Source organism: Abrus precatorius, unplaced genomic scaffold, assembly GCF_003935025.1.
Source record: "Abrus precatorius isolate BTA unplaced genomic scaffold, Abrus_2018 Scaffold7, whole genome shotgun sequence".
Classification (NCBI taxonomy): Eukaryota; Viridiplantae; Streptophyta; class Magnoliopsida; order Fabales; family Fabaceae; genus Abrus; species Abrus precatorius.
The window spans coordinates 21,183,932-21,328,110 of record NW_020874417.1 but is presented as its reverse complement, the minus strand read 5'-3'; the positions used below and the strand labels follow the sequence as shown (position 1 = coordinate 21,328,110).

The 144,179-nt window shown below is 29.6% G+C and overlaps 8 protein-coding genes and 3 non-coding genes across 11 annotated transcripts; 6 read left to right on the top strand and 5 right to left on the bottom strand.

Moving 5' to 3' along the window:
- The first annotated feature begins 2,053 nt into the window (after positions 1-2,053).
- Positions 2,054-4,744, top strand: LOC113872681 (autophagy-related protein 18a-like). Its single transcript, XM_027510413.1, has 4 exons — positions 2,054-2,938; positions 3,181-3,388; positions 3,587-3,713; positions 4,379-4,744. Exons 1-4 carry the CDS (start codon positions 2,216-2,218, stop codon positions 4,467-4,469), a joined length of 1,149 nt encoding a protein of 382 aa, XP_027366214.1. The 5' UTR covers positions 2,054-2,215; the 3' UTR covers positions 4,470-4,744.
- A 4,449-nt stretch (positions 4,745-9,193) lies between these two features.
- On the bottom strand, positions 9,194-15,632 carry LOC113873137 (ATP-dependent DNA helicase Q-like SIM). The gene is made up of 16 exons (XM_027511132.1): positions 15,420-15,632; positions 14,755-15,208; positions 14,454-14,673; positions 14,247-14,357; positions 13,799-13,988; positions 13,460-13,709; positions 13,101-13,222; positions 12,729-12,785; positions 12,158-12,238; positions 11,939-12,002; positions 11,674-11,779; positions 11,514-11,597; positions 10,774-10,861; positions 10,363-10,479; positions 10,171-10,263; positions 9,194-9,660 (listed from the first exon to the last, which is right to left on the bottom strand). The coding sequence occupies exons 2-16, from the start codon at positions 15,149-15,151 to the stop codon at positions 9,322-9,324; spliced, it is 2,319 nt and encodes a 772-aa protein (XP_027366933.1). The 5' UTR covers positions 15,152-15,208; positions 15,420-15,632; the 3' UTR covers positions 9,194-9,321.
- Positions 15,633-41,541: 25,909 nt separating this feature from the next.
- Positions 41,542-41,648, bottom strand: LOC113873999. Its single transcript, XR_003506061.1, has one exon. It is a non-coding gene; the product is annotated as a small nucleolar RNA R71 (small nucleolar RNA).
- Positions 41,649-58,620: 16,972 nt separating this feature from the next.
- On the bottom strand, positions 58,621-62,176 carry LOC113873661 (formin-like protein 11). Its single transcript, XM_027511898.1, has 4 exons — positions 60,582-62,176; positions 60,308-60,498; positions 59,735-59,970; positions 58,621-59,349 (listed from the first exon to the last, which is right to left on the bottom strand). The coding sequence occupies exons 1-4, from the start codon at positions 62,174-62,176 to the stop codon at positions 58,621-58,623; spliced, it is 2,751 nt and encodes a 916-aa protein (XP_027367699.1).
- Positions 62,177-77,692: 15,516 nt separating this feature from the next.
- LOC113872101 (respiratory burst oxidase homolog protein B-like) lies at positions 77,693-84,099 on the top strand. Its single transcript, XM_027509370.1, has 12 exons — positions 77,693-78,670; positions 79,117-79,276; positions 80,056-80,104; positions 80,366-80,479; positions 81,299-81,727; positions 81,834-82,220; positions 82,324-82,419; positions 82,520-82,635; positions 82,758-82,860; positions 82,986-83,059; positions 83,210-83,724; positions 83,813-84,099. Exons 1-12 carry the CDS (start codon positions 78,169-78,171, stop codon positions 83,920-83,922), a joined length of 2,655 nt encoding a protein of 884 aa, XP_027365171.1. The 5' UTR covers positions 77,693-78,168; the 3' UTR covers positions 83,923-84,099.
- Positions 84,100-86,272: 2,173 nt separating this feature from the next.
- LOC113873953 lies at positions 86,273-86,378 on the top strand. Its single transcript, XR_003506018.1, has one exon. It is a non-coding gene; the product is annotated as a small nucleolar RNA R71 (small nucleolar RNA).
- A 10,118-nt stretch (positions 86,379-96,496) lies between these two features.
- Positions 96,497-98,246, top strand: LOC113873060 (heavy metal-associated isoprenylated plant protein 36-like). The gene is made up of 3 exons (XM_027511025.1): positions 96,497-96,600; positions 96,690-96,765; positions 97,033-98,246. Exons 1-3 carry the CDS (start codon positions 96,532-96,534, stop codon positions 98,049-98,051), a joined length of 1,164 nt encoding a protein of 387 aa, XP_027366826.1. The 5' UTR covers positions 96,497-96,531; the 3' UTR covers positions 98,052-98,246.
- Positions 98,247-111,132: 12,886 nt separating this feature from the next.
- On the top strand, positions 111,133-111,742 carry LOC113873261 (rapid alkalinization factor-like). Its single transcript, XM_027511310.1, has one exon. It carries the CDS (start codon positions 111,219-111,221, stop codon positions 111,567-111,569), a length of 351 nt encoding a protein of 116 aa, XP_027367111.1. The 5' UTR covers positions 111,133-111,218; the 3' UTR covers positions 111,570-111,742.
- Positions 111,743-126,067: 14,325 nt separating this feature from the next.
- TRNAE-UUC lies at positions 126,068-126,139 on the bottom strand. Its single transcript has one exon. It is a non-coding gene; the product is annotated as a tRNA-Glu (tRNA).
- Positions 126,140-126,854: 715 nt separating this feature from the next.
- LOC113870737 (26S proteasome regulatory subunit 6A homolog) lies at positions 126,855-130,279 on the top strand. Its single transcript, XM_027507179.1, has 10 exons — positions 126,855-127,123; positions 127,244-127,360; positions 127,512-127,619; positions 127,797-127,988; positions 128,098-128,289; positions 128,744-128,862; positions 128,994-129,081; positions 129,319-129,438; positions 129,516-129,656; positions 129,982-130,279. The coding sequence occupies exons 1-10, from the start codon at positions 127,007-127,009 to the stop codon at positions 130,057-130,059; spliced, it is 1,272 nt and encodes a 423-aa protein (XP_027362980.1). The 5' UTR covers positions 126,855-127,006; the 3' UTR covers positions 130,060-130,279.
- Positions 130,280-131,165: 886 nt separating this feature from the next.
- LOC113870738 (translationally-controlled tumor protein homolog) lies at positions 131,166-133,202 on the bottom strand. Its single transcript, XM_027507180.1, has 5 exons — positions 132,783-133,202; positions 132,078-132,151; positions 131,823-131,951; positions 131,573-131,730; positions 131,166-131,467 (listed from the first exon to the last, which is right to left on the bottom strand). Exons 1-5 carry the CDS (start codon positions 132,808-132,810, stop codon positions 131,350-131,352), a joined length of 507 nt encoding a protein of 168 aa, XP_027362981.1. The 5' UTR covers positions 132,811-133,202; the 3' UTR covers positions 131,166-131,349.
- Positions 133,203-144,179: the final 10,977 nt, after the last annotated feature.

The following is a 144,179-nucleotide window of genomic DNA, read 5'->3' as shown; positions in this document are numbered from 1 at the left end:
CATTTCTTTTGTAACTTCCCTTGTTGTTTGGAAAAAAGAATATTAACATGTTAATAGATTTAATATGAGTAAGAAAACTAAAATTAGAATTAATCTAAAAGATAACATAAATAATTGAAAAGATGAAATTATATGCTTTACGTTTTTTTTATTAGTTTATTGTTAAATATTATGTTATTTTAATTCTATAATTGAATCATTGTTTTTATTTAATTTCACATCCTTTAAGGTTAAATAATTAAATTAAATTTTTTTTAATAATTAGAATAATTATTATGAGATGATACTTCAGAAACTTATTTTAGAACTTTTTATTACTTTTCGATAAATACACTTGCGAGTGAATAATTAACATTAGAGACTATATTGAATATTTTTTCATTTAGAGATTTATCTACAAAATTTATTTTAGAGGGACCAATTTTTTTTCAAAAGAGTTTCATATAAGGATTAAAATAGTATTTAAACAAAAAAAAAAATTGCAAGTGATGGACTATGCAATTTTTAGCAAAATTTTGCATGAAACTAAATATGTGTAATTGCTTAGAATTTTGACAAAGAGTGCTACAAATAATAGATTAAGTATTATAAGCTATTCAAATGTAAACATATGTACTAATGAAAATTTTTAAAAATTTGTTTACAGTAATAAGAAAAATTTTATAAGTATAAACGTAGATATTTAAAAAAATTTGAAAATTTATATAAAATAATGAGAAATTGTTCATAAATATAAACACAAGTATCAACAAAAATTGTGAAAATTTATACGGTAATAAGAAATTTTTTTATAAATATAAACATATTCACGAAAATTTGAAGAGTTTATATAAGGTAATAAAATAAAGTTAAGTAAAAATTTTTATTTTCAAAATTTTAAAATAAAATTAACAAAAAGTTGGTAAAAAAAGTAAACCAATTGGAGAAAGAGAAAGTGCAAGTTACCCATCATTTTTAAGAAATTTTAATCCTTAAAAATACATATAGCTAGTTATAAAAGAGAGTAGTTCTACTAAATTCTTTACTTCTTATATATAGAGTCCTTTCATTTATAATATATAGCTTATTCTAATAAAGAATTAGCTATTAATATCTTAATTAATGAGATAGATATAATTTTTCAAAGTCCAACATTTTAAATAAAATGAATTAACATTTGTGATTTTTAAGGCTATAATTTTCCATAACCAATGAATTTTTATTACAAAATTAGTCTAACCGTTAGATAGGTCTTAGAATGTAAATTTTTTTTATAGGTTTTGAGATTTTTATTAATTTTTCTGCATATATAAGACTACAAGTTTTATAAAATTGTATTTTGAACTTATGATTCCTCTGTAGTATTTAAATTCTTCTTTTTGTATTGGAATTTTGTAATAGTAATTCATACATTTTATTTTTCATTGTTTTCTTTTTGTCATGATATTATGCGTTTATTGATTTTGAGAAGCCATTTTTTTCAGATTATTAATAACAATAAATTATTAAATTCCTTTCTCAAATATATTCTTTTAAACCTAATCTTTGTTACAATCATTAATCAATTCATATGACAGTAAAATTAAATACTTTTAATTAAATAAGTTTATAGAAAAATTAAAGTGAATTTTTATTCAAGTAAAAGGTTAGAGCAAATTGTGTTCTTAATAGAATGAATAAAATAAGATAATAAAACTTTACAAATATTAAAATTTTGTTTTTACTTAACATTTGTGACATAATAAAATAAAATCCCTAATGCAAACGCGCTTAAAGTGAATAGAAAACTGATTGGCTAATTAATATTTGATCACTAATATGACATTTACTACATTTAAGTGTGGTTACATTTTAGAGTAAAAGATTCAATTCGTTTATAAATATATCCAGTTGCTAAAATATTGTGATGTACTATATCTCTGTTTTGGAAAATAAAATTGATTTGAAATTTGAATACAAATTTGACTCCAATAGTAAACAAACAGGTTGTTAACATAACCGTAATTGTGGACGGACCAACCAGGCATACCAAAACTAAACAAAACATATGATGTGTGTATATATATATATCCATTGCAAAGGAAGAAAACCACGAAGCAGAGCCAACCCAACTCACCTGGACCCACCATTCTTCTTCTTCTTCTTCTCCACCAAATTGAAAACAATCAAAAACCCCAATTTCATTTCAATTTCAATTTCAATTTCAATTTCAATCTCAATCTCAATCTCACTCCAAATGTCACGTCCCGCACAGAACCTAATGCCCCTCGATTCAGACGAAGTACCCCCAACTCAAATACCAAACCCTCCCTCCAATTCTTCCTCAACCCTCCTTCACCTTTCCTTCAACCAGGACTCTGCCTGCTTCGCCGCCGCCACCGACCATGGCTTCCGCATCTACAACTGCGACCCTTTCCGCGAAATTTTCAGGCGAGACTTCGGTCCCGGCGGCGGAATCTCCCTCGTCCACATGCTTTTCCGCTGTAACATCCTCGCCTTCGTCGGCGGCGGCGTCCCCGAACCTCGCTACCCTCCCAACAAGGTCATGATTTGGGACGACCACCAGTCCCGCTGCATCGGCGAACTCTCCTTCCGCTCTGAAGTCAAAGGCGTTCGTCTCCGTCGCGACCGAATTGTTGTCGTTCTCGCGCATAAGATCTTTGTCTATAACTTCGCCGATCTCAAGGTCCTCCACCAAATCGAAACCATCGCCAACCCTAAAGGCCTCTGCGAAGTCTCTCACGTTTCGGGAACCATGGTTTTGGTGTGTCCTGGTTTGCAGAAGGGTCAGGTTAGAGTCGAGCATTACGCTTCCAAGAGAACCAAGTTCATCATGGCTCACGATTCGAGAATCGCGTGCTTCGCTCTCACACAGGATGGCCGTTTACTCGCTACTGCTAGCAGCAAAGGCACTCTCGTTAGGGTTTTCAACACCCTCGATGGTTCATTGCTTCAAGAGGTGAATGATTGTTATTGTTATGTTATGCTTTATATGTAGAATTAGAATTTAGGTTTCCATTGATAGAAACATGTTTATGATAGCTATCCTTTTTTATTTGATTGTTTTTGTAAATATTATTTCTTGGAAATAATTATGGACTAGCTGTTTTTCAAATCTTAGTTAGGGTTTGTGTGTTTTCTGATGAGTTCAACTGTTATTGAAGTTTGAATGAATATTTGTGGGGTGTTGATGGTTTTCAGGTACGACGAGGTGCAGACAGAGCTGAAATATACAGCCTTGCATTCTCTCCTACTGCGCAGTGGTTAGCAGTGTCGAGCGACAAGGGAACGGTTCATGTTTTCAACCTGAAGGTTGATTCAGGACTGTTGGGGCATGACAGATCGCATAGTGCATCTGAGTCTAATACTGCCAGCCCCACCGCGGTTTCATCCCTCTCATTTATTAAAGGTTTGTGTACTTGTCTGTTATGAGTCATTCGTGGATGATCTTAAATGGAAATTAAGTCCCTTGTTGAGTAATGGTAGAAGAACTAGAGCAGCATTTTTTCCTGTTTAACTACCAAGTTTTTGTTTTGTATGGAAAGTGAAGAATTTTGTAACTAAGGTTTTTGCCTGAAACCTTCTCTCATTTGTGTCTGTTTTATAGGTGTGTTGCCTAAGTATTTTAGCTCAGAGTGGTCTGTGGCTCAGTTTCGCTTGCAAGAAGGATTGCAGTATATCGTTGCCTTTGGCCATCAGAAGAATACAGTTGTAATACTTGGCATGGATGGCAGGTATTTAAGTAATGCATTATAACTGTTCCCTTCAACAGTTTCTCATTGCTCTTTTCTTTTCTTTTTGTGGGGCGGTGGTGTTGCTTAAGAGATGTTAAACGCATTCAGACAGGACTAGGAATCTAGGATGGTGGAAGTGTGATTTGAGAACTTCATTAATTTTCCTTTGGGTCGTGAACTTCATTAAAATTTTACTACACCTGTGTACTGCTTGCTAAAATTGACCTAGGCTGATGGCTTTGTGCCAATGGTTAGTCTTAACTACAGAAAATCAGATTGATTTCTGGAGTCCTGAAGGCAATTAGATGCCAATGGTTACTTTGCATTACTTTCATTGAAGTTTTATGTTTTTAAGGTTTTGAGGGTTAGGGTTTAAATGCTTCAATTTTGGCACCAGGCAGATAACTGCATTATTACTATTGTTTTTCATTCATAATTTTTTTGGATGCTTGTAATCATCTTATGAGCGTAAGTGACCAATGATGCCAACTTTGGAACATCATATCTTAAATAAATAGATAAAATGAGAGCCTTTACACTTTCAATTGATCAACTATATCCGATAAAAATATAAAATAAAATTATCATTATTTCTTTGCCTTTGACTTGCTCTTTTTCCTGCGAATTAAATTTTGATGCAATGTTTATTGAAATTGTTAATGCAGCTTCTATCGATGCCAGTTTGATTCTGCAAACGGTGGAGAGATGACCCAACTTGAATATTACAATTTCCTAAAGCCAGAAGAGACATTCTAGGATGCATCATGTATATATCTGATGGCACTTTTGCTGTGAATACTACTTGAATTTTCTGTTTGGCCCCTTATTTATAACGTTTAAGCTGTAAATACGAGTATTGCTAAATCCACTAATGTTATCCAATTCATTCCGTTGGCTTGTATATATTAACACGTTATAAATTAGAATAAACTATCAGCAGCATTAGCTCCAGATTCGTTACACTCAAACGGTAATTATTTCTGCCGAATTTGTTCAGAAATGTATGTCTTTTTATAAATAGGGTCGTTTACTCATGGATTATTTTTTGGTGTTGTAAGAGCGTGTTAAATTTAAAAAATGAGCTTGGTGAAGCCTCATGAGGAGCTGCCATATATAGGAATAGCAATTGGTAAAATATCCGATAGGTATAAGAATGGAGAAATATTCATAAATTTTAATGAGTGTGAGAGGTATTTAAGAATTTATATATATATATATATATATATTATAATTTATTGATTTTTTTTATTGCTTATACATTTTTGTTATATATTTTTTTATCATTATTTAACAAAATTAAATGTTAACTGTCAATTTAATAAAGTTAGGTTTTGTTTTTTTTTTTTCTTTTATCATGTTTGTTTAGAATGTAAAAACTATTTATACAACATTACAAAAATATTTTATTAATATTATAAATTTTCATATTTTTTTTATATGATCAGTATAATTTTTTAATAATAAATCTTATGAAAATATCAAAGAATGAAAAAGGTGAATCTTCTTGTAAAGTGTATTGTAATAATTATAAATATTGTTTTATCTTCTTCTTTTAAATATTAATTTTTATTTAATTTATACATATTATTTTGTAATAAATAATTAACCTTTTCTTTGTTTTTACAGAGAAAAAAAAATCATGGAATGAAGTAACTAAAAATTCAGGAAAATAAGAAAGGAATTCACCTTTAGTTTTTTAAAAAGTTTTTATTGTTTTTATAAAATTTTGGTTAAAATAAAGATTTTACTATTTATTTTATATAATTTTATATCTTATATTTTTTACTCAATTTTTTTATAGGGCATAATTATTTTATTATTTTGAATGGATAAATTTTTTATTGAGTAATTTTATCTTTTAATTTATAGTTCTCTATTTTTAAATTTTTTTCTATGAAAAACAAGAAGTTTAGAAATTTAATATAAACATTCACGTTAAAAAAAAAACAAAAAAAGACATATATAAAGATATATAAATATATTTAATAAAAAATAGATATTTACATCCCATGCAAATAGTTATTTATAAGATTAACATAAAAATATATTCACTAATAAAGTAAATTATAACAATTTATTTTTTTATATTTTTAATAAAAAATTTATTTACTATTTTATATTATATAACTAGGCTAATACAATTTAATTATTACATATAGTGATATAAATTTTTTTGTAAGAATTTATTTATATATAAAACACATATAACATGTATTTCATACAAATATTTTTTATAAATAAAATTATATTAATATTTAAATTATTAAGTGAATGATAAATAATGAACATATTGTAAATATTTTATAAAATCTATAACCACCTACTATTAAGTATGTTTATTATTTATTGGTAATATTTAAATTTTATTTTTTATATTTTAATTTAAAATAATATTTTCTTATACAACATGTGCATTACAAATACAACTATAATTTATTAAATTTAATTTATTTATATTCAAGAATTAAAAAGATATTAAATATAAAAATATTGTTAATTCTTATTTATGTTTATTTTTTTGAGTTTGTTATATATCTTTATTACAAATTTACTTATTAAATAATTTTTTGATTTATATGTATATTTTTTTCATCATAAGATTTTATTGTAACTATTTATTTTTTATTCAAATTTTTTTATTTATAATTTATATACAATATAAATATTTAATTCACTAAAATTATTTTTAAAATAAATTATTATTTTTAACAAAATACTTTTGTTCAGTGCACACATTAAAAAATACTATATTAATATGTATATATATTATTAATTATATTATATTATTTTAATTAAATCTATTATTTTTATTTAAATTTTAGATTCAAAATTTTTTTAAAAAAATGTGTTATGTATTCACTCTTCGTTATTGTTTAGTACTTGGTCATCCATTGTAAAGATATATTTTGTCATTGTTTAGTTTAGTGTTATCATCATTCAATCAGATCTCACATAAGACAAGATCATCATTGACAAATTACTTATGTGTTTAATTTCTTTTATGTTTTTTAAATACTTTAGTTTAGAAAGTTGTTATATTAAGATATATTTAACTCTCATGATCTTTGAATATTTATTTTCTATCTATGTTTGAACTTTATTTGACAATTACACATTAAATTTTTATATTATTATATTATTTATATAAAGTTATATAAGCATATTTTTTTTTATAAATATTTTTTTTGATACACAATTGTAAGTAATAGGTGCGGATATGAATATGCGAGTATCCAAAAGATACAAATACTAGAATTAAAGTAACCTTTGCAAGTATGAAGCTAGGTTAGAGTATTTTTTTTTAAAACCACTAGAGGATGGGTCCAATAATTAGTATCCTACCATTGTCATTCCTAGTCACATAGCAAGGACTTCTCAAGCTTCTAATGATTCGGTCGAAGAATGTTATTGTTGCCTTTAATCGATGGAAAAGGGTTTTTCAAAGATACCCCTGCCAGTTGATTTTGGGCACGACTTTAACTATTGTGATTTGTGGGTACTTGGAGGATTTCTCAGCCTGTGGGTTATGGAGGAAGATGCAACAATTATATGGGTGAGCAAGAAGATTGACAATAAATACCAAGAAAGATGGGAGTCAGCAAATAGCACATGCAATTCACTAGGGGTGGGATTTTGAGGATCCAGGGATCAAATTCTACTCATTTCACTACATGTCCTTAGCTTCCTTGTTGAGCTATCTATCTAGCGACTTATTAGTAGTTAACAAGTCCCACCTGGAAAGAGTATATTTTGCTTCCGTATGTAATGTAATTTAGCATAAGTTGAAGTTTAAAATATAATTTTTTAAGATTTTATATATACAATCTTATATCATAAGATTCATAACTAACAAATCAACTGTCAACTTAACTTACTTTTTAATATAATTAGAGATCCCGTTCCCACCCAAATTAAAAAAGAAATCTTTAGTGTCTACAAATATTAAATCAAGGATTTGTAGGAATAAACTTTTGCAAACCATTTTCATGATGATGTATTTATCTACAAATTTTAAATAGATGTTACTAATTTTTAAGAAAATAATCATGCTGCCTTAATTTCATTTTATCTTTTCTACAAGAAGGCACTGTTTTTTAATAAACCAAAAAAATGAGCTTTAATTTGAGACACTGTTATTTCAGAAGGCTCAATAAAATTTTAATTATTAGCTGTCTTAAAGACTAGATAACCTTACGAAAAGAAACACAGAATAACTGAAATAGCCATTTTATAGTAACTTTATAATCACTGCAAATAAAAGAAAATAGATTGAGGAGTTTGGAACTAAGGACGTTGCTAAGAAAAGACTAGATAGATACAATTATGTCATGAAAATGTTAATATGTAAGGATTGAAAATGGAGGAATTGAAGCACCTCTTGCAGGGCCTAAGCCGAAGCTCCATCTATTTGTTTAGGTTTGTTGTGACGTATCCATGAAAACATCGATTGCATCGGGGAAAGAACCGATGATTTTAAACTGAATATTCCTCAAATCAACAGCAAAGTCCAATGCCTGGTTCATGGTTGCTCGAGCACCCTCTAGTGCCTCAACAAGCTCCGGGTTGGTCAAGTAAGTCGCGCATATTTGATTCAAAATTCTATCATGTCTTTCTTGGAATCTCACTACTCTTTCTTCTGCCGCTTCCAACGCCTCGTTAATGATTTTTAGTTTTTCTGCAGCCATTTGTTTCTTATGCCATCTCTTGAGGTTCGGCACACAAAATAAGAACGACGTGGAGAAGCCTATCATTGCGAAAACCATGTTGCCTAAGTTCATGAGTGATGTTCATGTTTTAACACATCCTAGAGAACACATGACTATAACAAAGGAGACCTTGTACTTTGCTTCGATTTGGGGTTACCACATTACTTGAACTTGAGTTAATTTATCTATTCTCTTTTCAAGTGCCCCACATCTTGCCATCCTTGAATCCGTCATCACCAATAAAAAATTAACACTTAAATAATGATAAAATTTAGAATAAACAGTGAAATTAAAATTAACTCCTTAATTTTTAAATTAATAATAATTTATATTTATTTTCTTTGACATACATCACTCGCTATTCCTTATATAAATGTGTGACAGCAAGATTAAGGCATAAAAGGTATATTAATTTTGTACATTTCTTATTTTTAGTGTATCTGATATTGCAATAAATGGGGGTCTTGATTTCATAAATCAATAACAAATTATTTACTTCATTAAGATATGATTTCATTAAATGTAGATTACAACTTTGCAGAATAACATACCAAAATTGTGAAACTGCATACATAACCCATTGTCAAAGGCAGCATAGAAAGGCGTCATGATTACTCTCGAGCCCAGGCGGGAGGCGAGAAGAATAAAAAACATATCTTCCCTATTCATATCATTTCCTTTGTTTTAATTGAATTAACTAACGCTATCTATATGGATTGCATTATTGGAATATCACTACGATCGCCGGGTATCCATGCGGCTTTCTTCCAGAGAAACACAAAAAGAAAAAATAAACATTGATATTTGATCATCACTTTACAAGTAAACAAAATTGAGATGATCATGGGCAAATTCACTTGCAGGTGCCAATGAGTAAATCATCTTTTAATAACTGAAAAAAATTACTTGGATTTTGAGAGTTTTGATAGTCTTGCTGCTAGTCTACCTCGAGAAGTCTTCGCCTCAGGTTTCACTCTATTAGCTTTTCTCTTTCGCTGCCTTTTGGTGGGATGCAGAATCTTTGGCTGTCTATTGACTCGCATTTTTTTCAGGCGTTGACGGCGGATCTCAGGATTAGCCCAGCCTTTTCCCCATTCTGAGAATGAGGAAAATGATTTGTCAGTTATCTTTTCAAGCAACATATCTGCCTCAGGGTAAACATAGAAAGCTTGCTCATTCTTGGACTCGACTAATTCCAATCCCAATTCTGTTAGCTCTGGATATTTTATCTGAACATAGATCTGCATTGTATTGTGGAAAGCATCATGTTACCAATGTACATTCACAAAATAGTATACATGCAGACAAGACAGTAAATGCTTTTATTCTATAGCTTTGCTTGAAGTTTGGGACTAAGGCATAGCAAGCGGCACATGTTCAATTGCATGCAAAAATATTTTTCTGATCCTTCTTTAAATTTAAAACATCTTAAAGAATTTTTCAGGTGATAATGGTATGTATTTTAGATCAATATGTTAAAGAGCAATACATTTTCTACTAATGAGTAAAATTTACATGGCTCTCACTAAAAAAATCTAAAGCCCAATCACCGATAGTGGGACCCACATAAATTTCATACAATAACAGAGTGTGCTGAATAGTGTAAAAAAAAAAATAACTAGCATTTTTCTATGATAAATTACTTCCTTATAGGATCACCACTCAAATTTATACATCACTTTTTGATTTTCAGATGCGACAAATCCACCAGTTTCAACCAATACATATATTGGTAAAAAAGCTAATTATACCTTATCATCTCCTTCCCTGATGTATCCTTCAACTTCCAAAATTCGAGCAAGACCTCTCCACCATAATATACTAGTGGTTAAAAACTTTTGAAACTGCATATAGTCATTTTCATATGAAAACAAGTAAACATGAATGTTACTAGACAGAACATCTAACATAGCAAACAATGAGACAATTATAACTAGGTACACCTGCTGCCTTATTTTTGCAACTAGCTTCTTAAGACCTGGCCTTTGTCTTAGTCTTCTATATCTGGAATCAGAATGTATATCACCATCGTATGAGCAATCCATGGAGTAGCTACATGCCTAAATAATTAAAGTCCATGTCACATTAGTTTTTACCCTCTTAGTAATAAAGAAAATATGATCTCTGGACCGTGACAATTTTGTTTCACACAACTTGAGCCCTTACCATAGATCCAGAAACACCACAAAATAAAGCATTTGTTTAATCAATTTATCATATTGAAACATAAACCAGAGAAGTAGACATATGCGAAGCAGAATGAGGTACATATGTTTGAACAATATGCTGCAAAATTCCAAGAATCAATATTTTTATATAAACACACATGTATAAATTGAAACTATTCGACATACATTTTGGGCAGCTATAGTTTGCAGTAAAATACAGGCCTCCTCTTTTAGATTCTGCCTTTGAGGTGGACCACCAATGCATACATCACATCTACATGATGGAGATTCATTAGGAAAGTGACAACGTGAAGGCTTACATGCATTAATAAAAAACTCAAACAAATTAGCACATCACCAGTAAACCCTTGTTCACGAAAGAAAGCAAATCTGCTAATTAAAAAAACAATGCAACTTAATTCCAGCTATTCTAATTTAAAATAGCAACTTAATTACATATAGTCCATATAGTTTAATTAATGTGAATTTTGATACATAGTTTTAATTGCTTGTGTTTAGTCTTTCTAATTTTTTATTATTCAAATTAAGTCTCTCATCTCAAAATATGATGGAAATATGACAATATTGATTCATATAAATTAATAAGAAAAAGTAAAAAATATTTAAATAAACATAGTAAAGGTAGTGTATAAAATATAACAAAAGTTTTTAATTTTTATTTAATTATTTTATAGATTTTCTTTGCAAATTTATATAAATCAATAACATATTTTTGTTAATTATTAGATAAAATTTTGAAGTGACTTAATTTGAATGATAAAAAAATTACAAGAACTAACTGTGAACAATTAAAATTACACACAAATTAAAATATGGGGACTAAAAGTATAATTAAGCTTAAAATATTCTTTCACTTCAACGGATGCCGAAACATTAAAAAACAGCAGAGCCAAAACTGTACATACAAGAGACATTTGTCATGACTGAAATCCTCTCCGAAGTATTCAACAAGTGTCTTTGCCCGGCAGCAAGAAGTTTTCATTCCATATCTGCAAATATACATTAAGATTCTGTACTAAAATAAAACAGAAAATGACGAATAAAGATGTGTTCATCAAAGCAAACCTGAAACAATCAGACAACAGGATATATGCTATTTTTATCCGATCTTCAGTTAACCGTTGCTTACTTGGCAAAAGTGATGGTATGCTTGCTAGGTTTGCATGAAGAACTGGTAGTGGGGCGAAAGAAAGTGGTGCAAAAGAATTAAACAATAAGCAACCTATTACTTATGTCAAGGGAGTAACTAGAGTTTAAAATCAAACAGAACTAGAAGAACTAAAAAGTGCATCACAAGGTGAAAACTATATTCTATTATAATTAAACTTACTGCAATCTGCTAATTTCCCATCTCGACCAGCCCGTCCAGCTCCTTGGTAGTAGGCTTCTAAACTCTAATCAAGTTACAAGTTCAATTATTTGAGATACGGATACCTCCAAAAAAATGACAATTCAGGAAGTGAAAGCATCAAAGATGAAATTCACAAGAAAATGCAGATAAACTTTAATTGATTAATTATGCAAGGAAAAATGTATTTGGCAAACAGACCTGTGGCCAACCATAGTGGATGATTCTTCTGACATTTGATTTGTCAATCCCCATTCCAAAAGCTACAGTTGCAACAACAACCTGAAAATGATAAAACACAAGCGCAGACTTCTGAAGGAAATAATTGAAATTACGTACTAAACTCACAATGCATCACAGGGATAAAACAAGGGTACAAAAATTCAGAGGTGTCCTAATAACACCAAATCACTATTTCTTTGTGTGTGATGGGTGGATAGGGAGGAAAGGATGGTAGGAAGAGATTCGGTATGAAAACAAATCTGAAACTCAGAAAGCCATAAAAATCAGACAAGAAGTACCATGAATTTTATCCTAAATTTTCATAATAATAGTTATGTAAATAGCTTCCCACAGTATAAAAAGTAGCAATCAATAATACCTGTATTTTAAAATTTCTGAATCCAACACATCAAATGTTACTATTAAATGATGACATCATAAATTCATAAATGATACCTGTCACCTCAATTCAAATAAAACACGGTCCCTCTTGAATGAAACCTCACCCAGGGACACCTATAATACTTTTGTTCAGGCTCCAGATACATACCTGTAAAGTATTTTCATGAAACTCTTGATGAACCCTTCTTAGATCCAATTTGGGGAGCTGGAAAAAGAAATTAAGCTCCTAAATTAGCTTAAAAACCTAACAAACAACATAAATCAAATGGTGACTGAAAAATGTGCAGCATATAAAGCTTGGATAAAAACGAACATAATTATCAACCTTGGTTTGATGAAATCCACAGTAGAGCATGGCAGCATTCCAGAATAGTTTAAAAGTAAAACAGAAAGAAAAATGACAAGTAAACTTTAATTCAAGATTATCTTTCAATTGGCATGATCTAACTATAAATTTTAATTCACTACAAATTTAAACAACCATTGAACCAGATAAAATTGAGTGTAACATAACCCATACCCCTGCATTATAAGCAGCAGCCTTGACACCAAACTTGCATAGATACTCTGCAATTCTTAGTGTTTCTTTTCTGGTGGGTACATAGATGATTGCTGGTCCTTGTTCCAAAGGCTCTTGGGTAACTACATTTATATACGTGGCAACACATACAATTAGGCACCATAGATGTTAATGAGATTGATTTTCTTCATTATTTTCACCAAAATTGCTTCCCCTTTCTTAACTAAATATGACCAATTATTTGTAATGAAGTCAGAAATAGCAGAAAGATCAGTACCATCTAAGTCATTCACACTGAAAGGCATCAATGTCATTTTCCAGAAACACAATTGATAATTCTCTTGCTTTTATTAAATTACCTGTGTTTCCTGAGTGCATTGCATAATTTGCATTAATGTCTCTATAAGCATATTCATCTTGGCCATCATCCACCTCATAAGAAGAAATAATGTCTTCATCTGAGGTACTACAAGCATCGGAGCTATTGGAAGAATCATCTGAGAAGAAATCTTTTTCATTTCCATCAATATTATGCTTTCCACCATATACTTCAATCAATTCATGAAAATCTTTTGCATAAGAAGCCAGTGACGTTCGACTATGCTTTACCTGTATGTATGAAGCAACAGTGAATTGTATGTGTAACAACAAGATGATCTAGTCAGAGACAAAGTACAAGTTATAATCAACAAACTCACCATGAAGCGTAAATTAGGTCGAAATAATGATGTGAGAACAACAATTGTTTCTTTTGACATGCATAGTGATTTTAAAATGTCTTCTTGAACTCTTTTTGTAGCTGTAGCTGTCAACGCCATCAGAGGTATATTGAATTTCAGGGATTTTAGCTTGCTAGTATTGAAGTTTTCCCTAAGCACAGCCAGTCGGCTGAAACAAGAGTAGACATTTACAAACTGGTCATACACACATATTTATGGCAGTAGACTAAAGACCATAAAGAGCACCAAACAAAGAACAAAGGAAATATGTGTGATAATTAAGCAAATCAACCAATAACAGAGATCTTAGTTTCTTTGAATACAAAACACAAGTTATGATCACTTAAGATGTTCCAATTGCACCAATTGATCCAGTTCATCTCCTATTGCCATAAAAAAATGAGGAAACACAATGGATAAAACAGACCTGTAGGCTGGACGGAAATCATGACCCCATTTAGAAACACAATGCACCTCATCAATTGCAAATAAACAAATACGACCACTTTCTGCAAGTTCCTGCAACGGTTCAATCAATCTGCACAGGATTGCAACGCAGTTAGTTACCAAACATAAGAAGAATAAAAGAACAAAGCCTTCTAAAACATGCATCGATCAAGGCCCCCAAACATACCTTTCAATAGTCTCTGGGCAAACATATACAATACTATACATGCCTTTCATTGCTTTCAGTTCAACAGTCTCATCAGGTTGACCAGAGCCAAGAAAGCAAGCACTGATTCCATGTTCTTTTAACTTTAAGCACTGATCATTCATCAGGCTTATCAAGGGCGAAATCACAACTACAACTCTCCCAGACAACAACGCAGGAATCTGAAAGCACAGAGATTTCCCTGCCAAAACACAACTCTCAAGAAATGCAGAATAGCCACACTACACAGAAAGCATGAAATTGAATAGTTGAAGAACAAAACCAGCTCCTGTTGCAGCAAGAACAACAGAGTCTTTATGAGCAACCCAAGCAGCAAGTGCTTCCTTCTGGAAACTCTTCAAAGATGAAAACCCAAAATGCTTTTGCAACAGATAGCTAACCCTCTGCTCCCAATCAGAAGCAATATCCAAATCCTGTGCTTCAAGCATGTCCTTGTTGTCTTTCACATCGTTGAATTTGAAATGGTCGACTATCCTAGACTGTCCACCAAGACGGCACGCACGCATAGGTTGCTTTCTGCGAGCGGTGTGGGTAGTGGATGCTCCACGGTTAGTATTAGTAGTAGTAGAACTGCTCTTGAGGATATGCTCCACAGCATAGGGAATCGATGGACCCACAGTTCTCATGGCTTCCACAACATTGGAATGCTCGAAACCCATTTCACCATTTCAGCAATAACTTGATCTGAACATGTGTTGTTGCCATCCATCGCATTCCTTCCCATAAATTTATCAAAAATAAAATAAAATGCTGAAACGTAAATGAGAAAGAAAAAAAAAATTCAAAACCCGGTTTTTCTGTTTTCGGGAATGAGAAAAGAGAACATCAACGTGGAATGGAATTATGGTTCTTCTTCAATTCGTCCCAAATAAACGAAGTTGCATTGTAGGGTTCACGAAAAGAGCGGAGAGAGGAATGGAAGCATACCTGAGACTGAGGATTAGAGATCAGAATCCCACCAAATCTTCTTGAGGAGCCAAAATGACACAAAAGCAATTTTGGATTTAAAGGGTTTCCCTGTTCAAAAACAGCACCTCTAAATGATGTCGTCTCATACATGAATCCGTCTTTCGTCCATGGTTACGCTGCAATGGTACTGCACGCGCGGGAAAACAGATGATGGAAAGACCGAATCTTCATTTTTTTTTTTTTTTTTCAACTTCATAAATTTGTAGAATAATGTTCCCTTTAGTCATTTAGAAAAAAAATAAAAAATTATAAAGTTAAGATTAAATTTAGAATTTTGTAAATAAATGACTCAATGATTGTTGTATTATACAATTTGATTCAAACTACTATGAAGACGAAAGTATATGGTATTATTATTACTTGTTTTTATTATTCAAACTGCAAATGATAGTATAGATAATAGAATTTTTTTAAAAGATAAAATAAAATAAAACAAAACTTTTAATATGTTTTTCAAAAAAATTTAAAATATGTTTGCACAATTTGTTTTATTTTAATGCAATTTATGTTTAAGCATGAAAGAATTTTTTATTTTGAGTATAATTGTGCTTAAGCACAAGTTTTATTTGTGTATAAAACACTGTTTGTTAATTTGTTAAAATTAGTGTAACATATGTTTAAGGATTGTTGTTCTTAAGTTAGAGTGGTTAAATAAGTTAATTTTAACTAATTAGAACTAGAGATTAAAGTTAAAAAGTTTATAGGGTAAAAAATTCACAGGATTAAATATATTATATACGATAATGTTTATTATTTTTTCCACAGGTAAAAAATTTATATACGATAGGTTAATTATTTTTTCAAAAAAAATTTTTTTTTACACAGCAATCGTATAATGTTTTATGAAATAATTTATTAAAAACTTTTATTTTGTATAACATGGTTTTTATTACAAACTTGTAGATAAATGAAATTGTTTAAAAATAAATAAATAAATAAATAAAAATTAAATTTATATAATATTAAATATTTATATTGATAATTATTATTAAATAATATTAAATAAAATATAATAATTTATTATCAAATTAATTTACATATTTTTTTAATATTTATCTTTGTTATTGATTAATATTCACGAATTGTAATAATTATTACTTATTTAATTTTATAAATATTTTTAGCACATTTTTAAAATATTATTCAAATATTAACAATAAAAAAGTTATGTTACAATGTTTTTATATTATTATTTTTATTTATTTTCATAAATTATTTAAAAATAAAATATTTCAATTTTTTCTTTTTTTAATTATATTTATTTTGTATAAAGATATCTTATATTTAATAAATATATAAAATTAATAATAAAAAAATAATATTTAAATCATTTATTATTTAAAGGTTTAAACTGAATCATTCAAGTGAAAATTAATATATTAAAAAAAGTAAATATAATATTACTATAATAAAAATTATAAACATAAAATACTTCATATTATAAAATTCATAAATGCAGATAAATAATATAGAAATATAGTAAGTAAGAATCGGTGAATATAAATTTATCTTTTAGTTTATATTAATTTGATTGAATTTATTTTTATATTAAATAACTTATGTTTCTAAATTTTTATCTTAAAAAAATTATACTAAAACTTAATATAGAATATATATATATATACATATATATAGTTTTATTAATTTTTTATTTTAAAAAAATAATTAATAATTAATAAATATATATAAAATTACCTACATACTTATATATTATATATAAATTAATAATTTAATGATAATTTATTTTTTTATTTGTTAATTTATGTAAATATTTATTAATTATTATATTTTAAATTTATATGATAGTAACTATATAATTTTTATTTTTTTAAAATTTTTTTAATTAACAAGCTATCTATATTTATATATCTCTGTAAAATTTATTAAAATTAATTATTTATATATATTGAAAATAACCATATCTTCTACAAACAATGTATGCATAGAGAATTATTAAACTCATTAAAAAAAACAAATAAAAATATTAAAGTTGATTAAATTTAACTAAAATAATTATTGAATTTTAAAAAATTTCCATTTACTTTTATTTAAATTTATTGTTATTATTACTTTAATAAATTACTATATAAAATGTTATTTTATTATTCTATTATTGTATAGTTAAATATTTTATTATTAATTTTCAAATAAAATCATAAATAATTAATATATCATATTGAATTTAATTAAAAAATTAATAAAAATTTTATTTTATAATATTCTTAAATGTAATTGTATTTTATATTATTTTTATGATAAATTTGTATTATAATTTAAAAATATTTTTATTTTAAAAACATTTTTTATATTTAATATAATTTTTAAATTAATTTTAAATAAATAAATTTAATAAACATTCTAAACATAACAGTTATTAATTGTTCTAAAAAAATAAGTAATCTAACTCACCTTCAATCTTGAACTTAACCCACTACTTTTTTTTAAATTAAAACTTAGAGTTAAAATAAACCAACTAATTACAGGATCTAAATAAAATGAGATTATATAGTGAGTTAAGTAGGATAGGTTATGATTTTCAACCTATTTGACAAGTCTACTCATAATTAACACGTCCCGTACTAGAGATTAAATGAATATAAGTAGCTCTTAGTTTGTGTGATTTATTTAACGCCACTTATTTATAAATAAGTGTCGAAAAGATTTGTTTGTGGTTACATAATGTGAAATCAATTGTAAAATAGTTGTAATATTCACTACAACAAAAATAAATTTTAGCAATAATTGTTATAATTGTTAATGATAATAAAAATAGCCTTAAAATTTTATTGACAAAATTATTTACGTTGTATCCAATGTTAGTAAATATTTTATTGACTATTATAAAGAATACTAGTAAATATTAATGACAATTTAAATGGCCATTAATTAATTTTAAAAATTATTTTTTATTAATTTACTTGCTTTATTATTGTTGGTAAAATTTTAATTATTTTTTATTAATAATTAATAATCTCTTAAATATAAATAATTTGATTAGTAAAAATTTTAGTAACAATAATTTTTGTTCCTAAATATTTTAAAATAACAATATAGGTACAATTATTTTAAATAAATAATTGTAAATCATTTTTAAAAAAATGACATATTCAACTTCTTTAACGGTCAAATTTTGTAAATTTTATTAGTAATCAAAGTTGTATATTATAATAAAAATAATTATGTGTAAAAAAAAATTAATATAAAAGTAAATCTTATATTTTAAAGTACGTTATAATACAATATTTCTTTAAGTATTGTTTACCTCAAATAAACAAAATAAAAAGAATAAGAAAAAAATATTTTTTAATATGAAATAACATTATAACAGTGCTTGACTTTGTTTGTTTAAACTTCTATTTCCTCTTTCAAAATTTATCTTTTTACAATGGTTATGTTACTGATTTTCTTCAAAATTTTTATATAAAAATTATTAAAAAAATAAAAAAAATACAGAAATAGACCCATCCACATTTTATTTATCTAAATAGGCCTGAATACTAGAGCAAATTTTTGCAACTCAAAATTTGGTTTTCAAGGAACCAAATTCTGACTTGACCTTTTCTTTCGTTTTTAAATTTAATTTTATATTTTTATATAATAAAATAAATATTATTATTTAAATTATATTTATATTTTATTAAAATAAATATTTATAATATGTTATTCTAATAAATATTTTGTAAATTATATATAATAAAATAAGTTTTATTATTTGAATTATGTTTATATTTTTATATTATTTGAAAATGAATAAAAATAAAAATAATATTTATTTTATATGTTTATTAAAATTTATTTTACATATTTAAGATAATAAATAATATTTTTCAAAAATAATTATTATTATATTTATAAAAACTAATTAAAATATTTAAATAATAATAATGTTAATGCTTAAATTTTTTATACTAAAAGAATAATAATTATATTTTTAAAAATTAAATAAAAATATTAAATATTATTCTATTTATTTATTTATTTAAATATGTCATTTTGAGTTAATATTTTTAAATATTAGTATGATAAAATGATATTTTGAATAAAAAATTTATTTTAATTAAATTAGTTTTTATAAAAATTATATTATTTAATATTATAATTTTTAATACCCTAAATCCTAAAACTTTACAATTATAATTTTTAATAAATTTTATTTTAGAATAAAAAATTTATTTTTAAAAAGTAAATAAAATATTAAATTATAAGTTAATTATTTATACTTGAGACAAATATTTTAAAATTAACTTTTTCATATTACTAAGATAACATTGATAAAGACAAAGTGCATTAATAAAGATGATAACAAATTCATAACAACATTAATGTAACATCCTTTAGGGTTATGGTGCACTCCCCTGTTGAAAAATGGAATGTGTGAGTTTTAGGTCTCTACTTCTCGATCAAAGTTGTTATCAATACGTGATCCACTTTAAGATGCCTTAGCTTTACTATTCCAGTAAAACTAAGTTGTTCAAGTATAGGAACAATTAAAAGACTGAGTTTTGGCATTGAATGACAAAAAGATGAAATCATGATTTTAGTTTCCTGCAGTTATTAATTAATTAGTCACATTATATGTAGAATATTGATTTACATATTCAAGTAATAATAGTAATGTGTAAAACTTATCGTTCTTCCAATGAAGGCATTCTTCCAATGAAGGCAGACCTGTGTTCATTTTGCTTCTATAACAACATATTTAGTAATGGGAGCAAAGACAGAGAGAAACGAAGAACAAAGATGAACATATTTATATATACACTTTGGGATGACTTGAATAAGAAGAGAATCCAATGCTAGGCGTGACTGAGAAGTCACTATCTCTTGGTCTGTGTGACTGAGAAATCATCATCTTTTGGTTTACGTGAATGTCAGAAGGCATCTTTGTTTGGGAGGAGAGAAAATCTGTTTGGAAGTATATGGCATGGCTTGAATGAGAAGAGATCCAATGCTAAGCGTGACTGAGAAGTCACAATCTCTTGGTCCGCATAACTAAGAAGTTAGTATCTCTTGGTCAACGTGAATGGACCTCAATGAAATACCCTCCCAACCATTTGAGCAAACCTTACCTCCTCAGCCTCCTGAAGAAACTCCCATTGAAGAACATGTTGTTGTGGGTCTCTCAATCAAAGTATTTGATCCTTTTAGCAAGGACGAAGATGAAATCCTATCTCAACAACAGGATGATGAAGAAGACTCCCTCCCACTTCCAATTCTACCATCACAACCATTACCATTATACAACTCACCTCCACATTTTCTAGACTTTCCCAATCAAATACAAGAACATGACTCTGAGTTTGGCCAATGTCCTTGATCGTGAAATGTTAGTGTATCCACCTGGAACACTATTTGTTGGCTAGCGTTTCCTAACAAAAGAACAATTGAAGATGCCATGAAGATGTCAAGCACAACTAAGCTTGTCGTGGAATGCGTTCACAACGACTGTGCCAAGAGATGTCGCGCTATATTGCGCACCAAAGAGCAACACTGGGAAATAATGAAGCTTGAAAGGTGTCACACATGTGCTTCCCCACTCATTTCACAGGATCATAACAAGTTGGGATCACAAATGACTTCTGAAACCATTCGTGAAATTATTATAGACTAATCCATCCACACTCATCGTAACCATCTTAGCCCACATAAAGTCCACAATGGGTTACACAATTAGCTATAGAAAGGGATGGTTGGGGAAACAACATGCCATTGAAAATATCTTCGAAAATTGAGAGGAGTCATATCATAAGTTATCTAGACAGTTGCTTACAATGCAACTGTATGTTTCGAACTTCATCTGAAAATTGAGTACATAACTAGTATACAAGGGTGGCTTGTTTGACAAGGGGAATGTGTTCTTCAAGAGGTTGTTTTGGACCTTCAAGCCATGCATTGATGGTTTTGCCTTCTGCAAACCTATTGTTCAAGTGGATGGAATATTTTTGTATGACAAATATAAAGGGGAACTTTATTAGTAGCAGTTGCGTAAAACTGCCGTAACAACATAATTCTCATTGCCTTTGCTGTGGTTGAAGGTGAAACTAGCGATACATGATTCTTTTTTTTGAAAAACTTAAGGAAGTACGTAACTCCGCAAGAGGGATTGTAACAATTCTGTCCATGTCTATTGCATTAGACATATTGCAGAAAACTTCATGCGATGATTCAAAAACGTTGCGCTGAAGAAAGATTTTGCCAATATGGGTAATTTTAATTTTTTACGTACTCTATATTGTCATTAATATTTTATACAATTGCTTAGCTAGTTATATTAATTCAATTTGTAATATTATTTCTAGCATATGAGATGATTGAATTGATATTCTTTTACTATTATAACATAGTAAAAAATAATAATTCTGAAGCTGCACAATGGTTGAACAACATCCCAAGAGAAAAATGGACACTGGCATAGGACAATGGACGATGCTGGGAACACAGGATAACAAACCTAGCAGAGTCAATCAATTCGGTCTTAAAGAAAACCAGAAACTTGTCAATTTGCTCCATGGTCATGCCAACATACACCTATTGCAATAAGTTCTTCATTGACAGAGGCAGGGAAGTAAATCTAATGATTAATGTTGGACATATGTACTTGAAGGTTACAACTAAAGCAATTCAAGATGTACAGTCAAAGGTGAACACTCATAGAGTCATCACCTTTGACAGAACAAGCATTAGATTTTTAGTCGAAGAAATGCAACATCCGACAGAAATTTGACCCTATAAAATTTATAGTATGGTTAGATAAAATGTGGTGTGATTGTGGCAAGTTCCAAAAATTTCACATCCCATGCTCGCATGTACTTGCTTCATACTTACACACACCACAACTTTGACATCTACATATCTCCCGTGTATACTTTACAACAAGTTTCTAAGGTATATGAAGGTCAGTTTGGAGAATTCAGATATGAAGACTATTGGCCAACTTACACGGGCCCAACTTTGTGTCCAAATACAGAACTAAAAAAAACTTCAAAGGGTCAACTCAAGTCCAGTAGAATAAGAACCGAGATGGACATTAGAGAACAACAAAATCAGGCAAAAAATTGTTCTTATTGTCACACCCCTGGTCACACAAGGAAGACATGTCCAAATATCGCTCAAGCTTCTAGTTCCCGCCATTGATTTATGTTGTTGTTATTATTTTAAAATTTTCTTAATGTCATTTTTAATTTTATGAATTTCATTGCAACTTTTAAACTTTTAGTATTTGTAATTTATATTAAATATATAATTATATATAATATATCTACATAATATTATTTAATTATGTTTATTAATATTAATAACATATTTTTTTAATTAAATAATTATGTATAAATTTTAATAAAGATTAATATCTCAAAATAAATAAATAAATTGGTTATTATGTAATACTTTTATTTATTTTATAAATATATAAAATTAAATAAATTATCATTATAATTTTTATTTTATACAAATTTAAAATTAAATAAATTATTATTGTAATATTTATTTTTTTAAATATAATATTAAATAACCAAAAATAATTTCAGAATATAATATTAATATCATTTTCAAAAAATAAAAATTATATTAAATAATATAATAAGAAAAACAAAAATAATATTTATTATCCTAAATATAAAAAATAAATTTTAATAAACATTTAAAATAAATATTATTATTTTTATTCATTTTCAAATAATAAAAAAATATAAACATAATTCAAATAATAAAACTTATTTTATTATATATAATTAAAAAAATATTTATAATATATTATTCTATATTATAAATATTTTTTTAACAGAATATAAATATATAATATAATTTAAATAATAATATTTATGATATTATATAAAAATATAATATTAAATTTAAAAATGAAAAAAAAGGCCAAATCAGAAATTGAATTCTGAGTTGCAAATTTTTGCTAGTGTTTAGGTCTATTTGGTTAAATAAAATGTGGATAGGTCTATTTATGTATTTTTTTTAATTTTTTAATAAATTTTTTGTAAAATTTTTAACTTTAATGCAAAAAAAATTCATTAATTATGATAATTTATTGCATATTTTATTCTCTTCTATTCCATTTCATGTCATCTCACTCAATTCTATTTAATTCTTTATTCTCTTCTATTCCATTTCATGTCATCTCACTCAATTCTATTTAATTCCATATATAATCATACATCTAAACAAAGTCTAGGGTTTAACTTCATCATAACCATGTAAAAATATATTACAACCAATTGGAGAAGAATACTAAATGCTTCATCAATTTATTTATATAGAATATGGTAACAACAATATTAATAAGAAATGATCTAGGAAGATTATGATTCTTAAGTCTTATAACAAAATTAAGATACTTATCAAGTTGAACCATGACATGAAGCTTTTGAATCTTCACCTCTTTCATCACTTAATTATATATTTATAGTAGGTAAATATATGAAAAACATAAAAAGAACAAAAACGAGCATTATATTAACACAACAAAAAAAATGTAATACCATGTACACACTTTTCATTAGCATTATGTGATTGAAGTGCTTGTCCTACTTGTTCAAGGCCGCTATAAGCATAAGGAATCTAGAAAATACCATGTTATGAGAAAATAAACTTGCCCAACAGTAACATCTTTTAAGAAAAAATAAAGTTTAAAAGCTTAATTTAAGAATCTTATATGTACAAATGAACTTCTATTCCAACTTTGAGTCTCATGTAACTCAGTATTAAAACATTTACCCATAACTTGTCTCATGAAAGACAACTTTGAAAGTAACTTGTCTTGATTTTGTTTCATTAATCCCATTTTAGCATCATGTTTTTCTTTTAGTTCTTTATTTCTTACTCTAACCTTTAGATAGCTTCATTATATGTATTATCCACACAAAAAAAATTTAAAAAAGATTTACTATCTCATTGCAAGAAGGAGTTGGACCAAGTCTCAAACCACAAACGTAGTCACTTCTTTCATTTCTCTACAATTTAGTCATTTAACAATGTCTCATTATTATTCAACTTTTCTTACATAATGCATTTGAACACGAGAGTGGTTGTGGACATTTGCTCTGTATAAAGTCGCACTTTTTTTATCATGGCATTGTTCTCAACATACCTAATGTTACTTTTTCTTTAACCATTATGACAAATTTTCTTACAATATTCTTTAACATTAGTACAAAGATAATGATGTATTTAGATAAATATTGACAAATAAATATATGCATTTTATACCTACTCCAACTATCAACATTAAATATAACCAATTATAAACATGAACTAGAAGAGAAAGTGTAAGACAACTACATGAACATAAAAAAAAGTGTGAAAAATGATTAAGTATAAATATCTTTTTGAGTTACCCTTTTATTTAGAATCATTATCATATTCATTGTCATTTTCTTTATTTACAAGTAGGTTGGTAGAATAATGCACATAGTTTTGTGACAATTTAATGATGGTTAGTATATAGAGAATTTAAAGAAGATTATGTAATATGAAATAATGATTTTTTTTTTTGTATGAAATCAATCATAAACTAAGCAAAGACAAACTGAAAATTGTAAGAAATATGTCGAAAACTCACTTTTGTGTGTTGCAATTTCTTTTCTTTTTTGTGGTATTTTTCTTCTTTTTCTTCAATGAGTGCGTGATACTAGAGAAATAGTAATCGTGAACATTACCTTTCAATCCAATTCTAACCAAAGCTCTTGATACCAATTGATGACAATCACAATATGTGTTGCCAAATTAAATGATCTTGATTGGATTTCACACAACAAAATTGAAATTATTAGAGCACAAATAGGAATTGAAACAAGAAAAAAAATTAATAAAAGTGGAAATAGAATAGAGATGAAAAATAGCGCCATAATTGCAAGATTGATAAGCCAAGGAATGATCGTCACAAGAGTCTTGGCCTTTTGATAAGATCAAAGAAAATTGACTCACTTAAGAAACTAGAGTTTAATTTCAAAATTAATTAAAAGTGTATATACAAGAGAATATATATGTCTAACGTTCATAAACCAACACAAACACAACCCTAGCAGGCTTCTTGTAGCAACAAGCCCAAATATAAATAAACTAAATAAAATAACAAGATTTTATTCTAAATAAAAACTCAAAATAAGTAATGACTAATATTAAAATAAATAAAGTAAATAAATCCTAATGAAGCACATTGGAGTACAAGTTCTCTAAGCATATGTAATTGACTATTTTAGTCTTTTTTAACTCCAAATTGGACTCTCTTTTAAATAGGACAACAATTATTTTCTCTAATTTCCACTTTACCCTCTTTGTCTTTCCCTTATTATTGGTCCTTGAAGCCCTTCTAATGTCTTTAAGCTTTTGTCTTCAATGGGCCTTTTTTGATTCTCATCAATCTCTCCTTCTTCAAGAGAATTTGCCCTTAAACTTAACTCTTTATTACCTACATCATAGAGAGAGAAATCAAATATATTAAAAGTAGCACTAATATCACACTCACCTAATAAGTCCACTTTGTATGCATTATCCCCAATTCTCTCTAAGACTTAGAATAATTCATTCCATCTTGTTTAAAGCTTTAACTTCCCTTGTACGGAAAACTTTTTTTTGCGCATATGTACCCAAACCCAATCCCTAGGTTCAAATACTACTTTCTTCCTTCTCTTGTTGACATATTTTGCTTGTTGCTCCACTTTCTTTTTAATTTGATATTCTATACTTCTAATTGGAGGTAGGATGTGAAACACTTCTTTAGGGATGATATCTTCAAAATCCTGCAAAAGAGAGGAAATATCACTAGGCAAAAATGGAATCACTAAATTTATTACAAGGACTTTCTTTACACAAAAGTAGATACATAGGCTGAGAGGCCAACAAGACTTTTCTCACTTATTTTTCTCTCATAAACAAATTTTCTCTGCTTTTACATTGATTTTTCTCTTCACTTTTCTTTCCACTCTCATATTTCTCACTTGTAAGTGTCTTCACTTTTTCCCCTTTCTTTTTAAGTTTTCTCTCAAACTCACTCTTTTTCTTTTCATTTCTTCTCTCATCTTTCTTTTGTTACTCTTTTCTTAACTTCATGACTATTTGATCTTTATGTACTTGACTAAAAGTAATGGCACTAAAGTGACTGTGCATCCTTTATGTACAAATGTAAACTTGTTGGAATGACTATCATGGATAGCTTTCTTGTTAAATTGTCATGGTCTTTCCAAGAGGATATGACTTATTTTCATACGCACTACATCAAATAAGACTTCATCCTCATATTTGTCATTAGAAAAGTAATCAAAACCTGTCTATTAATAACTAACTCTCCTTTATCACTCAACCATTGTAGCTTATAAGGCTTAGAGTGAGGAGTAGTAATAAGATTCAATTTTTCAACAAGTCTAACACTAGCCACATTAGTCCAACTACCACTATCAACAATAAACAAACCTGTTCATGTACCAACATCTTGAATAGAAAATATTTTTTCTTTGCGCAGTGTCATCGTCTTTAGCTATATTATCCAAGAGATGCCTTACCATAAGCAAATCTCTCTCATAGCATAAAGCTTCAAACTCACTATCTTCTTCACTTGAAGCATGTGATGATTAAGATGAATTTGCACTGAAGATTTCATTTCTAAGACATTTAAAGCATTTGATTGCTCTATGCTATGAAGTAAGAGAAACAGAAGTATTAGTAGAATTAAAAGAAGTTTTAGAGGAAGGTTTACCACTTTGGACAACTGTGTCCTTAATTGATGTTTTCTCCTTCTTTACTTCTTCCTTCTATCCTTTTAAGTTATAGGAAGAGACACTCTTCCTCAAAGTCCTCTTTCTCTTCAGTTGTGCTTCTACTTTAATAGCTTGGTAAACCAAATATTCAAGTTCTACATAGAGATAAAGTTTTACTATGTCACTGATGTCATGGTTCAACCCATTCAAGAAACGGGTTATTATTGCTTCTCTTTTTTAAACTACATTAGCTCTTATCATTGTAGCTTCCATTTTTTTGTAATAATCATCAATACTTTTTTCACCTTGTTTTAAACCTTGAAGCTTTGTATGAAGCTCTCTATTGTAGTATGTAGGAACAAATCTCCTATGCATGAGATTCTTCATTTTAATCCATGTATCTATAGGCTCCTCGTCATATCTCTTTTGCTTCTTTTAAATTTGATCTCACCATACCAAAGCGTAGTCATGAAACTTTAGGGAAACTACTTTTACTTTCTTTTTTTCACTATAGTCATGGCATGAGAATACTTGCTCTATCTTTAACTCCTACTCTAAATATGCTTCAACATCATTCCTTTCATGAAAATTAGGAATCTTTATTTTAACTCCACCAATTCTCTCATTTTCGCTCACTCTTACATCTTTTTCTCTTCTCTTCCTTTCATTTCTTCCTCTCTCTATTATCTCTCCTTATATCATACCTCCTCTCTTCATCATCTTTCCTATTTCTTCTTCTTTCTCTTGAAAGAATTACTAGAATCTCCATGGGCATGTGGAGAATGATCACATGACCGCCTTCTTGCATTATTTGCCAAAGTCTCTTGAATATTTCTTATTGCTTCATTTTACCTCTCAAACATTCTTTCAAATCTTTGCGCAAGTCTTTCAATTTGTCAAGGAGGAATGCTCCCCTAACTTGATCCTCCTTCTTGAGACATTTTACAAAACATAATGCAAAATGAAAAGGTTCTCTCCACTTGCTAAGTGTTTCCACTCAGTAGATGTTCACTTGTGTTTCACTCTAAATTAGCTCTTATGTAAGGATTTCTCTCTTGCATTTTTTCGCTCAAGTGTTCTCAAAAGTTCTTAAGAAAGTCAACTTCAAATTCACACAATTAACTAAAATCAAGAAACGATCAATCAACAAGAAACAAGCAAAGCTAACAAAAGAAAACTTTAAGACAAAACTAAGGAAGCCAACAAGACAACAGAAAAAAAAAGACTAAGAAATAAGTACACTAAAAAATAGAATGCAAATAAGACAAAAATAGAGAGTTTCAAGAAGATTATGTAATGTGAAATAATGACTGTTTTTTTTTTTTGGCATGGAATCAATCATAAACTAAGCAAAGAAGAACTGAAAATTGTAAGAAATATGCCGAAAACTTACTTTTGTGTGTTGCAATTTCTTTTCTTTTTTTGTAGTATTTTTCTTCTTCTTTTTCAATAAGCACTACGTGAACAGTGCTCAATACTAGAGAAATAGTAATCGTGAACAGTACCTTTCAATTCAATTCTAACAAAAGCTCTTGATACCAATTGATGACAATTACAATATGTGTTGCCAAATTAAACGATCTTGAATTGGATTTCATACAACAAAACTGAAATTATTAGGGCACAAATAAGAATTAAAAAAAGAAGAAAATTAATAAAAGTGAAAATAGAATAAAGATGGAAAATGATGCCACAATCGCAAGATTGATAAGCCAAGGAACGATCATCACAAGAGTCTTGACCTCTTGATAAGATCAAAGAAAATTAGCTCACTTAAGAACTTAGAGTCACACACTCTCACAAGAGTGTTCAATCTCAAATTGTATTCAAAACTAATTAAAAAGTGTGTATACAAGAGTATATATATGTCTAATGCTCATAAACTAACACAAACACAACCCTAACGGGCTTCTTGTAGCAACAAACCTAAATCTAAATAAACTAAATAAAATAATAAAATTTTATCCTAAATAAAAATTCAAAATAAGTATGACTAATATTAAAATAAATAAACTAAACATATTAACTAAATCTTGATGGAGCACATTGGAATACAAGTTCTTTAAGCATATGTAATTGACTATTTTAGGCTCTTCTAACTCCAAATTGGACCCTCTTTCAAATAGGACAACATTTATTTTCTCTAAGTTTCTATTTATCCTCTTTGTCTTTATCCTTGTCATTGGTCTTTGAAGTACTTCTAATGCCTTTAAACTTTTGTCTTCAATGGGCCTTCTTTGATTCTCATCAACGTGTTTAGTTTTTCAAGTTTTGGTTTCTTATTACTAGTAATTGTTTGGACTCAACTTGTTTAATTTTATCTCACATGTGGTTTTTGTTGGCAGAAACATAAGAACAATATTTAGGCCTTAGGATTACCTCAAATTAGAAGGAATTTACTTAGTTGACTCTCTTACTGACAATATAAACTTGAAGTCTCAGCTAGTGAAATTGTTGTTTGTGGGCCTAGTATTCACAAACCTATTAAGGTATTCACATGCAATCAACATTTAAACAGGATGTATATAGAGAAATAATATATTATAATGTTCTTTTTTTAAAAAAACTTATACCAAGGAATATGATAGAATAATGTAATAAATTATTAGATCATGAACAACTTGGGTTTATGTTATGAGTACTAAATACCACATATGCATTATGATAAATATGTGGTAGAAATTGTAACGTACTAAATTTTTTAAAAAATTTTTGAAAGCTACTTGTTCCATTTATACAACTTAATATACTGTATAAATATTTCATATATGAAAAATATTGTAAGTATAAATAGATAAAATACCTATTTGTAATTAAGGTTGTTTACAAGGTTTGCCAATACAGAAATTATTTAATGAATAACAGTAAATATAAATCATAATTACCCAAAATAAATTTTCACAACATTGGTACAAAACCTGCAATAATACATGTTTCATATATAATTTACAAATTGTTTGGTAAAAATAGTGGGACTTAAAATAATATGTATATAACCAAAATAATTACATCTCAAAGGCAATTTAAGTCCCAGAGCAGCCCCAAAATATATTCCAACAATGAGAACCCAGTACTAGTCGATTCCATGCCAACTTTCTATCTCTACTAGGTCTTCAGAATCAAGATCGTCGTCTGATCTAAGATAAAGATCGCCTGGATCAATTGTGACTTCAGTACCAATAACTCGTTCAAAAGTCCATCTAGATGGTCTTCCGAGATGGTCATGATCGTGATAAGTAAACAAATAAGTCACAACTGTTAGAGTTCTAACGGTAACAGGGAATATATATATATATATATATATATATATATATATATATATATATATATATACACAGAGGGTGTGTGTATTCTACTTACAGGAAATCAAAAGAAAAACTATAAGACAGTTCCATCTCCATCATACTGATATTCTTAGGCTCATCGTCAACATGTATAGCAATCCTAAAGTAGCATAATCTTTGATATTCATTAAATATATAGTTAAGTCTATTATGTACAGAACTATCTATTAATATAATTCTTTCTTGATGCTCTGTCATCCTTGTTCAATGAAAATGTTAGTAAGGATAAGCTTATATTTTATCATTTAAATATAATATTAATTTAAAGACCAACATCACAACACAATCACAATCATGGAACACAAGGCAAGGAATCATAATAACATGATCTCAAAGCAATATATATCACATATACATATATTCCATCACAACTGATTACATTCCTCTCTTTCAAATATGCACTCTATTACACTGTGATCACAGATATACGATGCCTCCAATAGTTCTTAAAGTCTTACACAACTAGGTAAATAGTCGCTGGTTAGTCCATGCATACGGATACAACGTATACAATAACGGCCCTTAGTAAAGGTATAGTCAGGAAACAAGTGTGAGGCCATGTGGTGCATTCGCTCTCAGAAAGAATGTGTACACATGCACAAATGTTGCTCACCACCCTACATTTTCTCTATATTTCTCATCGTCTTCGGACTCTATACCCCCAGTGTGTATCTGTAACTATTCACACTAGGTATATTCAACTTTTTTACACTTATCCCATACTCCCTTTTGTTCTAAAATCGTCACTCAAGTAAAAGATCGTGCTTAGTAAAGCACTTCCAGACTAAGTTCCAAACAAATATATTACTCGAACATATCATTAACATCCAAAATCAACCAATCATACTTTTCACAACAATCTAAGGTTAATCAATCATAAGAATCATACAAGAACACATGCATAAAGTACTCTCATGGTTGCAAAATATTTATTATGCTTAAAATCACAAAATAGAGCTCTCTTTACCTTGAAATGAAGTTTTGAAAGAGGGTTTGTGAAGGGTTTTGGTGTAAGTACCAAGATCTTACTAGATTTCACAAAAGAGAACATTTTGAGAAAGGAGAAACTTAGAAAACAACTAAAAAGAGAAAACAAAGCTCCAAGAACTTACTTGGAGTTGATTGGTATAGTTACCAAGCTTGAATTCGAAAGAGAGTTGTGATTTAGGAAGATTTTTTTGAGAAGAGAGGGTTAGAGGTCGAGAGAATAGAGGAGACCTTGAAACTTAGATTATAATCCAAGTTTTCTAACTTGAAAAACCCTTAAATATCCCTTGACTCGCGACATTCTCACTATAGCGAGCCATTCTCTCGCTATAGCCAAAAAAATTAGACAAAATTATACTTTTCTCTCTATCATTCTAGAGCCTAATTTCTGGATTCTCTTTCTCACCACAGCGAGAGAGATCTCACTTTAGCGAGATATCCTACAACTTACATCATTTAAACTCTCTAAAATTCAAATAACTTTATAAATACGACCAACATTCAATGCTATATTAATAAATATAAAAACGAGGATGTTAGAGAAATGAGTAGAGGATGTGCAGCCAAAAATTCCTTTTTTTGGGAAGGTACAATACCAAAGGTGATAATCACAAACTCCGATTAAATCAAAGATGTCAATAACAACATTCATGACTTCCAGAAACCAAAGTTACGTGGCAATGTCAAGTTTGTCAATTGTTTGTTAAATTTTGAGGGTGAGAAATAGGTAAACATCAAAGAATTATCAACCCTGAATTTCACTTAAAAAATTAAAGTAAGATTATTGCTTTAATTTACTATTTCACTTCATAGTCAAATTCTCTCTCTCTCTCCCCCCCTCTCTCTATATATATATATAGTCTTTTTATAATATGGTTTACTTCGTACTTAATTTACAGAATATGCTACTAGTATTTTCTTAAAGTTATGATGATATAATTAGCACATGGAATGAAATGTTGTCAATAGATGAAATGTATGAAAGTGATGTTTGGCCTTTCCTTCAAAATTTGACTTGTAATGCAATTTTCAGAACAATGTTTGGAAGCAATTATGTAGTAAGAACAAAAACATTTGAACTTCTAAAATTATAAGGGTATCTTTTCATGAAAGCAAAGCACAAGGGCATACCAATATTGTGGTAAGATCACACACCATAAATTTGGTATATTTTTCATTTTAGCATATTTTAGTTTTAACAGAAATAGACTCACCATGAAATTTCACAGAGGAAGTAACTAATTACCGTTTATATCTAATGTGAACTACTTAAGTTCTTGATCACAAAGTTATTTTATATGTCTACATTTTAATTTGGATACAAATTGAGAGTTTGTAAGTAAAATTAGTCTATTAATATAACATATTATTCATGGGAGTGCTTCATGTCTAAAAATCCACGATCTTTGTATTTTGAAGCCTCTCAAACTAGTTAAAAGAAGACTAGGACCCAAGTTCTCCAAGATATAATACATAAATTTTAAATAAGAATAAGAATGTTTACTAAACTTACTCTAAAAAAAGTTATGTTATCCTATTATGTAATTATATTTACTAAACTCTTAGTGAATAGTTTTATTTTTAAATTAATCACTAAGTTAATATTTTTATAATATTTAATTTTTATATTAAAATTAATAAAATGTATCATTTTAAAATATACAAAAAAAATTATATTTGTACATTTATTCTCTATTCCTTAAAAGTTATATTTCAATGTATATTTAGCAATCTAAGAATATGCTAAAGGATTAAAAGGAAATCATATGCAAATCACAGTAACATAAGTTCAAACTTATAATAATTTTGAATAAACATCATTTGTAAAAGCAATCAAATCAAAACTAAGAACAAAAGAAGAAAAGTACAAGTCAAATAACATGATTATACCCTTTGAAGCATGGATACACCATTTTCCATGGAATACTAGTACCAGGTATGTCACAAGTATGTCAGATTACGTACCCAAAAAAATTTGTAAAAAATAAGTTTTTGTATAAGAGGTAAGATTTTTTAACACAAAATTATAGGGTTTTAGTTTTTTTTTTTTTTTGCCCAAAAATTTGATTTGGCTCTCTTTCTCCCTTCTAGCCTCCACATACCTGTACTATAGCCTCTATCTTCCAACGTGTAGCAGCGATGTGCAGTGGTGATGAGGTGCATCGAGCAGTAGTGACAAGCTCTATCTCAGCTCTCAATCTCTGCTCCAAGGTAAGTTTTAGATTTGAGATAAATCTTGTGTGGGGTGGGCGTGTGGTTTTGGGACGTATATACATATTCAATTTTTATCCATAAAGCCTAGTTTCGTATCTACTCCAAACAATTTTGCATTTTAGGAACACTGTATTTGATTTGAATTTTGAAATAAATTAGATTCAACCTAGTATGTTGCAAAGAGAAAAGACTCACATTCTAGGGTTACTTCAACCTATAAAAGATACTTGGCAAGAAAAAGGTATAAGTATAGTAACTAATGGTTCGACTAATGCACAAAGAAGACCATTGATCAACTTTATGACAACTTCAGACTTGGGACCCATGTTCTTAAAAGCTATTGATGGTTCATGTGAATACAAAGACAAGCATTACATTGCAAATTTAATTTTGTCTACTATTGATGAGGTTGAACCATAAAATTTTGTTCAAGTCATTACTAATAATGTTCTTGTTTGCAAGGCAACTATAAATTATTGAATCTATTCATCCTCATATTTTTTGAAAACAATATGTTGTGCATACTTTAAATCTTGCCCTAAAAAATATTTGTGTACCAAAAAATACATTAACTAATGAGGTTACTTATGGTGAATGTATTTAAATTTGTAATGTTGTTAATGATGCTTATTTCATTAGATATTTTATCATAAATCATTTTATGAGACTAGCCATGTTTAATCAGTTTGTGCATTTGAAACTACTTGCAATTGCTTAGACTAGAATTTCCTAAACTATTATTATGTTTAAAAGATTGAGAACTATTAAGCATGGTCTCCAATCTATGATTATTAGTGAAGAATGGTCTCACTATAAGGAGGATGATGTTTAGAAGGCTGCGTTTGTGAAATAAATAATTTTAAATGATAGTTGGTGGGATAAAGTTGACAATCTTTTAAGATTTACAATGCTTATTTATGATATGTTTCATTTTTGTGATACTGATAACTCAAGTCTTTACTTAGTTTATGAGAAATGAGACTCTATGATTGATCAAGTGAAGTTAGCAACATGTTAACAAGAGAGTAAAGAGTTGAATCAACATTCATCCTTCTGTAGTGTGGTTTATAACATCTTAATTAATAAATAGACTAAAAGCTACACACAACTTCATTGTTTAACTCATTCACTTAATCCTCAATAAAATTTAATTAATTTACTCCTTTTATTTTATTTACTTTTTCTTTCAAGTTCCAATTGACTTATTTATATACATTATAATTTGCATAATAAGTATTATTATAGACAATGGCTTGAGAAAGCTCCAAATCAAGTTCTATCATATAAGAATAATGAGGTTTACATCAGGAGAAATAAGTGCCTAAGAAGTTACTTTCTGGGGTTGAAAGAGCAACTACTGAGTGTGTTAAATTCAAGTGCTTTTGAAGAGCTTGATCAATTTGATTCTTTGCAAGATAGTTTAAACTTGAAACCAAAGGAATGATTGATTATGTATGGAGTTGTAATTCCTAAACTTCAGTCCATTGCTTTGATATGTCTTTCACAATTATGTTCTTCTTCTTGTTGTAAAAGAAATCGGAACACTTATCCTTTTATCCACTCTATAAAAAGAAATAGGCTTAATCCTAAAAGGATTGAATATTTTGTATTTGTACACACAAATTTTGTCTTCTCTTAAGGAAAAAAAGGAATTATATTGAGGGTGAGACTAGAATGTGGGGGTATTGATGGATATGAATGGGATCCACTTGAAGGTGTAAGGATTTTTGAAGTTGCTAGTCTTTCTCTTGATGAACGAAATTTGGAGGCAATTTGTTTCACTGATAATGGGAAAGGAAATAATAAAATTGACAGAGTTAGAGTTTGATTTTATTAGTTGTTCTATTATTTTCTGGACAAATATATATCCTTTTATGTTATATCATATATGATATGCTAAAATTTATATACTTTTATTATTTATTTATTTATATATATATATATATACATATATACACACACATACAAAGGTTATAGAATCTACAAAGGCAGGTATCTGCGAGAATCAAGAATTCCAGCAAATCTCAAATACTTTTCTGATTTTGCCTTAGCATGGGTATTCTCATGGCAGTATCGTTATGGTAAAACAGAAAATGAAGAAACTCTTCCTCTGCTTCACAGATATTCCTTTGTGAAATGGTGGAATCAGTTCAATGCTGACCATGTGGTTCATCAGGTGTTGCTGAATATTTTGGAAAAAAATCCAAAATTATTAAACCTGGCAGACCCAGCAACATTCCAATTCCTAAACCAGAAATCAAAAATTGCAGCTTTTTTATCAAGTTGCGATTCAAAAGAAAAGATTAAGAAAAATTTGCAAGATGTTCTTCTCCTCTTACAAAGCCAAGAAGAAGGTAAATCATCTACAAAACTTGATGCCAATATAGAAGATATGTATCAAAATGAAGATGAATGTTTCGGTATTGATATCCAAGAACTATAACCTGTACTGTAGAAAATAGTTCCAGTAATCAACCGAAACTGTAGAAATAGTACTTAAATTTTTTTCTTTAAAAAGAGTCCTCGACCATGTTGTGAGGCACCCTTTCATTTAGCAATTAAGAGAGAAGTTCTAGAGAGGGAAGCTCTGAATGATACTATCCTTGTAAGCCTATCTCTTGAAATCTTTTAATAAAATTTTGCTGTTTCAACTTATTTTCCTCTCTTCTCCCTCTTTTGATTATATATAACAGTTTTGATTATATTATTAATACTGTTGAAAACAATATTCCTTTAGGAAAAGATTTAGGAGAAGAATTTCATCTCCTATCCAAATCTTCCATCAATGATCACAACTGTAAATACAAGTACCTCCATATAGGTTGTGTCCAAGTTGCCATTAAACCTCTCATAGACATAGGTATAGATGCTGCTATCCTAATATGTCTTAGAGATGCTCGCCATAATGACTTCAACGACTCCCTTATAGGTAAACCTAAACCCAAAGAATATTTTACCACAAATAAATTTGATATAACAAATATTTTCAAAAGATTAGAAAAGAATTATAATATCAAACCAACCACAATTCAGGATCTCCAGATTGAGATTAATAACCTCAAGAAAGAGATTAGAGAAATTAAAGAGCAACAACAAATTCATCAAGTTATTCTTTCCCAATTAGATGATGAATCTGACATTGAGAAAGAAGAACTTCCTGAAGATAATGATTCTGTAAAGGTTGATTCTGGTAATCTGGAAGAAACCTTTATGTGTTTGATCAACAAGGTCAAAATTCAAAAAATTTACATTAATATCAGAATCATTATTGATGATTTTGTCCTTGATACTTTAGCTTTCTTTGATACAGGTGCTGATTCAAATTGTATTTTAGAAGGTTTAATCCCTACAAAGTATTTTGAAAAAATTTCTGAAAAACTCAGCACTGCTAGTGGTTCGAAGCTCAAAATTAACTATAAGCTTTCCAAAGCTGTGATAGAAAATCAAGGGCTTAAGATTGAAACAAACTTTCACCTTGTAAAAAATCTGAAAAATGAAGTTATTTTGGGAACACCTCTTATTAAAGCCCTCTTCCCATTACAAATTTTGAAAGACAGAATTTTTACTTATCATTTAGGGAAACAAATAACTTTCAAATTCTCTAGTAAACCATTTACTAAAAATATCAATTCTATTCAAAACAAAATCAATCAAATTAACTTTCTTAAAGAAGTTTCTTTTCCCAACATTGAAAAACAATTACAAAATTCTTCACTTTAGAAGAAAATCTAATCTCTTTTAGAAACATTCAATCTTCTATATGTTCTGACCTGCCTAGTGCATTTTGGAATAGGAAGAAACATATTGTTAGTCTTCCTTATGAGTCAGGATTTAAGGATAGCCAAATACCCACCAAGGCTAGACTTATCCAAATGAATGAAGAACTCCTTTAATATTGTCAGAAAGAGATCAAAGATCTCTTAGACAAAAACCTTATCAGAAAAAGTAAGAGTCCTTGGTCTTGTTCTGCCTTTCATGTTAATAAATCCGCAGAAATAGAAAGGGGTACTCCCAGACTACTTATCAACTATAAACCTCTTAACCAAGCTCTTCAGTGGATTAGGCATCCTATTCCCAACAAGAAAGACCTCCTTAACAGATTAAACTCTGCCAAAATCTTTTCAAAATTTGATATGAAATCTGGGTTCTGGCAAATCCAAATATGTGAAAGTAATAGGTATAAGACTGCCTTCACTGTCCCTTTTGGGCATTACGAATGGAACGTTATGCCTTTTGGTTTAAAAAATGCTCCTTCAGAATTTCAAAAAATTATGAATGACATTTTTAATCCCTATTCAAAATTTGTTATTGTCTATATTGATGATGTCTTAATTTTCTCCCATTCTATTGATTAACATTTCAAACACATAAATGTCTTTGTCAATGTTATCAAACATAACAGACTTGCTGTTTCCAAGTACAAAATTAATTTCTTTCAAACTAATATTAGATTCCTTGGTCATAATATTCATCAAGGAACCATCATTCCTATCAGCAAATCCATTGAGTTTGCTAATAAATTTCCTGATAGAATCCTAGACAAAACCCAATTACAAAGGTTTTTAGGATGTCTTAATTATGTAGGTGATTTTATTCCACACCTCAATAACATTATCAAGCCTTTGCATGATAGGCTTAAAAAGAATCCTCCTTCTTGGACTGATGTTCATACCAATATTGTCGAAGAAATAAAAAATAGAGTCAGAAAAATAAATTGTCTTTATCTCCCCATTCCTCAAGCCTTCAAAATTGTTGAAATTGATGCCTCTGACATAGGTTATGGTGGCATCCTCAAACAGAAAGTCGGGTCACATGAGCATATCATTGCATATACTTCAAAACATTGAAATTCTACATAGCAGAATTACTCAACTATTAAAAAAGAAGTTTTAGCAATTGTTTTATGCGTATCAAAATTTCAATCTAATTTATTAAACCAAAAATATCTTATTAGAGTAGACTGCAAGTCTGCTAAAGAAATCTTACAAAAAGATGTTAAAAATCTTGCCTCAAAACAAATTTTTGCAAGATGGCAAGCAATTTTAAGTGTTTTTGATTTTGACATAGAATATCTCAAAGGCACTTCCAATTCCCTTTCTGACTATCTTACCCATGAATATTTACAGGATAAGTAAAATGCCTAGGAAGGCAACAACCCCATCCAGGGGTGGAACATCCCGAGGAGGAAGAGTAAGGCTTGTTCTTACTCTAAATAAATCAAAACCACAATCTGCTTTGGCAGGTTCAAAATCAAGTTCTTCTGGGTCATCTACCCTCATTAAGTCATCAACTTAAAAAGCAATCCAAATTATTGAGTCATCAACCCAACAATCTGGAGCTCCAAAAGAATCTTCCAAAAAGACCGATTCTTCTGCTAAAACCACCAAACAAACTAAAGCAGATTATGCTCTGCCTATCAGCACACTCCTAGCTGTCCAACAAGGAAGCTTGAGTAGCCTACCAAAGAAATCTTGGGCAGATATTATCTTTGAAGAAGACATGGAAATAGATTTAGCAAGTCTAAATACCATAATCCAGTCTTTCAGTCAATCCCAGAAAACAATTACCAATCTAAATAAAACAGAAGGTACCCTTAATCTCCAAAAAGCAGGCAAAAGACTTCAAACCCTAACCATTGTATGGCAAAAAGGAAATTTTCCTCAGTTATACAAATGGAACCTGAATTTTGGGATAAAAATCCCTATAAAGCCATTACTAAAGTCTTCCCACCTGGATTTCATTTTAGGCCTTATGCAGTAAATAAGACCAGGTAATTTTATGAGTTCATTTTAGTGGATTCAGACTCTGTTTCTACCAAACACTATAAGGATCAAAAGGATCCTTCCATCATATCCTATATATATATATATACTCATACTCTATTTTTTTAGAAAATACCTTTCATTAAGGCTGTAAGTTTTTGAATTGTACTATAGTATCCAAAATCTTTGCAATTATATAATGAGTGATAAGTTTGTAATTAGGCCCTCTTTTACAGTCCATATATTCATATTTGACCTTTATTTTATTTGGATTTTACACTAATTTATATATTAATTTTGGTATAAAGAGGCCGCAAGTAGATTTTGGGTGCATTTTGGGCCATAATTGATGGAAGATTAGAGCTTCGCAACAGTCAACACATCCAGACCCTTTCAATAAGCACGAGGGTGTTTCGAGCCCATGCATGATCATGCTTAAGGCCTTGCACGGCCGTGCTCATCTGCGGGAAGGCCAATTATGAAGAGTCTTTAGGGTTTTTAAACCTTATTAAAAGGAAGACCTCTGGCATCGTAAGGGATACTGTTTTTATCTTGGCTTTTACTCTAGAATACATCTCATCTCGTCTCTCTTGCACTGGTTTTTTGACATATGCTTGGCGATACTTGGAGCTTCAAGTGATCGTACTTGAAGACCGGGAACACATCTCATACTCTAGTTTGCTATTTCTTTTGATTATGGCTTTGTTTATGATTGTTTTAGTTCTTTTTTTAGCATGAGTAACTAAGTCCATAGCTAGGGTTATGGGAACTATTATTCATGAATTTATAGAATTTTGATGCTTGAATCTAAATTTGATTTCTGTTTTCTGATTAGATTTTATCTTATCCACTTCTTTATTAATCCTAATTAATTATATCGTCAGGCGACCGTACCTCGGTTAATTAATAGATCTATAGGATAGAACAAGAAAAAGGATTAGGTGGACCAAATCAATCTTTCTATTCTAATCGTCATTAATTAACAAGTTCGTAGACTCCTTAAGCTTTCTTAAATTAATGTCTTGCATGACCATTGGGGATGTTGATTTAGAGAAAAGAATATTAATATTATGTGACCATTGGGTATTAATAGTATTCATATGAATGATTGGTAATCACAAGGAAATTGAATTTAGAGTTAAACAGAAAAATAACATAGACGATTGAATGAGAAAATCCATATGTCTTAGGTTCCTTTCCGATAAGTTTAACCAAGATGAGCATTGTATTCCTTACCCTTAGTTTTATAATTAATTTTATAAATTCTTGTTCTAATTAATCTCATATCTTTGAAACTTACACAATTGAATTAGGAAATTCTTAGTAATTGAAAAACAATCCTTGTGGGACAATATTTTGGGAACTTAATTTAAGAACCCTTTATTACTTCTTGATGAGTACACTTGCCCTCCGAACAAGTTTTTGGCGCTGTTGCCAGGGATTGCTTTTTCAATATTAAGAAAATCTTAAATTTAATTGATTTGAGCAATTTGTGTCTTACTTTGTTTTAATTCTGTCTTGTTTATTAATTTTGTTTTATATATATTTTATAATTTTTGTTTTTATTTTATTATTTCATAATTTCTTTTAATATATGTTCACTCGTTCTAAGTGCTCTACAACTTGTTTATTTGATCTGGAGATTGAAAGAACAGTTCGTAGACAAAGAAAAGAAGTGAGAGTGCAAAGAATGGCAGAGGGAAGAAGATCAATTCAAGATTACATGACACCCACTGCTAGAGGCACCCCTGGAAGCATCGCGGCCCCTAACGTAGAGGCAAACAATTTTGAATTGAAACTAGCACTCATAACCATGGTCCAAAACTCCATAGAGCTTAGAGGCATGCCTAATGAAGACCCTAATTTACATCTAACAAAGTTCCTCCGATTGACAGATACCATAAAATATAATGGAGTCTCCAACGATGCTATTCGACTCTGTCTTTTCCCATTCTCGGTATCTGAAAAGGTGAATGCTTGGTTTGCCTCACTCCCAGCCAATTCCATCACAACTTGGGAGGATCTCACTCAACAATTCTTGAGAAAGTACTTTCCCTCATTAAGGTCCTCTAAGCTTATGACAGAGATATGTTGCTTCCAACAATATGAAGCAGAATCCTTATTCGAGGCATGGAAGCGGTTTGGAGACCTTTTGAGGAGATGTCCTCATCATGATTTCTTGACATGGAGACAGGTGCAAATCTTTTACAATGGCCTATCAATCACCACCAGGGCTACAATTGATGCCGCAGCAAGAGGGTCCAATAAGAAAAGATCCAAATGATTGATACAAGCTAATAGATGAAATGGCATCTTCTAGTTTTCAGTGGCACACTGCTGACTCTTACGACATCAAGAGGAAAGAAACTGTCCCAATCTACCAAGTAGAGAGCAGCAACCCACTAATGAACCAAATGGCATCCCTTGCAAAGCAACTAGAATCTTTAATGAAGGCTCAAGACCAACCTGTAAAAGCTCCTGCAAGCCCAGAATCTAAGCAAGAGGAGGCAAATTTCATGGGCAATCATAGTTCAGAGTGGAGGAGTAATCCTTCTAACTCTTGGGGAAATGACTTTGGAAGTCAAAATTCAAATGTTTGTCGCCCTCCTCATATGCAAAGTCAGGGAGCAAGACCAAAAGAGAAAGAAGCCCCTAGATCCCACTCTAACTTTCAAGAATAAATGATGCAATATATGCATTACTCTGATAAGAGGATGACAGAGCTTGAATCTAAGTTGGACCAACATATTGAGAGAACCGATAAGAGGTTCGCAGAGGTCAAATATAAAATACAAGCCAACTCTTCTAAGATGAGTGCACAATTGGAGCAAATTACGAATCTTTTGAGTCAAAGAGTGATGGGAACACTGCCATCTCAGCCTGAACCTAATCTAAGGGAGCAATGCAATTCCATCACCCTTAGAAGTGGCAAGAAATTACAAGAATCGCAGAACAGAGGCACATGCACGCCCATGATTGCTGAGAAGCACGCCCATGCTGATTCTACAGGCACACCCATGCTTACTGATGAGCACGCCCCTGCTGAAATTGAAGCACGACCGTGCTTATACAAGCACGCCCATGACAATGATCAAAGCACGGCCGTGCATCACTATGAGCAAGAACGTGTTTCAAGCAAAGAGCCTGAAAAAGAAAAGAAGGAAGAGACTCATGTTCAACCAAGGCCCTACGAGCCTAAGATACCTTTCCCACGGCGGCTGCAAGGTCACCCTGCTTTTGATGAACAGTTCCACAAGTTCTTAGACTTATTGGGAAAAGTGCACATCAATATGTCTTTCATTGATGCTATCTCCAAAATGCCCAAATATGCTAAATTTTTAAAGGAGATCTTGACCAATAAGAGAAAGTTGAGAGCACATGAAACTGTGAAGCTCACCCAGAGTGCTCAGCTATAGTCCTCAAAAAGCTTCCACCTAAGCTTAAGGACCCAGGGAGTTTTACTATTCCTTGCATAATTGGAAAAACCCATAAACCTAAGTATTAACTTATGCCTTATTCTGTTTTTAGGAAGCTTGAAATGCATAAACCTAAGTATTAACCTCCATGTCACTTCAGCTGGCAGATAGGTCGATCACATACCTTAAAGGCATAGTGGAAAATGTACTTGTAAAAGCTGGGTAGTTCATATTTCCTACTGACTTTGTGGTACTTGACATGGAGGAAGATGATGATGTCCCCATCATACTAGGGAGACCATTCTTGGCTACTGCAAGGGCCATCATAGACGTACAAGAAGGGAAGCTCACATTGAGGCTAGATGATGAGGAAGTTGTATTTCAACTTTTCAACTCTTTCAAGTACCCTTCTAGCCAAGAGTCCTGTCACTTTGTGAGCATTGTAGATGTTGCTTCTCCTCTTCCAATTTATGTGAAGCATGGAACCATAAGAAGAAGGCCAAGGAGAAAGCAATATAAGAAGAAGAAAAGACAAAAGCTTAAACCATCCATTAATAAGCATCCTAATTTGAAGCTTAAATTTTCTTTTCTTTATTCTAATCCTCATCTTATGAAATTTTTTTTTTATGTAATAGGCATTGGGGAGGCAAAGCTGTTGGAGAGACAATTACATATCAATGGAATCACCTCTAAGACTCATGCCTTCTTTCTACCATGATTTAACAGGAACATCAGGCTCATGACGTTAAACAAGCGCTCCTAGGAGGCAACATGTGTCTTTTATTTTATTTTATTTAAATTTCATTCCTTTTCATTTATTTTAATTTTGCTATTATTATTTTATTTTTAGAATAAAGAATAAGCATATTGAAAGATTGTAAGAACTGAGTTGATTGTTCCTGCACACACTTTTGAGCTCTGATCTAAAAACACATCTGTGTTCATCCCATACACGGTCGTGCATTCAGTCGCAATTATGAGAGAAGCTTTACATCATAAGCATAGGCGTGCTTAAGACTTCAGCATGGTCGTGCTCCCTCACCCAAAGCTGTCGCGCCAAGAATTTTCAGGGAACTTCTTTCCTTTTATTCAGTTGCCCTCTTTACATGTTTTTAATTTGCTTGCTTTCAAACATTGAGGACAATGTTTCGCTTTAAGTATGGGGGAGTAGTTCCTAATTATATGATTGTTATTGCATGTTCTTGAGTAAATTGTCTATGCTATTTTTTATGATAATTTAAAACTTTTTCCCTCATGAAACCCAATCTTTCCAGATAGAAGAGCATGTTGAGTGATTGTTATTGGCATTATACTTTCATTTGGAAACTAATAATTAGCCAAGTTCCTTACTTTTATGCTCTACATTAAACTATTAACCCACAGATGTGAGTTTTGAGCCTTAAAGAGGATTTTTATCTTAATTTAATTAATTGTACCCCTTTCCTTATTGCTTTGTGTGATTACCTCCTCAGAATTTGTGCTCTAGAACTTGATTTGGAACCGACTTAAGACTTTTCTTTTTAATTGCATGTTTTTAATATGATTGAGGCATAATAGAATTTTTATTCTTGGCCTTCAGCATGTTTGAGATACACTTGCCCTTTATTACGGGAACTACTTCTCAATAGGTACACTTGTCCTCTGAACAATGAGCAAGTGATAATTTTCAAACAAAAAATCCTTTAGAAGTAATTAAAAATTTTTGCTACAGCCTCATATAGCCACTGAAAAGAAAAAAGAGAAAACATGAATTACAACAAATTACATGTTAGTACTCAATAGTAATAAGCAACCAAAATTCCAACTTTTTAAGTGAAACAACATAATTATAACCAGAGAAAAAAGTAAAACTTGTTTTATAACATAACAAATGAACATTTAGAGTAAAGTAAACACCTAATACCAATAGAAAAAATTTGAATTCCTTCTTTACATCCTTTTCTTGTAAAGATGGTATAGGTCCTATCTCTATTTTTAATTTCATGCATAAAGTCATTTAGACTTCCTATTAGTAAATGCTACTTAAGAAGGAAGAAAGTAAAGATATTGACAATAATGCCATAACAGTATTGTCTTCCTACTTATAGTGAATGATTAGCAAACGTAATTATGTGACCTCTTCAACTAATACTCAAATGACTTCAATATGATGTATAGCTAAGCAACCAACAACCACATCATTAGCAGACGATAAACTTTCAACAAAAGCAGACTAATAATATGCCTAAATTAACATGTTCCAATCCTTGTAGGTAACTACAAATTGCTTGGTGAAAACATGTAGCAGCCTCTTTTTCTCCACCTAAATATTAAGGTCATTATGCCATATTAAGGAAATTTATAAATATAAAAAGTATGTTCATTATTTTTTATAATAGATTTATAAATGAGACCTCCATATTATGTATCTATATGACTTAAACGCATATATGAATTTTACAAATAAATAGTTCATGTGAAGCTCATCAAGGTTCAAAAATTTGAATACATTTAAAAACATGTGGTATTATTATGTCTCTCATTACATAACACTTATATGTAAACTCCAAGTCCATATAGAGGATATTTGGCAATAATGTATTAGAAGATATAACTTTTGAAGAAATAGGGAATAAATTGAATCCAAGTTTAACAACTTAATAGGTTTCTTTTTGTTTGACAAATAACCTTGTGTAATGTACTATTATTCTTTTTCGAACATAAAAATATTGTTCTTTGATGAAAGAAGGTAGAAAATGTTAACATGGTGAATAATAGTCCATATAACATGAAAAGTTAGAGCTACTTTATCAGACCAACTAATACAATAGTATAATAAATCATAAATCTAGGATATAGATACATTGAGTTATCATTTAAAGCTATTAAAATTAATATTAATAAATCAATAATTATACTTAAAACAAAGAGGGCCCATCCTTTATATTTACTTAGAGAATGTTTAAACATGTTTGATCATACGAATTGGCTACAAAGCACTTCCATATCCTAAACCCAAACTATACCTTTCAAAATCAAACAACATAAATGAAATTAAGATAAAGAATAATTGCTACTAGTTTTCAAAGCTATAAAATTAATGACCTACTGTGAACACTCAATTTTATCTGAAGTATATTTTTATCAAATTTTACTTTGTATGATTGGTTGTTATCATTTTTTTTTTATGTTTTGATGATGTTATTATTATTATTATTATTATTATTATTATTATTATTATTATTTTAAGTTTGATAAGAAAATTAAGAAAAAGTAACAAAGAAACAAAAATATAAAATAAATCAAATCAAATAATATTTTTAGATGACATTAAGTGATAATATAATAAGAAAAACAGCTTCAATCACACTCAAAAATTCTTATGTTTTATTTTCACTGTTTATATATGTCCCGCTTGTATTTATTCTCATTTTTTTATAAGAAAATATTACAATTAGAAGGTTATAATTACCTATTCATTACTTCATCTTGTTATATATATTTTTCGTTTCTGGTCGCTGGTCATATTGTTCTATATTTTTATTGAGTTGATGTTATTAAAATTTTAATGTGAAAGTTTTGATCTTTATTCCAATTTTGTACCTACATTTATTATTTTTCTTTAGTTACTATTGTATCATTAAATATTAATTTCATTTTTATTTCATTGACAAATGTATTATAACTCTTTCAATTTTGTGATTTTATTTTATTGTAATAGCGTAAAAGTTTATGAGTACTTACATTACTTTAAACCTTCTGAAATGATAATTTTTTATGTAATTAATTAAAAATTAAAATGTATACATATTTATACATCTAATTAAAAATTAAAAATCAAAGTTGTAATTAAATATATTAAAATAAAATTCTAACATGATAATTTATAACTTTAATGTCTAACAACTCTACCTTTCTATGATATAAATTGTCAAAGCCTACATATACCAATGTTACCTCAGGCATTTTGCATTCAAAGATCAAACCTTACTCCTAAATAAATAAATTATGTAATATAATTTTTTGTTTCGAAAATATGAATCAAGATTCATTTCCACTTAATTACATAATTTATTAATCAATTAGATTATATTTTAATTAATACTACTATTTCTAATTTATCTATTAATTAAATTGATTGACTTAATTTATGTAACGATCTATAATATTAATGTGTAGAATCTTTACTATTATGCATTATAAATTATTAAGGCCAATATGTATGTACATTACCGTTGACTTTATAAGATATAAATATTTTGAATTAAACAATGTTTTATTTTAAATCAATTAAATATTTCACACTTTAAAATATATCCTTTCAAATATTTTTGCTTTAATTATCATACTATCAATTTATTAATTAAGTTAAAAAAACTCATCTTATTATTACAATAACTTATAATTCATCTTATATTAATTGAATAACTATTTCACTGATTAATCTAAATGTCTTCTTTTAAATATTTCTCTCTTCACATAATAAATAATTAAGTAATCAATTTATTGACTAAGCCAAGTACAACAATTTGTGACACTAATATATACAACTTTATCTTTATGTGTTATAAATTGTCAAGACATGGATATACCTACATTATCTTATGTCGTAAGCACTATCAACATATTTAAAATTGAAATCTTTTAGAAAATTAATGTTATATATATTTTTTATTAAAAACTTTTATGGTTAAAAATCTTCCTTTCTTAAATTATTAAATAATATAAAAATTTATTCTAAAAATAAAATAATATTCATTTTTCATTTAATTATATAATTTATTAATCAATTAAAAAAATATTCCTTTTTTTTATTCATCTCATCTTATTAATTAATCAAAATATATTTTATTTTTACATTCTATTTTCTAACTTAATTTATCAATTAATTAAATTAAAATTAAACTACTTAATTAATGCAGCAATTTATAACATTATTCTATAGAATCTCTACCTTTATATGTTTAAAATTGGTAAGACCTTCATATACCAACATTATATTGGGTCTCATGCAAGACAAACTTGTTAAAAATATTTTTAATTTCTCTTAATTAAATATTTATCTTTACCAATACAAACTTGGGTCTCATGTGATCAAGATTGATATGGAGAAGGCCTATGACATGTTGAAGTGGGACTTTGTGAAGGACACACTACTTGATATTGACTTACCAAGATAGTTTATGGACATTGTGTGGACAAGCATTTCTTCTCCAAGAATGCACATGCTTTGGAATAGGGAAGCCCTAAATGAATTATTACCCTCTCGAGGTGTTCGTCAGGGTGATCCACTCTCACCAGTCCTCTATATGGAGAGACTTTTTTAGCTTATTTTAATGGAGGTCGAAGCAAGCAAATGACAACCTATCAGACTAGCTAGGGACGGTTCTTCCCTCTCACATCTTGCATTTGCTGATGATCTCATTTTGTTCACCGAGGTTTTAATGGATCAAGTAGAGGTAATTCAGGCTTGCCTTGACTGCTTTTGTGCTAGCTCTGGTCAAAAGGTTAGCTTGGAAAAGACAAGGATATTTTTCTCTAAGAATGTGTCCCATACTATGAGAAACGATATTGGCTTAGCCTTAGGATTCCAACGTACTGATAACTTGGGGAAGTACTTGGGAATTCCTGCTCATCATTTGCGAATCTGGCGGAATGACTACCAAAGTGTGATCAATAAAGTAAGTAAACGGTTAAGTGGATGGAAAGCCTCTACCCTTTCCTTTGCAGGTCAACTCACATTATGCAAATCAGTGATTGCGGCTATTCCATCTTACTCCATGCAAACAATTCATATACCCAAGAGTATATGTGATGAAGTGGATAAATTATGTCGCAATTTTCTATGGGGTGATAGCCCAACTTAGAAGAAAATTCATGCCATCAGTTGGGATACTATATGTTTGCCTAAGAAGTGTGGCAGATTAGGACTATGGTCTATGAGAGATGTCAACAACTCCTTCATGATCAGGAATTGTTGGAGCTTGCTTACAGAACCTAATAAGCTTTGGGTGAAAGTAGTACACTCAAAGTATAAATGCCTAGAAGGTACAATACCATGAGTTGAGAAGAAAGCTAGTATGTCTAATTTGTGGAAAGGCATTTGTTTGAACCGGAAACACACTATTCAACATGCCAAGTGATGGGCGAAGGATGGATGTACTACACATTTTTGGTTTGACACCTGGTTGCCTGTTTACGATGAAAAATGATAGTTTGTAAACAAATAATTCAAAAGCAATCTGGGGACTGGATTTAGGTCCTCTCAGATTCTTTTAAGTGTGTTGTTAACGTAACAGTAAAATTAATGTCGTAAAATAAACAATTTAGTAGGAACAGCAAAATTATGGAATAGGAAATGCGTATTAAACTGAACGCAAACATTGACAATGTACCAAACAAGAAAGAAACAGCATAAACAAAAGACGTAAAATAAACTAGAAGGTAAAATGCAGAAATGTAAATGTGTAAAAATGTAACGTACGACTCTTCACAACAATGAACAGCGACTACCGTGAGTCTCCTAGTAGCTGGTGTCTGACGCGGTGCAGGGTTTCAGCGTTCAGAGAATTTTAGGTGCGGTGTCTGGGTGTAAAAAGTCATCCCCTATAGAATGAAATTTTGAGGAATTTATAGGTAAGCAAATCACCACCATCTTCCTTCTTTTGCGAGCACTTTCTTGATAACTGTCTTTCGTGCATGCTTGCTTCCAACTGCGGCTACCCATTATCTATGTTTGCTTATGATCGTGCAGTCAGTTGAGGCTTTTTCCATAACTACTCTCGTCCATGATCTTTCTTTATGTTGTTGGATCTTCATCTGGTAATAATTGCTTTTGAACCTTACATTAACCTTTTGTGTCCTATCATGACTCTTAAGGACTTTTCTGTTTTTTGAGCAGTTCTGAAAAAAATCAAAAAAGCTCATTTAGCTTTGTAGACTTAGAGTAATTTCTCCCTTGATTTCTTGCTCATTTCTATTTTCGAGCAAATTTGGAGTCAAGTTTGTGTACTTAGAATATTTTCTGATTACTTGCTATTTTTTGAGCACTTCTGGAGAAGCTCTAGGGCTCAATTAGGTTTGTGGAGTTATTGCTCCTTTTTTTCGAGCAATTATGGAAAAATCTGGAGCTCAGTGAACTTAGTATATTTTTTAACCATTTCCTGTTTTTTGAGCAATTCTGGATGTCAGGGGCTTGAAAATATTCTAAAAATGCCTCGAAACACCTCCAGTCTTGTGGACTTAGAATAGTTTCTTGTTAGTCTTATTTCAATCTATTTTAGTTATTTTCAGTTCAGGGGCTAGGAAATCCTCAAAAACATCTCGAAAAGGCCTTCAGTCCTGTGGACTTAAAATAATTTTTTTTTACTACTCTCCTGTCTTTCAAGTAGTTTTGATGGAAATTGGAGATATGACGAAAACATCAAAAATAACTTTAAATGTAGCCCTTTCGAACAACTTGTAACACTTCTTGAATTTGCTTATTTTTCAATAAAGGATGAGGCTCCTTCTCTGACCCTCCAAAACTCCTCAAAATATTGTTTCTTCCACTATAATTTTATAACTTAGAAAATTTTTCTTACTCCAAACATTGCCACAACGTTCTGCTTTTATCCCACCTATTGAGCTCTTTCAAAAGGTCTATGATTATGTAACCGAACAGGGAACGTGGAATATTTATCATATTATACCATGGATATCTAGGAGCTTTTTAACAGTATTGCATCTCAAACTCCCCCATGATAAATGCCAGGTCAGATGAAATTTGTTGGGGACAAGCTTGTCATCGGCTGAACCAGTACCCTGTGCTCTAATTTTCGAAGTCATATGGAAATGGCAAGGCCCAAAAAGGATCAACCTATTCCTTTGGCATGCTGCACACGAAAGTCTCATAACGAATGGTGCACGTACTAAACGAGGTTTAGAGGTAGTCCCAATGTGTCCCATCTGCACGCAAGGTTCCAAGGATGCCATGCATGTTCTCCAAGATTGTAATTTTGCACATGAAGTTTGGAGCAACATGCTTGGTGGCATTACTATTGACCAGCCCATGGGAAGTAATGTTCAGGAATGGATGGTGTTCCACCCAACAAGAAGTCGTACTGGGGGGATGAATTGGCCCTTTATTTTTGCTGTCATCATTGATGCGCTATGGCATAGAAGGAATACAGTGGTGTTTCAACATTCATTCTCATCGTCAAATCAAATAGTATTTGAGGTAATGGGTCGTGCAAAGTTAATAGTCAACATCAACTCTCCGTTTGGTGCAAAGAGTATGCATATAATCTAAGGAAATGGAGTTGTCCTCCTACGGGGTTTATCAAGTTGAATGGGGATGGTGCTATGTCGTATGCGGAAGTAAGCTCTTGTGGCAGTATAATTTAGGATTCAAATAGTATATTTATTATGACATTTTCAAGAAAACTACACTATTGTTCTATCACTCAGGCTAAGTTGTGGGCTATTAAACAAGGCCTTCGGCTAATTTGTCTTAGAAACTTGGATACCCGCATTTTGATATAATCTAATTCTTTGGAGGCAATCACTCTACTAAAAGAATGGATGTCCCCATCAAAGCACTTGTTTTGATTTAGTGCAAGAGATATATGAGTTAACAGTTTCATGTGCTGAAGTTAGGTAGGGAAGGACTCTTAGTAGCAGACTTGTTAGCTAAACATCATTTCCTAGAGGAGAATATAATTGTTTATGATTCGCCTCCTATTTTCATTCATAATATGTTAGCCACTATTTGGCGAGAGTTATGTGATTTTTGGTTTTTGGAGTGCTAACCCCCTCACTCACCAAAAAATAAAATAAAATACTCCTCATTTTTATTAAATACAATTAATTTCATACTTTAAAAAATTAAATTATGTGTTCAACTTTGATAAATTGAATAACCAAATATTCGATTACTTAAGTATATTTCTCTATTTTATTATATAATATTTTGCGATACAAATGTGTGATTTACGTCGCTTTCAGTCGACAAATAAGTCATAAGGTATTTATATATAGCTTACGTTGCCTTAAATTTATTTAATATTAAATTTTTGAATTAAATCATATATTAAAAATACTTTTTATAAATTAAAATATTTGGTCTTAATTACCACAATTTTTACAATGACTTACAATATGAATGGGTAATTTTTCTTCACCTTTCGTATCGTTCATCGAAGGGTAACATGTATAGTTATGCTGTCTTATATCTTAAAAAATATAAACAATTTTTATTTCATTTTTCAAGAAAATATAATTCATTTTAAAACAAGTTCTTCCAAAATCTTATAAATTTCTAATTAATAAAATAATTCTATCATTTTTTAGATAGAACTACGTAACTTTGAGTTACTCATTACACCTTGAGATACGTAGGAATAAGAACTGAACTCATCGAGTTAAAATAATTTTTGAAATAATTTTTTTATTTTTTTAAGATATTAATTAACATTTCAATAAATAATGTCTTCTTTTAAAATAAAAATAACATAAAATAAATTTACACAATTAATTTAAGGTAACTTTTATTTAAACGATCGTTGTAAGATGCTAATACCTTCCCTACATGTAAATGACTCTCAAACTCATTTTTAGTTTCAAAGATCATATTATTTTAAAAAATATTTCAAGGTTTTTTAAATAAATTTTGGTGGTGACTCCTCTGATTTTTAGAAAATATTTTTATTCCTAAAAGATGTTTTTTTTAAACACGTTTTCGCTGTATCGTTACGACCGCTCAATTGCGACACTTACACTTCACTTGCAGGTATACTTTAGAACCAAGATTAACCAAAGAATTAGATATTGATAGAAATTTATGTTTTTCATTTTTAAAACAATCTAAACTATGTAAAAATGTACCAGACTATTAGTCAGTTTAGGTATTTTTAGTCAATAATGAAATAACTAGATTAGGTGTTAGTCAATAATCATCAGCCATTAGATACAAACTAATCTTCAATTCAGCTAACAATAATCATTTCACATGACACAAACTTTACATACCACTGCAGATTATATGAGAACTAACTGATAAAATAATGTGTGTAAATATTTCAATGTTACTGTCAATCCTATTTGTATATGTCAAAGTAAAAGAGGATACAAAGTTTTATGTTGTTCAAATACTCTGTCCCTGCAGCACAAATGAGAAAAATAAGTATATAAAAAATATGAAACTCAACGAAATAGATAAGGCAAAGTTGTTAAGCATGCACATATATAACTATTTGTTTAAATCCATTTTTCAATAAGTTATAAATTCAAGAATTTAGAAAACCTAACAACAACCATACATTTTTAACTTATGTTGTGGAATGAACTAAGCATCTTCATCAATTGTAGCTTATAGACGGATACAATTCCTAGAAAACTGCCCCAAAAACTAAAAACTCACCTTGCAAGAGAAATTGTGATATTTATGAATTTAGAAATCAAGCAAGTTGAGCAATCTATGTAAAGAACAACTCGAAACAATTAGAAAGAGCAAGATGATCAACAAAAAATTCAAAAGAATGATGATTGACAAAAAAAAAATTAAGAAAAAACATGTTGAGAAGAGAATGAGGGGAGATGAGAGAAGTACATATGAGAAAATAAGCATTGACTTACACATATTGGATATGTAAATCTTCTCTTGATTATTAAAGTTGAGAGTTAAAGAAGGAAGAACAAGAGATAGAGAGAGTTTGATTTTAGAGATAGATGTTAACGAGAGTGTCGAGAGAGAGGTGATATTATTTTAAAGAGAGATGCCAACAAGGTCTAATACAATTTCATGTACTATTTTTTATATAATTAAATTAAAAACTTGAGTGAGAAATTATAATTAAGTTTATGTTTTCTTATTAAAATGTGAATTTTTTAAATGGGAAGAGATATTGCGTTTGTCAAGTAAAAAGCATGAATGCTATAAATTATCAACAATTTTCAATAATTGTTAATGTAGACTAACCTTTTATTGATTAATATTAAATAAATACATTAAATTTATATTTAAAAATAATTTAGTGAAAAATTATTTATGGCTACTAAATAATTATCACTAAAAATTATTTTTGTTATGCTGATTAGAAGAAAAATGACTGATAGTTATTATACATTAGTTCACTACAATAGCAAAGTTACAAATAGTATAGAAGAACTTACTTTTAGTAATGTTCAACTGATCTGCATTGTTATACATCTTACCATTCAATTTTTTATAGTTGCAATGCAGTATATTACAACATTTAAGCCATGAAAATAACAAGTAGATAATAAAGATGTTGTACAAGTTTCCTGTAGCAATTGGACAAGGCAATATCAAGTATACAAGCTATCCAATTTACAATGATAAGGATGTGAGTATGATGTTTAATTTTCAAGAATTTTTAAAGATTTGCATAATGAAAATATTTATAACTCTAAAAGAATGTCAATTTACCTTTGCATGTTCAAATCCTCAAGAATTAGTTGTTAGAGTCTCTTACTCCCTAATTTATCAACTTGTCATAAATAACTAAAGGTTGAAGAGAAATTTTTGGTGATATTGTGGCAAGTCTAAGCTTTGCACAACTTCCTCAATCGTTTAACGATGAACCTATTGCCAATTTCAATTGTTCAAAATTCATTGAGTATGAGAAAGATGTGGAAGAAAAGCAATTTGATAGGCTTGTACCAAATAAGAGTGTGGAAGATTTGATGAGAAGATAGAAGAGATTAGTTAGACATGATCATTAATGTCACAATCTAATAAATTTGTATTTTGACATGTTTATATAGCCTATATATTCATGAGTGACTATTATTTTATCAAGTTTTTTTACTAATTTCTATGATTATTATGTAGTTTACTGCGAGAAGTCACTACTAGATTTTCTTGGCACAAATTTGATGAAAAATTGGGCTCCGCAGCAGCCAACACACCTATACCATTGCAGCTAGCATGGGAGTGCTTCAAGAACATGCACAAGCATGCTTATGTTATTGCACAATTGTGTTTACCTGCGAAAAGTCTAACTTTGAAGCAATTTTAGGATTTTTAAACTCTATTAAAGGAACCCAAGGGAAGCGACTTAAGGATACTTTTTGGATTATCTTTTTGATACCATCCTTTCCACTCCTTTTACATATTTCTTTCACATCTTCAATCTTGATGATAGCCAGTTGTAACATCCTACTTTTTAAATTCTAGAAAATAAATAATAATTTATTGTAAACCAACTGAACAAATAGATTCATAATTAAAACTAGTGATTTAAATATTTAGAAATTTGCAAGTCGAAAGAATAAATTGATTTTTTTTTGTCACAATCGAGTATTTTCAATATGTGAGAAATCAAAACTTTTATCATTCGAACATATTTACAATGAAAATGAAACAATAACAGAATCAAAATCTAACTATAATTTAATAATACCAAAATAATATACAGTTCAGAGCTACTGAATTTAAGTTGTATACATGTATAAGCATACTTTTACAAACTATCAACTAATATATATATGTGTGATTTAGAGTACTTAATTACAAAATTATCATAAACAAAATTTCCAAGAGCAGTTCTGATCCATGCCCAAACACTGAGAGTTTGTTCCTGATCATCATTCCTGTTACCTGAAATATTTTGTAAGGATGAGTTCTTTTCTCATCATTAAAACATAACAAGTACAATTTGTATATTAGAAAATATATTTTTACAACTCATTTAACAGAAATGTATACATTAATCTCTAAAATAATATTCATATCATACTCACATAAATTAATAAAATATCAGTCATTAATTATGTTCCAAATACATCAACACCTTTTTGCATATCAATAACATATTCAATTTACTTCAACTTCAATTCAACCATTTTCTCATACAATGTTATCACATTTCATAGTTGCCTCCAGCATTTATGAGGTCTTACACAATAGGTGAATAGCTGTCGGTTAACCCATGCATACGGATACAATGTACACACTTATAGGACCCCTTAGCAAAAGTATAATCAAGAGTATTATTGGAAAAGAGTGTGGTCATATGGTGCATTCTCAAATTTATAAATTGTGCACACTTAAGCGAATATCATCCATCACCTTACGTTTCCTCCAAATTCCATAATCAGCTCCCTATTCCATACTCCGAGTGTATCGCTGTAACTATTCACACTAATTCCTTTCTCATAAATTAATATACCATTCACATATCAACATGTTGCAATACATATATTATGATCATATAATTCAATGTATTACGATACATATATTGTGAATACACCCGTCAACGTGTCACAATACCTATATCATAATCACATCAATTAATTGGCTACTACTCACGTATTGTAAACACATATCTCAACTTCACAATCTTATCAAAAATCCACACTTCCATATTCATATCCATTCAAATATTTTCACAATAATGCATATTATACATAAACTCTTCAAGCATACTATTCATCATTTAACCGTTTACACGTATACTCAACTTTTAATCAAATTCAACAACCACACCATCATACCATTTGCACATATAATCCAACTATCAATTAAACAATTTTGCCAAAGATCGAATATCTCTGGACTCAACCCAAGTCGAATAATACAACCAATTATATTTCATATTATCTCAAAATAATCAATTATCATCAACTGAACTTCTTAAGGTCAGAGAAATATACATTATTAACCTATCATAATACTTAAAATTTTCATCAATATATATATATATATATATATATATATATATATATATATTCACAATAAAAAGAAACACTACTGGGGTTTCAAGAGTATAAATATTGCTATGTTCTAATGATAGAATTGAACTCTCCTTACCTCGATATGAAGATATAGAGGGAGTTTGATGAAGAAGATCCTTTAAAAAGAGAATTCTTCCTAAATAATATGAGATAACCTATAAAAATAGAACTTGAACAGAAACGAACGGTAAATCCAAAGTTAAACTCAAAGAAACATACTTAGAGTTGCTTAGATTGAGGGTCCAAACTTGGATTCGGCTAATAATCAAAGTTTTAAGGAGATTTTTCGAAGAAAAGAGAGTGTGAATCCAGAGAGAATGAGAGAAATCAAAACGTGAATTAAGTGAAATGAAATATTTCACTCTGAAAATTCCTTAAATAACCCTCTGTTCGTATGCTCTCGCTTGAGCGAGAAGTACCTCACTTGAGTAAGACACATCTCGCCTAAGCGAAATATGTAAACAGCGGCTCCTTACGCATTTTCTGATATTCTCCCTTAAGCGAGCAGCGTGTCCAAAGAGTTCCAAATTCTTCCTACGGCTCCTCACTTGGGCAAGTTCCATCTCGCCAGAGTAAGGGTGACAGTTCAGGTGACCTGATTTATTCTCGCTTGAACAAGAATGGTCCAAAAAAGAGATGATCATGGGCGTGCAATCTTGCCTGAGTGAGGTATGTCTCGCTTGAGCGAGATTTTCCCTGCACCAGAACTCTACTAAACACTTAAAATTCTTCTTAACACCCTCCAACATTATTTAGCATCACTTAATAATCCATAATTAACATTATCTAAAAATGAAGATGTTACAATTCTCTCACCCTTTAAGAAATTTTGTCCCCAAAATTCACTTATTAGGGAAAATAAGGTATGTTGCCCTCACGTTATTTCCAAGACCTCATATAATACTTTCTTTATCATTTATAATCCATATCATCCTTTATCAACAAGATCTCTTTCAACTTCTTACTCTTGTGCTTAAAGGTACAATTATCAGTATGTTTATGAACCTTTGAAGTTACAACACTATTCCTATTATTACCATTTTTATCAGCAAGGAGTTTTACACCCTTAGGTTTCATACCTCTAGGCTCTTAAGAGTATAAAACAACACGCCACTCGTAGCATTAGCACTCTTAGCAATAGAGAGTTTTGCTTTTGTACCGTGTTGTATATCTGTATCTAAATACACATTGACTTCTTCGATACTGTTCACATCGCTTTACTATTAATGCCAGATTTACTGTTCACCTTTTAAGAAAAACAATAATTTCAGACTACATCTAAATCTATTCTAATACTAAATAATCTTTCAATTAATATTTAACAATTACAAAACATGATAGATTATTCAATAATAAATTATAGACTTGACAACATTAATTATTTTCAACTTTCTTTAAATAATAGTTGTAATAAGTGTTTGTTTTTATATATGTATTGTTTGTTTAATATCAAGATGTGTTAATCATGAGCATAGTCGTGCTTAAGTATAAATTACACAAAAGATAATTTGACTTGTGTGTAATTAAAAAATAGCATTGACTTGCTTATTGAATAAAATATATTTCAAATTTTATAAAAAGAAAAAATATTTGAAGTTTTGCATTTATTTTATTTTTAAAAAATTTTATTTTAAAAAATCATAAGGTAGAAATGAAATATTTTATAAAACATTTGTGATATATATATATATATATATATATAAAATCACAAATGATAAAAAAAAGAAGATAAACGAGATATTAAATAAATGTTCATTATACATGAATCATAGTTAAAAAAATTGCGATAATAATTTTTTAAAACTGTAGGGACCATTCCCTCTGTCACAAAAAGGTCATGATCATTCCCTGAGAACAGGGAAAAGTCTTAGCCGAAGTTCCATGTGAACAGAAAAGTCAGAGGATACAAAACCCAAATATTCCAAAACTCCATAAAAGAAAAAAAAGTTACACTCAGTTTGCTTAAAAATTTCAATTCCTATGAACACACAAGACAGTTTTGAATCATAGTCTATGATCTATCTGAAAGGAGCAAGTGGGTTTGGGCTACGAGGAGTTTTAGACCTTCTAAGTTCTTTACACACATTATCTAACATGCCCAGAAAATCTCTCACAATCACAAAGATCCTAAGTGGATTTGCATCTTCCTTGCTCACATCCCCATGAAAATACTCAGTAATCTCTTTCACACGTGCCAACACTCTCTCTTCATCTCCTTGCAACTCCCTCAGGTTCCCATCTGCATAGTTCAAGAATGACTTCAAAGAGTGTACAAAGTTGATGCTTCTTTCATCCTTATGCAACTCCTTGTCCAATAGATGTTGCAGCTTAGCCATTCCTTCTGAAAGGTTTGACACAGAGCTTGCAAGAACATCCAAGTCAATAGTAGCTGTCTTTTTCACATTGTATAACTCAGTGCTAAGACCAGAAACCAGTTCTAATCCCATCCTTTTGTAATCTTCTTCCTTTTCTTCCTCAGTTCTGTTCTTACTTTTCTGGCTTATTTTTCCCATAATGCTATCTGAAACTCTTATTCCTTCTGAACGAACAATCTCTTGAACAACAAAATGAAGCAACGTAGTTTTACCATCAGTTCCCTTAACATCTGCAAGTTTTAGAAGAGCATCTAGCTTAAAAGCTCTAGCACCTCCTCTTATTGTTCCAACATTCATTCGGTTCCCTGTTTTGAGCACTGCTTCTAATAACTTCAAGAAGAGCCTGCTCGATTTTAGTTCCTTGCATGCCTCCTAATAGCGATTGAGACATAAGAAAATGTCAGAAATCATAAAGCTTAATTAGACTTTCAACGGGACATATTTCGATTAACTACTTTTTTTTTTAAATAAGAAATAATCACTTATTTTTTATCATTTTTCTTTAAAAAAACTTGTTAAAACAAAAATATTAGCAAGTATCTTAAGGGAAGTTATTAAAAAATTAAAAAAAATATATTGAAAAAAAAAAAACACTCACTCTATATTTTTCAAAATATATAAATTTTTTTTATAAATTTCTGTATAACTATTTTATCATGCCCTTTTAAAAAATAAAGGATTATTTCTCTAAAAATAATAGTTTCTACACAAGCACTAAAAATAAATAAATAAATAAATAAGTTGGTTTGGTGGCTACCTCAAGCATTGAAAATGAGTTTCTGAGGTGAACAACTTCATCATCAAAGGTTTCTCTGAAAAGCATGCCTTCCACCCGTTGAAACGCAAATGGAACGTTGAGCATTGCCCTCACAAACCTTTCGGCGGACCCCAATTCATTGATGTCGCCTTTATAATTGGAGAGCTTGGACTCTTCTTCTTTGGTGGGTACCATTTTAACTAGTGCCTCCAGTTGTTGCAAAGACAACCCCTTCCCTGGTTTTCAAAACCATTTAATAAGATCTTCGACAACATTTATTTTAACCATCAATTTTTTTCAGCACACGGTATAAATGCACATGCATACTCCCATGCTATATGAATAAAAAAAAAAGTCGGTGTGCGATTTTACTTAGTAGGACACATATCAGAAATGATTATTACATTATTACCTTTTAAGAGATAACTTATGTCATGAGTATGGGACAATTACCATTTTGTATTATTTCCATCATACTTATGACCAATGCGCTTTGGACATAGGATTTTGGAATGTTTCATACAGTAGTTTTACCTCTAGTTTAGGCATTTATTCATAATTGAGGAGTTCTACCTTGCATTAAGGCCTCGCATACATGCTCAGATGTCGCATTCAGGGCCTTTGAGAGTATTGTTATGTTCTGCAGCCGTTTTGGCTCAAGCACATGCTTGCTTGGAGACGGGGTTTTACTCCTTGTTTCGTCATTCTTAATTGAATTTTGTAAATTGTAGCCAAAAAGTGACTCGATCATTTCCTCATCCAACCTGAATAAAATTCAAAATGTGCTTAAACTTAATAAAAAGAAAAGAAAAATATTAGTATTTTTTGCGATTGAAGTTGAACTTACTCGAATGAGCTTGATCGTAGCTTATCCCAAACCATTGTACGATTGGGAGCAGCTCTTACTTTGTCCCAGTGAAGTGGTTTGAGTTTGGGCAATGGTGCACCATCTTTACCTAGTGGGGTAAATTGAGGGAGTTGAGATGGTGGAGGAGGTGGGGTTTTGGCACTGTTGTTATTACCTTTTAGAAATGGAGGTGGGTATGGTGGTGGGGGAATGTTGGAAGGAGATTTTGTAGGGTAAGGTTCAGCTGGGGAAACCAACTCTTTCTCTGGACTTTGATTTAAGCCTGAGAAAGTGTCTGAATTTACCGGAGATGATAAATTATTAGATGTTAAAGAGAGTGGAGAGTGAGAGGAAACTCTAGATGAAGAAGTGAGAGAATGCAAAGAAAAAAGTGGCATTTGCAATGGCGGTGGAGGTGGGGGTGGAAGGGGTGGAGGAGGGGGAGGGAAAGAAGTAGAGGCTTTTGAACATTGGAAAGACGACTCAATTTCTTGCTCATATTGTTTTGGACTATGTGGTGTTTGCTGAGACTGTGTATTTGAGATTGAGTTTTGGGGAGTACAAGGAAATTGGTTTGCTAAGGAACTTGAATTTTGTGGGGACAAAGAAAGGGTGTCACTAAGGCTACCAGCTGAAGCATTGGAAAGTCTTATATTTGATTGTGAATCTTCAACAACGGAATGAAAACTTTCATCATCTGATGAATGACAATCTTCAGGGATAGTTTTATCCCCAGAAGAAGGGTTGCCATTACCAGATTCAGCTTCACCTTTCGCTGATTCCACATCTTCATGAACAGATACAATTTCCTTCGTGGAAGAACTGCTAAAGTTGTCATACTCTGAACCATCCTTGCAAGTCTTTTTCAAGGTGCAAGCGTGTTGCTCTATGTCCTCACCTAAAACATTAAGATAAAACAGATCTAGTCCTGAGTTTAAACTCACCTTGCTTGATGAATTTTGGTAAGTGTCTCCACTTCCTTTGCTCTTGCTACATAGTGGCATTGTCCTTTTGGGCTTCTTTGTGTGGTTTGTGAATTTCCTGCAGACCAAGATTAACCCACAAGCACCAATTAATGTGGCAATTCCCGCGGATACAAGAACAGCTATTAGTATTCTTTTAGCCCTGCCTCTATCTTCATGATGAGTTTGGTTGAGTGGTGGATTCTTAGGAGGGTGATGTATTGGATGATGAAGATGAGGGTGCACGTGTGGAACCGGAGAAGGAGAAGGAGTTGGAGCCTCAGCTTCGATGTTGGGTGATGGAGAAGGTGAGGGAGAGAGAAACTCAGCATGGCCATTGGATGGTACCCTTGTGTGGAAACTCTCGAGTCCAAGTAAAGATCTAAACTTTTCCACTATGAAAGCTTGTTTCTCTTCATTCTCATCAAGTCCTGAGATTTTCTTAATCTGGTTATCATTTTGTTGTTCATTCTTCTCCATGATATACATCTCTGGTAGGCCATGAACGTGGAAGGTTCCAGCTGCATTGAATGGAGAACCACCAAGGGTCAAAATGTGGGTTCTTTGTGAGGATAGAAGAATCAAGAGGGTGATGATGAAGATCATGGTAAGATGCTCATAACTACAGCCCATTTTCTTTTTCTTCCAACTAAAAGTCATCAAGACATCAATGCAGTTTTCCTCTTATAAAAGGTTTTTTTTTTTTTTCCTTTGTTCCATTAGTTTGTCAAGGGAAAAAGAATTGTCATTTGGGTGGTGCCGGTGATGTGTGAGGAAGATCTGGAACAGTGTCTTTAATGCTACTCCAAGGAACCCCTGAACCTGGCAGTTGTGGTTGTACTGGTCCTTCTTTACTTCCCTGTTCATACACTCTTATCTCTTCATAACATAATCAATTCCACCCTACAAAGACACTGTTAATGCATAACACTGTTTGGGAAAATCTTTCCCTCCTTCGACTTTGACTTAATTCTTTGTCTCATATGCTTTTCTAAGCTGTTTTGTCAGAAAAGTAATGTTAGTGGGTAAGTGGGTTTTCTCCCGCTCGTTGTGATCAAAACACTCGATCTTCCTCGTCCTTTTAGCGTTAAGTTGAGGATTCAAAAGCTTTAAGTGTCTGAGAATTGAGACATGATCTTTGAATTTGGATAAAACTTTTAGTAGCTAAAAAGTCACCTAATCAAAACTATGTAAAAGTAGATAGTGGGTCCCGTTTTGTTGGGCTTGCCTAACGCTATACGGGTGATTCTATAAGATTTCTCCAACCCATTATTACAAAAAAAAGAAACAAGGTGGGGGACACACAAATAGCCCCTCAGGCCCTCCCCTTCTGATTTATACTTTCTGTAAATGGGTATTGAACATTGGAAACTTTATGCAAGATTCACTATACTATAATAAATATAAACTTTTAGATTCACCTAATTAAATATGCTAATTACACAAACTTTTTCTCAACATATCACGTGAAGACATGTATGAGCGATTAAAGCAATGCGTTGATTAGTTTAAAAAGGAGATGCTACAGAGACTAATAGTCTTCTACCCAGAGGTTTTTTTATTGGTTATTCACTCTCAAGTGTGTTTCTGTCAACCTTGTGGTTCAAAGTAGATATGTATCCACGACTTGTTTGGAAGGATGTTGATGAATTTTTCATAAAATAGATTAGCTTTCTTTGTCCTCACATGAATAACTTGTCTCAGTCATAAGCACTAACCAGAAGGAAAGAAAGTTTGGTCAAAACAACAAACAGCGTACATGTCTGAGCTAACCAAACCACGGAGAATGCTCTGGTCTTGACACCTGCTTCCAAAACCTGCAATGTGTCGCCTTCACGTCTCTTTTGTAGCCATAGAGTTCAAGAAGATAAATCAACTGTTCCTGGGTCTAAACTGACTTCGTGATATTTTAATCAGATAAATTTTAAAAGCTAAAAATTATATTTAAAATATTGTATAAATATTTTTATAAATCTAATAATTTTGAATTTACTTTTATAAAAATATTAAAATAATTTCTTAATTATTTTAATAAAATTTAAATTGTAAACATTTATCTAATAAAAAATTTAAAAATAAATATTTAATTAAATTATTTTTCTGAATGCACGTACTTCCTAATTTTATAATTTTTTATTAAGATTTTATTAATTGGTATTTTTTTAAAATTTTAATTAAAAATAAAAATAAAAATATTAAAATGTATTAAAAAATAAAACAAATATGTTTTTATTTTTTAACAAAAAATTTAAAGATACTCATTAATATTTATACTTTTATTTTTATAATTTTATTTATAAAAAATAACTACTAACATTTTTTAAAATTATAAAAATTTAATATCTATATTTAAATGTATTAATTATTAAATTTTTAATATTTTAATTTATCATGAGATTTATATTAATGAATAAATTATCAAGTTAAATATTTATTATTATAAATATTTTTAAAATATATTATAAATTTAATGATGTATAACTATTTTATATTATTTTAATAAATTATTTATTTATTTCTTATAAAAACATAAAAAAGAATCTTATGATAGTATCACAACCTTTTTTAATGAACATAGCTTCATCTTATTTAGTCTTTTTTACATTTACATCCAATTTTTCCTTTAAAGACTTTATTTAAAAAATAGTTTTTTTAAAAATTTTAAATAAAGAGAATAAAAGCATGCTTAATTTCTGTTTTAAAAACAATTGTTTTATTTTAAAAATAAAATTTAATACAAATTTATATTATATTATATTATATTTTTAAAAACATAAAACCATTTTTAAAACAAAAGTCAAACATACTCTAAATTTCATAAACCATTTAAGATCTTCTTTTAAGTTTATAATTTAAAATTTTTTAAATTATATTTTCCCTTCTTCAAATTTTTTCTTCCATTCTCTCCCAAACTTTTAAATAAAGCGATGCCTTGCACAACCCTAAAGCACACCAAGACCAAGGCATCATAATCATACTACTGAGGATGGGAACGTCGTATTAGCATTGAAAGAACCATTACGCAAAAGCTTAAAACAAGCTATTTACAATAAAATAGAATGGAAGCTAAAATAACATAGCAAAATTCAAATGCTCAAATTGTAACATATTTTTTTTGTAAAAATTCTTAGGTAGAACCGAACAACAAAATAAGTAGGATTTTTACTCCCTTGTTTTCACAAATAGAACAATAATTTTAACGAGAGGAAAGTCCCATAATGTGGTGAAGCTTCAAATGGTACATAATTGAAGGCCGACAATAAAGAATATTGCAAACATAGGCAGAGTATTTAGGACAAGAAACAAGGAGACGAAGCAAATGAGAAAAACAAATAAAGAAAAAAGAATCCAATGCAAAATTTTGTCAGAAATTAATTAATATAAGAGAAAGTAGTAAACTAATTCAACTTTAAAGCCCATTATGCTTCATCATCCTCCTTTTGCTTCTTCGTCGTCTTCTTCTCATTATATTCTGCTTTGTTGAATTATTTATCTCCCACTACGTTTTTTGTTTCTTTGATTATTCTACTATAATTTCCCCATCTTTCCCAAAAATAATCAAATAAAATTTACCGACAACTGAACGTTACAGCTAATTACAAATTGAAAATAAATGCACGGAAGAAGAAAATTGAAAGCAAGTTGAGTTTTTTCTTTATTTTTATACATGCGCAGCTTAGAAATATACTCATAAAATTGAAAAAAATGATATATTGTTATTAATATGAAACTGTGTTAAAAAAATATTTTTCTTTTTTTTTGTCGTGAAAAAATATTTTGTTCCCCTTTAATGATTTATAAAGATGGGTTGGACCTTGTTTTTCATTACTTATGTCAGCTGGGCTTTGATTGCATAACCCGCTAAAGACTAAAAAATAGGTACAAATTGAATGGGCCTTAAAATATGCTATATGAAAAATGGGAAATGGGAAAAAGTGAAAATTCCAAAAGATGAAAACCAACGCAAGCAATAGATGAATAGAAAGACAAATAAGGACTAATTCCTAAATGACAAGCTACAACCAAGGATGGGACCGAATGTAGTATCCAACCGCGTGTGTGAATAAATAAAATTATCAAAAGAACTTAGTATAATATAAAATATTAATTTTGATTTTTTTCAAAACTTGAATTATAAAATTACTTAGTATATTTTTATTATTGAAGGAATTTTATATTTTAGTATATAATAATATCTTTTAAATGGTCTAAAGTAATATTTATATACATAATTTTAAATTAAATAATGTCACCAAGAAATTAACAATAGATAATACATCAAATTCATGATTTAATAAGTTAAATTAATAGTAATTTTTAAGAATTTAATTGAAATGCACTAACAATATAAAAAATTTTAAACTGTCATACAATCATGAATTGTTATTTCAGCAATAATTTTTAATTTAAACAATAATTAATATAGAAATTATATTTGATTATACAAATTTTTTATACTAATTATGTTTCAAAATAAATCATTTTAAAAATATATAAATTTAAATTTATCAGATGTTGAAGCTACTATCTCATTTTGTCATCACTCTCGTATGTGTGTGAATATATAAATAAATAATTTATTGTATAATTATATAAATAGTTAAAATATAAAATTATGTTAACAATTATATTATTATTATTTAAAAATATCATATGAATTTAGATTTTAATATTTATATACTTATACAAATATAGGATTCTTGTAATCAATTATTGAATTAACAAATTTATATATTATTTATATTTTTTTTTATCATGTATAATCATTAGGTGTTAATAGTATTAATATGAATGGTTGACGATCATAAAATAAAAAAAAAGAGATTTGAATTAAACTAAAAATAAACATAAAGAGTATAAATATAAAATCATAAACCATAAGTTCATTAAGAATAGTTTTTTATTAGAAGTTGCATTATTTTCTTTATCTTTTGCTTATTTTTTCTTTATTTTTATTACATACTATTTAACTTAAAATAATTAAATTATGATAGTCTTGATAATTAGAATTAATCTTTTGTGAGATAATATTCTAATAATTTAATTTGAAAACCTTTTTTATTGCTATTCGATAAATATACTTATCCACAAATATCTACCATATTAGAGAAGTAGATTAAGAAAAAATCAAATCTAACATAATTATTTCTTCATTCCCCTTAAATATACTTTATTTTTTATTCCAAATATTTTAAACTTACTTTCTTCTAGAAATTTAACTATTAACGTATATTTCTAAAGATCACACTATATGATTTGTAGTCATCAAAAGAAACCTCACAATGAAATATTATCATCCAATTGCTCCTTAATATCTCATTAATCTATGTACTTTGTTTCTTTAGCTCTCCTTTCGTGAACACCATGTCAATACTTCTCTGAGAATGAGAATATTCTCATACGAGAACTTTGCTTTGAATGATGTGATATTTTCAATTTTTTTCCTCATTTTTATTTATTTTCTTTGTCTTTTTCATGCTCTGATTTTTCAAATCATCGACAAGCTTTAAATGTTTACCTCCATTCTTACGTATATACTTTTTCGCATAGAGGAATATGATTTCTTAAGAGAAAATCCTTCTTTCACACTGTCTATCACATTAAACCAACTAAAATGTAAAAAAAATAATAATAATCTCAATGGCAGTGTCTAAAATGGACATTCTAGAAAATTCTAGCTAATAACAACATTGAATTACAAGAGAGAACTCTAACAATGCACTTCTAGCTTTCTGCGGTATACTTATTAATTTTTGTTACTTTGATTTTTATTTAAAAATAAAAAATTGATTTTTATTATTTTAATTTTTTTTGTATTTAATTATTTAAAAGGGAATTTACTAAATTATTTGTTATTCAAAATTTATTGAATTTAAGCATCCACTTTTATTCAAAATAAAAACTTTAAAAATTGATCTTTAAATTTTAATTTCACATTTTATAATCTTTTAATTTTTACCAAAACTTTATTTCTAGCTTTTAAATTTTACATTTTGATTAATTCTATTATAAATTCCCAAAATTTAGATAAAAATAAAAAAATAATTAAAACAACTTAGTCAATTAAAAAATTATAATACACAAACTTTAAATTAAAATGTAGATAAACTTTGTTTTATAGAGATGCACCATCTAACGTCATGATGGCGTGAGCAGTAGATACTTTAGGTCTGCTAAAAGTGCTATAGAATGGAACAATGCCACAATGCACACAGCAGCTGTTCTCCTCTTAGATCGACAACTATTCTGAGGCGCATCGGACAACAAAAACTCCACACGCATGTTGGTTCTGCATTTGGCAGTCATAAAGTTACCAGGTTTTAACACCCAAACACATGACCAAACAAAATAAAGCTATTATGTTTTTTCTATTATAAAGTTATCATATTTTCTTTTTCTTTAATATTTAAAAAATATATAAAAATTTAAAAAATAATTAAATTTTGAAATATTTAAAAATATTTTATTTATTATTTTATCTTTTAATTATATCCATTAATATTTCATTTATTCATTATTATTTATTACATAAATATTAATTAACAAATATAAAAACATTTATAAGAATCATAAAATATTTTAAAATGAAAATCACAAGATTTTTTTTATTTGTTATCTTATTAGAAGATGAGTTATCAACATAATTTTATATTCAAAATATATTTTTTAAATTTGTAATAAGTATATAAAATATTAATAGTTTTTTAAAATATTGACTTCAACTCTTAAAATTAAGGTTAAACAATTAATAATATTAAGATTTTATTAAAAAATTATTATACTTTTATAAAAAAATTTAAAAATAGAAATTTATTATGAAATAATAACTAGTGGTCCTTAAAAAAATATAAAAATAAGTAAATTTTTTGCATTTTTAATGTTTAAAATAAATTCTAAAAATGAAAGTTAACAAAAGTAATAACTTAAGAATAAAGATTAATAAAGGATTGTGGTGATGTGTAGTGTGGGGATTCACATGGTCGTTTTACTTTTGACCGTTTTAACGCGGTTTTACGCCGCCTCTTTGAAGTAGCACTAAGAATCTAAGATGTATGGGTCATTAGTGCCCATCGTTTTCAGAATCGTCTAATCTTGAAACATAAACCTTTCAAATTCCAAGAGAGTCAGTGAAAACTGAAAACTTAGATATTGTCCCTTTGCTATTGAGATCCATCAAAGATCATAAACGCCCATGAAAATTTCGTTTGGTTACGGCACACATCTTGTCTTTCGAGAGTGTTGCTATCATTTCTTTTCTTTGATCGTCAAATGTATTTAGACACCATCCATCAACATTTTCCTGCTATAGTCTACTGGCAGAAAATGTAATCAAGAAAGAAAGGTTGTTGTTTTATAGAAAATTGTTAATTTAATTACAATTTGATCAAGAAGCAGAAAATGTTGAATTTTCAAACGTATACGCGCAAAGCTTCAGCACGGAATTTTCATTATGTCTCTTACCGTTTGTAGATAAATTTTTTATTTTGTTAACATAATTTTAAACATACAAAATAATATTCTTTCTTCTATGCCAATAAAAAACACAAAAATAAATAATTTTGTTTATATATGTATTAACATTTTTCATATGGTGATATTTAATTTAGATTTAGTTATATTTTTGTCCCAGTAAAAGTAGCATCTTTTAAAATAAGATTTTAACAAAATTTTGTTAGAAGTTAGTTTTGACATTTTTAAAATGTAATAATTTAATTTTTACTATCAACTATGCTTTATTAAGTGATGAATTAGATAACAGAAATTCAGTTCTTCACATTAGTAACATTTTTAATATTTTATTGTAAAAACTTGATATTTACAACAAAGTTCTTAAAACATTTATATTATTTTAAAAATTATTACTTAGTCATCTCCTACTGTGCGCCTTTCTTTTTCCTTTGTTTTCTTTATTCAAACTTCAAACCGTACCATTGTAAACTAACTAAAGTGATCCAACAAAGGTAGAAGGTGAAGAGAAAGATGATGATTGAGAGTCACAAACATGTGTTTCTAGTGAAAGAAAGAGAGACGTGGTTTGAACCAATTTTTTGCGACAAAGGATCCTAAGATCTTTGAAAGGGATGAAGAATTTGCTAGGGACAGGTTTGTGGGTAAGGAAGTGGAGAAGCTCCTAAAGCTTGTGCTATGGCAAGAAACAAAGTCCCTAACACCATTCATCTAATGTGACATTTGTTTTCTTTTGAAGACACCCCACAAATAATATTTGCATTGCAAGAATAAATGAAACTTACTTCAATAATAGATTGGAAGTTCAACAGAAGGAAAAATTAAAAACTCTGCATTTTCAGCCACAAATTTTATGGCTAGTTCAAGGTGAATGATATGATCAATAAAAAAAATTATACCTTTTTGACCCTATTACATCATAAAACCTTTAAGGTCACACCATAGATTTGGAAAACAATTCAACGTGAAGCACCTCTAGGATGGGTACTGTCTCCTCCATAGCTCGGGAACATGCTAAATTGGACAAATAAGCTAGAAGCTTGACAGTTTTAATAATTTCATTATAGAAAATCCAACTTTGAATGATATTCATCAAATAGCTATAGAATTTTTTTATTAGGATTTTAAGAAACTATTAATGAAGAAGAATACTCAGAAAAATTGAAAGAGAAGAAAAGGTTGAAGAATGACTTTTTTCTATAAATATAAAAAGTAACTATGACATGATAGTGACATCATAATAATAAACTGAATTTTTGTCATTTAACTCATTATTTGATAGAACACAGCTAATGACAAAGACTAAATCTTAATAATTTTTTTAAAAAAACTTATCTCTAAAAGTACTATTTTTATAAAAATAAAAAATATAATTAAAATTTTATTTTAATTATAAATCACTTAACTATAGTATGCTTTAGTTTAATATTTAATTGAATAAGTTAGCTTATTCTAGTACTCATTCAAAAATTAAAGAGAGTAAAATAATAAAAATTTCCCATTGCAATAAATAAACTACACAAATAGATTAAATATGAAAATATGTATTTTAGTTCTTCTCACTAAGTATATTATTTTGATATTTTTATATAAAAATAAATAAATAATTATATTAAAATAAAATATTTAATTATATTTCATAATTTTATATTATATCATAAAAATATTTATATTATTAAATAATCAAATTAATAAAAAGTAAATACATCAACTTATATAAATAATAAACAAATGTCTTGTTAATATAATTTTATAATAAAAATAATAATAACTGATATGTATATATATATATATACATATATATAAATTAGGCATTTGATTTTTGTAATTAAAAAATAAAAATAATAATTTTTTTATTAAAAAACTAAAAAATATTACTCAATTTAACTATTTTTGTTCAATACAAAAGTTTGCCATCCACATTTGTCACTTTAACATATATTATTTTTTATTATAATTTCTTTTACTACTTTATTCACGACATGTTGAATATTCATTTACAAACAAACCAATTGCAGCACATATTTTTGCTTAAAAATCTTAAGGAAAAGTAAAAACCTTCTATGATTAATATTTAATTTATTTGTATTTATGTAAGCTTTAAAGAATATAATTATTATATTTATATTTTTATCTTTTATACCATTTTTAAAGAATTTGAATATTCTATATTAATAAATAACATGGTATAATCATATTTAGAAAAATATATAATTTTATATAAAAATATCATATTATTTAACAATATAAAACAATTCATATTCCTTTTAAATTAAAATGTAAAAATAAATAAATAAATGACAAGTGAGTTGAAATTTATAATATTTCATATGAGAAATCATGTCTAATTTTATTGCACCAATTAAAATATAAAAACACATATCTAAATAAAAATATTGAAAATAATTGAAACATTTCAATACAACAAAAAAAAAAATTAAAAACTAATTCTGCATTATTTTGTAGATGGATCAAACCACTCTACCAAGCATTACTATTCAAACTAGATAAATTTGGAGAATAATTAATAATTGTTTTCCAAGTGTTTATTTAAAATCAATTTATTAGTCATTCTTTAAAGTATGAATTTCAAATCTAAAATTTAAATTTTTTTTCTTTTAAATTTTTTTATTACAAATCAAAAATACTTTATTATTATATTTAAACTCGAATTTGCATGTTTAAAATTAAAGATATCTTCTTTAAGTATTTCTTTTCGTCATAAACTAAAATTAATTATTTGTCTCATTTAACTTCAAATTTATATATCATGTTAACTAATAGTCTACATTTAAGTGAAAAAAACACTAATAAACAAAAAAATCAAAATAATAAGAATTTTACTATTAATAAATAGACAAAAATAAAAAAAAACATGAAAGATATATATATTATATATATAAAAGAAGTTAACTTTATTAATATTCAGAAGGTTAAAAATAAGAAATTCATAATATTAGTATAAGTTGAATGACACTTTATCTTTATAGGTATTTATAAGTTAAAATTTTTTAAAGCTTCTTAAAATTTTAATTTATATCAATAGTTACAGTGACTTTAAAGAATAAATAATATATAATTACTTTTAAAAATAAATATGTATAATTCTTTAAAATTACCTTTAAAAAATTATATTTTAATTGTTTTTAAAAGTAATATTTAAAAAATAATTATATATTAATTGTTTTTTAAAATTATATTTAATAAATAGTTATATTATTTTGTTTATCGAAAATAATTTTGAATGACGTAGTGATTATTTCTTTTCGCCGTAACAGAAAAAAAAGTCAATGAAATATATGGCTTTTCTGGATCTCGGTCAGCGACAAGACGTCAGCGCAATATTCTGCCTCCCACGAGCTAAAGAGAATTTTAAATTGCTAATATTTAAGCAAAACATTCAACAATTAGTCTTAGGTAAAGACAATTGGTGGACTTTGTCAAACAATTTACAGAGATATTTTATATTTTATCTGGTCATTGGGTACCCTAGTCGATGTATTATAAAATACATTAAATATTAGTATAATGTATTTTATTATTAGTATAAATTCTTAACATCTAAATTAGACATTTATATTTTTTAAATAAAAAATATATTAACAAGTAATATAAATATTTGACAATTTTATTTATCAGTAGATGCCATGTATATTTTTTTATAGTGAGTTAATATACCAGGTGCCGTGGTTACCTCTCAAACCATTGTCCATATATTACTCAAACTCTTACGTGTTTAAAAGAAGTTGTGAGTGTGAACGGCGAAAGCATATACGGGGCAGCCTCTCCAATGCATTTTCACATGGTCAATGTGTGCAATATACAACCAGTGGTGTTATATAACGCGTCCCATTTATTTTTTTATTTAGTGTAAGTTTGAAAGAGATTATGTAAATTATATAGAAATAGTTTATAATTTATTCTATTATTTTTCATATAAATTATTTAAAATATTATTTAATAATATTTATAATTTTATATAATAAAAAAGTATTAAATAATACTTAATTAAATTTTTACTAATTACGAATTTTTTCCGTTAAATGTTCCTTTTCACATCTCACGTGTCTTTTACTTCTCCTATCTGTCGTTGACGAAAAGCATTTTTTTTTTCTGAAGTCTTGCGTTAAGATAACTCTTTTCTATTTCGATCTATGTTTTTTCTACTGCTTTTTTTGCAGTAGTGGAATTGTCATGTTTTGTTTTCACTTTGAGAACAGCTCTTACTGTCTCCGTCTTTACAAATTTGTTCACTTCTTTTTAATAATAGATTTCAAGTTTAATATTCGTATTTATTTTGAGACTTTTTTTTTTCTTGAAAATGACCTCGAGACCGGAGTCAACTATTGTCGGTTTATTTGATTTAAATTTAAGAAATTATTTTTCACATTTTTTATTAAACTATATGTTTTAATACAAACACGATTTATATTAATTTATATAAACTATTAAATGTATTTTTAACATAATTGAAGGAATAACTTATTTAATTTATTTTATGAATTTTTTATGGAAGGAATACTAATAGACCTTTATCAAGAATATTAATTTCATTGTTCCATAGTTAAATGAATAACCTTTGGTGATAGAAATAATAAATTTATTCATAAAATTATTATTTTTTGTAAATAAAAGAATATCATCAAAGTTTTAAAAGATAATAATGACTAGTGGAAATTTGATCCGGTTAAAATTAAAGAAATTGTCCTAAGTTACTTTACTGATCTTATTTTTAATAAATTACTTCTTAAAAATAATGATAAGGATATATTATACTTTTAATTTAACCTTGGAGAAGGTTAAAGCCTTTTTTTAGTCAGTTAACATTACTTTTGAGAATTTTTTATCTCACTTCTTTTGTTTAACCTTATTAAAAATATCTTTAATAATTCTAAAAAAGTGTCACCAATTAATAAAAGTTAAATTATTTTTATTTCTAAATCTAGGAATCCTAAAACAATTAATAATTTCAAACTCATTTATTTGGATAATGTTAGTTATAAAATTGTAACAAAAGCTCTAACTCACAGGATTAAGACTTCTTTATCTCTTTTAATCTTAAAAACCTAAAGCAATTTCATTTTTAACAGACAAAGTATTGATAATATCATTATTCTTAAAAAATCACTTCATTCTTTTAATAAACAAGAAGGAAAAACTTGTTATATGACTATGAAATTTAATCTTAAAAAAGCTTATAATAAACTTAAATAGAACTTTATTGTTGATACCCTTTAGAAAATTAGTCTTAAAGTTAATTTTGTTAATATTATACATTTGTGTATGTTGTCCTTTACTATGGGTTTGGATTTACAAAATAGTTTCTCTAATTCTTTTAAGACATTAGGGATGTGGACCCTCTATCTCCCTATTTATTTATCACATGTATGGAGAGGCTTACTCACTTAATAAAAGATTATGTTTTAAATGGTGATTGGATGCCTTTTTCTTTTAATACTTAAGGCTCCAAATTTTTCATTTATTTTTTATCGATGATATTTTTTTAGTGGCCAAGCTAGTCTACAACAAGCTGCTCTTTTTATAAAAGTTAGGCATCAAAACTTTTATTTTTGGGACAAAAAGTTAATAAAGACAAATTCTCTTCTTTTTTTCCCCTAAAAATACTAATAGTGGTTTTAGGAATTTTGTAAGACATTATGTATTAAATATGTTAAATCTTTTGGAAATTACTTAAATATTCTTAGTAAGCATCATAGCCTGTCTAGGTAGAAATTTATTTTTATCATTAATAAAATTATAAAAAAAACTTTTTCTTTAGAAAATAAAGTCCCTTTCATTAGCTAATAAAATTACTCTTGTTCAGTCTTACTTCGTGAGTATTTCAAACTATGTATTTAACTCCTATTGTTGTTTGTAATGAAATTAAATAATATATATAAGTACTTTATTTGAGGGTCCCTTGGAGTTAGGAAAACTCACCTGATTGGCTGACATAACATATGTAGAGCTAAGTTAGAAAGGGGTATAGGTTTTAAGGACCTACAAAAGCTAAATTTGGCTCTTATGTTAAAGTGTGGTTGAAGGTTTATTAGCTCAACTAATGACCTATGGGCCCAAGTTCTTAACTTTTAAATATAAATTTAAATTGGGTTAAAATCACACTGTTAGTAATTTCCAACACACTTATCATATTTGAAGAGATATAGTCTTAACTTGTCCTTCCTTATATTAAGGGTTGAATTGGTTTATCGAGTTGGTCTATCTTTTAAATTTTGAGTTAATAATTGAGTTTTAAATGTTAGTTTTTCAACCAATTATTCCCTTTAGTCCGTTCTTGATATAAATAAGGATTTGTATATAGCTTTGTTTGCTTCTAATGGTTGCTAAACTTGGGAGAAAATTCAAGATATTCTCCTAAGACAAATATGTTGTTATTGCTAGCATTAAGCCCCTTTCTATTTCAAATGGTCAAGATTCAACCTTCTTAAATTTATCTATAAATGATTTTTTTTTCCATCATGCATGCTTATAGTTTAATTTCTAAACCATTAAATACTTATTCTCCTAATACAGTTTAATTTGGTTTGGAGATGGAAAAGGTCTCCTACAATAATTTTTTTTTTGTAAAAAGTGGCCCATGACAAGTTGTTTATAAATGATAAAGGTTTAAGAGAGAAATGTTAGACGCTAATCTTTATTCCAAATGTAATGAGACTCTTTAAACTGTGATACATGTTCTTCAAAACTATTTTTATCCTAAATATGTATGAGACTACTTTATTTTGCCTTAGTACTAGATTTATGTTTTTAGTTTAGGTCTTATAAACTAGTTCTCCTATAATTTATTTATAAGGAAAAAAAGAATATATTGCATAATTGAATATTTTGTTTGCCACCATTATTTGATACTTATGAAAAGAGCAAAATTCCTTTATTTTTCATAAATATTTTTTTGTTCATAAAATTTTAGCTTATATAAATTAAATTTTTTCCAATTTTTGGGGTGTCCCAATTTCTTTCTTAGGCATGCTAAGGATCTAGTGATGATTAAACGGACTTCTCTTGTCTCTTGCCAACGCAAGTTAAATGTGGATAACTCCTTCTCCTCTTTGAGTCAAATGACTTCTTGTGGAATTCTGATTTGTCTCTAGTTTTACTAACATCATTGCTCCTTACTCTTTCTTAGTGTTGGGCTGCAGAGTATTTTCATGGAAGTTAAATTAGTCTTCGTGCTGGTATTCACACCATACGAATTGAGAATGACTCTAAAACTGCTCTCAAATTTGTATTGAATGTTCAAGATAGCTTAGACTTTTTTTTTCCCCTTTCTAATCCAATCTATTTGGAAATTTTTGAAATCTATTCTTATTTTGATGAACCTCCTATTTCTTTGTTTTTCTATTCTTGTATTTCTGAGTTTTTAAGCCCCATTTAATAGAAAATTCTCTTATTTTAAAACAACCAAAATATTATCGGGTCATTCCATAAGATTATTTGTTTCCAACACTCTATATAAATTGATAATGACATCTTTCCTTATTAATAATTGAACCAGGGACGCCATTCGGAGCAACTGACACGCCCTCTGCTATTTTTAAATCAATCACGGATTCCTTCTGTTTCACAAAACGGCACATTCCAAAGAGATTTTAAAACCAATAATTGAAAAAATAATGACACTAAGTGAAGTTTTATACACAGAGGGATAGTCAAATATCAAACTCTAAAATTAGAATTATAATTTTTGTAAAAAATCTTTAATAATAATAATTTTGTGTTTAATCTTACTCTTATTTTGATTTACTTGATACATATAAATACTAACTAGGGCAATTAGTTAATAAATTTATTTATTTTAATTAAAAAATTTACATAATACTTGTTTTAGCATTTTTGACAATTCTTAATGTATTTTTCAATAAATATATTTATTTATTTTATTATGCTTTTAAAGATTTTACCAGAAATGTTTTCTTGTTGGTGTTATTTTTACCTTCCCTGTCAATTTAAAAAAAAAATTAAAATTAAAGTTAAAATGCATTATTTTTTTATAATTACTATTCTCATAAAATGCCCTCACTGTATAATATTCTAGCAACTCTAACAATCATTCTATCGTTAACAGTAATTATTTAACTAGAAACTCGTTCACACATATGTGATGGATCCCAGCCTACATTCAAACCCGTTCTCATGTTACACGAAATTCCACGGTAGTTCTTTTAGCACAAAATTCGTGATCAGAAACGTATATTTAAGACTCAATTTGGATTGATAAGAAAAAATAAATTAATATAAAAAATAATAAGCTTTTCTGATAAATTTATAAGACTATCTTTAAATTCTCTACTTGAACTTGTCTAAAAATTTACTGAAGTGAGCGGAGGACGTTAATAGAATGTAAATGAAATTGGAAGATAACATAATAAGAGTTAAAAAAATAGACATGTGTTTGACTTTGAATGGTAGCGCATAATGTTCTAGAAAAGGGAAAGACGAAGAAGCAATAATTATGTCACTTTCACTCCACTGGCCTACCCCAATATTTTGTTGGGAGAGTCTATCCTCGCACTTGAAAGTGGAATTTGTTTTGTTTTTGCTTTGTGGTTATTGTGAAAACTAAAGCCATATATGCAACTTCTTAGCTGCTTCCCCACGTAAAATAGTTAATGTGGATAAACGGATTTCTTTCTTCCTCAATGTCGTTTGAAGTTTGAACACACAGAAGGATTTGAATGCCAACAACTCTCCGTCCGTCTTCGTCAACTAACGCGCCCAAAACCACCACAACAATATCCACATGCGCCCCTTGATTCATCTCCCCCATTATTTGACTTATATCTCTCACCTCTCATTTCCTCCCAATTTATTTCAATTTTCAACCTTACCCAATTACGAAGCCACGTACCCAACACACACACACACACACACTCTTTATGTGTATATATATATATATATAATAACTTTCCCATTCACTCTCCAATTTCTCAGCATACCCTCAAACCCTCCTTATCCAAGCCTTCAACACATTTCCAGTTGAAAAAGAAAAGAGAAGAAAAGAATAACCCCACACACCCAACTACAGCACACTTACCATTGGGTCGTAAGTTGTACAGCTCAATTTCCATAAATAAAAATCTATATATCAAGGTAGATAGACATAAACATTAGCTGGGGGAGTGAAGAGAATAATAGGCATGGAGATTCAAGAAAACCAACAAGAGGCATGGTCGGAGACAGAGAGCACGGGAAGCCGAAGCACGCAAGTGGGCTTCAGTGGGCCGCTGAGTGGGCCTTTAGTTTCGAACAAAAGGAGCGGCAGCAAGAACAAAAGCGCCAGGTTCAAGGGCGACGATGACATGGTGGAGATTACGTTGGACGTCCGTGATGATTCCGTGTCCGTCCAGAACATTCGCGGCGGCGACTCCGAGACGGCGTTTCTGGCCAGCCGGCTCGAGATGCGTCCGTCGTCGCTTTCGGCTCGGCTGAGACAGGTGTCGCAGGAGCTGAAGCGCATGACCTCGTCCAAGGCTTTCGATAGAGTTGACAGAACCAAATCTGGTGCTGCTCGTGCTCTACGAGGTCTCAAGTTCATGACCAAAAACGTTGGCACTGAAGGTTGGTCCCAGGTTGAGAACCGCTTCGATGAGTTGGCCGTTGATGGAAAGCTTTCCAAGACTCGCTTTAGCCAGTGCATAGGTATGTTACTACGTGTATCTATCACCAATTTAGGAATATACCCTTCAAAATCTTCCATACGATTATTTTTTTTTCAATTAAAATCATATTTATAAACACTTCATTTATGAAACAAATGTTTCAAGTTTTTAAAAATTGATCAATTACAAAGGATGTGTTAGCAGTAGTATTTCTCATTTATCATTACTCTTGGACAGCTCTATTATTTTACGACAAATAAATTGATTTATGGGACATTATATACAATAGTTTGTCAATGTACAGGATAGACAATAATTGATGCATGTCTCGTTTTTTTCTCTCTCCATATTTGAAGAATATACACTAAAATAAAAGAAAATAATTTTGTATTGTTACTGTTATGAGTATCCGTCACTAATTACTTTTGCATTTGCATTAAGAAACTCTTCGTGGATCTAATTTTGGGTGGAAATGATGACAACTAGGAATGAACGAGTCGAAGGAGTTTGCCGGGGAGTTGTTTGATGCATTGGCTCGTCGTCGGGGCATAACATCAGCTTCCATAACAAAGGATGAGTTGCGTGAATTTTGGGAGCAAATTACGGATCAGAGCTTTGATTCAAGGCTTCAGACCTTTTTTGACATGTAAGACTTCATTCCATCTTCATTTTCGTTTAATTTGCATTTTCAATAGGAAGCTCATTGCATTTTCTTGGTACTGACAAATTACTTAATTAGGATATGCATGACTAAAGAAATATGATTTAATTTGGAAGCATGAAAGAGATGGGTTTCATTGCCTTCAACTTATTGCCCATAAAGATAGGCTTCGTTATATAGAAATATTTCTTATTTGGACTAATGTAACAATTGAGTGCTCAGTTTTCAAATGATGCTAGGAAATCGTTACGCGGGTGGAATCCACTTATAATTTTTTTTTTCCCGCTATAAGACTTGGAAAAGGACGTGCCGCGTTTTGTGGAATTTGCATGTGAAATCATGCGTCATATATACTACCCTACATATTAATTTTTTTATTAAAAATATTTTAGGTTATGAATTTCTTTGGTCGAATATAGTTTGAGTTTGCATTTCTATTTGCAACTATTTTTCTATATTTCGTTAGCGTCAACGTAGCATTTTTTCTCTTTATGGTTCGAATTATTTGACTCACTATTTTCAACTCAGCCATAAATGAGCATATGAAAATGATAAGCAGTAATGTATTTATATTATTATTAGATTGGTTGACTATAAGAAAAATATACATAGAAAGTAGCTACATTTTGAACAATTACGTATGCAATCTTAGTCAAAATAAAATAATATTTTTTAGCCGAACGTAAGAACTATTGCAAGTCTATTAGGTCAGCATGCACTTCTATTTAATTCTTCCCTAACTTATTAAGTTAAACTCATCTCAGGGTGGATAAGAATGCCGATGGACGAATTACAGAAGAAGAAGTAAAAGAGGTAAGAGCTTATTATCAAATAGAAAGAAATGTCCCAAATTGAAATTTACCTTTATTATTATTTGATATATAAGGATGCATGTAAGAGTTCTTTAACTTAAAAGAGAGGGAAAACACCCAATTATTTCTACTGATCGACTGAGCGACCATTAAACCAAATGCCTAATGTTTACAAATTCAAATTCAAATTTTCAATGTTAGATTGCTTATTTTATTTGGGACTTGTGGAGTTTTGAACACTGTTGAATGATTTAATTTGCAGATTATAACCCTGAGCGCTTCAGCTAATAAGTTGTCAAAAATACAAGAACGTGCAGAGGAATATGCTGCCCTTATCATGGAGGAGCTGGATCCGGACAACCTTGGATACATTGAGGTTTATATTCTACACATAGATAAATTCAAAACAAATTAAGTTTATGGATTAGAAAATGGCCCCTCATAAATACTTTGATGGTAGTGTTTATATGTGTAATTTTGGTCACTGTTTTCTTATTCCTAGGCTCGGTAGGTATGCTGCATTCCTGTGCATTGGCATTGGGTGCTTTTCCTTATTTTTCGCTGACATTTTGCACGTCCAAATGAGGACGCATCTTTTCGGCTGGCCATTTAGAATTAGCACTTTCGCTGGAAATGCACCCAAATTTCATCATTCCATTCCTTACAGGCTGGGGCCTCATTAAAACTGGACCAATCTTTTCTGATACATTAAAACTCTGGACCAGTCTTACAAAACACGCTGAAATTTTTTATTAAAAAATATGTTGGGTATACAAATCAACTATCAAACATACCATTCTTCTTTAAATTTTGATTCATAGCAACAACGATAATACGATAAGAACTAATTAAGTTGAATGACCAAACCTAGAGTATCTAATGTCCTCTCATTATTATCAATCTCTTGAGACTTCAAGAATCTTATTTATACGAATAATCAACACTAACTAATAATCAACACTAACTTAAAATAGTAATATCTTACTATTCCTATCTTAAATGCTTCATTTTTTGAGTTAGCAAAGTGTATATCTTGAATTAGGTTTTGTTTTTAATTATTTTTAGTGTGTATATATATATTGGACACATTCGAAGTAGTTACCTAACCTTCAATATTGGGTTTTCACTACAAGCTTTTGTGAAGGCCCAATTATTATGAAAAATGTTCCCTAATGTAATGTATGGTCTGATGCAGTTATACAACTTGGAAATGCTTCTTCTGCAAGCCCCGGCACAATCAACCCACATAACCACGGATAGTAGAGTGCTGAGCCAATTGCTGAGCCAGAAGCTAGTTCCTACAAAAGAGCACAACCCCATCAAGCGAGGCTTTCGGGCACTAGCATACTTTGTGCAGGACAATTGGAAACGTCTATGGGTCATAGCTCTATGGCTTTCAATTTGTGCTGGTCTTTTCACTTGGAAGTTCATCCAATACAAGCACCGTGCTGTGTTCCACGTCATGGGTTATTGTGTCACAACAGCTAAAGGCGGTGCTGAAACACTCAAGTTCAACATGGCTTTGATCTTGTTGCCTGTCTGCAGAAACACCATCACTTGGCTTAGAAGCAGGACCAAACTAGGAACAGTTGTTCCCTTTGATGACAACATCAACTTTCACAAGGTACATACCCACAATGTGAAAACAAAGTACATGGTTACATTATTATTTTTTATTAAATTGCACTACTAACTTGAACTTTCTGGGTCTTTTTCCGCTACTTATATAGGTGGTAGCTTTTGGGATTGCTATTGGGGTTGGGTTGCATGCGATTTCACATCTAACATGTGACTTCCCAAGGTTACTACATGCTACGGACGCAGAATATGAGCCCATGAAACCATTTTTTGGGGATAAAAGGCCAAATAATTATTGGTGGTTTGTGAAAGGGACAGAGGGTTGGACTGGGGTGGTCATGGTGGTGCTTATGGCCATAGCCTTTATTTTGGCTCAACCATGGTTCCGTCGGAACAGACTAAACCTCCCTAAACCCCTTAAGAAGCTCACTGGTTTCAATGCCTTTTGGTATTCCCACCACCTTTTTGTCATTGTCTATGTGCTTTTTATCATTCACGGATACTTCCTATACCTCAGCAAGAAATGGTACAAGAAAACGGTATGTGGTCTCACTCTCAAACATACACCTTCTTTGTTTTCCTTGGACATTTTCTTTATCTTGTTGGTTGCTGAATTTGGTCACACAAAATTTATTTGCACAGACGTGGATGTATCTCGCCGTTCCCATGATACTTTATGCATGTGAAAGGCTAATCCGTGCTTTAAGATCTAGTTACAAATCTGTGAAAATTCAAAAGGTGCATGCTCAAGAAGTTCACTCCATCTCTGTTTTAATTTCAATCGGGTCACTCATTGATTACCAATGACATTTTTTAATGTTATTCTTTGAAAATTCAGGTTGCAGTGTACCCAGGAAATGTACTTGCATTGCATGTGTCCAAGCCACAAGGATTTAAGTACTCTAGTGGCCAGTATATTTATGTTAATTGTTCAGATGTCTCCCCATTTGAATGGTATGTAACTAATTTAAGATCAGAATTTTTGTTCTTATTACTACTATAGCTACTCAAATAAAGAGTGCATGCGATTATGAGAAAATTCAATTTAATTGTGTGGTACTGGTATCTATATGTAGGCATCCCTTTTCAATTACTTCAGCTCCGGGAGATGACTATGTAAGCGTTCACATTCGAACTTTGGGTGATTGGACTTCACAACTGAAGGCTGTTTTTGCCAAGGTGAGTTTTGCAAGAGAGAATAATGTATTATATTCATTTTATTTAGGGAATATTGTACATTTTCTCTAATTGATGTTGTTTATGGGATAAAAATGCTTATTTCTACATCAATATGATTGATGCAGGCATGCCAACCGGCAAATGATGACCAAAGTGGTCTTCTACGAGCTGATATGCTACAAGGCAACAACAAGCCAAGGTATATATATATTTATATGATGAACTGTCATTAATATCATTTTCAGTGTATAATTAAAAAACATATATGTGATTGAGAACAATAGTAAAATTAAATTGGCAAAATGACTTCTTTAATTTCTGATCCTAATAAAACAAAAATAATTTGTAGGATGCCAAGGCTCTTGATTGATGGACCTTATGGAGCTCCGGCACAAGACTACAAAAATTACGAAGTGATCCTTCTTGTGGGGCTAGGAATTGGCGCCACACCTTTGATTAGCATACTCAAAGACGTGCTAAACAACATTAAGCAACATCAAGACTTAGAAGAAGGATCGGTGGAAAGTGGAGTTAAGAACAACAAGAGAAAACCTTTTGCCACCAAGCGAGCTTATTTCTACTGGGTTACTCGTGAGGAAGGTTCTTTTGAATGGTTCAGAGGAGTGATGAATGAGGTAGCAGAGAATGACAAAGAAGGAGTCATTGAACTTCATAATTATTGCACAAGTGTTTATGAAGAAGGAGATGCTCGATCAGCTTTGATTACAATGCTTCAATCCCTCCACCACGCCAAAAGTGGTGTGGATATAGTTTCAGGGACAAGGGTCAAAACACATTTTGCTAGACCTAACTGGCGTAATGTATTTAAGCATGCAGCCCTCAAACACCCTGACCAACGAGTTGGTAAGTATTGATTTTCGCTCTTAATTTGATATTTGAAATTTACATATACATGTTACTTAGCTAATAATTTTCAATCTTTTGTATTCAGGTGTTTTTTACTGTGGGGCGCATGGATTGGTTGGGGAACTAAAAAGGCTTTCTCTTGATTTCTCCAGGAAAACCAGCACCAAGTTTGATTTTCACAAAGAAAACTTTTAGATTCATTTTTCATTGATTTTTTTTTAGCAACTGTAGTTATATATAGTTGAATCATTTTTTGTCGGTAGAGGTAATGGGGTATATATCTGGCTGGTTTGATGCATGGAATATGCACGTATGAAAAATTTGTATTTACTTTTGTGTAATATATATTATGTCGTGATATGTTGTATGGTCTCATTCTATCAGCTCAAATGCTTATTATAGTTGTATTATAATTATAATATACACAAAACTTAGTTTATTTAACAGGACACAAACTTGTTTTGAAAAAAAGTACATAGGTAGCCACAAACAGGAAAATCAACTAGTAACTACAACTCGGGTGACATATACTATCTTCCTGAAGACTTGGATATGGATCCTCTGCATTTTCAGAACACATTGGATCTAAATGTGAAAAGTCATGAATTTTACTTTTAGAAAAACAACTTATCATGTAATGACATAAATTGGATGATCAATATTTATACATCTCTTGCATTAATTCTGAAGGATCGAAATTCCAAGGCCGATGCAATTAGGGATATAACATAAATATCAAAATAAGCATTCAAACAATATCAACATTCATTTAAAACGTGGCTGGAAATCACTACCCGCTCTACTGTACAGCAATCAATAAGGATCTGGAGGAAGGGGGATAAAATAATACTGAACTGGAATTTAACTAACTAATATTTCTTACTCTAAGAATACTTGTCCGAATTGATGAAAAATACTAATAACAAAATTAGAACAAAGTTTATTTTATTTTGTGGTTTGGTATAAAGAAAAAGTATAAAAAATAAGTGATTGAATCTTGTTTATTTTAATCAGTTTACTTCTTTTTAGCCTTCCATTATCTTGATGCCATAATGCACACAGCAGGCGTTAATAATTCTTATGATAATTTCCTTCGTTACAAAGCTTTCATTAGATGATAACAGAAACCTTTCGCGTTGGTCTTATTCAATGGTGCCACTATCACCAGATTATAGAGTTGTGTAAAACCAGAATAATCAGTCTTAATAGCTTAACAAGATGTGAGGAGCGTGGATTAAATCAATAAAAGTTATAATTATAGTTTTCTTTAGTCTAAATTACCTAGCTTGGTTCCAAATTTTGGTTGAAGGTTGATTGTTCGTGGGCAAGTACTTATTGAATAGTAATAAATAGATTCTCAAATTCTAGAATACTGTCTTATAGAGATTTTTTTTAATTACTAAAACTATCGGAATTTAATTGTGTGAATTTAAATAGTGTGTAAAAGAATTCTAAAAGACTTAAACTAAAAGAGAAAAATTAAGAGAAAAGAGGTGAGTGCAACTTCTAACAAAAAATCGGTCGAAATGAACCTTGAGCCTATGGTTTTACCTTTGTGCCTTTTTATATTTACTTTTATCTTAGTTCTGATTTCAGTTTCTTTACAATTATCAATTACTCATACTAAATCTATTAACAGCCAATGGTCATACAATCAATTAGGTTTTACCCTATAATTTTATTAATTATACATGGTACAATCGTGTACAATGTAATTAATTATGATATGTTAAGGGTGATTAATTCCTAACATGCAAATATAAGCTCACAAGGATAAAAACCAATGAAAAAGGAAAATATTTGTGAGCATGTGTACTCATTGAAAAATAATAAGGAGTTCTTAAATTGAGTTTCTAAAATATCATCCTACAAAGATTATCAAGAATATTGTGATTTAATTGTTTGAACCTAAATAGTGCAAAATAAACTAAAATAAAAGTGTGAAATAGTTAAATGAGAAAATAAGTAAAAGATTAAGAAAATAACACAATTTTTATCACCTTTACACCTCTTTATGTTCAATTTTAATTTAATCTTAATTTTGATTTTTCTATGACCGTCAATCACTCATAGTAAAATTACTAACACCCAATGATCATGCAATATTAGCATTCTTTTTTTCTAAACTATAATCCCCAGTGGTCATGCAAGGCAAAAAGATAGAGAAAATATAAAAGAATCTATAAGTTTGTTAATTTAATAACCACACTATCATGGCTTATGGAGTTGTAGTGCTCACACTCAAAAGCCACAAGTGGCTTTATTAATTGTTCATGTGTCTTCATGATAGAATCCATATACCTAGCTAGAGCTTGCACTTGATTTCCTAATGGATTGTCACTTTTATCCTGATAGATCAGAGCAATATCCTTCTTACTCATGTGGTGGTTAGTTGTCTGCCACTGAAAATTGTTGGCTCATCTATCAGTGCGTAAGCTTCGTCTAACTCTTTCTTTATGATTGTCCTCCACAAGTTGCATCAACCATGCAACTTTTGGAGAATGATAGCCCATTGCAAAGGAGATGCAACTATCATCAAACAGGAAAATCATGGTATTAGCACTGCCTTAAAAGTTATCTAAAATGCTCCCACGCCTCATATAGGGATTCATACTCATACTGTTTGTAGCTAGATATTTTTGTGGTGAGCTAAGCAGAATGAGATGGGAGAAAGCATTTTTCCAAAAATTGATGAGTCAGATGATCTCATGTTGTGATGGAATCGGTTGATAATGTTGAGAACCATTCATTCACTTTAATCATGATAAAGAATGAGAAAAGGCGAAGTCTAATAGCATTAGTAATGACCCCATTGTACTCGATAGTATCAGTGAACAAGAATAATTTCTCTAGATATAGGTTGGGATCTTCATTAGGTGAACCTCTAGACTACGTAGAATTTTGAATTATATTGATCAAGTGTCGACTTCAATTTGAAGTTATTGGCCTCCACATTAGGAGTCATAATACTTCCAACCTTGCCCTTAGTAATGGGTGTAAAATAATCTTGCAGAGTTCTTCCTTTTGCTATCCTTTACTATTTGGACTCTTTCCTTCATCCATGTGTAATTTTTTTTATCTTTCAAATCAAATATGCAAGCTGTAGGAGACTTAAATTGAGCGATCATATAACAAAGAAATTAAATGAAAAGCAGGAATTAAAGAATTAAAGAAATTAAATAAAAAGAAAATAAATGGTAAGGGTGATATGTGGTACCCTATAGTTTCATTAATTATATGTGGTACAATTGCTTACATTGCAATCAATTACAATATGTTAAGGGTGATCAATTCCTAGCATACAAATATAAGCTCACTAGGCTAAAAACCAATAAAAAAGAAACCACAATTGTCATTAAACGAAAAGATAAAAAAAAGCATGCGAAGGATTCATCATAGTCCTAACTATGATTTTATTTACTCGTAATGAAATAACCAATGAAAATGATTGTAAAGAAATTCATATATATTAAAAAGGAGAAACACAAACTAGAAATCCTAGATGGAGAGAGATGAAAAGCATTCTTATTCCCTAAACACACTCTTGATCACTTGCTTAAACTTTGAGGAAATCCTCTTCATCTTCACCAATGATCTCAGCTCCAAAGTACCTCTAAAACTACCAAAAGTCAGTTATGCAAAAAAAGTTCTTCTTGCTGGGCCTCATTCCCCCTTAAATAGGGTTCTTCAAAACCCTAAAAAGTTTTTAAATTTGAATCACCATGCAAGCAGAATGGTCGTGCATACCATTAAGCATAGTTAGCTTTTAAACAAGGTTGTGCTTTATGTTGAACGTGACCGAGCTTTCTGTCAAATTTTTCTAATTGTGACCAAAATGCTTCTTCAATTTGCTAGTGATTGATTCATGATAAATTGAAACAATTAATTAATAAATTGGTATAAAATCCTCATCAAACAAGAGTTAAACATATAAAAATACTTCAAAATATAGATTTATCATTGATCAAAGATGGACAATAATTTATATTAGCTTCATCAAACAAAAATGAATTAAAAATATATTATAGGTGACGACCAACATGAATTAGCATGTTTATGACTCATCTATGAGTTAGTAAAATGATTTGTCATAGCAGATTTCTAAGATTATCATATTTATATTTTAGTTTTTTCACTATTTTATAATTTAAGGATATTAAGTTATTAAATATTTATAGTAGTTTCTTTTGAGTATTTGTTATAGGTAAGGTTTTTATATAAATTGAATTCCCCTTAAGTGCTTGTTTGGTGTACAGAATTGAGTATGAAATTAGACATCAGAATTGAAATTAGACTTTAGAATTTAATTATCATGTTTGGATGTCCATTTGGAATTGAGATTATAATTCCATAGACTAATTCCATGACAATTAAATTTGGCCCACTTTAATTCCTAACCTGCACCCTAGGAATTTGAATTTCTAATATTATAAGTCACAATACACTTTCACGTGCCTTTTCCTTGTCTTCATAGTTTCTCACCTTCATGGTTCTTGTTCTTCTATTGATATTTTCTTTTCCAAATACTTTCTTCCTCTCTTTTTCTTTGTTCTCTCTTTCTTTTATGCATCTTTTCTTCCTTCTGTTTTGTTGTATTCTCTTCTCCTTTTAACTCTACTCTTACATTGATTATTAATATTACTTTTTTTTCTATGTTCTCTTGTGTTTCTCTATTCCCTTCTTTCTCGTTTTACATTGATTATTAATAATTGTGATTTTTCTCTATTCCTCTTCCTCTTATTCTTCCTGTTATTCTTTTAAGTCTTCTTCTTTCTTTCTCTTTTTTTTATACATTTTTTATATGCTTATTATGTTTATATTACTGTATCGTATTGCTATTCTGCACTTTCTATACTTGTCGCAAAATATATTGTTTCTGTTAATTATATAATAAATTGTTTAATACTTTTCTTAAATTGTTAGATGTCGAAAGAAATATTTAGAGTACAAGAAAAATAAAAAAGAGAAAACTAGTGCTAGATGCAATAGAGTGATAAAAGACACGTTAAAAAGTATACTTTTGAGACGATTATATCATGTAACTGACAGAAATTGCTATAATTAATCATGTCTTACTAAACAAGTTTTTTTTAGCTTTGCAACATTTTACGTGAAAGAAGAAGACTACATAATACTTATCATGTAAATGTAGAAGAATTTATTGCAATGTTTCTATTTATTTTAGCTCATGGTCTCAAAATGAGAGTTCTCGTAAGCACTTATAATCAATTTGTATTTTAAGTTTATATTTTAAATTTTGAGAATTAAATTATATTTGTAAGTATTTGTATGCTTTTATCTAATTTATGAGAAAGATAGTTCATGACTATTAAATTCTAATGAGAAATTAAACATAAAAAATAAATTTACTATGTCATGATTTTTGAAAAAGAAATATTCAGTTATTTTTTAATTATATCATCTTTAATAATTATTTTTATATTTTTAATTAACGCGTTATTTTTGAAAAGTTATAAAATAAAATTTTAATATAAAATTAAATTTTTAAAAAAAATAGATTTTATATCACACTATAAAATTTGATTTCAATCTAAAATTCTAAATTTACATTCTAATTGTTTAATTACACCAAATATAAAATTATAATTTTGAACTAATTTTAATTCTGATGGAATTAGAATTGAAATTATTCTGAATGTTAGTGAATATATTTTTTTTTATTCACTCTTCACTCAACTCCATTTTCTCTCTCACAAAATTTTACACAAACCCTAATTCTCAAATCCAACCACTTATATAACCTTACTCTTTTTGCATTGTCATCTTTTGAATTGTGATACTTGTAAGTGATACCAATTAAATTTGAAGAAATCATAGTGATATGTATATTTAACCTAATTTTTTTTCTTTGCATTAGCCACCAAATTTAGTGTCCTTATATTCTACTATTTTTATTACATGCATCTAATAAAATTTATAACAACACTAAGCAATGTCAAACTAAAAAAAATAAAAAAATCCTATACAATGTTCTCCACTAGCTAATCTAAGTAAAAATAAGGATGGAATTTAATAATGGTGGCAAAGTATAGTTATTATATTTGCTTTCAAACTTGGTGGATAATCACTGTCAAACTTACTTCTTTTCAATGGAAGGTAAAATATATATTATTAGTAGTGTTATCAAGTTAGTGTCTCTATAAAAATGCAAATTAACTATTCATGTTATATATTATGCGTTTGCTATCCCTTGTAATATTTTAAAAAAAATAAAAAGTATTTTATGCTATATAGCTACATGTACCCTTTTACCCTAATTTCACTAAGAATCTTGGTATCACCATTGTTTAGGTTTAACTTATTTATTTAAAAGATGATTATCCACATCATAGTTAGTTTTCCAATTATTTTTGCTAATATTCCAGCACTAGTGCTATAAATTTGGTAAGTTTCTCATCCATTACTAGAAATTTAGGATTTTTTTTTTTTGCAAAAATTTATAAAAAATTTGCAGAAAAATATATTTCATGCAAATTTGTTGTCAAAGAAAATACCTTTGTGGTTATATTTCTGCAAAAAATAAATTTTGCAGGTAATTTTTCTACAAATTTTAATAGGAATAAACTTGCAGATGATTTTTTGTAAAAATAATTTGCAATAGAATCTCTAAAAAAATATATACAAAAAAATCTACAGATAAATTCTAAGAAAAATTTGTAGAAAAATTTGCATGTAAATTTTTAATAAAAAATTTGTAAAAAAAAAACTTAAGAAATTTTGCAATTTTTTTTTATTTTTTTAACAATTTGCAAGAAAGTCCATAAGTAATTTTTTTATAAATTTATCAACGAAAAATTTCTTAAGAAAATAAGAAAAGTTTGTATAAAAATTTACAAAAAGAAAATAATTTATACAACTAATTTTACAAATAAATTTGTAAGAAAATTTTGTAAATCAATAAAATGGTTTACATGAGAGGTTGTGATAGAGCTTGATGGTTTATACTAATCTGGACAAGGATAACAAGATAATATATCATGTGTACGTAAGCCTTGGTGATGGTAATTATTCTAATTCAATAGAAACGTGTTTGAAACATAATATAAGAATAATACTTAGTGAAAAAATAAAGAAATCTAGTCTAAAAAAATACAAACTATATCAATTTCTTCACACTGTACAAATAAATTTGGTTATACAATCCACCTATAATAATATGATAATCCAATCACTTAACTCAGTTTGTGGCTGGTCCTGTGTTCATGTATTCTTTATAGTACAAAGTACTTAAAGTAAAGTTACCACTCCATTCTAACCAACCCATTGGATTGATCAAACTATCAAGATAAGTCTTCATGAAAACTATTCTTGAATATTGTTGCTATGACCTTCCAAAGTATGTCACAATGAGTAAATTTATAGGAAATCTTATAAACAAGTAAACTACTAAAATTTAAAACAAATGACCACAATATTTACTTTTATCGTATGTCCACATATAGTATAAAAAACATAAATAAAAAATATAATCACATGTTATCATTGTCATCACCACTATCTTCACTAATAATATATTAATTAAATCTTATATCAATTAATTCTTTTTTTATAATAATAATATATTAAAATTAAATCTTATATTATAATTTTAATATATAATTTCTTCACATAAATATTAAAATAATAAATAAATCATGTACAAAAACTAAAATTATTATATAGCTTAAAATCAATATTAATATCTTTTGTCAACAACTTTTTTTTATTTAATTAATATAATTTTTTCTTAAATCATTTATAAGTATCTTCAAATTATTTTATATTTTAAAATTTTAATTTAATTTTCTTGTAATGAGAAATTTAATTAATTAATTTTTCATAAATAAATGAAAATTTTAATTTAAAAATAATATTTTTTTTATCGATTTTACTACAAATATTGGCAATAAAATTTATAAGATCATTAAGTTTTCCTACAAATTTACATTCAATTTTTCTATAAAATTCTGTGCACAAAAATTTACAAGAAATATTAAGCTTTTTCTACCATTTTTATTTCTAGGAAACAACGTAAGAAGTCTTTAGAATTGCTGTAAATATTTTTTTCAAAATTTTCTTGTGAAAATATTGGTAAAAAAATTGTAGGAAATTGTGAGTTTTTTTTTATCTTTTTTATTCCTAAATTTTTTTAAAGGAAACTTAATAAATTTTTACAAATTTTTATACTAATTTTTTCTAAGAAAATAATAATTTTTTTAAAACAATTATATGAAATTTTGTAGGAATTTTCTAGAAACAAAATTCTAGAAACAAAATTAGCAGGTAATAACCATAATTCTAGTAGTGATCACTCAACTAATATTCTTTGGTAAGGGAGTAGATGTTTGTTATTGGAAACTATTAGGATATTATTATGATCTATACTAGTGTGGTACACATTTTCTATTATTTCATACAATCTTTTATCATTTTACATTAACTATCTCTAGATGAGATCCTATTTTTACTACATTCTACTTGTTTAGTTTGGTGGATTTATGCAAGATAATAGGAATAAGAAAATCCTATCCATTTTTTTTTAATTAGTTGACTTGATGAGAATTAATTTAAGATAATTTCATGAAATTAGGATTAATGTTATATATAAAAATTTAATATCATGATGGAATATTTTTTGGATAACCTTGAGTTAGTTAATATAGTTCTAAAAGTATTCAAAAGTTAGTAATATACGACTTAATACATGGGGAATAACATGAGCAGTGAAGCAATAAGTAGCTTGTTTCTCAAAGTAATTACAGACTGAAGTATAATTAAAATCACTTGAATAGTAGTGCAATCTTTTATCATGGATTCAAATTTACTTTTATAATGTGTTGTTTGCTTTTCTTTTAGGAATTGGAGGAAATATATTAGATTTATTTAAGATAGAGTCGATTCTAATTTTGAAGATGAGGGTGAGGCTGAAATTGAGAAAGTTTGCACTAATGATACCTATAACACTGATATAAATAATGAAATGACGGAAGAAGATGACAATGATGTGATAATTAATGTTGATAACTTGGAAGATATTCTTAATATGGATCTTAAAAGCTTTAGCCCTCACCAAATAAGAAATGTTCATTTCATAAGTTTGGAGGTAACATACTTGTTTTATATATGGTATGTAAATAATTCTACTGCTAGAAAAAACACAATTCTTCAAAACATTAAACATAAAATTTTACTACAAACTTATAGGCAAAGATTTTGTGTGAAAACTTCAACCAATGAGAATAGTAAGTATCAAAGTCAACCTCTAAAATAGGTGTGGTTGCAAAGATAAATTTAAAGTGCATATAAGCATAAATTCTAGTTGATGGTATGTAATAATTTTTTTGATGACCATAATCATGAAGTACTAGATGAATAGTTTTGTGGAATGCTTCTAACACTTGAGAAATTTAGCAAGTTAAATATAATGCAAGTGAACAACTTTAAGAATGTTGATATTGGGCCCTATTTTATAAACGATTACTTTGCTGCCTAAGTAGGTGGATATGAAAAAATAGGTTTTCATAAAAAAGATAAATAATTAGATGGAAGGCATAAAAAAACACGAATCAGATTCTACAAGAACTCTTCAATACTTTAATAAGTTGGCATTGATTGATCTACTAAAATGTTTTGGACATAAGCAATAAATATAACAACTTACCTTATAAATAGAAGACCGCTAGTTCCCTTGGATTATCAATTACTTGAAGAAGTATGGTTTAAAAAGGAGGTAAAACTTTCACACTTCAAAGTTTTTGGTTGTGTCTCATGTTTTGATAAACTCTGACAATAAAGATAAATTAGACCACAAGGCAAGAAAGTGTTATTTTATTAGCTATGGATCTAACATGTATGGTTGTTTTGAGATAACTAAAACAAGAAAATCATTAGAAATAGAAATGTTACTTTTAATGAGTACATGTTCTATAAAGATAGATCTGTGGAATTTATGAGTGCAACGAGATTGTCAAAACTTTCTAAGAGTGTAGAATTGGAAGAAATTTCAAAAAGTAATGTAGCTAATAGAAGGTCAAATATAGAGGAAGAACCTGAATCCAAACCAGAACCAGAACCCACAACAATGCCAGAAATCCCTATGACCCAATTGAGGAGATCTAGTAAAGTACTAGTAGCATTGCAAAGGTATTCTAATTCATTGCATTATTTGTTATTAACTTATGCTGGTGAGCTAAAATATTTTGCAGAAGCCATGCAGGGGAATGATCTATTAAGTGGGAGTTAGGAATGAAAGATGAAATGACATCTCTTCAGAATATTGGAAAATGGTCATTTACCAAACTACCACAAGGAAAGAAAGCCTTGCAGAACAAGTGGATTTATAGATTGAAAGAAGAACCTGACGGCAATAGAAGATACAAGGCAAGACTTGTAGTGAAAGGGTTTCAATAAAAACAGGGAATTGACTTCATAGAGAATTTCTCTCCTGTTGTCAAGATGACTACCATTAGAATTATCTTGAGTAACCTGACGGCAGTAGAAGATACAAGGCAAGACTTGTAGTGAAAGGGTTTCAATAAAAATAGGGAATTGACTTCATAGAGAATTCCTCTCATGTTGTCAAGATGACTACCATTAGAATTATCTTGAGTAACCTGACGGCAGTAAAAGATACAAGGCAAGACTTTTAGTGAAAAGGTTTCAACAAAAACAAGAAATTGACTTCATAGAGAATTCCTCTCATGTTGTCAAGATGACTACCATTAGAATTATCTTGAGTATCATAGCTGCAAAGAAATTCCATTTGGAATAATTAGATGTTAAAATTGAATTCCTACATGGAGATTTAGAGGAAGACATCTATATGGTACAACCAAAAGGTTTTAAAGCTTTAGGCAAGGAGAATCTTATGTGCAAACTTCACAAAAACTTGTATGGTTCGAAACAAGCACCAAGACAATGGTATAAGAAGTTTAATTAGTTTATGAGCAACTCTGGATTTCATAGATGTTATGCAGATCATTGCTGCTATGTTAAGAAGTATGTTAATAATTATGTCATTCTTCCTTTATATGTTGATGACATGTTAATTGTAAGGTCCAGTATGACAAAAATCAACGAATTAAAGTAACAGTTAATAGAAAACTTTGAGATGAAGAATCTTAGATCAGCTAAATAGATTCTTAGCATAAGAATTCTCAAAAATATATCAGAAGGTATTCTGAAGCTGTTTTAAGATAAATATATAAAAAATTTGCTTGATAAATTTAATGTCGGAGATATCAAGACCAAAAATACCCTTTCAAGAACTCAAAAGTAATAAATGTGAAAGTGTCAAAAATATGAACATTCATAGCAATAATGGTGGAAGGAGGTTTGAAGATAATATATAGTAATAAAATAAAATAAAATATTCAAGAAACAAAATAAGTACAAGTGATGCTCCATGGTCAATTTTCTTGTTTTTATTTTATAAAGTGTGAATAATTCTTTACATAAAAATGACAAGAAAAAATGTTGCATTGATAAATATTTTTTTAATCTTTCCTCTAGTGTTTCAAAATTATACTTATACTTGTTTGAAGACAAATATAATTCCATTGTTGTTGAAGAAAAACATTAACATAGAAGGGTATTTTAATAATAAAATTTTCAAATTTTTTAAAAAAGTGGTATAACTAAAAAAAAAAAAAAAGTAGAGGCACTAAAAGTAATATCCTTATTTTTAATCAGTTTGAATATTATTTGTTCTTAAATTTCAAACAACTCAATCCAATTACGCCCTTGATGAACAAGACAGACCAAAAAGTAAGAAAAAAAAAGGTTACTAAGTTCGTTTGGGAAGATACATTACTTATATAAGCTTGCGCTGAAAATGTAAATCTTATTTTAAAATTAAAGAAGAGTAACCCATGAAAGAATAAAAAATGGTCTAAATAAAAAAATTGATTTAGAAACATACTGTAATTTTATTTTTATATGAAAAAAGACATAATTATTAAAATATAATATTTTAAGAAAAATAAAAAAATATAAAAAAATTTCAAAAAAATTGTAAGTGACATGTCCATGACATTTTATTTTTTTATTTAAAAAATTTATTAAGTTTTTAAAAATTGCCGCTTTGACTAATTTTAATTTTAAAATTATTATTATTATTTTGTTAAAAAATTGTCGCCGATGGATTTTGAATTCGGACAATTTTTAAATTTTTAATTTTTGTAATTATTTAAAAACATCATGTGTTATTATATATAATTTTTAAAACTCGTCTAAAAATAAATAGTCTACAGTATTGTAATATCTTTAAATTAGTCGTGTACAGAAATATGACATGTGAAATACACTTGTAATGATAGTATTGGAGTCTTTCAAAGGCTCTAATTTTTGAAGGTGGCAAAGAAGAAAAAGAAAAGAAAACATAACACTTAACTACTAATCGGTCACAGGGATATATTCTCGAAATTCTTTAAGGTACAACTGTCCAACCCTTGCTTGTATCAAAGGAAAAGAAAACAAGGAAAAATAAATAAATAAAAACCCGTTAAAAAGGCATCATGCAGTGATTGGGAAAAGCAAAAACCGCACCAAATGCTAAATTGACAGGCGTCCACTACAAAATTTGCATTTCTAAATAAAAATGGATGACTCGTACTCAATTAGACTACCCCTACGAGCCACGATATTTTTTCTCACTCTTTTTAACGAGGTCCTTCTTTTTATGAAAAGCCTTCACTTTTCTTTTCTTTTTAAATTAAAATTATAAAGATATTCGCTTATATTATGTCTCATAGTCTTGCTTTTAAGCGTTCCCTCTCCCTGCCTTGTGACGTCTCTCATGTTCAAATGGCTGCTACAGAAACGAAACCCGAAGGTAATGAAGTGGAAGCACATATTCAACCTCTCACATTTAAGGTAAAACAACTGTGCCACCGTTTATATTTGTTTAACATCTCTCAAATGGGACTCCAACATGTTCTGAACTTGTCATGCTTGTTTCTCAGACCGTTGTGTTGAGAGTCTCCATTCACTGCGAAGGATGCAAAAGGAAAGTAAAGAAAGTTCTACAAGCCATAGACGGTAATGATCATCAAAATCAAACCTTTTTATCTTTCGCTTCTGATTTTCAGTAGTGTTTTTGTTCCTTTCCATTTCTTTCTCAACAACTCCACCTGGGTTCCCCTCATATCATCTCTTTCAAATCTTACGCTCATTAAACTCCTCTTTTTTTTCTTCTTCTTTATACTACACACGTTACTATTCTCCTTAACATGCTCTCGTTAACACCTATGTTGTTACCCCAAAGCTTAATCTCTTGCTCATAATCATTGCCCTTAATTAATCCAGGAGTTTATAACATAGACATTGATTTGAGGCAACAAAAAGTCATAGTAACGGGAAACGTAGGGAGCGAGACGTTGATTAAGAAATTAACTAAGATAGGGAAGCACGCAGAGTTATGGCCTGAAAAAGCAGATTCCAAAAAGAAAAAAGCAGAGAACATAGAGAAACAAAGCAACCCAGAAAGCAGCGAAGAAATCAACCAAAGCGGTGGTAAAGATAAAGATAAAGAACCTGTCGCCCAAGACACATCCAAAACTGCCGAAGTCACTGCAAATAATAATAACAATAATAACGCCGTTAAAAACAGCGACGGATGCGGTGCGGTTAACGTTAACAAAGCCAACGAAGGATGCTCCACCGGTAAAACCGGTGTGCAGTTTCAAGAACCAAAGCCAGAGGCCAGACAAGCCGCCATGTTACCGGCCGAACCAGTAACGGAGAAAAAAGTCAGCGTAGCAGTTCAATTTCCTAACGAAAATGAAGCACCGGAGAGTGAGAAAATTGGCGAGGGCGGAGGGAAAAAGAAGAAAAAGAAGGGTAAAGGGAATAGCAACAATGGCAACGAGGGTGCTAGTGCTACGGCTAGGGCTACGGCTACGGCTACGGCTAGTACTAACGCTACCGTTACGGTTGAAGATCGCGGTGATGCCCCTCCCAACGGTGGTTTCGGTAACCAGTCACAGGGACACGCTCATGTGATTCATGTCCCTGGGCCAGTTCCATTTTCAAGACCAGCCAATGAGAGTCCTCCACGTCATCACATTTACCATCAATATCCACCGCATTATTATGCTCCTCCGGTTCATACAGTGAACTATCACACAGCTTATCCAAGCAGCAGCTACGGTGCAGCGTATTATGCGTCTCCACAACCGTATTCATACACCCATGTGGTGCGACCAGTGAACGAAATGGAGGCTCCACCGTATGTATACGAATCGGAATCGTATACTACATCGCAGCCGTCTGATTCATTCGTGTACTTTAGCGATGAAAATCCTAATGCGTGCTCAGTCATGTGAGGGTGAGTGCAATCATTCCATTTGAGTGCATTTTGGACTTTTACACATACAACTTGTATGAGCATGGCCATGGCCATAGTGTAATTTTGTAATGCTTGTAGATATACAAGAATATTATAACAGCCTTTTCTTTTTTATTTTAAGGGAAAGAAGAAAAAGATGAACTTTTTCGTGTTTTGAACGGATGAAATTGTTGGGTGCAATAATGGGGCTCTGCCTCTCCATTTTTATGATCAGTGGTTTGTTCTTGCTTTCTATCATGCTACGACATATACTGAATTGCAAAATTATTGACCTTGATCCTACCCCACAATCTCCATATTAATTTTCGGTTCTGGGTTAGGGGAAGGTTCAAATGACTTAGTTATTGAAAGTGTGTTTATTTATTAAAATTAAAACAATTTTAATAAAATATTTCTATTTAATGTGATTGTTTATTAAGAATTTTTTTTTATATTAATTAATGAAAAACATGAACAGCATAGAAAATAATGTTCCTTATTGTTAGTGTATTATGTTAGATTGGGATCTTTCCAATAACTGCGCCTGGTATTTGGTGTATTTTTGCCAAGGCCAGGCTTAGGCTAGTTTCCTCTTATGTCAAAACGCCAAGCGGTTGATTCTTGCAATGAGAGGCGCAGAGCTGAGTTCTGAGACTATTAAGACTTATGCGATGTATTATGTTAAATCGTCCAACGCTGATATGCTAGAGAAGAAAGGGTCTTTCAGAAATAACTTGTATTGTCGATTTCTCACCATATATCATACACCGTTTGATTAAAAAACTTTGGACCAATGGTTAGGAGAAGTTATCCTTTACTTTATTATTCAAATGAAATGGAAGACACTAGAATTCACCTTTTAAATGAAAACTTTATTTCGGGTTGTTTTCTTTTTGTTGAAAATACTAGACCCAGCTTTAAAATTTTGCTAAATATGAACATGCTCTTCGTTGGACAGGTTTCCTTTTGGAAAGAATTAGTAGTTGCTTTGCTTGGTGCATTTTGCCTTTCTTTGCTAGTTAGCAATCTTCAGCTGCCCCTTGAGAGTAACTTATTAACGTTTATGCACGCTTTCTTTGAAATCAAGCCTCTTTTGGTGTGTGGTGACATGTCAAAATCTTTGAAAAACAGAACTTTATTTATTTATGTGTCTACTTCTTTAACTTTCTTTGTTATGACCTTGTTAAGTAAAGCAGCAGCTAGACCTCACGTCGATGAGCAACTCTTCAAAAAAAGAAAACGAAAAACTTTTCCTTTTGGGGCTGTTGGGTGTAGTTGCACTTAGCACTTTGTTTAGGCAAATGAATTTTTATCTTTTCTTTCTGTTGTCGGCTTGATCAGAAAAGATAATTAAAAGATGGAAAATTTATCAATAATAATAATAATAAATCGATCCATTTGTATGTTTATTTTGTATTTGAGAAGTTAGCAATACATAACCAATGATAAACAGCACTCAAGTGGGCAAGTGTCAACTATGAAAACACACGAACTTAATTAACAAATGAAAGTTTGCATTTGCCAAACAGATCATACCCGTAAACTTTCGTGCAATTTTCGTACAGTAATTTTTGTACACTGATTCGCACCCAAACTCCCTCAAAGCGGTGCCCATATTCCTGGCGTGTTGGAATGGGACAAACACCGCCTCTTTTTGGAGGTGTATTTGTGGATCTAACTTTATCAGGAATGGTTTTATCAAAAATCGATTGAAATTATTCAAACCATTATTATAAATCTCTGGATAGCTCTTCTGGCTTTGATTCTGCCGTCAACTTGAAGCTTATTGGACCTTTGCAGACGATTTTTTAGTCTAATTTATTCTTATTCATTTATGAGAGGAAACCGTATATGTGACGGAATTCCAAGTTATTGTGATGCAATTGGTTGAACAACATTTCTTTTTTAAGATCTATATTGCTGCTATAATAAGATAACGTGACTAACAAATCACTCAGACCGAATCATAAGTCTGCCAAACTTATTTAATAAAATTTTAAATCTAAAAGCAAGTTAATAACAGTGTTTAGAGGAAATCTGAACGGACTGCTCTAGAAAACATTATGGAATAATCGAATATAATCGTAATGTGGAAACAGTAACATTCGATTTGATGGTAGCGGTTAGAGCATGATTGTGAAGCCGTTTGCAATTGCAATTAAATAATTGCAAACGAACATGCAGGCGTCCCAAAACACGAAACAAACAAGAAAGAATTTATTCCATGGAGATTGAAGGTGCGTTTACACTTACATATTTATGAAGGCCTTCTTGCATATTCTCTCGTTTTTTCATTTTTAACGCAGAGGAACCTGATTCCATTTTATCAAAGATTCAATTTACCTTCTTATACAAGCCTCAATTCCCTTCACACGTTGAAACCTTGGAAGAAGATAACGGTTAACTTCAAATTCATACGTCAGCTTGCACAATTTTAAATAAAGGGATCAGAAGGGTTTTTCATTTTTTTTGTTTTCACCTGAGCATTAGAAAATGTTTTGATCCTTTGAAAAGCCTCTCTAGTTTGTAAATTGGGAAGACCACTTGTTCCTGCTAGGAAAACACTAATCTTTAAGTCTCTGCTTCGATGAGGTGACATCCTTTCGAATCTTGTCCTGTAAAAAGCATTTCAATGCTCAAGTCAGGTCTTGACTCTGAGCAGTAAATACTTAATTATTTTTTATTAAAAGTCTGTCTTTACCTGTACCTTTTACCTTTCTTTTATAGGAGATATTATGAGCTAATGGACTTCGTAGACCAGCCCTAATCCTGATCAGTAATTTATTAATTATAATTAATTTATAATTATCATGTTTTGTGGCGTGCTCGTCCTTCATAGGCCGAATATATATTCAGTTTCCTCTTTTCATAACTAAAATCGAGTAGTGTCTTATCCAGTACACCACTCTTTCAGTCTCCACCTAAAGAAAATATTGTGGAATTTTTGCAGCTTTATTTTGTTTTGTTCCATAAGTATTTCATTTTCTAACAGTTTTCTGTCTTGACCCACTTAATCCATAAAGTGATTTTAGCCTGCCCCAATTTTTGAATGCCCAAATCCCTAAATGATATGTCATAGTTGTTTACGTATGAGAGATATTTTCTCCTCCACTTCTTATTGCATTTGAGTTACATTGTTTTTAATTGAAGAAAAATACACCAGACCAAAAAAATGGAGGAAAATACAAATTTAGCTTCTTCAAAATAAAGAAAAATTATTTTTTTTAAATTATATATATATATATATATATGTCACAATGTGAATCGCAGTGAGACTAGATAAGTAAAGAGTGAAAGGTACACTTAGGTTAATTAGTAGGGATATTTATTTAATGAAATAAAATTTAAACATGAATTAATTTTGAAATAAATTTATTTTGTAAAAAATTAAAAGTAAAATTAGTATATAAAGGTCTTAACAATTTATAACACATAAAGATAAAGATGCGACATATTACGGTTACAAATCACTATACTAATATAATTTTAATTTAGTTAATAAATTAGTAAATTAATCATTTAGTATTTAAAGTGAGAAATATTTAAAAAATGTATTTATTAAGTTAGTTAGAATTAAGAAATATAATTTAATTTATGATAAACTTGTATTATTAAAAATGAAAGGAGAAGATATTCAAATGTGCATATTCTAATAAAAAATAAAATAAAAAGAATAGGTATTTAATGAATAAAAATAATTTAATGTTTTAAGAAATATTTATATATTGCATGAAGTCTAAGGTAAAGTAGGTAATCATAGATTTCACCAATTTTCAACCGCATAAAAATAGAGTTGCTACAAGTTAGTATTATAAATCGTTGTGAAATTTTTTAACTTAATTAAAAATAAATTATATATAATAATTAGATAGAGAACTAGTTAAGCAAGTATGTTGTGATTAATCAAGGAAATTAAAGAGAGTATACTTTAATTGGTTTTATAATTAATTAGAGATGAATTATGGTTTAATTTTAAATAAATTTTTATTATTTGATAATTAAGGAGGAGAATATTTTAAAGAATAAAATTTTAACAAAATAAAAAATTAACAGTTAATTAGTAAAAAATATAATACAAATTAATTTTTAAATACACACATAGTACATGAAACTTAAAGTGACATTGATATACATAAGTTTCAATAATTTATAATGCACAAAAGTAGAATAACTATACATTAGACTTATAAATCATTGCATAAATTTTATTTACTTATTTATTTATCATTGTTATGTAATTATGAAAGAAAATATAATTTACTAATTATAGAATAAAGAAAAGATACATGACTTTAAATTAAATTATATTCACTTTATACAAAGATAAAATAACAATGAAAATAAGAGTACCAATAGATAAATAATTAAATAAAATAATAATAGTAAAATATTATGCAAATTATAATGATAATTTTATCTTTTAATATGATTTTTATCTTTCTCATTTAATTTTTTTTATTTTATTGTTATTTATAATATTAATATTTAGATTTGTGACTCTAAAAATGAGTAACACATCATAAAAATATTAAAATAGTAAAAATAAACTTATATATATATATATATATATATATATATTTTTGATATTTTGCAAGCTACCAAATTTTCGTTTTAGTAAATGAGTAAGGGTTGTCGTATTCATAGGAATTAGAAAATATATCAATAATTTCTATTATTCTAATTAAAACTTTCAGTTAAAAAATGTATAAATGTTTGCACACGTTTGCTCATGGATGAAAAAAATTCAATCAAATAAGAAATAAAATAAATTTAAATATGAAAAGGTTATGGTTTGAGCTGAGATTGGATTCATTATTCATTTTCTTCTATATTTTGATAAATAAACATTTAGGCACAAATCTATAAATGTAGATGCAATATCTTAATGTTTCCTTATATCGATTCTTTATATACAAGATTCTTAAAGAGAATTTAATGAATAATGATTCTTCAATTGTTCAATGAATTCTCCAGCATTAAAAATGAGAGTTAAAAAGCAACCGATATAATCAAACATATTCCTAACATTACAATACATCGAGTGGATTTCATTCAATTTGATTCTAAAGTTTGTTTTCTAACTAAACCTTAAATCCTAAATCAAAATACTATTACATAGAATAGGATCAAGTATAATGAATAAAATGAAACCACCAACATTTATATATATAAAAAACTACTATATAAAAATCATCAAAATATTGATGCGCAGTGCTCTTTTCCCTAGTTCTCCCTTATTTTCCTTGGCTCCTGATGAATCTATGTTTTTTACTGATATTTTAGCATAATTCTAATTAAATTGATAAGAAAAACACATGAGAAAAGTAGAAAAACTCAGAAAAATATAATGAATTTGAGTTTTATTTCAATTTGTAGTTATCTTAGCAAATTGTGTAATTCTGCTTAGAAATTAAGTTTTAATCTTGTTTTTGTAGGAATAATTTGAGTAAGGTTCATGGAAATAGAAATACAATGGAAAGGAAAAGCTAGAGTAGCAAGACTGGGCTCAAAACACAAGGAATGAGGAATACAGGCTGGGTGTGATCACTATTATCAGTAAAAGTGATTACTCCAGAGTTCAAAGATGAAGTACAGCTTGGGCGTAATCACTTTTTCTAGCAAGAGTGATAGTTCCAGAGAAGGCAAAGTTTCAGAATGTTCTGCGTTACCACTCTTATCAGTAAAAGTGATCGTTCCAGAGAGTGAAAATATCAGGAAAGCTCTGCGTAGCCACTATTATTATTGAAAGTGATAGTTCCAGAGAGCCTTCAACTTGACGAGTTGCGCATAGTCACTTTTTCTCATAAAAGTGATAACGCACAATCACTTGAGCTCTGCGTTGACACTTTTACCAGCAAGAGTGAGCATTCCAGAGAGTTCTCAACTCAGCAAAGTGCGTGTAACCACTTTTTCTCATAAAAGTGTTAACGCACAACAACTTGAGACTCTGCATGGCTACTATTATGGAGAAAAGTGGCAACGCTCAAACCTGAGAATTTCTATAAATACCAGAATGCTCAGATTCGGTTGGGATTCTGTTCATTTTCAGTTTTGTTAGTTAGATTCTCGTTGGGAGAGAGTGAGAGAGAGGATTAGGGAGTTGAATCTCGAAGCTTCAAGAAGAGACATTGGATTGGAGCTTGTTGCCATGGCGATTCTGAGTTTCTTCTTCTCTTCTTCTTCTTTCTCTTTCTCTACTTCCATGTTTGAGTAGTTCTTTGTAGTTAGGAATTTATGGAACTCGAATTGATATATTGATTCATCGCTTGCTTCTGAATCTTGAGTTTTTGGAATAATTGCGTTGTTAAATTTTGCACTTCATGTATCTTTGAATGGGAATTCAATTAATTAATCAAAGAGAAGCTTTTACCAATGGGAATTGGACTTATTCTCTGAAATGAATTAGCAACTAGAATTAGGGGTTCTTAAGGATAAGTACATCTGATTCTGCAATCTAAAGTTCTAATTCTTAGTGCAACATGTAATTGAATTTCACCTAAGGGATTAGGGAATTTCAGTTATCATTAGGTCATTGCTTAAGGGATTAACTCTGACTATTATTAAGAGAAACTGATTGTCAATTGTCTAATAACTTGGATTTCAGAGGCAGGGGTGAATTAATGTTGATATTCTTGTGAAGTAAATTCCTAGCTATTGTTCATCATTCTGTCATTACACTTTTGTTGTTTATTGATCTATTTTTCTGCAAGTTCTTTACTTTTTAATTGCTTTGGTTTACTGTTTTTGTATGTTACAACTCTCCTTCCAAATTCGTATAGCTCAAATGGTTACAACATTGTGAATTGATACTTGAAATCTAAATTTCCTGTGAAAACGATATCCTGTTCTTAAAAATTACTCATTACTTGTTGCAATCCTAGTGCACTTGCTAGTGTTAGATTGTCAACAATAGCTCCCTGCTCCTCAATCTCCTTTTTTCTGATTCTTTTTCTTTAAAAGTGGAATAAATGAATTCTCAATTATGTTAGAAAGTCTCATTCAAGCTCATAAAGGCATTTTCGCTCAAGTGAAAACTTCTTGCTTCAGCAAAAACTGTCTAATGCACATATTCTCTCTCAAGCAATAATCTCTCGCTTGAGCGATAAAGGATCATAATCATTTCCTTATGCCATTACCTTCCATTTTCATTATGCTCTTGAAAATCAAGAATTTTAATAAAAGAGGATTAAGATAAACCTTTATCTTAATTTTTAAGCCAAATAAAGTACTTAGATCAAATTCTTCTAAAATAAAAAAATGAAGATCTAAATTCAATACTTTGAAGTAAATAAGTGCTAAAATTCATGCAACAATTACTAAAACTTGACACTTATCAAATTACTATGGCAATAACGGCTACAAGTCATGTGGATGACAATCTATAATAGATGTATGTCAATATATTAGTATTAAAATAAGACTAAAACAAAGATAACAAAAGTAAGGCGTGCAAAGTCTTTGCACAAAGTGGGTTTAAAAAGCACAAAATGAGAAAAGACCCTTGGTGATGTCTATTCTCCATAGCAAAGCTTTAATTGGTGTGGTTGAAATAAGTAGGAGTAAAATTATGGAAATAAATAAAATTGGTGGAAGATGGACTTGCTTTTGAGTAAGTAGTTTTTACATTTGTTTTAGAAGGGGATGAAGGTAGCAACTTTCGCTTATTCAAGGTTACTTCTTGAAGAGTGGACTGGAGAAGAAGACTATGCAATCCAACCTTCCCTTGTTCTTTTTCATCAGTCTTTATTTTATGCTCCCTCAAGCTCTCTCTTCTCTAATGTTCTTTTTGAGTTATCTTCTTTGTAATTTTTTTTTTCCAGTTCTAATGCTTCTCCCTCTCCCTTCTATTTTTTTAACTTTCATTTCCTCTTCCTCTTAGGTACAATGTTTTTTTCTTTTTTATCTTTCTTATATCTTTCTCCTTCTCGTTTTTTTCCTCTCTCTTTTCTACTTCTCCTCCCCTTCTTGTTATTTAATGCTCTTTTTTAGTTCCCTCTCTTCTTTCATATAGTGTTGATGCTTCCCTTTTCTTTTCATTATTTTTCTGACAATGCTAGAAACAAAACTAATATATGATATGCTTGCTCTTTCATGTATAAAGGAGTGGTTTTTAGTGTTGTCTTTCAATTAAGTAATGTTTACTTTCTCCATAGGAAGTCAATTTTGTTTAATTTTAAATTTGCAAAGACTAACTTTTTATTAAAAACAAATAATTTGTTTCCATTCTTTCTTTTGTAAAATTAAATTCAGACTTTTCTTTGACAAAATGAAAGTATAGATATAAAAAAAAAATTAGACAAACAAAATATAAATAAATAAATAATTGAGTATTTTTTGTTGCCCTTCTTTACTTAGTTCTTATAAAATAATATGTATGAACAAGTTTTTATATTAGAGTCATAAACATTGAGTAAAGATGTGAATTAATTTGTGTTTGAAAATAACAAAGTACATAAAAATGCAAAGACAAGTTGTTTGGGAAAAGAAATTTTCTAAGTTACAAAGGCCTTCAACTAAAATAAAAAAGAACCCTAAGTTCTCACACTTTGATGAGCCATGGACCTGTGAAAATACTCAAGTCCTAAAATTTTGTCAAAAGAACTACTTTTTGACATGTTCTGTGAAGACTAGCAGAAAAGCCTCATTCCTGGTCGAGAAGAAGGCTACATCTCTAGGAGTCTTGGAGGGATCCTTAAAGCCCCATCTTTAGGAAAAAACTACTTTTTGAGAAGTTTTGGAGCATTAAAGAATAGCCTCATTCTTTGTCAAAAAGTAGACTTAATTCTGAGGAGTTTTGAATGTCTTGAGAAGAGCCTTAGTTTTTGTTAAAAAAAGGATTGTTTTTTGAGGAGTTTTGAGGATTTTGAGTCTGCCTTCAAACTTGTCAAAAAATAAATCGATAAGGTGGAACTGATAGGGAAACTATTGGTTTTTCCTAAAAACTGGTTGAAAAGTAAAAACTGTTAGAGAAATTATTCTAAGTTTACGAGACTGAATGAGACAGATTTTCCTCAAAACTAGTCAAAAAATAAGAACTGACAAGAAAATTATTTTAAGCCCATGAGAGCTTTTGATAGGTTTCCTCGAAATTGTCAAAACATAACAAGAAATTTATTCTAAGGTCAAAATACAAGATGAAGTCTAAGAGGGGAGAAAACATAACGAAAAACCATAGGGTCTGAAGCCACTATCAAAGAAACGGTTACCAACAGTTAATACTAGTTGAAGGTCAAAGATCGTGGGCACGAAAAAACGATCGTGGGCAACATACAGTCATGAAGAAGGCACGATCATGAACGGTTGTGGGTGACAGCAGTTGAGAAGAAGCATGCACAGAAGGCGATTATCGGGAAGTGCCCGTGAAAAAAAGGGAGTGACTATTGTTCATCCATCTATAAATATTATGAAACTTCACATTTCTAGCGAACAAATTTTTGCACCTAAACACTAGCACCCAAAATTCTCTACACGTTGAAAGCTTTGTACCTGGACAGACATAAGCAACCAAAGGATTCACAATTCCTATTGTTTATTGCTGAAGTCGTACGCTTATTTTTTCTGCAATTTGTTTCTAGTTTTGGTGTTCAATTTATGTTTTCTGTTTCTGCAATTACGTCTTTGTTTAGCATATTTTTGTAATTATGTTTAGTTTGATAATGTTTCTATTTCATCATTCTACTATTCCTGCTCAAGTTTATGCTTTACGACATGAATCTGAATTGTTGCATTAAAAACATATTTAAAAAAACTCAAGAGAGTCTAAAATTCAACCTCAAATTACTTTTGAATTTATTTATTCAATTTTTACCATAAACACAAGTATAGTGAACACTCAGTTCATAGAAAGACAACATAAAAGGATGACAAATGAACAATGCTTTTTGAACAAGAAATTAAAAAAACACAATGTGAAATAAACATTAGAACTTAGAGAGTGGCTTGTGTCAAACAAATAATAACAAATTTTTTTGGAAATATTGAACTTTACCTAAAAATAAAGATTATCATGCAAATACTTGGCTTAAATAAAAAATAGAGTTTGCAAAGTAAATATTGAACTTTTTGGTAGGAAAAGTAAATGGGTTCAGTTAAGTTTTTAGACATTAATAGAAAAATAGAGAGGGTAAACAAGTTTTGGAGTGTGACAGAAATTTACTTTTTTCTTTGTCATCATGTTCAGATTCTTCTTTCTCTTCTTTTGCATAATTTGATCAATTTCACACACAAAAAAATAAAATAAAATAAAATTCTTTCAACGCTAATTATTTAAAACCAAACAAATTCAAAGGTGTGTATTTAAATTTTCACCTTTTAGTATTGATGTCTAATACAAGTTACTCAATATATTCTCTATTTTCTTAAGATTAAATTCTAGTCATTCTTCTATCAGTTCATCGTATCAATGGTCACGAATTAAGAAAAAGTCATTCTCCACTTTAGTTATTAAAAAAGTTTTAAAAAAATTATGAAATTCTTCCACTTAATATATATCTAATTGATTTTTGACTTAGACTTTTGGTTATACCACCCACTTCTCAAACTAACTCTTATATATTTTCAATAGTTGTTAGTTATATCTCTATCTTGCTCTGTTTTTCTTTTATATTTTTAAGAAAAATTTTGTGGTACCCTTAAAAATTTTCAGGGCACGTACCCAAAATTTTTTAATTAATAATATTTAAACACATATTCAAATAATAAATTATTATATTTATTTTATTTTATTTTATTTATCAATTAGTCCTTCCCTCATAATTATTGTTAATTAAAAGATAAAATTTAAGTTTATGTTTTAATAGTTACTTCATCTTCTTGCTTTGTTTTGTGTTTCAACCCTTTGACTCACGTTTTTTTTTGCCACCGAAGTTGATCCTAATTATGCTTTATCTTTAGGCTTACATCACTTTACTCCACTAATGAGGTCAATCTATTTCCTACCAACCATGTCACTTCTCACTGCTCTGTATTCGTTCTCCCATATTCGTTAAAAATCCTAAGCTTTTGTTAGCATCACACTGAGCAACGAGGGGATCTTACATAGCGGAGCTTGAAAGAGAGTTTTCCTTAGAGTTCAAGATACGTTAAGACGAGAAAAAAAGAGGTGGTCAAGTAACCAATTCTATCTTTCAACATTAGTTGCTAGTTCTCGACTCTGCTACAACTCTTATTGAATCCACTCTTGTCAGAAATGATACTCTGATCAGACAAGATTTGTTGTTGATACCACATTCAGAACTAATTTTTTCAAATGCTATAAGGTTCATCGTGTTAAAAAGGACAGTTCTTCTTTTGCAATCAAGTCTAATCCTATTCCAAAATCAGCAATGAGGCAAACTTACACAGCAAAGCAGCGACTAGGAAAAAACCCAACAAAACAAGAGTTGTGCAAGTTGAACTAATATTAAAAACTTTAAATTTTAAATATACACCATGACTAAATAGTAAATAATATAAATAATATAATTTTAAATAAATTATTTATAATAATATATATTTTTTATAAGTCACTATATTTATCTTTTTTATTTGTATAAATTTGTTGAATATGGTATCATAAAACAATATTAGGTCACGGCATGATACACCTCTTTCAAAACCCTGTTATCCATTGTCGAATTTCAAGGTGACCTGGCTTTTCACGCTTCCTTGCCATGTTGACATTCATTAAAATACACTTCTTAGACGTGTTGGGAAGTCACACACACATAATATACGAAGATAATTTCTCACACTCGGAAAATTGAAACCAGGAGTCGTGAATGTAACACATGATCATATATATAAGAGTACAATAGGTAGCCAATTTCTTGCTTTTAGCACAGACATACAGTAGTCAACTAGGCAAAACATATAATAACCTTTCTCCATTTTATAAAAGCAACAAAAGAAGGACCAGGCAATGCCTACTCATGTCCTCTCCTTCAACAGAAAAAAAAAAAAAAAAAGCAAATAAAATACTCTTATTGATGCTCCACACGTCTCTTCTTTCCCTATCCCAACCACTGCCTCTGTTCTCCCTTTGCTCCACAAATATTAAACGGAAAGCATTCATTAAAGATAAACTTGTCAAATTTGGCTAAACATTTCCCTTTTCATTAATATGTAATCATCTTTTCCGCTCGTGATGATTAGGTATAATTGTTACCGAGGATTACTTATCATCTAATTTTTAGCTTTCTAATTATCACTAATTATAAAAGGAGTTATTTATGAAAAGAATGTTTACTATATTCAAAATATAAAGTACGTTTATATTTATGTTTTTAATAATTTAAAATATTAAATATTTTTAAATCGTGCATCATTGCACAATAAAAAAATTAAGAAAATATTAACTAATTCCTTGAAGCCATTCAAAGTGAATTGTGTTTAAATTTTGTAATAATATATTTTTATATTTTAATAATAAATGTTAGTCCCTATATGTCATTTTATATAACATCATTTAATTTTTTTTTAATCTGTCACTTTAAGAGTTCAAGAAATTATTTTTTATTTTTTATTATATATTTACCTTTTATAAAAATTTAAATTAATTTACCCATTAATCATAAGATTGGTTAATTATTATAAAGTTCAAAAGTTAATAAGACTAAATTAAATTTTTTTCGTAACTTACTTACATATTAATATATAAAACATATTTTATTTTCAATATCAAAAGTTAATAAAAAATTAATTAATTAAGAAGGAAATTTAAAATTAGTTATTAGACAATGTTTTATATAAACTATAAAGGTAATTAATTTTCTTAAATTATATGAAACAATTTTTCATTAATCAAAGAATAAAAAATAATTTTTTTAAAATATAATAAGTCATATCTCACTAGTTAAAAAATATCTATTATTTTTTTTAAAATCATTACTAATCGGTAATAATTAGCAAGACTTATTATAAAAAGCATTTAATAACTCATTTCAGATTCTGAAACACAGCAGCAGTACTGCTACCGTTTTAAGAAGCTTCTTGCTGGAAATGGCATAAACGTAAATAAACGGAACTGGAGTGTCCTTTTTCTAACAGATGAGGCTCTTTAGTTTTAAACTGGCCACTAGCTGTAGACATAGCTAAATTCATTTCATCTGAAAGAAAAGAAGCAACACCCCGTTCCCCAATTCACCAACCAAAACAAAGAAACAAACGCAAACATCTCAACAACACAATGCCCAAAACATCTTCCTTAGCTCTCACGCTCATCTACGCCGCCACCATTTTGGTGGCGATGAGTTGGTCGCCGACCGCCGTAGCCGGAGGCCACCACCACCTCGGAATGGGATGGGTACCCACCTGCAAAGGCTCCATCGCAGAGTGCCTTGAAAGGGAAGAATTTGAGTTGGACTCGGAGATCAACCGGCGCATCTTAGCCACCACCAAGTATATAAGCTACGGTGCGCTGCAGAGGAACACAGTCCCTTGCTCTCGCCGTGGCGCCTCCTACTACAATTGCCGACCTGGGGCACAGGCCAACCCTTACAACCGTGGCTGCAGTGCCATTACAAGGTGCAGGAGCTAATTTCTTTTTTTTTTTTTTTCTTTTTTTTCCATTTCAATTCAAATGTGTTTTATTGTTGTCATATAAATTTGTTATAGTATACATTAACTTTTCTGGTAATCCATTTTCGGGTTCCTCTTGTGAGAATACACTGTTTCTTGAACACTAATAATGCTTTTGTTAGTTATTTGATTTCAACGTTTCAGTAAAGAAAAAGGGGAAAAAATGTCTTTTTTTTTATATACATTTGTTACCCTTTTCTTGCTTTTGCCTTCACCTTTCCGTGAAGCTGTGTGCTATCAAATATTGAATCTGAGAGTGGGCGAGGAAACGACAGAGGCAGTGTCCGTGTATTGGTGATGGGTATCAGCGAATCATTAATGCTCTCGTTTTCGATAATTGGAATTTCGCTCTATGCCCAATCCCTCGTATTCGTATACGATTTTCATTTTTTAATTCCCCACATTTATTACCCAAAAGATTTTGCGTTACCAAGGTGTAAAATTGGGATTGGTAGATTGATAGATTTTATAAATTTCCCCGTTATCTTTTGCAATGCTTTGCCGCGCTGGAGCTAAGCTTTAAAAATGCATTGTTTTCCATGCCGAAATAAAGTGTTGTTGCGTTTAAACTTTGAATGTTACGGGGATATGTGATTTGTTGGACCGAGGAAACTTTTATTTCTAAATTGAAGGTTGGACTGAAATAATAAAATGACAAACAAATAAAAAAAGGCAAATTATAGAGGGAGTGATTATGTGGGTGAACGATCTTTGTCCTCCGTGATTGTAAAATTTGTTAGGCTTCTTTGATTAAGAATTCGAATTAAACGTATCTTAGTTATAAGAAACTTATGTTAATTCTCTCCTCTTCATTACATGCTATGCTAGTTTTATGGTGAAAGAAAAATAAGGCATTACGAGTTTGCATTTTCAGGAAAGTGTATCCCCCACTACGAGAAAGTTCAGCTTCCATCTGAGATGGAATTTCATATTTTTATTTCGTAATATTTGCCTATGCGTTGTGCCTCCGTTTTAGTTCTCTAAAGTAGAATTGGAAGGAATCTGGCAACTAGAGAACCGATTCAATAAAAGTGAATTACAGGTCATCAAGCTCTTGGTCTAGCAAGTAGCAACCAATCAAACTCCTTTTGCGCCCAAAAAAATATAGGACTAAGCCGAATGCAAAACAAGAGTAAAGAAAAGATGCTTGAAGAGTAAACACGTAGATAGATGGTAAAAGCAAAGACAAAAACAAAAGATATTGATAGATTTGCAAGTTTTTTGGTGGAAGGAAAAAGCATAATAGGGTTGAATTTAAACACCTATAAATAGTAAATTTTTATTGAAAAATAATATTTATTACTGTATTATATTCTTAAGATAATAAATAATTTATTCTTTTATAAAAATTTATGACTTAGTTGCTTATCCTCTGGCCTCAGAACTACAGTTAATATTTTTGTTAGAAAAGGTACATGATGCCGGGTGGATGGGCTTTTCTATTTTTTATTCTTTGGGTAATTAGAGTTGTTAGGTCCCCCTTTTCTATAATATAGCTGTGGTTACCTGTTAATGACGAGCTCCAATCCATCAGATTCCAAGTTCTAATGCAGACCAAACTTTAAAGGTAAGATTGGCCCCCTTGCCAAACTATTGGTTTATTTATGCATTAAGGCCCCACAAATTATTTCTGTATTTTTTTTTCAAAAATGCCAAGCAGTTAGTAAGCTTTGGATTGGTTTTCTATTTAGTTGTTTTTTGGAAAATAGTCTTAAGAGGTGAGATTCTATCAGTCATGGAAATGGGGGACCAGACTAAGTCTAAAGCCCTGAAATTGTTAATAATTTGATAGTTTATATTACTAGCCTTACCAAATCATTGGCCTTGGGTCAATTATATTCATTATAATATTGACACACTTTGGAATTAACTGTGTAAATCACTTTCTGGGATTCGTATGTTTGATATGTTAGGTAGAGGCTGAGTTGTACCCAACAACAGTTTGTTTACTAAAATAGAGGAATCATCTGTAAATCCTTTACTGGTTTCTAACCACGTGTTCAAAGAAATATAGGGAAAGTATACTGTCACTGGGAGAAGCTACTACATTTTCTTCTTCTGTGCATTTCAGTTACATGCTCAACAACCAAGATGGAACAATGAGGTTTTATCAGTCTATTATTGTATGCGGGCTCCTTATAGTAAAGTTTTATCGATAATAAATTAGCTCAAGCTGAATATAACTCAAGCTTGGGACTGTTACCCCTACACATATTTAAGCAATGCATCAATCAGCATGTATTAGAGTTTATGTTGACATTTTTTTAAATTGTGTTTACCATATAATTAACTAGAAATCGTTTTTGAGATGGAAAATAAAAATATTATTAAATTGCGCTATTTACTATCGAGTACATGGAACAACTAACATGAAATTATAGTCTCAAGTTGGACTCTAATAAATGCAGTTATATTAGGCTATAATGATCTTTATGTTTAGGAAAAGTAAATTTTTCTAAGTTACAGAGGTTCTCATTAAACTTTTGGAGTAGAGAATAGACTATGTCTTTCAAATAAAAACACAAAACCCTAGGTTCCTACACTTTGATGAGTCATGGATCTATAAAAATATTTAAGTCCTAAAATCTTGTTGGAAAAATCACTTTTTGAAACATTTTTGTGAAAACTAGCAAAAAAGCCTTATTTTTTTGTCGAAAAGGAGGCTACATTTTGAGGAGTCTTGGAGAGTCCTAAAAGCCTCATCTATGGTTGGAAGGAAAGATACCTTTCGAGAAGTTTTGGAGGGTAAAGAAAAGCTTTATTCTTTGTAAAAAAGAAGGCTTAATTTCGAGAAATTTTAGAAGGTCTAAAGAGGAACTTAATTTCTATTGAAAAAAGGATTATTTTTCGAAGAGTTTTGAAGATTTTCAAGTCCCCAAATTGAAAGGAGCCAAAACCTGTAGAAATAGGAATCGACCAGAAAAATTATTTTAAGTCTACAAGACTATATGAGCTTACAGATTTTTCTCAAAACTTGTCAAAATAGGGATCAACAAGGAAAATTTTCTAAGTCCATGACAACCTTCGATAAGTTTTCCTAAAAACTTATCAAAAAGGAATTGCCAAGGAAACTATAAGTCGAAGATGGAGCTCGTTGATTTTTCCTAAAACTTGTCAAAAAAGGAATTGATAAAGAGAAGTTGTTCTAAGTCCACGAGAATCTTCTATAGGTTTCCTCAAAACTTGTTAAAACAGAAGATGACAAGAAATTTATTCTAAGTCCTAGATGTAAGATAGAGTTTAAGTGGTGAGGAAACATGACGAAAAACCATAAGATCTAAAGTCACTACCAAAGAAACAGTTATCAACCTGTTAACACCAGTTGAAAGTCAGAGATCGTGGGCACAAAGAAACAATTGTAGACAATATGCATTTATGGAGAAGGCACGATTATGAGCGGTTATGGATAATGGGTGACAGCGGTTGAGAAGAAGCACACACAAAAGGCAGTTCCCGTTGTTCATTGTGAAGAGTCGTAAGTTACATTTAGTCATTTACTTTCTGCAATTTGCACTTCTGTAATTTGATTTTAGTATGTTTAGTTCCATTTCATTTGCATTTTGTTCTTGCAATTTTACTCTCGTTTACTTTTCTGTAAGACTCTTATATTCAATTCAGTTCTACATTATTATCATTTACTATTATTTATTATTGTTGCTTAATACTCTGTTTTACAACATCAACTTGGTCATTACAATAACAACACACCTAAAAGAACTTAACGAGCACCTAAAATTTAATCTCAAATTGCTCTTGAATTTATTTGTTCACTACTTGCAATTTTCACCATAAACACTTTAAAAAAAATTATGATTGATGATGTTAACCAATTCAAATTGATTATATATTATGTATGAACACGTAAGTACTAACTAGCAGAACTTATATGTTCTATCTTCACAATCAATTCTTCTTCATGTCCATACGTTTTAATGTATATTTTTTAATTTATATTAATTTAAACTTATATTTTAAATTATTTAATAATTTAAAAAAAAAATTTAAAATCAATCCTTTTCAAACTTAAATCAAACTATTGTTATAAATTATTGTGAGTGAATGTTCATATTCATAACTCCTCATATTCTTTATATTTTAAGAAATTGTAACCATTTTATTTAATTTACATTTAAAGAGATGAGATTCTTCAGTTGTAGATTTTGGCCTATAAATAAGTATCTTATTTGTATTAAGAATATATGAAATGAAATTGAGATTCTCTCTTTCTCTTTAGTATTATTCTCTCTATTTTCTCACTTGATACATACTTTTGCAAAAAAGAAACATTCTCGAACAAAGTACGATATTCTTTTATTTTTATTTTTCTTACGAAATTATATTATTATTTATTTATTTTAATTTAAATAATTGTATTTATAAATTTTCATCCACAAGAAAATTTACTAGTAGTTTAAGATTCGCAACATTGAATTATTATTTATATAAATAATATAATATTTTACCTTCTTAACTGCTGATTAAAAGAAAAAAATTTATTATTTTATTTATCAATTGAATGTTTAATTTTCTTTTTGCATATATAATTTTTTACTTTTGATGATATCTAACTTATTTTTATTTTTATGATAGTACTAAATATATCAAATCTTACGAACCTCAAATTCCTTGCACTTGACATGACATGAAAAAATTATTTATCATAGGTATTAAATGCTCAAATTCATTTAGATACAAAAGGTTTTCAAAATACTATCAATGAAAGAAATAAAGCATCTAATTAAGATAAGATTAAAGTTATGATCCTTTTTTAGTCACCACCTTCATAAAGGATTGAAAATGAATATTTAACTATAAAAGACTCACTTATATTTTGGAATAATTTAAAAGACAAATATGATCACAAAAAAATAGCTATTTTATAAAAGCTTACTATGATTGGATGTATTTATGCTTATAATATTTTAAAACTATTAGTGAATATAATTCAACAATATTTAGAATTGCATCTCAATTAAAATTGTGTAAAGAAAAGGTTATTGATGAAGATATGTTATAAAAAACATTTTCCACTTTTCACACATCTAATGTGCTCTTGTGGTAGCTATATCGTGAAAAAGGATTCAAAAAATATTCTAAATTAATTTTTTTATCTCTTTGTGGCCGAACAAAATAATGAGCTTTTGATGAAAACTCATGAATTTCGTCTAACTAGCTTTGCTTTATTCCTAGAAATGAATGTAACAACTCATAATTATTGTAATTATGGACAAACTTACGGTCGTGGTCGTAGCGTGGTCGTGGAAGTAATAATAATCGTGTTCATGGTAATAGTTATGGACATGGTCGTGGTGATAATCAGAAATATAGATTTTCACACTAGAAGTGGAAAATGATGAGAAAATTGAAAAAGGTAAAAGGTATCCAAAGTAGCAAAAATATGAAAGACATATGCTATCGTTGTAAAAGCAAAGGTCATTAGTCACGTATTTGTTGTACATCAAAACATCTTATTGATCTTTATCAAGAATCACTTAAAAATAAGGAAAAAAAGATTGAGATAAATTTTATTTGATGATTCTATTTATGGTTGTATGAATGTTACTTACTTAGATGTTGCTTATATTTTGGCTGATTCAGATGAAAAAATTGACCATCTCATTGGTGATAGAAGTGTTCAAAAATAAGTTTATTATTATTTTTTATTATTGAGTTATTATGTTTTTTTATTATATGTTAATTTATGTTTAATGTGTTTTTTCTCTCTCTACACAAAAAAAGTAATGGTTAAAATAAATTATCATGTGTTATAGTTATTCTTTCATTGATACAGTTGTTACTTAAATTAAATTTTAATATAGTAAGTGTAAATAAATAATAATAATAAATTTTCACTATTTTTTAGTATCTAATTTTTTTATTTTTTATTTTTGCAATGAAGAATGAATGTTCTTATGGACGATACTAACAATGAAAACGTATATCTTGTTGATAGTACAACAACTCACACAATTCTAAAAAATAAAAATATTTTATCATTTAATGATGCAACAAGCTAACATGAGTACTATATTTGGTAGTACAAAGATTATTGAAAGTTCTAATAGAGCTAATATATTGTTGTCTAGTGAAACAAAATTACACATTGCTAGTACATTGTACTCCACTAAGTCTCATAGAAACTTATTAAGGTTTAAAGATATATGCAAAAATAGATATCATATTAAAATAACAAATGAAGGAAAAGAAGAATACATGTATATCACAAAAATTATCTCAAATAAAAAATGTGTGTTAAAAAAATTACCTTCTTTTTCTTCTGGTTTATATTACACATATATAAACATAATTGAAACACATTATCGTAAATCAAAATTTTACAAATTATGATAATTTTTTTATTTGGCAGTTAGGCCAGCCTGGATCAATCATGATGCCAAAAATAATTAAAATTTCATGTGGACATTAATTGAAGAGCCAACAAATTCTTCAATCTTATATTTTCTCATGTGTTGCTTGTTTCCAAGAAAAATTAATTAGTTGACCTTCAGCAGCTAAAATTAGAAATGAATTTATCATATTTTTGGAACGTATACAAGGTGATATTTGTGGACCAATATACCCATCATGTGTACCATTTAGATATTTTATGATTTTAATTAATGTGTCAACTAGATAGTCACATGTTTGTTTATTGTCAACTCACAACTAGATGTTTACGAGATTACTTGCACAAATAATTCATTTAAGAGCTCATTTTTTTAATTATCCAATTAAGAAAATACGCCTTGATAATGCTGGTGAATTTACATCTCAAGCTTTTAATTATTATTGTATGTCTATTGGAATTGATATTAAGCATCCTGTAACAAATGTATATACTCAAAAGGACTTGATGAATCATTAATCAAGCGTCTAAAATTAATTGCAAGATCATTACTAATGAGATCAAAACTTTCAATTCGACTTGGGGACATGCAATATTGCATGCTACAACACTTATTCGCATTAGACAACAAGTTAACATACATTATCTCATTTGCAATTAGTTTCTGACCAACAACCAAATATTTCTCATCTTAGAATTTATGGATATGCAGTGTATGTTCCTACTACTCCACCGCAATGCACTAAGATGGCTCCTTAAATAAGGTTAGGAATATATGTTGGCTGTGACTCTTCATCTATAATAAAATACCTTGAGCCAATGATAGGTGTGAATATCAATTTTTGCCTTCCAAGGATTACCTCCAATATTTTTTAAAAATAAAATAAAATAAAATCATTTTATGAAAAATAAAAAAAATTTGAAAAAAAGAGAAACTGATTCATGGAAATGGAAGCCCTGCACCGTACAGGCTTAAACTCATATATCAAAACCGAACTCCATACATGAACAAGGGAAAGTTCAGAAGCTTGTCTCCATGTGAAACCCTAAAATGTGAAGAACTGGACCCATATAAAAGCATGAGTAAGGGATTTGAGAAAGGAGGCTTGGAGAAGGGGAGAAAAATTTAAGGGCGGCAAAAAAAAAAAATTCAAAGATTTGGAAGAAGGGAAAGCAGATAAAAATGGATCTTCAAAAGGAAACATAAAACAGGGGAGAAAAAAGGAATATAGCAAAGAGATTGCAAATCAAAGATAAAAAGAAGAAGAAGAATACACCGTCCGTCACTATTTAATAGTAGTTGTTCAAATCTGGAACTATCCACCATTACAAAGCTGAAATCAAAAGTATTCTTTTTACTCAGTGCTAGTGTTTTATGCTACTAGTTTTGAATGTTGGAATGAATGAGAAATTTAAAATAGTTAAAGTATTGGGTACGAAGAACTAATCCGCTTTTATTAATCGTCAAGCTTTTATTTATTTTTACTTTTATTTTTATTTTCATGATGTGAAAACTTGGTGCAAAAGCTGTGTGGAACAACTAGTAAATAGAACACGTTATCTTTGACCTTGATCTAATCAACTTTACTTTTCATATTCAATATTATTATATTACTTGGATGCATCGAAATTTGCTGAGAAAGATTGCAGATGTCTAACGACAAGTATAATAATGTATTGACATTTGATTTGACTTTAACTTTTCCTTTTTTTTTCTTTTATTTCATTTGATTTCACTTTGAAATCCAATAAAATCCTGATCAGTGAAGAGTTCAGTCCGCTGCATGCTTAATGTACATTTTTCGTTCCTTTTTATTTGTTATTATTATCATTATTACGTTAGTTTGAAAATGAAAATTCTTATATTGTTTTATTCCATATCTTATTATTATTATTATCTTTTACTATTTGAAAATAAATATATTTAACTCCTTATATTTATATTATATTGAATAAATCAACTAATTTTAATCTAAATTGTTTTATTAACAAAGCAATGTATAATGCTAATGTATAGCGACTCTATCTTTATGCATTATAAATTGTCAAAAATCTATATGTACCGACGTTACCTTATATTTTTATATGATATAAATATATCAAATGAAGTTTTAAATTTTATTAAATAAGTGTCTTCTTTAATCAATTTAAAGATTTATTTACTTTTATTAAAATAAAATTAATTTCATATTTCTAATTTTGATAAATTAAATAATTAAATATTTTCTTACTTATTTATACAAATTTCTATAATATTAATGTGTAATTTACGTTACCTTCGATTATCTAATAAATTATAACAAATTTATATATAGCTTACGCTATCTTAAATTTTCTTTCAACATTAATCATAATCAACTTTAAAATTAATATATTTTATTTAGGAGTAAAATACTTTTAATGATTTGTAAATAGTTGTGTGATTTTTCTTCACCTTCTGTATTTTTCTCGTAGGATACACGTATAACCACTTTATCTTGTATTCTAAACATTATAATTTTATGAAAATAATTTTAATTTCAAATTAAATTTTCTTTTACTAAACTCATTTTTTTTAATCAACCAACTTTGTAATTTTAGATAGAACTACGTGACTTTGAGTTTTTCATTGTACTTGGGGATATATAGGAGCGTGAACCAGACCCGTCAAGTCAAAATAATTTTTAAAATAATTTTTTTAAGATACCCAGTTAATATTTTAATAAATAATTTTTTTCTTTCTTCTTCTAAAATGAAATTAATTAATGTTTAGGGGTTAAAACAAATGTTGTTCAAAATTAAAATGAATTTGCACAATTAATTTTAGGTAACCATTTTTTAACGGACGTTGTGGGGTGCTAATACCTTTCCTATGCGTAAATGATTCTCGAACTTATTTTTTGTTTCAAATATCATATTATTAAAAAAAAAAATTTCCAATGTTTTCTTAAAATAAACTTTTGTGGCGATTCCTCTGATATTTTTAAAAACGTTTTCGCCGTACCGTTGCGACCGCTCAGTTGCGACAACAGGAGATTTATTTAATGCTCGATTTTCTTATTGTCATTTTGATGAATCATTTTTTTCTACTTTAGAGGGGAGAAAATAAGCATTTGAAAACAAAGATAAGTTAGAATGAATTATCTTTATCTCATCTTGATCCTCAAACAAAATAGTGTGAATTGAAAGTTCAAAAGATAATTCATTTGTAAGGTTTAGCCAACCAACTACCAAATGTATTTACGAATACAAAAATAGTGACCAAATCATATGGGCTAGCGACTAATACTCCAAACAAAATCAATGTTACAAATCAATTTGAATCACGTATGAAACATGGTAAACCTTTTGGTTCCAAAGATAAAAATCTTCGAAAAAGAAAAGGAACTAAGACTCAAGGCTACCATAACGAGGATGTAAAGACTCCAAAAGAGTCATCAAACATAATTAATATTTTAATTCCTGAGGAAACACATGCACTTAAAAATCATGAAAATGAAGAGATCCCAATAAATTATGTCATCAATAGAATACAATGGAGCCGAAATAAAGTCAATGTTGACAATTTTTTCATTTAACATAGCATTGGATGTAGTACCTGATATAGAGGATCACAAACCAAAATCAATCAACGAGTGTAGAAAAAGAAATGACTTAAAAAAAAAATACAATTGAGGCAGAATTAAAGTCACTTACAAAATGTCAAGTGTAACACCCCAAATTTTGTAATATAGTTTGTTTATTAAAATAAGTGTTTACGTGGACTTTGATGTGTCATGTATTTATTATATATGTACATATATGTATGAAGTGAATGGATTGAATTGAGTGGACTGGATAGATTATATATATATATATATATATATATATATATATCTGTGTGTGTGTGTGTGTATACAGGCTAAGTGTGGATGTTGCTGTAGTGAGAGGGCCCTGGGCATGAGGCATGAAACTGTGTCATTCTCACTATAGCGAGAGGATTCTCGCTGTAGCAAAAAGGCATTGGGAGAAGGGGTGAAACTGTCACTGTAGCGACAAAGCCACAGTTTAGGGTGCAGTCTCGCTGTAGCGAGATTCTGCAGAAACCAGGATGCAATTTTCTCTTATATTTTTGCTGTAATAAGAGAGGGTGTCGCTGTAGCAAGGGGAGTATCTCGCTGTAGCAAAAGTGTCATGACTAGAGAAGATTTAAAGGGGCTAGGGCTTGAGAAACTCATTTTTTCCCTTTTCTTTCTTCAAGGTCCCTTCAATTCTCTCGACCCAAAATCTTATTTCACTGATTAAATTGCCTCTAAGTCGTTTGAGAGCAAGATTGAAGGTTGAAATTATGTGGGGAACGCTTGGAGGTAAGTTTTAATAATTAAGGTTTCAGTTTTTCATCCCTATTCTCTTATTTCTTGATTTTCCTTGGTTCTCACGAGAAGTTTCCGTGTATTTAGGACTAAGTTCGTGTGAGGAGCCTTCTCATTTCTGATTTTGTGTGTGGGTCTTCATTTGAGGTAAGAGGGACTCTACCCTATCTCATTTTGCTTAAAAAACCTGTTTAGTTACTATGTTTTGTAATGTGATTGAGATAGATAATGTGTGGTGGGTATGATTGTGATGATTTGAAAGTGATTTGAATGGATTTTTATAAAGAATTGAAGTTGAATGTGATGAATGGAATGGTTGAGCCCAATATAGGTGTGTTTGCGTGTCCTTGAATGATGTAAATAGATGGAAATGAGTATAGATGGCACGTTGAAATGTTGTGTGTATGAAATAGACATGTGGGTTGTGTGTGGTAGATGAATGTGGGTCATTGGGTCGTATATTGTGAATGAATGTGGGCACTTGTGCTGTGTGTGCGAATGAATGTGGGCTTATGTGCCGTGTAATGTTAATAACTATGGATAATTGTGCTGTAGGTTGTGCATGAGTAATGTGTGTGGTTAAAATGTGTGTGAATGGGGCATGTTAAATGTGGTTGTAATGATGTTGTGAATGGTTTAGCGATATACTAGAGGTGTGTGGAAGATGAGGATGGTAAAAATACCTTGGGGAAGAGAGAGTGGTGGTGACACCAAAGTGAGAGTGGGTGCACCACGGGCCACACACTCTCCTTTTGACTAGACTTCTGACCACTACCTTTATTGAGTGACCCGTGACTGCCCACATGGTATCCGTGAAGCGGGGGTGACCAGTGACCATTCATGGTATGAAACTGTGATCATAGTGTCATAGTGAGCGTTGTTAGGTGCGTTAAGATCACTGTGTAAATTGTTATGGTACCGTGAGTGCATAAGTTATGAACTGAAATGAAATGCTTGAAATATTGATTGTAATTACCTAGACTCAAGTAAATATGCTAGAATACCTATAGATACGCATGGTGAGACTTTATGTTAGTTGTGTGTGTTGGATAGTGTAGAGTATTCACCCTTACATTTATTTTTTAGGTAACCAAGACGATTAGCACCAGACTTAGTGAAGGAAGGATGAACTACTATAGAACTTAGATTGTATTTTGAAACTATGATGTAACTGAGTTAGTCCTGTAACAGTCTTTGATGTAAATTGTAATCTTTTATTGTTTTGAACCGTTTTATGAAATTCTGTAATGAGATCTTTTATTAAATGAAAATTTCATTACTCCAATTTTACAAAATTATTACTTGGAAATTTAATTTAAGGTGTTACATCAAGTTTTTGTACCTATAGTTCATACACCTAAAGATATAAAGTTAGTTGGATATAAATGGGTTTTTGTGCGAAAATAAAATGAAAAAGGTGAAATTGTAAGATATAAAACATGACTTGTTACTCAAAGTTTTTTGCAAAGACTTGGCATTGATTTTGAAGAAACATATTCATCTATACTTGATGCAAATACTTTTTAATACTTAGTCAGTTTAATAGTAAATGAAGGACTTGATTTGTAATTAATGGATGTTGTTACAACCTATTTGTATGGCTTACTTGATAATGACATTTATATGAAACTTCCTAAAGGTTTTAATTTGTCAAATGAATAAATCACTTTATGGATTAAAACAATCTGGATGCATGTGATATAATCGCCTTAGCGAATATTTGTTGAAGGAAGGATATAAAAATGACCCTATTTATCCATGCATTTTTATAAAAAGATGTTATAATGGATTTGTAATAATTGTTGTTTATGTTGATGATTTAAATATCATTGGAACTCCTGAAGAGATTTCAAAAACATTAAATTGTTTAAAGAGGGAATTTGATATGAAGGACCTTGGAAGGACAAAGTTTTGTCTTGGATTACAACTTAAATTTGTAAAGAATAAAATTTTCATGCATCAAGAAACTTATATAACAAAGGTATTAAAACAGTTTTAAATGGATAAATCACATCTATTGTTTACTCCAATGATTGTAAGGTCATTAAATGTAAGTAAAGATCCTTTCAAACCTCAGGAAAATGATGAAGAACTACTTGATCTTGAAGTACCTTATCTTAATGTAATTTGAATACTAATGTATCTTGCTTGTCATACACGACCTGATGTATCATTTTATCCAAATAAATCTAAGTTTGACTGATTAGTTATGCAGACACGAGTTTTTTGGCTAACCCACATAATGGTAGATCACAAACATGTTATTTGTTTATATGTGGTGGTACAGTAATTTCATGGCGATGTATGAAATAAACTATAATGACTACATCATCTAATCATGCAGAAATTTTAACATTACACGAGACAAGTCGAGAATACGTTTGGTTGAGATCTATGATTCAACATGTGTAAGAAACTTGTGGTTTATTTTTAGAAAAAATGACTCTAATAATCATATGTAAAGATAATGTTGCGTGTATTACTCAGTTGAGAGAATGAAAGAATGGTACATTAAAGAAGATAGAACATAACATATTTCTCTAAAATTCTTTTTTACCCATCATCTTCAAAAGAATGAGGATATAAATATTCAACAAGTTTGTTCATGTGAGAATCTAACAGATATTTTCACAAAATCACTTCCAAGTAAAACTTTTGAATAACTAGTTCATAAGATTGGACTTTGTCGTCTTAGAAATGATTGTTCACATGAGGGAGAGAATTAAATACACTCTATACCTTTTTTTCCTTAGCCATGGTTTTTCTTGACAAGACTTTTAATGAGGTAGTATCTAATAACATATTAAAGAATAATATACTTTTTCCTTTTATTAAGTTTTTATCTCATGGAGTTTTTTTTCCTAGTTAGATGTTATGAATCATATTATCAAATAATAGACATTCAAGAGGGAGTGTTATGAATTATCGTGAGTAAATGTCTATATTCATAACTTCTTATATTCTTTGTAATTTAAGAAATTGTAACCGTTTTCTTTAATTTATATTTAAAGATATAAAATTATTTGATTATAAATTTAAACTTATAAATAAGTATCTCATTTATATTGAGAATATATGAAATAAAATTGTGATTCTTTCTTCTTTGCTAGTATTGTTCTTTCTGTTTTCTTACTTACTTTTTATAATTTTACGTTCATTTTTTAACAACTATCATTTAATATATTCAAGTAATTAAAATTCATGTTTGATGTCAATTAGCATAATTATTAATTAGAACATATGATATAAAAATCTTAACAGACTAAAAATTTAGCACAAGTTTTTTATTGTATTTTTTAAAAAAATTGAAAGTATTACACCAATTATTTTCACAACTTATTGCATATATAGTAATAATTGAGAGAAAAAAAACATCAAATAGAACTATAACAACCACTTATTTGTATTCTTTCGTGTTTGTATTATTTAGACAGTAACCTTAAACTTTAAGAAGCTATTCGGAAGTCGATAAATAAAAGCAATTTGAGAGAGAGCAGTTGAAAAGAAAAAGAGATAAAATTATTTTTTATTTTAAATCAATAAAACTATATATTATTTATAGTTATATACTATATTTATGTTAATTTATTATTATATTTTTAATTTAAAAATTATTAAATTTTATTTATCATTTTTAAAAAATACCATCCCTTCTTTTTAAAATAAAACTCCTTGCCTAAACAGCCACCAAAAGATGTGAAGATATTTGTCACATTGTTAATTCCTCTTCTCTAATTTATTTCGTTTCCAACAATATAACAACTGATTAAAAAAGTGCATTTCCATTGCCGGGAATCGAACCCGGGTCTCCTGGGTGAAAGCCAGATATCCTAACCGCTGGACGACAATGGAACTTGGAACAAAGCCTTCACCACTTATTTATTCTTAAATGTAATAGGTGGAATTCAGGCCAATAGTTTTTGGTCAACAATATTTTCACTCTTATCGTGGGCGAGACATCTGTAAACAGTTGAGGAAATTTCATTTTATTCTCTCTTTTTTATTTGAAATTTTAATTCTAGAATTTACAAAACTATTTTCAAAAATAATTATAAATTAATTTATAAAATATTTCTTTGAAACTTAATCTTTAAAATATATTTAACTCTTTTAAAATTTATTTTTAAAAATAATTTTTTCACTTCTAATTTTTTTCAAAATAATAAAAAAGTTTAAGAGTTCAAATTTGAAAAAGTAAGGGGTGGGAAAAATGATTCCAACATCTTATTTTATCAATGGTATATTCCAACAATTAAGTGCATATTAAAACCTCCATTATAATCTAAATAACATATTTTTTCAATTTTTTTTTTTTTACAATTAGACCTATGAACTCCTTGGTAATTATTATTTTTAAAAAAATTAGGTATTCGTTTTTAATAATGATTCAATTTTATTTTAGTAAAAATGTATTTAATGTTATTTTCAACACAAAAATATAGATTTAATCGAAAAGTAAAACACCAAAATCACAATTGCTACCTAAGTTTTTCAATATCATTTTTTTTAAAACCTTTTTTTTTTTTTTCATTACTTGTCAAATAATACAATTATTGAGAAAATATAATCGTCTTCTAAGTTGGCTAACAGTGGTTTGGAACACTTGAAGTTGCGCAGTGGTTGTTGGTTCCCTCTTTTATCTCTCCCCAATCTGTGTGTTGAAATCATAATCCACTGCATTCGGATTAGGTTCATTGGAATTTCTAAGAAGTAATTGAAATGGCGAGCGCGATGGTAGAGGATAACAGCTTCGAAGATGATCAGCTAGCGAATATGACCACCGACGACGTCGTCAGAGCTTCTCGTCTTCTCGACAACGAGATTCGCATTCTCAAGGTATGTTTTCGTTTTAATATTTCGTGTAACCTTGTCGATTACACTATCTATTTGTGCTGCTTCCATTTTCTTCGCCGTTAGGGTTTCTGATTGTGGTTGAATTGTTTATCGTGGCTAAAGGAAGAATTGCAGAGGACGAATCTGGAATTGGAATCGTACAAGGAGAAGATCAAAGAGAATCAGGAGAAGATTAAGCTTAATAAGCAGCTGCCCTACCTCGTTGGCAACATTGTTGAGGTAGCTATGTTGTTTGTTTATCTGTTTTGGATGTTCTGTTTGGAATTTTTGGGTGCTGAATTCTGAATCCTCTGGAGTGGGTAGCTGAGGTTGGTTCTTAGTTTTTCCTGATTCTTCTCGGATTATGATGTGAATTTTTTTTTGCATTTAGATATTGGAAATGAACCCTGAGGATGAAGCTGAAGAAGACGGCGCCAATATTGATCTTGACTCACAAAGAAAGGGAAAATGTGTTGTGCTAAAGACATCTACTCGACAGGTGACATATATTTCGAAATCTTCTGTTCCGATACCATTTTAAGATTATTTGTTGTTCTTCTTGTTACCTTTATTATTATATGCTTTTCTTCTTGTTTGCCTTAGTCGATATTAATATATTCATAGAGAGATAAATAGCTCCTCATATAACTTACAGAAACGATAATCTTGACTGCAGACAATCTTTCTTCCTGTTGTTGGGCTTGTTGACCCTGACAAGTTAAAACCTGGTGATCTGGTTGGTGTCAACAAAGATAGTTACTTAATCTTGGATACCCTGCCTTCTGAGTATGATTCTAGAGTTAAGGCCATGGAAGTTGATGAAAAGCCAACGGAGGATTACAATGACATTGGTGGATTAGAGAAACAGGTGAGCTTTAATTATTTGTACCTTAATTTATTGAAGCAAAATATTCTTTTATTTTTGGTAAGGTGACAGTATCATGTGGATCAATCAATAACATGGTCTTTGTTGACAGATTCAAGAATTAGTTGAAGCCATTGTTTTGCCAATGACCCACAAGGAGCGATTCCAAAAGTTAGGAGTTCGTCCTCCCAAGGGAGTGCTCTTATATGGACCTCCTGGAACTGGGAAAACATTAATGGCCCGTGCCTGTGCAGCACAGACAAATGCCACATTTCTGAAATTGGCTGGTCCTCAACTGGTCCAGGTGTGACAATCTATTTCTATTTTTTACCTTTTCTCCTTTATATATTTCTAAGCATGACTAATGATTCCATCTTACATGTTTGTACTAATGATTCCATTGTTACATGTCTATAACATTTTTCCCACCTTTTTATTCTGCAATTGAATAGTTGGTACACTAGGGCCAGATTGTTCATTACTCTCTAGTCTTTTTTAGCTAAATTTTGCTTGTGATGTATGTCAATTACATTTGTTGATTATACACAGATTATTCTTCATTTACTCTTATTTTAATGTTCTGAGTACAAGAGTGCATAAAAATAGATCAGATTCAAATGTTTTCCTATCTATCTGACCCATCTAAATAGTCAGTCTTTTTTCTTCTTATTGCATTTGTTCACTACTTACTTTATGTTTGTATTCATGTCTCTGAACTGGGTTGGGATTAGAATTATCTAACCTGGAATTTTGTGCAGATGTTCATAGGAGATGGAGCAAAACTTGTTCGTGATGCATTTCAACTAGCAAAAGAGAAGTCACCATGCATTATATTTATAGATGAAATTGATGCAATTGGTACAAAGCGTTTTGATAGGTATTAATTGGCAGGAGTTTAAATCTACAATTGAAATTGACCTTTTTTCCCCTTTTGAGGTAGAGACGGTGTTAGTTAGTTCAAGTATAGTGGTTCATCTACCTTATGATGTATCTTGTGGCTGATTGCAGTGAAGTAAGTGGAGACAGGGAGGTACAACGAACAATGTTAGAATTGCTCAATCAGCTTGATGGTTTTAGTAGTGATGACCGGATTAAGGTTTGTCTTTAATTCTGGCTATCTATATGTTTTATCTGGTGGATGTAATAAAATTAAGCTTCCAAGATGATCGTTGTCTTTGGGATAAGCATAACAGTTCAAATATTTTTGAATCAATAAATCCCATGTTTTGGCACTGGTCTTTAGAAGTTGGCATTAAATTTACTGGATTTTTGTTCAGTTAGGGTATAGGTGATTGAATGATGTGCCATTTTTGTTTATTCTTGTAAATTCCAGGTGATAGCAGCAACTAATCGTGCGGATATTCTTGATCCTGCCCTTATGCGTTCTGGTCGATTGGATCGGAAAATTGAGTTTCCACACCCAAGTGAAGAAGCAAGAGCTCGAATTCTGCAGGTTTGGTATCTTCAAACTTTGTCTTACATTTTTTTCAAACAAAATATACACTGACTACTCTCACTTTGATAATTTAGATCCATTCAAGGAAGATGAATGTTCACCCAGATGTCAACTTTGAAGAACTTGCTCGGTCCACAGATGATTTCAATGGCGCACAACTGAAGGCTGTCTGTGTTGAGGCTGGAATGTTGGCTCTACGCCGAGATGCAACCGAGGTTTATTTTCTTCCATATGTTTAACAACTTACATAATTTAAACCTCAATTTATCGAAACAGAAATCATGATTTAGATATTACTCGGTTGACACTTCTGCTTGGCGCTTTTCTTTTGTTTGTTAAGGCTGCCATTCTTATGAACACCAACATAATCTATGAAATATACACTCCCAAGCATATTTAGATGGAACGATTAAGAATTTTATTGCAATAATTATTCTCAACTTTATTTTTTGCTTTTCTGCTTCAGACCAACTTATAATTAATTTTATATACTTGTTGATGTTGGAATATTCGTAAAATTTGTTTTTGTTCCAAATGCAGGTGAACCATGAGGACTTTAATGAAGGTATTATTCAAGTCCAAGCAAAGAAGAAAGCAAGCCTGAATTATTATGCATAGGATGGATTGTGGAACGAACTATTTTTCAGTTAACAAAGATCTATGAGACATCTCAAGCCAATTGAAAAACTATTTTGATGTTTGACATTTGTTTGCTATTTTTATTTTATTTTTATTTTTTGCAATCTTTACTCTAATCAAATGATTCGTTACCTATAACACGCCAGAATCTTCATATTTAAAAAAACACGCAATACAGTTTAGAAATTTGATCTGCTTGCTACGATTTAAATCTCGTTGACCAGGCTACACGATTCTCTGGTGAATAAAGATTTATGAAACAGTTCCATTCGATTTTAATGGTTTCATTAAGAACCAGGCTCTAATCAGAATTTGATTCTAACTATTTAATACATCACTCGATTCAAGTTGGTTGAATGAGGTCGGGCAATATGTAGATTGCAGATAAATTTCTTTGAAAGTTGTTAACTCATTATTGGATTTAGTAAGATTTGATTATAAACCTTTTTGACTTTATGCTTAATTTCCTTATTAACAATTTGATTTAAGCTTGTTATATATAAGCTTGTTTGGGACTTTGTTCGTAGCATTAAGATTTATTTTTGGGTGTTGTACGTGTTTCTGAATGTATGGACCGTAAGGGAAGCAAAAGCGACATTAGAAATCTTATCATTTAGAAAAGAAAAAGCAAGTTTATGTACAAATTCATGTCACTGCATCTTATCTTGCTTGTTAAGGCAGAGTTAGGCAAGACAGCTCGTGATCTTCAGGAAAATAGCCTATGCCGTGGTGAGTGATATTGCATAGACAAAAAACATTGAGAACATGGTTCCTAATCTATATATAAGTCATGTTGTGACGTGTAATATTGCATGGCAAGATGTGAGAGTAGCAAAAGCCTAAAAACGCTGCTTGCAAATTGTGATATCGTTTTGTTGAAAAGAAAAAGACATTGTTACTTAATTTTAGTTATTAGCTTTTTCAGCGAACTTCATCATGATCAGCCCCTAAACAGACCTCAAGGAACATAAAGGATATGGACTTTCAACAGAGAAAAAAAAAATAAAGGAAGAAAATAATCAATCACAAGAAATGAGTACGGGTACGATATATAAGAACATAATTAATTTGGCAAATAGAACAGAGGCATAACTAAAACACATATTACTCGGTTAAATTATTAAATGATAACATGTTCCTCAATAAAAAACACGAAATTAAACTCTAGAAACAATCTCCACATAACATAAGCAAAACCCAAAAACACACGACGACTAATTAAAAACTACAGGGGCCTGTGAATGCGGTCTCAAACTAGAAGCCACGTGCTCAGCACTTGATTTCCTTCAACCCATAGGCAAAGTAGATAAAAGTTGGATCAGTAGCACCTTCCTTGTAATATGCAAAGACTAGGCTCCCATCATCGTGCATACTCTCCCCCACAAAACTGCCACATTGAAACTTAACCAGTAAGAATTATTTATGCATTTCAGAAAGCAACCGAATATCAAAGGGTTAACAAATGAGATTAAATATAAAGTGAAGCACGTACAATTGAAGGTCACTTAGCTTTGAGAGGAGGAACTTAGTTGCTCCCTCAATGTGCTTCTTAAACAACTCTTGCTTATCTGCCTCTAATTTTGGTGTCAACAACTTAATATATCTCTTCATAAATGTAACAAATTGCTTCTTATCAAAAGCTGGTTGCTCCTGAAAAATAAAATATATAAATAAATTTTTTGTAGTGCACAAGAAATCAACCCATGGTTAACAAGAAAATTCAAATAAGAAATCTTCCTTACCTGAAGCCTAAAAGTATCAACAATATCAACTACTTTGACAGCTTGATCATCAACACCCTCGTCCTCTTCTCCACCTTCAGCAGAAGGGTTAGCACCAATATCTACATTGACTGCTCCTTGAACAACCCACTGCCAAAAGCCACATTACATATAATAAAGTTGAGGCGCAACAAAGCACGTATGAAATAAAATATATTAGGAAACATTAAAAATATGGCATTCAAAGAAAATAAGGTTTCATAGATCATTCCCAACCTTTCCCTCCACTTCCCACAGCATTCCATTCTCAATTTCCTTGTATGGGAACGAGTCAGAGAGAAGCTCATCCCCTAAAAATTTCATCAAGAAACTCAAGTTTATTAGTTCAAGCACTTTTTGACAAAAAATAATCAGAAAAATTATACTTCTTTCCCAAATACACAACGTGATTTATCTGTTGTCGTTGCTCATTTAAGACTTTAATGTTTTCTTGTTTTTTCTCCTTATATATATATATATACAGCACGTGCTACTTGAACAACAGATTAAACCAATAAATTCCATTCTAATTTTGGATAATAATTGAAATTCCTTCCAACTTCAAATTTAAGGTTAGACCACTAAAGAATAAGCTTTCATCCTAGAGAAACAAAAAGAAATAAAAAACTTCTAACTTTTCTGCTTTTTGGGAGAAAAACTCCGCTATTTTAAATCACCCATGTCGAAGAAACAAAATCCAATTCTCGAAAAATATTTACCAGACAACGACAAAGGTTATCTATCTGCACATGTATTCATAGGATCCTACGAACATAACATGAAATTCATTCACTTTGAGGAACAAGTTTTTAGCGTTCATCAGAGTGACAACAAACCCATGAGATCCAATCCAAAACACAGAGAAAGAGAGAGAACAAAAAAAAAAAGGAACCCACTTCAGTAGCAAAAGAAAAGAAAAAGTTTTGAAGATGAAAGCTCTACCTGTGAGAATATCCTGGTAGACAAGCATGGTTAGAGTTGTTGTTTTGTCTCTGAACAAAGAAATATAGTCAACTTGGAAAATTATATGAAGCAGAGAGATCTAAGAGTTTTGAGTTTGAGTTTGAGAGGGTGAGAGAGACGGGTGAGAACAGAGACGGTGAGCTTTTATAGAATGAGAATTCAGAGGTCGGTGGGATTCCAGATATTTAGATTGCAAAAACAGTTCCTGATTTTTCTCCTAAAGTCCTAATCCAATACTTGTAATTTTACTTTTGCTTATTTTGTTGTTACTTGTTGCTGTTGGATGATAATTAATTTCAAAATCAAGATAAAGACGGTTAATCGAACTAGGACAAAGGAAGAATGATACAACCCCTATTTTGCCATTAAAAAAACTTCTCAAGTACTAGTTTCGTAGTGATAGTAGAATTTGTAGGTGATGGATGTATAGTATTATCCTTATCTAAATCTAACCGATATCTATTGAAGTTAGGTGTTTTCATCTGAAATTTGAATTTGAACCATTTGAGTAGATAAGGGGAAAATTAAGGGATAAGATGTTGAAATCAAGTGGGCATCCTTGCTCATTGGTCTGTTTTTCATGATAAGTTTCTCTTGTCTTGTGTTTTTTGGATTTTCAGTTTTAAAATTAAAAAACTAATGAATTATTAAAAAAATTATAACCATATACTCCTTTTCGTAATTTTTAATAAAAAAAATTACATTTTTTAGATTAACTAGGTTTGTTAGTTAAACAGATGGAACACTTGATTTGATCACTATTTTTTCAACTGAAATGACGAGCAGAACATGACCTTTTAAACCATTATTTTGTGTTTATAATATTTTTTTAAACTAAAAAGTTCCTTTGTTTATGTTCTGTAGAAGATGGAACTGGAAAAGGGCAGAGAGATATATAGACTTTGGTATGTTTATTGGTTGATGTACGTAAACCCTTGTTGGCTTAAAGAGTGTGTAAACGTGGTGTGGGGTAAGTTTCAGCAACAAGATATATTAATGGACAATTTAACCAATTTAGAATGTCTGTGGCATGGAATATCCATCTCTTGGGTGATATATTCTTTTGTATTTATTTTCCATATGATATGATGTGCGTTGGCAAGTGGAGCGAATAAAGGAAAAAGGTTAAGACCAATATGTTGACCTCTTAGCCACCGCTAATCATTTGTTGAATTTATAAATAAATTTAAATTCAACCAAAGCTCTCTGAGAGATTTTTATAGTAAAATCATTAAAAAAACAAATACTCAAATAAATTCAGGGTTTATTTAATTACTTAAATAGACTCAAATTATGTAGATAAAATTTGGCAACCCAAAAAACCGAATTTTGAGTTGATTTTTTTAATTTTATTTTATGTTTTTATATAATAAAATAAATATTATTATTTAAATTATATTTATATATTTATATTTTGTTAAAATAAATATTTATAATATGTTATTCTAATAAATATTTTTTTAGTTATATATAATAAAATAAGTTTTATTATTTGAATTATGTTTATATTTTTATATTATTTAAAAATAAATAAAAATAAAAATAATATTAATTTTAAATGTTTATTATAATTTATTTGACATATTTAAGATAAATAATATTTTTAGAAAACAATAATAATTATATTTTTAAAAACTAATTAAAATATTTAAATAATAAGTATATTATTTTAGATAATAATGTTAATGCTTAAATTATTTATATTTAAATAATAATCATTATATTTTCTAAAATTAAATAAATATATTAAATATTATTCTGTTTATTTATATATTTAAATACGTAATTTTGACTTAATATTTTTAAATATTAGTATGATAAAATGATATTTTGAATAAAAATTTTATTTTAACTAAATATTTTTTAAAATGATATTATTTAATATAATTTTTAATAAATTTTATTTGAGAATAAAAAATTATTTTTAAAAAGTACATAAAATATTAAATTATAAGTTAATTATTTATATTTGAGACAAATATTCTGAAATTAATGTTTTCATATTACTAAGGTAACATTGATGAATACAAAGTGCATTAATAAAGATGATAACAAATTTATAACAACATTAATAATTAATTATCTCCGTAATGGTGACCAGTTCCACAATGAGGGTGACGTTTGTGACGTGATGGGTTTCGTCGTTGTGATTGTTACTTTGAGATTTTAGGATAAACTTGTAGAGGATTTGGATCATCATGAAGGTCTAGTTGTTGGAATGCATTTGATGAATTATCAGGTTCATTAGTAAAATCTGGTTGGTAAAGAGACTGCATATAAATTTGTGCTGAAGATAGAGTTGTAAAATCAACTCCAAATAAGTTTGTAAAAAAAAATCCTCCGATGTTATTGCAAACGAATGTCTTGTGTTAATTATGTTTGCTTCTGACATAATGTTCGGAGGAATTGATGCAGTCTTGTGGTACGACAGTGTGGAAGTCGTACCGATTTCAAATATGTTGGTAGTCCATAGTTGTTGGTCGCTCCTCCTTGGATCTTGTAGTAGTGGTGACACAGATAAGAAATAGATGGAATTGACAATGTACCATTCAATGTATTCTTGTATGTGACACAATGGGCCTTACATTGGATGACCCGTTATTGTAAGCTCATGTCTGTTGTCTCATATCTCGATCCATTGAGCATGTCTTATAATTCAATTTTCATCCTATCTTCTTCTCATGTCAATTTTGTAGAGGTCATTCAAATTATTCAGTGAAGAAGGGACTTCTTGGAAGAGACGAAACTGTAATTTGACTCTATCTGTTTGGTGTCATTCAATAATTGCAAAACAAAGGATGGCGGTACATGAAGTCCACAGTTGGACATCTCTATATGCTTCCGTGGGTATTGATGTTTGCAAGTCTTAATATGGCGCCTATAAAAACTAAAAATAAATTTAACTTTGTTACTTAAGATGATTTGTAAAAGATAAGAAAATAAATATGAAGAGTTACCTAATTAGCTTAAATGTGATCAAACATTGATATACCCCACAACATCATTGTGAGGTTTATTTCGAAAGTTTAGTACTCTACCCCGCTCCATCTGCACACGAGAGGGTATGTTGATGGATTACTAGAAATTGACGCAATATATGGCATGCGATACTATGCCCAGGACATTAACAGTGATGAGCAACCACCCATTATTTTGCCACCAACTTCTGGGTCTCTGCACATTTTTCGGTACAACATAACTAAACAAGCAAAACCCTAACTATATCGTTTTGTTCTTATAAGATTAGTTAATAAAGCTAAATATATAAGATGTACTTTGTTACCTGTTTTGTTAGACATCAAAACACCTCCAATTAAACCTAGTATATAAGCCTTACAATGGGCGTGAACTTCTTTTTCAGATGGTTCTTCTGGTAATGGCAACATGTTGTCTCTCAACCACTTCAGTTTTAGCATAAAGCCAATAAGTGACTCTCCCTTGACTGACACGATACCAAGATATGCGTCACATATTTCCTTTCAGTCAAACATTGTTGGACCAATGACTGGTAAACCATCAACTCTTAGCCTGAGTTGAAGTGCAACATCCTCCAGGGTTATGGTGCACTTCTCTATTGGAAAATGGAATGTGTGAGTTTCAGGTCTCCACCTCTCGACCAAAACTGTTATCAATGCGTGATCCACCTTAAGATGCCTTAGCTTTGCTACCCCAGTAAAACCAAGTTGTTCAAGTATAGGAACAAGTAGAGGACTGAGTTCTGGCATTGAATGACAGAAAGATGAAATCATGTTTTTAGTTTCCTGCAGTTATTAATAAATTAGTAATATTATACATAGAATATTGATTTACATATTCAGTTAATAATGGTAATGTGTAAGAAGGCGAACTTGTGTTTGTTTTGCTTCCAAAACAATATTTTTAGTAATGGGAGCAAAGACGGAGAGAAACGAAGAACAAAGATGGATGCAAGTTTGAATGAAAACATATGGCCTTAGATGAACATATTTATAGATAAACTTTGGTACGAGAGAGTAGCCTTGGAATATAGAGAAGCCACTATCTCTTGGTCTGCGTGACTGAGAAGTCACTATCTCTTGGTCTACGTGAATGGAGAGGTCACCATCACTCGTAAAACATGGTGAAACATTGAATGATTGAGAATCCAACTTTACCATTATAAATAGCCATATTTTCGTGTTCATTTTATTCATTCAACCTTCTATCCTTGTTCTTTGTTCTTGTGAATCTTCTCCTTCTAAAAATGTCTTCAATCTATGTCATTGTTCACTCTGATGGTGCCATTAACAAATATTCTAATGAAGGAGTCACGTTCACCTTATCATCAGCCAAATTGGTACATCTAAGATAGGAGTAACTCTACAAAAGCTCAAGAAAGTCATCCACACAAAACTCAAAGAGACGAAAATGAAAGGATGACAACCATACATTTTTGTTACCCAATTAGATTTGGCCTGGGAGTTAGCAACTACACATTTGTTGAGTTGAACGATGATGAAGATGTCAAGGCACTCTTCAACATCCACGATTCAAATCAACTTCAATCAAGTATAAAACTATATGTTACATTTGCTATAAACGTAACCCAGCCACTATAACTTTTACCTTCATCTTCACCTTACCAAACTTACGAAACCATAAATCCATCTTTTTCAACATATGATATGAATTCTGACCTTCAGTCCTACACACAACTTTTAACTGGTTCATTCATGGACCTCAATGAAATACCCTCCCAACCATTTGAGTAAACCCTACCCTCTCAGCCTCTTGATAAAACCCTATTGAAGAACATGTTGTTATGGGTCTTCCAATCAAAGTATTTGATCCTTTTAGCGAGGACGAAGATGAAATCCTATCTCAACAGCAGGATGATGAAGAAGACTCCCTCTCACTTCTAAATATTCCACCATCACAACCATTACCATTATACAACCCACCTCCACATTTTTTAGACTTTCCTAGTCAAATATAAGAACATGACTTTGAGTTTGACAATGTCCTTGATCTTGAAATAGTAGTGTATCTGCCTGGAACACTATTTGTTGGCCAGCGCTTCCTAATAAAAGAACAAGTGCAAGACGCCATAAATAGATTTCACATTGTCAATCATTACACTTACAAGGTGAAGATGTCAAGCACAACTAGGCAAGTCATGGAATGCGTTCACAATGACTGTGCCTGGAGATGTTGCACTATATTGCGCACAAAAGAGCAACACTGGAAAATAATGAAGCTTGAAGGGTGCCACACATGTGCTTCCCCACTCATTTCACAGGATCATAATAAGTTGGGATCACGAATGATTTCTCAAATCATTCATGAAATTATTGAGACTAATCCATCCACACCCATCATAACCATCTTAGCCCACATAAAGTCCACAATCGGTTACATAATCAGTTGTAGAAGGGGATGGTTAGGGAAACAACATGCTATTGAAAATATCTTCAGAAATTATGAGGAGTCATACCGTAAGTTACCTAGACAGTTGCTTGCAATGCAACTGTATGTTCCGAGCTTCATCTAGAAATTGAGTACACAACTGGCATACAAGAGTGGCTTGCTTGACGGGAGAAATGTGTTCTTCAAGAGGTTGTTTTGGACCTTCAAGCCATGGATTGATAGTTTTTCCTTTTGCAAACCAATTGTTCAAGTGGATGGAACATTTGTATGGAAAATACAAAGAGACTTTATTAGTGGCAGTTTCGCAAGACGACCTCAACAACATAATTTTCATTGTCATTGCTGTGGTTGAAGGTGAAACTAGCGATGCATGGTTCTTTTTTCTTAAGGAGGTATGTAACCCCGCAAAAGGGGTTGTGCCTCATTTCGGATCATCACGAGGCCATAAGAAATGCATACTCCAAAAATGGAAGTGGTTGGATAGAAAACAATTTTGTCCAAGTCTATTGCATTAGATACATTGTACAAAACTTCATGCGACAATTCAAAAACGCTGCACTGTAGAAAGATGTCATCAATATGGGTAATTTTAATTTTTTACGTACTCTATATTATCATTAATATTTTATACAATTGCTTAGCTAGTTATATTAATTTAATTTATAATCTTATTTTCAGCATATAGGATGACTGAACTGAGATTCTTTTACTATTACAACATAGTAAAAGATAATAATCTTGAAGTTGCACAATGGTTGGACAACATCCCAAGGAAAAAATGGACACTGGCATGGAATAATGGACGATGCTGGGGACACATGACAACAAACTTAGCGGAGTCAATCAATTCGGTCTTGAAGAAAACTAGAAACCTACCAATTTGCTCCATGGTCATGACAACATACACCCGTTGCAATAAATTCTTCATATGTATTGGGAGGTTGCAACTAAAGCAATTTAAGATGCACAGTCAAAGGTGAACACTCATTGAGTCATCACCTTTGATAGAATAAGCACTAGATTTTTAGTCGAAGAAATGCAAGATCCGACAAAAATTTGACTCGTAGGAAGATTTACAATACAGTTAGGTAAAATGTGGTATGATTGTGGTAAGTTTCAAAAAGTTCACATCCCATGCTCGTATGTACTTGTTTCATGCTTACACACACACCACAACTTTGACATCTACATATCTCCCGTGTATACCTTACAACAAGTTTCTAAGGTATACAAAAATCAGGTTGAAAAACTCAGACACGAAGACTATTGGCCAACTTACACGGCCCAACTTTGTGTCCAAATCCAAAACTGAAAAGAACTTCAAAGGGTCGACCCAAGTTCAGTAGGATAAGAACAGATATGGACATTAGAGAACAACAAAGTCAGACAAAAAATTGTTCTTATTATCACACAAGGAAGACATGTCCAAACATCGCTCAAGTTTTTAGTTCCCGCCATTGATTTATGTTGTTATTATTATTTTAAAATTTTCTTAATGTCATTTTTAATTTTATGAATGTCATTGCAACTTTTAAATATTTAGTATTTGTAATTTATATTAACTCTATAATTTTATGAATGTCATTGCAACTTTTATATATAATATCTACATAATATTATTTAATTATGTTTATTAATATTAATAACATATTTTTTAAATAAATAATTATGTATAAATTTTAATAAAGATTAATATCTCAAAATAAATAAATAAACTAGTTATTATTTAATACTTTTATTTATTTTATAAATATATAAAATTAAATAAATTTTTATTATAATTTTTATTTTTTTTAAAATATAATATTAAATAACCAAAACTATAATTTCAGAATATAATATTAATATCATTTTTTAAAAATTAAAATTATATTAAATAATATAATAAGAAAAACAAAAATATTATTTATTACCTTAAATATGTCAAATAAATTTTAATAAACATTTAAAATTAATATTATTTTTATTTTTATTCATTTTTAAATAATATAAAAATATAAATATAATTTAAATAATAAAAATTATTTTATTATATATAACTAACAAAATATTTATAAATATTTATTAGAATAAAATATTATAAATATTTATTAGAATAACATATTATAAATATTTATTTTATTATATAAAAACATAAAATAAAATTAAAAAAAAAAAAAAAGCCAACTCAGAATTTGGTTCTTTGGAAACCAAATTCTGGGTGGCTAAATTTCATCTACATGATTTGAGTCTATTTGGGTAATTAAATAGACCTGGGTCTATTTGAGTATTTTTTCTATTTATAATTTTACTGTAAAAATCTCCAAACTCTGGACTCTGGATATTTACATTTTTTTATTGAAATTATCATAAAGATGATAACATCGAGATTGTTATTGATAAATAATTACAAAAAGAAATTATCATAAAAAATAAGAAGAAAAAATAACATCTTTAATTTTGTCGAATAGCATATTAGAGAGACTACTACAAGAGAAAAAGAGTATTTATACATCTATTTTTTAAATAATAAAATCTTAATATCTTCCCATTACTGCTGTTTTGTTCTTTTTGAAATGAAATTGTTTTGAGAAAAAAATGAACTTTGAGATAATGATAATTTTGATCTTAATTATTTTTACCGTTGTCAAAAGCTTGTGTTTTCAAAACCTTGATGGTACATCCTCACAGTTAAATAAAACCAAAAAATCACGATACCCTGCATATAACATCTTAGAAATAGACTAAATTTAAGCAAGCTTCTAATTAAATTTATATGATAAAAAAATATCAGTATAAAAAATAAATACTTTTCTATAAATCAAAAATAAATTATCTTTTTAAATTTTAAAAAATTTAAATAATAAAACTTTTCAAAAAAAATAGAAAATCATAAAATATTTTCTTCTATAAAAACTTTTCTAAAAGTTTATATAAAATAGGTCTATTATGTTATCTTTCTATAAATAACAACCATGAGACATTTAAGTTAGTTTTAAGCTTATAACTTTAATGTACATATGTGCTCCATTTCATATATATACTATTAGTGTACCTAAATTATGTTGTATTAAAAACTTTTTTTACTCAATAATATTTAAAGCATTTTTTAGTATGTCCTGTAAGATAGTATTAGAGTTACTTAGCTCTCGAGCAGTAATCTAATTATGTTTTATTTTTTGTAAATATTGATTAATAATTAAGAATGACAAATTAAAGTTCTTACCAAGATTTTTTGGACCAACCTATCTAATCTTCTTTATCTTCATGGTAATAAAAATTCATCTCAACCTCTTAGGACTCTATACTTGTTGGCAAGAATTATAATTCTTAATTCTTGGTCCAAAGTCATGAGATTGACTCTTTTATCAAAGAGTAACATGAAGCTTATAGATTGAAGCACCATTCCTCCAAATATAAATGATCTCATACATGCAACTTGAGAAAGATGCAAGAATATGATATTAGCGTGTATTCATAAATCAATTTCAAACACCATCTTACAATCAATTCGTTAGAATTTCAATAGTTTAGAAGACATATATAAATTTCAGTAGCGGACTTTTAGTATTTCAAAATACTTCATATGCCTAAATCTTTATGACACAAATGGGAAAATTTCGAGTCTAACACCACATTATAAGTGCCTAGATCCTTGTACTTGTGATACAATCTAATTATTCAAGATACATAAAGATCAAGACTATGTGATTCAATTTTCTAAAATGGATGAATGAGCAACATGCTCATGTTTAGCCCCCAATCATGCTAATGGATATGTTTTCCACCATTGATAAGGTGTTTCGTCTTGTTGTGCAACAAGAATGGTAATTGAATCTTATTGTTGCAGATGAAAATCCAAGAATATTTCATATTGATTCTTATAATTCATATTGGAAAAGGAAGAAATGGCTTAAGAAAATGTTAATACAACAATGGGAAAGGACATGAAGGTTCTACACAATTATGCATTGATAAGTATTGATATTAAGTAAAAAGATATCATGGATATAGGTACCTATTGCACTTGATTGCATGTATTTGAGCTCAAACTCATAATTTTAAGATTGGCATCCATATGTATGTTTTTAAGAGTTGAATATGAATTTAATGAAATTCAATCCTAAATTCTCATTCAGTAGGTGAATTAAATTGAAGAGGAAAGGGGCAAGATTAGTAGAAATTGAAGAAACTCTAAAGTTGATTGGTAGCTATATCCTTCTCGCTTAAATGAGAATCAAACAGAACAGAGGGTCACTACTGTCACATTCTCACTTGAGCTATAATTTTTTTGCTTGAGCAAGAAAGCTTTCTTTAGAAAGAAGTTTTCTTCTCGCCTGAGCGAGAAATGGTGCCCAAGCGAGACTCCACTTACTGTGAGGCATATTTAAGGCAATCTGCACATAAAGTTAGGAGATTTTTGTTCCTAATTTCTAGAGAGAAACACGAGAGAACTCAGAAGAAAAGAGTGAGAACACTCAGATTCTTGTTCATTTATCAAGTATTTATCAATTCATTCGCTGAATACATGTAATAGTTGTCATGAGCAATTAATCTTTCTAATAGGATTAAATATAATCACCAAACTCTAATGTATTGTTATTGATTCATATTATATATATATATATATATATTTGTTCTTCAATGTTACATATCTTGGTTTTCTTATTTTGTTCTTAATGCTTGAATCTATCTTATCAATATATTCTTGATGTTAAATCCTGAGTTATAACTGGAAAGTATCTCTTAGATTTAGATCTAAATGAGATTACTTGATGTGTAGTTTAGGAATAAATATTAATGCATCAATTGCTTTAAACACTAAATCTTAGTGATGGATAGTTTATTGCATTTTTGAAAAATCGATATATAATAAATTTGTCTTAGAATCTTGTACTTGAAGAATCAATATAGGTGAAAGTTGTATATAACATCAAGATCTATAATTTATTTGCTATACATTAGTTAATCAGTAAAATACATAAGAGAGATTAATAAAGTTCAATCTTAATTCATTTAATCTGATTTTCAATCACATTTTAAGAACCTTGATTTACATTCTATTCACTTGCAATATTTCTGAAAAAAAAAAAATCATTTCAAAATCACCTTCATTGCGAACCACTTTAAAACTAAATTCTTGAAAAAATTTAATACAATTGTTTCATATGGATACGATACTTAACTCACTATTATATTATGAGTTATTTTTTATATTTATACTAGAAATACAACAAGTTTTTGTCATCGTTATTAGAGAACAATTTTATTCCTTAAATTTCTGGAATGTTTAGTTCATTAAATCTGTAATTAACTTTTCTTACGCAATTTTATTATTTGATTTTGTCTGTGTACTAACTTTTGCTTTAGTTTTCTTGTGACTTATGCTATTATGTGAAAAGGTTTCTGCAGATAAATTGTTGTTTGAACAAGAAATTGAAAAGTTAGAAAAAAAGAAACAGGAAGAAACCCATTCAAGTAGAAAAACCTGTTCATAGATAAGTATACTCGTCAAAAGGTAATCAAAAGTTTTAAATTAAGTATCCAAAATATCGTCCTTCAAAAATTGTTTTCAAGTACTAAGAGCGTTGTAATTCAATTGTTTAAACTTAAAGTATGCATAATTTAAAATAAAATAAGGATTAAAATATAAAATAGTTAAAATAGCATAACCTATAACAATAAATTGATAAAAAAAAACTAGAGCATATTGTTTCACCTTTACAATTCGTTATGTTCTCTTTAGATTAATTCTAATTTTGATTTTTTTATGATTGTCAATCACTTATGCTAAATCCATTAACACCTAATGGTTGTGTAATGTTAACACTCTTTTTCCTAAGCTATTATCTCCTATGGTCATGCAAGGTAAAAAGAAGAGAAAAGATAAAGAGCCTATAAGTTGTTAATTTAATAACAATTGAAAGAGAAAAACTAAGCTTGGTCCAATTAATTATTTGTCTTATTTTACCGTATAGATCCATTAATTATAGTGGTACAATCACTTACAAT

What these genes read in the sequence shown, in the direction of transcription:
- LOC113873137 (XM_027511132.1), bottom strand. Translation starts at nt 15,151, where the DNA reads ATGGGTTTCGAGCATTCCAATGTTGTGGAAGCCATGAGAACTGTGGGT. An exon ending in TCCACTATGGTTGGCCACAG is followed by an intron (nt 12,003 to 12,157) that starts GTCTGTTTGCCA and finishes TAACTTGATTAG; the next exon opens with AGTTTAGAAGCCTACTACCA. An exon ending in CTGTTGTCTGATTGTTTCAG is followed by an intron (nt 11,598 to 11,673) that starts GTTTGCTTTGAT and finishes GTATATTTGCAG; the next exon opens with ATATGGAATGAAAACTTCTT.
- LOC113872101 (XM_027509370.1), top strand. Translation starts at nt 78,169, where the DNA reads ATGGAGATTCAAGAAAACCAACAAGAGGCATGGTCGGAGACAGAGAGC. An exon ending in ACAACATCAACTTTCACAAG is followed by an intron (nt 81,728 to 81,833) that starts GTACATACCCAC and finishes CTACTTATATAG; the next exon opens with GTGGTAGCTTTTGGGATTGC. An exon ending in ACACCCTGACCAACGAGTTG is followed by an intron (nt 83,725 to 83,812) that starts GTAAGTATTGAT and finishes TTTTGTATTCAG; the next exon opens with GTGTTTTTTACTGTGGGGCG.
- LOC113872681 (XM_027510413.1), top strand. Translation starts at nt 2,216, where the DNA reads ATGTCACGTCCCGCACAGAACCTAATGCCCCTCGATTCAGACGAAGTA. An exon ending in ATCCCTCTCATTTATTAAAG is followed by an intron (nt 3,389 to 3,586) that starts GTTTGTGTACTT and finishes TCTGTTTTATAG; the next exon opens with GTGTGTTGCCTAAGTATTTT. An exon ending in ATACTTGGCATGGATGGCAG is followed by an intron (nt 3,714 to 4,378) that starts GTATTTAAGTAA and finishes TTGTTAATGCAG; the next exon opens with CTTCTATCGATGCCAGTTTG.
- LOC113873060 (XM_027511025.1), top strand. Translation starts at nt 96,532, where the DNA reads ATGGCTGCTACAGAAACGAAACCCGAAGGTAATGAAGTGGAAGCACAT. An exon ending in TTCAACCTCTCACATTTAAG is followed by an intron (nt 96,601 to 96,689) that starts GTAAAACAACTG and finishes CTTGTTTCTCAG; the next exon opens with ACCGTTGTGTTGAGAGTCTC. An exon ending in AGTTCTACAAGCCATAGACG is followed by an intron (nt 96,766 to 97,032) that starts GTAATGATCATC and finishes TAATTAATCCAG; the next exon opens with GAGTTTATAACATAGACATT.
- LOC113873261 (XM_027511310.1), top strand. Translation starts at nt 111,219, where the DNA reads ATGCCCAAAACATCTTCCTTAGCTCTCACGCTCATCTACGCCGCCACC.
- LOC113870737 (XM_027507179.1), top strand. Translation starts at nt 127,007, where the DNA reads ATGGCGAGCGCGATGGTAGAGGATAACAGCTTCGAAGATGATCAGCTA. An exon ending in ACGAGATTCGCATTCTCAAG is followed by an intron (nt 127,124 to 127,243) that starts GTATGTTTTCGT and finishes TCGTGGCTAAAG; the next exon opens with GAAGAATTGCAGAGGACGAA. An exon ending in TCGTTGGCAACATTGTTGAG is followed by an intron (nt 127,361 to 127,511) that starts GTAGCTATGTTG and finishes TTTTGCATTTAG; the next exon opens with ATATTGGAAATGAACCCTGA.
- LOC113870738 (XM_027507180.1), bottom strand. Translation starts at nt 132,810, where the DNA reads ATGCTTGTCTACCAGGATATTCTCACAG. An exon ending in TGTGGGAAGTGGAGGGAAAG is followed by an intron (nt 131,952 to 132,077) that starts GTTGGGAATGAT and finishes GGCTTTTGGCAG; the next exon opens with TGGGTTGTTCAAGGAGCAGT. An exon ending in AAGCTAAGTGACCTTCAATT is followed by an intron (nt 131,468 to 131,572) that starts GTACGTGCTTCA and finishes TCAATGTGGCAG; the next exon opens with TTTTGTGGGGGAGAGTATGC.
- LOC113873661 (XM_027511898.1), bottom strand. Translation starts at nt 62,176, where the DNA reads ATGGGCTGTAGTTATGAGCATCTTACCATGATCTTCATCATCACCCTC. An exon ending in ATGCGAGGCCTTAATGCAAG is followed by an intron (nt 59,971 to 60,307) that starts GTAGAACTCCTC and finishes TTTGAAAACCAG; the next exon opens with GGAAGGGGTTGTCTTTGCAA. An exon ending in ACTCATTTTCAATGCTTGAG is followed by an intron (nt 59,350 to 59,734) that starts GTAGCCACCAAA and finishes AATCGCTATTAG; the next exon opens with GAGGCATGCAAGGAACTAAA.